Source organism: Schistocerca serialis, chromosome 3 (genome assembly GCF_023864345.2).
Source record: "Schistocerca serialis cubense isolate TAMUIC-IGC-003099 chromosome 3, iqSchSeri2.2, whole genome shotgun sequence".
NCBI lineage: Eukaryota > Metazoa > Arthropoda > Insecta > Orthoptera > Acrididae > Schistocerca > Schistocerca serialis.
In genome coordinates, this window is record NC_064640.1 from 788,284,194 (window position 1) to 788,428,372 (window position 144,179).

The 144,179-nt window shown below is 42.9% G+C and overlaps 1 protein-coding gene and 1 non-coding gene across 2 annotated transcripts; both read right to left on the reverse strand.

The window, feature by feature from the left end:
- Window positions 1–34,746: 34,746 nt before the first annotated feature.
- On the reverse strand, window positions 34,747–103,469 carry LOC126471229 (uncharacterized). Its single transcript, XM_050099352.1, has 2 exons — window positions 103,406–103,469; window positions 34,747–35,964 (listed from the first exon to the last, which is right to left on the reverse strand). Exon 2 carries the CDS (start codon window positions 35,953–35,955, stop codon window positions 34,747–34,749), a length of 1,209 nt encoding a protein of 402 aa, XP_049955309.1. The 5' UTR covers window positions 35,956–35,964; window positions 103,406–103,469.
- Window positions 89,160–89,243, reverse strand: Trnas-gga (transfer RNA serine (anticodon GGA)). Its single transcript is given in 2 exon segments — window positions 89,160–89,194; window positions 89,204–89,243. It is a non-coding gene; the product is annotated as a tRNA-Ser (tRNA).
- Window positions 103,470–144,179: the final 40,710 nt, after the last annotated feature.

Below are 144,179 nucleotides of genomic sequence, written 5' to 3' on the forward strand. Positions count from 1 at the left end.
TAGGGACACTGTTGCTCCTGGGGTATCGGCGAGGACCATTCGCAACCGTCTCCATGAAGCTGGGCTACGGTCCCGCACACCGTTAGGCCGTCTTCCGCTCACGCCCCAACATCGTGCAGCCCGCCTCCAGTGGTGTCGCGACAGGCGTGAATGGAGGGACGAATGGAGACGTGTCGTCTTCAGCGATGAGAGTCGCTTCTGCCTTGATGCCAATGATGGTCGTATGCGTGTTTGGCGCCGTGCAGGTGAGCGCCACAATCAGGACTGCATACGACCGAGGCACACAGGGCCAACACCCGACATCATGGTGTGGGGAGCGATCTCCTACACTGGCCGTACACCACTGGTGATCGTCGAGGGGACACTGAATAGTGCACGGTACATCCAAACCGTCATCGAACCCATCGTTCTACCATTCCTGGACCGGCAAGGGAACTTGCTGTTCCAACAGGACAATGCACGTCCTCATGTGCTCTAGAAGGTGTAAGTCAACTACCGTGGCCAGCAAGATCTCCGGATCTGTCCCCCATTGAGCATGTTTGGGACTGGATGAAGCGTCGTCTCACGCGGTCTGCACGTCCAGCACGAACGCTGGTCCAACTGAGGCGCCAGGTGGAAATGGCATGGCAAGCCGTTCCACAGGACTACATCCAGCATCTCTACGATCGTCTCCATGGGAGAATAGCAGCCTGCATTGCTGCGAAAGGTGGATATACACTGTACTAGTGCCGACATTGTGCATGCTCTGTTGCCTGTGTCTATGTGCCTGTGGTTCTGTCAGTGTGATATGTGCCTGTGGTTCTGTCAGTGTGATCATGTGATGTATCTGACCCCAGGAATGTGTCAATAAAGTTTCCCCTTCCTGGGACAATGAATTCACGGTGTTCGTATTTCAATTTCCAGGAGTGTATAAGAGCATTAGAGTTTAATTCTCTGGCTACATAGAGGTCATTGTAGACGGAGTAATCTGTCAGTCGGAAAGCATAAAGGAAATGAATCGGCCTTGGCCTTGAAGAAACCACTCCACCATTTTTCTCAGGGGTTTTAGGGAAACTACAAAACCTAAATTTTGATGACTGCATTAATATTTGTGTTTCGTTGCATCCGAGGGCAATAAAAGTATCGTCACCGCCCACATAGCTCCGCATTATGGGGTGGACTAGCGAAATTACATCGGGGATAGCTGATTAACTTGGTAGTAAAAATTAAAATGAAAGGAATAAAGAAACTCAAAGCGTGTGTTTCAAAATAACGTTTTCAAGTAGTCTGGTTGTAACTCAAGAATTCAATTCTTTTTTTCGCAGATTTTTATACTTATTACTATTTTCCGATTTTTTAATCAACAGCTAAAAACAGCAATTTTAGGAAACAAACCTACAGTAAGTAATGCACAGTATTTACAGATTTCATTTAGGAGAATCAGGTACGTAAGACGTTGCAAAATCAGTCTCTCAAAATTAAAATTCTCGTTATAGTTTTAAACAAGTAGTGAATCCTCTGTGCACTATTTTCGCAGTGACCTAGATTTCGGAGGAATTTTAAGCGCGAAAGAAAACGGAAAAGTATCACGAAGTTACAGATTTACTGCATGAAATGGTCTTACTCACTGTCCTTAGGTTTCTACGTAGATAGCTCATGAGAATACTTGTGAGGTTCAAAAATGGCTCTGAGCACTATGGGACTCAACTGCTGAGGTCATAAGTCCCCTGGAACTTTGAACTACTTAAACCTAACTAACCTAAGGACATCACACACATCCATGCCCGAGGCAGGATTCGAACCTGCGACCGTAGCGGTCGCGCGGTTCCAGACTGTAGCGCCAGAACCGCTCGGCCACCAGCGGCCGGCAATACTTGTGAGGGCTAAGGTCTCTATCAGTTTAGAAATAGAAACCACAGTGAAAATCAAAAATATTTTATTTGCAACGGTTTGCTACATCTTCCAGCTATCTCTCTGTATAGTCGCCACTCCGACTTAGGCGTCTGTCACAGCGTTGTAGCCGGCCGGGGTGGCCGAGCGGTTCTAGGCGCTACAGTCTGGAGCCGCGCGAACGCTACGGCCGCAGGTTCGAATCCTGCCTCGGGCATGGATGTGTGTGATGTCCTTAGGTTAGTTAGGTTTAAGTACTTGTAAGTTCTAGGGGACTGATGACCTCAGAGGCTAAGTCCGATATTGCTCAGAGCCATTTGAATTTGAACAGCGTTGTACCAGCTTCCCAGTACCCACGTCATGGAAGGCAGCCGCCTTCGTTTTCCGCCGCTTCTCCATGCTTGTCTGCAGCCAAAATGTTGTCTTCATAGCCAGTGGTTCATGTGAGCAGATATGATCATCAGAGGGAGCCAAGTACGAGCTGTATGGTGGGTTATCAAACATTTCCCATCGACATCGCTGCACGAACGACCTCATTGCCGCTGCAGCATGTGGCCGAGAAATGTGAAGAAGGAAATGCATAACAGGTACGATATGTGGTGTTGCATGCAACCAGGCGAAACCTCGCAGCGGGCACTCATAAATGGTTCAAATGGCTCTGAGCACTATGGGACTTAACATCTGCGGTCATCAGTCCCCTAGAACTTAGAACTACTTAAACCTAACTAACCTAAGGACATCACACACATCCATGCCCGAGGCAGGAGTCGAACCTGCGACCGTAGCAGACGCTCGGTTCCGGATTGAAGCGCCTAGAACCGCTCGGCCACCGAAGGCCGGCGTAGAAGGAATTGGGTTTGGACTTGATTACGCCATCACACTACTATTTATCTACACTGATTCACAGAGTCCACAGAATTCCTGACTGCGACGTAGGCTGCAGGCAACGTCTTTCACGCAACTGAACGCTCAGTTACTGAATCGAAGGTACTGAATTATTAATATGGTGACTATAACCGACAATCCCGCTTCCGGCACGGCCGCGTTACCGTTGTTCGAGGGTTAAGGAGAGGTGTTACAAAGATACCGCACAACTGCAATACTAAGCAATGTATGCGACCAATCTGAGAAACAAACCAACAGACAAATCAAAGGCAATAAGTTAAACCGGAGGAAACGCGAACAAATATGGCTTCATCTATCTTACGACACTTGTTGCACGGGCGAAACACGAGAGATATGTTTCGCCGTCTTAATGAAAAGGTTTTTCCTTTCTTCGTGGACACTGGCGCGAAGTACGAGTGCTACATCTTAAATGTAATCATATTTTTTGTGCTCTGGAGTGTATTGTTAATCTTTGAATGGCAGATCACACAACGCACTGGGTCTCATATCTAGGTTCAGTGTGACACTGCACAGATGTTTTGAAGTCAGCTTGAAACATTAGCCCCTAAGTCTCGTGATGAGATTCTCTCTGTCAAGAGCTATCTTCCACTTTCCAGCCAAATGCGAGGGATGAAAAATTCTTTCACCACTATGATCCGAATCATCTACCGCCTTGACATGAGCCGTCGCACTAGCGTACGTTAACAACCCTGAGCGTAGAGGAGGGAATATTCTGACATTTCGAGAGATTTCTTTCATTTCCTTCAGTAAAGTAGTACATCGTGAGTTCGTTAAAACTATACTTCTGAAGAAAAGCCCTTACGGGAACTTTAAGGAAAGCTCCATAACTCGTTTACGATGAAATATTACCTTTTTCGTGCAGGTGACACTAAGTTTGGAAGACATTTCGGTAATTGTGGCGTCTCTGAGGACGGCTGACTGCGTCCAGAGGGACACGAGAAACTAGCTGTAGAAATTTGTGCGCTGAAGTAACCGCCTAGAGCACGTCACACGTGACATTTTCGTAAGAAGTTCGGAATAACCGAGGGACAAAGAGCCAAGAAGTAAGTCAAGCCGAACGTATCGCGGATTCGCGAGATTAGTACCGTGCACATTAACTTTTACTGTATCTTAGCTCAATAGAAATTTTTTTTTCTCTTCAGTAAACACCTGAGATACACATTTGTGAATGTTCAACCTTTTCATCATGCGCAAGTGTTGAAAGCTATTGGGTATCACTATGAAAGTATCAGCAAGTCAATGTAGCAGTGCGCAGCACCTCGTGAGCATCAGAATACATTGATGTGCTTGGTCCGCTATATTCTATTATATTGTTGTTGTTACATTGCATGGTAATTATTGAATGGTCATTTTACTGTTTATTACAATAGAACATATTTTCTAATTAGTTATTTTAATCCATAAAATGAAGCCAAGTGTACGAACTGTTTAGAAAACGGGTACATATTTTTGTATAAATCTTGTATCTAAGATAATTAAAAAATCACCTAGGAGCTTTACCACATAAAGAAAATTTTCCATCCTCAAAATAAATAAATAAATAAATTCACCTCTGAAAGAGTTAAAAACTAAGTGAAATCGCGTGCTGATGAAGAAACTTGTCTCGCGTTCGAGAGATACGGAGTTAAGAGATGACAAAAACATACCGGTTAAAACCAGTGCCGATACTTTAGTTCTGAATAACCAGTAAAATCGGGATTTTTTTAACCTCGGTTTTAACAAGTTGTTTTCATTTTCGACAAAAAAACCGGCATATCGATTTTCCATAGCAGTTGTCCTAAAACTTTTTTTTTTAAATAAAGCTATTTTTTTAAAAAAACTAGTATGTTATTCGTAACATCTCCATTGCTTTGAAATGTTGGGTATTATAGGAAATGGGAAAATCGATAAGTGCTCTTTCAAAAACATCGCCGACAGTTAGAAACGAGCAACAAACGTAGGACATAGAATCGGTACAACACTGCTAAGACAATAATGTACCTGTTGCTGTATATAGTGGCCTATTAGACGGTACACCTGGTCGATACGGTAGTTTCTCACTGTAGTGTTCGGACATCGGTTGTATTGCATCATCCCTAGTTTGGGGGTATTTTACGAAGTGTGGTAGCAAAGAAGTGCAGCGCTCCATTTGCTTTAAAAGATTAAAAACGGGAGGAGGCACAGGAATCACATCCACAATGTTTTTGGAAGAGAAGGTAAAGTTTTTTGATATACTTGTAACTTTGTTGACGAGCTGTAAACTTGGGATAACAACTGAACTCTTAATATGATGGTTACTTTACGGTGAAAAATTGATACCGCCCAAAAGTAATGACGCAGGAAAGTCATCAAATTATGACCTTTCACTCTCGCCGTCAGCGCTTCCATCTTTCACCTTCACCATCTTTGTTAGAGTCATTGAAACCAGTTTCTCCTACAGTCTCAAACCCATATCGATCGACATTTCCTACTTCATCACCGTCATTAGAATTTTTCAGTCTTTGTTCAGAGTCTACGCGTACTACTGGAACTAAAGCGCTGCAGTCATGGACTGCGCGGCTGGTCCCGGCGGAGGTTCGAGTCCTCCCTCGGGCATGGGTATGTGTGTGTTTGTCCTTAGGATAATTTCGGTTAAGTTGTGTGTAAGCTTAGGGACTGATGACCTTAGCAGTTAAGTCCCATAAGATTTCACACACATTTGAACTTTTTTTTTATTACTGGAACTAACGGCAATAAAAAACAAAAAAATCTGTTACTTCAGATACCGGTTATTTTTAGCGGCTTCAACACTCAGGTTAAAGTGGAGACGAAAATATCTGTATAACCGAAAACTGATTGTTTCAGCAATAACCGCCATCCCTGAATTAGAGTACCAGTCAGGCAATCGATATTTTGACAAGGCTCGATGATAAAAAAAAAAAAATAACAATAAAATAAATGGGCGAAAAATCCTCCGATATTGGAGTGCAGCGATTCACGACTTCGGGGCACGGCGAAATAACAGAAAATGTCGGTGTTTTTTGTGACCGCGCGATTTAGAGAGGATGCAAAGGAAAGTAATTAGATGCGCCGGGCCAGGCTAGGCGCTAAATAATTTGCGGTGACTTGTGACGCAGCGCGACGCGGGGCTTTGACGGCGCGGCGCGTGCGCGACTCGTGGTCAGGGCGTGCGACCCGGCGTGCCGCATGAATATTGGATTGAACTCCGCTCCGCCTTTGTCCGGCTGCTAATTCAACGTCGGCGCTACGTGCCCGCGGAAGCTCCGTCTGTGCTAAGTGCGCAACTCATCTCTCTCCAATCCTGCGCTGCCCCCCGTGCGTCACAAAAGCGCACACATGGATTCCGGCGGTTCGATATTTTCCTCGCTCTGACTTACTCTATCACGTTCGTAATGTCATTATGCGCCACTGCAGCGGAACACGCCGCTACTGTGGAAATGGTAACTTTCCTCAGTATCGCGAGGCATCCGCCAAAATGTCGTCCTAGTTATTCGTACTATCCAATATCTGCATGAAGGAGCATTCGCCGAAAAAGCTCAAAATAACAGGGACCCAGTAATAAGTGAAAACGGAGTAAAAACACAACCGTGCATATGGCACTGTCCCATTGCCACAGTGACTGAAGACCTCAGAAAGTAGAAGGTAATATGTACGTCTGTATTCCGCAAGCCACTTTCTGATTCGTTGGGAGGGGGGAGGGAGGGAGGAGGGAGGGGGGAGGGGGAGGGGGGAGGGGGGATGGGGAGGTGGGAGCGGGAGGGGGGATTGGGGAAGGGGGAAGGGGGAGGGTACTTGATGTACACTGCGATCTACCTGTTGTAGTCGCGAATACATCGAACGAAGGTTTTATAAGATATCTTCTTCGCTGGTGGACTACACTTCCTGAAGATTCTTTCAATGAATATTACTCTGGTATCTACCTTTCTTGTGATTGACTTTGTGTGGTTCATCCAAATCAAATCGCCTCGTACGCACACTCGCAGGTATTTAATGGATATGAATGCTTCCAGTGTTCCATTGGCAGTCCCGTAACCGCAAAATACTTTATCTTGCGCCTATTGATGTGCGATACGTCATTTGTTTATGTTGAAGGTTAACACACAGTGCGCGAGCACTTCATACAAATCTACAGTTTTATTCCGCTCTTGATGAAATTTTGCACACTCTGCCTTTAACACAAAAGCCAGATCACTATCTACATAATATTTAGTAATTTGTCTTGAAACATATATTTATGTAATATATAAAGGGGAAAGGTTGTTACAAAAGTTTTTCAGAATTTCTTTGCCGATTTACTTCGGATTTCTACACGATTCCCTAATGAACGTTTGAACGGACATAAGCTAAAATGAAACAATGAAGAAAATTAGTAAAATATTAATGTCTAACAAACGAAATACATCGTTGTAAGCGGACTATAATTCCTATTGCAAAAATAAATTACAGTGGCAAAATCCCGTCTTGGAGCTAGTACCAAAAGATGTTACCAGATCGCGGACGAACGACAGCTCATAAATTTGAGAGAAATATGATTGCAAACTCTTATTCATAGATTAGTTGGCGTTGTTACATAGGGTATGCCGCAGGTCGAGGTATTTTCATTCTTCGAATTTCATTGATATCCAGTGATTTACATATTCCCTTCGATTTAAAGCGATTGCAGTTTCCCATGCGGCTTGCATTCGCTGTATCAACGATGCCCAGGGCCAATCAATTTGTGTGTCACATATTAAACATCCCGGGAAACACCGCTCACTACACCTAGTATATTTATAAGAGACAGAATGCTAATGGCCCTACGAAACTTCCTTTGTGTACTCCCGAAGTTACTTTTACGTCTGAAGATGTCCCTCTCTCCCTCTGTTAAGAATGAATTGCTGTGTTCCGATTGCTAGAAACTCTTCAGCTCAGTCGTACAGCTGCTTTGATACTCCGTACGCACGTAATTTGCTCATTAGGCAACAATGCAGAACTGGCTAGCAATACAAGATGAAGGTGAATTAGAACTGTGGGGCCGCCACTGTATCAAATACATTTTATGTAGTTGATAACTTCGGAAGCTTTTGAGGCTTTTCGTGAACTAAATTGTTGTCTATAGGCGGAGCCCAAGAGCAAAAGATTGTAGCAAAAAGTAGACAGATCTTCAGAGGCTCGACGGATAATACAGGCACTAGCAGTTTATCCTGAACGTAGATAAATGTAACATAAAACTAACTGTGGGAAAAGCGGATGCCAGGCTGAGATTAGTGCGAATTATTTTGAGGAAATGTAACTCAACCACAAAGAACTGGCCACCGAAAAACTCAATCTTCTATTCTCGAGTATTCTTCACCAGTCTGGATTGCTTGCCAGATTGGATTAATATAAGAGAAGGAGTAGGTGCAGCGAAGAGCCGTGTGTTTCAACTACAGATCGTTTGGTATGCGCGCCAGAGTTACAGGGTAGCTGAACGAAGTCCAGTGGCAGACGCTACAGGTTCAAATGGTTCAAATGGCTCTGAGCACTATGGGACTTAACATCTATGGTCATCAGTCCCCTAGAACTTAGAACTACTTAAACCTAACTAACCTAAGGACATCACACAACACCCAGTCATCACGAGGCAGAGAAAATCCCTGACCCCGCCGGGAATCGAACCCGGGAATCCGGGCGCGGGAAGCGAGAACGCTACCGCACGACCACGAGACGCTACAGGAGAGGCATTGTGTATCACTGGATGGTTGAAATACGAGTATACTGCAATATGAGTCGGACGACATATACTTCCTCATCCACGAATTTCGTGAGGTAACCACGACGAATGAAAATCAGAGAAATCAATTAGAGCTCACACGCAGTCTTACCGACAGTGTTCCTCCCACGTACCTTCCGCAAAAGGAACAGAGACGGGGGTTGGGGGATAGTAGTGCTAGAAGTACCCTTCAGCACACATCTTGATGTGGTTTGCGTTTTCCGCATGTGGTAAAGATTCAAACAAATAGCGTTTAAGATCACAAATAGAAAATGTGATAGCGTCGATAACAGAAGTAAAGATTATCGTCGACCCAAAGTCGTATCGTAAAAAACGCCTTGACCAAACACAATGCTAAATACCGCAGTGGGCTGGTGATTTCTGCATGCTTACAAGATAATGGATGCATGCATGTATGACAGATGGGGAAACTGAAAATATTTATGTATTTGACGCCTCTGAACCTTCCTTTAACTTGATTAATCTGACCGAAACAGATTATCTGTAAGTGAACACACATTAGAGCAGCTTTCTAGATGTTCTATTACGCCGTTCTTTAAATATATCCGATACTTTACAATATGAGACAGAATTAAGAGACTGAAGGAAGAGACTTACTATTTGTGAAGAGAAAACAGTTTTTTTTAAACGTATCCGGCATGTTTCAGTTTATTCATGTGTGTTTATAGTAGACTGTAGAAACAATGTCCGTGACTGTACGATAGAAGATGACGAGCGAAGTACAGAAACAAATGGTTCAAATGGCTCTGAGCACTATGCGACTTAACTTCTGAGGTCATCAGTCGCCTAGAACTTAGAACTAATTAAACCTAACTAACCTAAGGACATCACACACATCCATGCCCGTGGCAGGATTCAAACCTGCGACCGTAGCGGTCGCTCGGCTCCAGACTGTAGCGCCTAGAACCGCACGGCCACTCCGGCCGGCTACAGAAACAGATAATTAAAAAAAAAGACGTTATTTGATATTATCACCGGTTTTGAATGACGAAGCTATTTATCATGTACATTCCTGCTGATATATGTTAGACGAATTTACGTGTTGCAGGATGTCAGCATTTAATCCAAGCCGACAAAAAAACATTTCAGAGCACATGACACAGGACACATGAAATATGTAAAAACTCGAAAGCATCCCTTATGTGATTAAATTATCGTAAGAAAAGCTGCGAACTTTTTTCTAAAAAGTTGTGTTTCATACGAATGAATGCCAGCAGTGAAACGTTTAACAGCAAGAGAGCTGTCACGGTTCAGTTCGACGTGCACTGTGACCTGTATGTTAGTTCTGTGCTCTGTGACACACAAAAAAACAACTTCCAGCATATATTTGTCTTCTCTATCGAGTCTTAGGTAGAAGCCGGAGCGTTACCCATTTCGTTGCACGTTTTTTGTCTTTTTTGTGTCCTCAGATTTTTAATGCATTTCGAGTTCGTTGATTCACAAGATACTGTTAACAGAGGAAACGCAGAAGATCCAGGGAAGACCGGCTCGTTTCGTGGTGGGTTAATCTGGTCGCTAAAAGGAAGGTAGTATGCACTGAAGGTAAGTTTATTGTTAAAATTCCGAAAGCGGACGTTCCAAGGCGAGTGGAGGAGCGCTGTGGCGCAGTGGTAAGACACCGAACTCGCATTCAGGTGGACGCCGGTTCAAATCCCCGTCTGGCCATCCAGATACAGATTTCCCGTTCCACTAAATCACTTAAGCCACATGCCTGGACCATACCTTTGAAAGCACGCCCCCCGTTTCCTCTCACGACCTACCCGAGCCTCTCTCAGCCTTTCTCCAATTATCACGTCGTTGACTGGGCGTTTAACTCTAGTTTCTTTTTATTCTAAGAATACTCAGGCAACATATTACTTCCTCATACGTATAGGCCGGCCGCTGTCGCCGAGCGGTTCTAGGCGCTTCAGTCCGGAACCGCGCTGCTGCTACGGTCGCAGGTTCGAATCCTGCCTCGGGCATTGATGTGTGTGCTGTCCTTAGGTTAGTTAGGTTTAAGTAGTTCTAAGTCTAGGGGACTGATGACCTCAGATGTTAAGTCCCATAGTGCTTGGAGCCATTTGAACTCCTGCTCCCAGTGTCAACAAGGATGAGGCTCCGTGCACTACATCACGAACGATGGTGATGGAAACGCGACTAGGCGGCGTCTACCTTGCATCACCGAAGAGGCTTCCAGCGCGAGGGAGCTGTGAGGCTGTCGCCGGCCGTCCTGTATAGCGGCAGCAGACCTGAGGTGCGGCCTAGCGGGTCTGCATCACTGAGTCCGCTGGACCCTGCACGACCGCTATCGGCGCCTCACGGAAACTTGCAGTTCTTTTGCCAGCATTGGTGTCCGTAAGGTAGTACCAATACGTGATACCACACACTGTATCTAGGTAACGTTCGTCGATGTGCAGTGTTATGTTTTGTTGCCACCTAAGGTTAATAGCGGACAGATATTTTACGCGTTTGGACGGGAATACAAGACATTTGATTATGTGCGGAAACGTTACAGACACAAATAGAAGTGCAGTAACATTAACGTACATTGGTCTATATATATTTGAGAACTGCAAATTAAATCTCTGGAGTTGATCAAATCAGACACAGGTAAGCTGGCACTCATAGAAAAAGAAGAAAATGCATTAGAGAAAAGAAAAATCTTGTCTCACGTATCCAGCGATTGGGACTGCGTCATCTAGGAAGATGTGCAAAAACAATTTTAACTGTAAGAGTGGTTACAATCTTAGAGGTGTATGGAAGCAGACGCTAAAGGATGAGAGGCCACAGAGAAATACACCAATAAGAACCATGATGGCAGTAGCATTGTTCCACTAAAGACATCCACCTATTCTCTGGTAGCACATTCAAATTGCTTTACACGTGTACGATACAAAAACGGCATATTTATGTCAATCGCAGAGCGATTGTTGGCGGTAAAAGGCCACCACATTAGCAGCTACAATAGCCAATTCCTCCTAACGCTGGAGGAATTAGTCGAATGCCCGAGTTCTCCGTGAATGGCAAGACGTTCGAGAATATTTCATCCAAAGTTGTTGTGAAATTTGGTATCTATATTTCAACCAATAAAGATAAGTTATATAAAGTTGGCAGTGCCTGCAATTCTTATCTGCCATTTTACTTATTTTTCGTATTCTTTAGGGAAGATGCATGAAGGATTCGTTACGAACGGCCACATTAAACTTTCTACTCAGTTCTTGGCAATATGTGACGGTACATCGATTTATCTAAAAAGGGATCGCTATAGGAATAACATTTTCGCTTGTAACATCAAACCTCGGCAGTTTTCGTGCACACACGTGCAGCAGCTGAGTACTTAAAAGGGAGTTGCGCCTGCTTGTCCTCACCGATTTCGTCCAAATTTATGGCAAATGCGGCTCTTGGCCAGCAATGAAACTGGTTAAAGTGGGAGTTCCAGACGGTCAAGCGTTTACAAAAACTACCATTTCTGGCGCGCGTCGGGCGAGGCGTGAGCCACTTACGTTAGCAGACCTCTAAACAACCGTTAGCGCTGTAGAAAGAGTACAGAACGGTAATCTATTCTTCTTGAGATCAAGTTTATATGCGGTTTTTTTCAATTTTACGTTGCTTAAATAGCAAATAAGCAGAGATAGTGATCAAAATATTGTATTTATTAGTATTTTCATAAAAGGCATGAAAAGGGAAGGCGGAGGGGAAGTTGAAATTGCAAATGAATTTCCAAGAAGGGATTGGAATTACAGCGCCCACGAGGATTCTGTAAATAATTTTCCAAGAAGGAATTGTAATTAAAGAGTACAGGATTCCATTTTCTGTTAGTTTAATTTTGACCTTCGAGTAACCCTAGGAATCTGCACACAAACAATAGGTTCTCGGTGCAGATGCCGAGAGAATTACTGCTTCCCCTGTTTTTACGATACATATCGCCCCAGCGCATGTAAATCAACAACTGAAAAATAATAAAAGTATGTAATTCTACATAAGTAGTTCCCGTATACGCCTTAAGAGTCCCTGTCCCGAAATTTATTTACAATCCCATGTTTTCATTTTCATTTCTATTACGAAAATATTAATAAATACAATATACTGAACATTATTTAAGTTTCTGTGCAGCGTAAGTAACGTGAAAATGGACAATAAAAAAAAAATATTTCTGCGTAGGGACGCGGCGGCGCGACCCTCGAATTTCCGTTCTGTACTGCACAAACCGCTGCCCGGAAACAACGCTAACATGAGTGGCTCATCTCTCAGTCGACCCGTGGCAAACTGCTATTTTTTCGAAATGCTTGACAGTCTTGAGCTCCCATTTCTGTCAAATTTATTTCTGACCAAGTCCTTCAGATACCATAAATTTGGACGAGATCGGTGAGGACAAGTTGAGATTTTATTGCACTCGACCTGGTCTGTAATTTTTAACATCTATCGTTACCTCACATATACACTGACGGAAAAGGAATCGCAACACCAAGGAGGAGCTGTGCGACGTAACTAAAGTTAGTCGGCGTGTTTCTACATCTAAAAAACGAGGTCCGTTAAAATTTCGCACACGTGTCCTAAAAGTGGAGCTAGTAGCACCACTATGAGGATGCAAATCAGGTTCGCTTTACATGTTTGCTGTGAAGGTCGTGAGATTACCTTTGAGATTGGACGTGGTTAGTTGACGTTAGTCGAGAATGCCTTTAAGGTGACAAAGACGGCATTATCAACAAAAATGGTTCAAATGGCTCTGAACACTATGCGACTTAACTTCTGAGGTCATCAGTCCCCTAGAACTTAGAACTACTTAAACCTAACTAACCTAAGGACATCACACACATCCATGCCCGAGGCAGGATTCGAACCTGCGACCGTAGCGATCGCGCGGTTCCAGACTGTAGCGCCTAGAACCGCTCGGCCACTCTGGCCGGCCATTATCAACACCTGAATGAGTTTGAACGAGAACGTGTAACAGGATTATGAGAAGCTGGATGTTCCTTCTCCAATGTACGGTCGCAAGAAGCCGGGCTTCCGACGGCCACGTGGCACTATCGAGATGGATGACCGTCGTGTTCGGCATATGGCTCTAGTGCATCGTACTGCATCTGCAGCAGCAATTTGAGCAGCAGTTGGCACCACAGTGACACAACGAACTGTTACAAATCGAATGACGGCGCCAAGCCAGACGCCCTGTAGCGTCTATTCGACCCAATCCAAACCACCGTCACTTGTGACATCCTGTGGTGTCGGGAAGCGAGAGATCACTGAATGTCAGGGTGGAGGTCTGTTGTGTTTTCTGATGAAAGCTGGTTCTGCTTTGGTGCCAGTGACGGCTGTGTGTTGGTTAGAAGGAGGCCAGGGTCTGCAACGAACCTGTATGCATGCTACACACATTGGACCTACACCTGGAGTTATGTTCCGGGGTGTGATTTCGTATGACAGCAGGACCACTCTCGCGGTTGTCCCACGCACCCTGACTGCAAAACTGTGTGTCAGTCTGGTGTTTGGATCTGTTACGCTGCCATTCATGAACAGCATTCCATGGGGTGTTTTCCAATATGATAACGCTCGTCTACATCCGTGCTCTACTGGGTTGCCTTGGCCTCCTCGATCACCAGATCTGTCTCCAATCGAGCACATATGGGACATCATTCCACAGTCATCCACAATCAGCAGTAACCGTCCCTGTATTGGACGACTAAGTGCGACATGCATGGGACTCCCATCTCCCACAACACAATGCATGCACATTACAATGCTCGCATTCAACAGTTTGACTGCTACACTGCTTATTAATGTACCAGCATTTCACATTTGCAATGGCTTATCTCGTATCTACGGTAACCTGTGATCTTGCAGTGGCGGCCGCTGTGTTCCAGCGGTTCTAGGCGCTTCAGTCCGGAACTGCTTCAGTCTGGCATCGCGCTGCTGTTACGGTCGCAGGTTCAAATCCTGCCTCGGGCATGGATGTGTGTGATGTCCTTAGGTTAGTTAGGTTAAGTAGTTCTAAGTGTAGGGGACTGATAACCTCAGATGTTAAGTCCCATAGTGCTTGGAGCCATTTGATTTTGATCTTGCAATGCTAATCGCTTAAATGTCTTACCTAGACAAATGTGTTCCCAAAATTTCATTACTCTACATTAATTATTTTTTGCTGTTGCAGTTTATTTTCTCGTCAGTTTATTTACGCCGAAGTGTACTCTCGTTAGGAATGCATAGAAGATTACATGATTCAGCAGTGTTCCCTTTGAGGTAGTCTCGTTGGACACGCTTTCCTAAGTTCTCCGATCCGGTGAACCTGACAGGATAAAGTATGAGAGGTTTGCAGGGCGGAAAATTGGCATTTTCAGTGATGCCGTAAGAGCAGAGCGCGGCAGCACGTTATTCACAATGAGCAGCGGTAGGAGCAGCAGCGGCTCTTTCCCTCGGCCAGCGCTGCGCTAATGAATTCGCTGTCGACTGGGGCTGGGGCAGGATGGCAGGCGCACAGAGCGCATGCGCAAGCACTGTTGCGGAGCCAGACAAGTGACCGCCGTCCGCTAGGTCGACTGCCGCCTCGTACCTGCGCACTCCGTCGCTATCCAGCCACAGCACAACCGAAGCTCCTGCGGGTGTCGCCGTCACTCGAGAGAACGCTCTACGCGTGCAGTGTACTGAGTCTCAATTGTGGAATAGTGCGTTTGTTCGAGCGCGAATTTCTGTCAGTTTGCTATCTCGCTCTATAGCGCAAGTGCAGCACTAATTTGAGACCTACGTAATTCGAGCATTTTGTTGGCATCAGGATCAGCAACTCAACGTATTTCTAATATATTAAAGTTTCCGTCAGAGGTGCAAATAACATTTTTATTAGTGACTAGTTCCGAACTTTTCGTTTCCTCTCAAACCATTACGTATATTAGGACATACAATGTTACTAACAAAACATGAAATACAAATAACACTGTATCGTCTAATATAGGTAATAGTTTGAGAATGAAAGAAAAGTTCGAAATTAGTTCAAAATGGCTCTAAGCACTATGGAACCCACTTAACATCTGAGGTCATCAATCCCCTAGACTTAGAACTACAAAAACCTAACTAACCAAAGGACCACTCACATCCATGCCCGAGGCAAGATTCGAAACTGCCACCGTAGCAGCATGGCGGTTCCGGACTGAAGCGCCTAGAACTGCTCGGCCACAGCGGCCGGCTCGAAATTAGTCACTAATAAAAATATTATTTGCAAATCTGAATAACACAGTCTAGATCATATGTTTAATTATATTTTCCATGTCCGCAGCTCGTGGTCGTGCGGTAGCGTTCTCGCTTCCCGCGCCCGGGTTCCCGGGTTCGATTCCCGTCGGGGTCAGGGATTTTCTCTGCCTCGTGATGACCGGGTGTTGTGTGATGTCCTTAGGTTAGTTATGTTTAAGTAGTTGTAAGTTCTATGGGACTGGTGACCATAGATCTAAAAGTCCCATAGTGCTCAGAGCCATTTGAACCATTATATTTTCCATAACTGGTTTCAGACAGTGAAGGCCATCTTCAGATCTAGAACCACGTCGCAGCAACTGTTCAACGTTATCGAAAATTAAATAAAAATTGTGATCTGCGCTGTGTTAGACAGACAATTAGAACATACAGGTCACTGTGGTATTTCCACGACTGCATAACGCCGCCTTTTAGTAAATTCGAGATCGGCACGCAGGTATAACGAACGTTTATCACGCAATAGCGCATTACATCCTTCTGCAGCTCATGTGAAGTATTTGGTGATTCTTTCTCAACGCCACCATCCCATGGACGAAATGAAGGCATCGTACAATAGCCAGGTAAGTCACGTTTACATCCTTTCGAGCAAAACACGAAAAAAAACATCCAAAACTTTGGAAAGATTTATTACCCGGTCTTGCCTTTTACTGACCTTTATTTAGGCCATAAACATACCGTAACAGCTTGTTAGACAACCAAACAAAGGTTTATTATGATATTTATTGAATTAAAAAATGACCATGTCTCGCTGTTGCACCAAATAAATTTGTTTTCGGAATATGACGTCAAAAAATAAACAAGTAACGGAAAAACAACAACTATTAGTAATTTACAGGTTACCGAATATGAGGAGGAATCTGAGAATTAAAAGAGAAAAAGAAGAAAATTGGTACCCTAATAAAAGCCATAGGCATGAAAGGTTAATAAGAAGCTCACTGCGCTTCACCTGATAAACTTTACGTAGCATCTGTAACAATTATGTCACAGACCACCTTATCACAAAATTCCATGCCTGAGGCTAGCATATACTTCTTGGCAAGCTTCATAACATCTTTATAGTTCTCTGATTTAATTGGCAGAGTCACTTCGTTAACTTTTTCCTACGGAGAAGTCAATGAAGTTGCGTTTTCTAAATGATGAAATCACGATAGACAAGTTGAGATGATTATGCACTATACTGCAGTGAAGTACTCAAAGAACCTTTACTTTTAAACAGCAAATTTCTCATTATCGACATTCTTAATTTTAGAACGAAACAGCTTTTCTTGGGTGGAAGAAGTAGTCTAAAAACAGATCTTGTTTAACATCAACCACAGCGAACGTCTCGTATATGTTTAACATGCTACAATCTGACGAATGTCTGGTGCAATGATAAAGCAAGCCATGGACATGTCTGGTTCTTGCCCCCAAACACTGGACGTCGACAAGTCCATTCCATATGTTACACTGATTTAGTCCCTGGTCCCATGTCTCACTCTTGCTCCACACGATAGACCAATTTTCAAACCACGAAATTGTAGGAAAATCTCATTTTCGGCCAAAAGTGGACGTAGCTGTTTATTGGACAAATGCCTTGAATTGCCATGAACAGAGGCAAGTTCAGTCACTCCTAAAGCCACTGCGGAGAGGTTTGGAATTTCATTCAAACTTTGCTCGGTCTTATGATACGGAACTGTAAACCATCCTGTGTCGTCCTCCTACGACTAACCAATGGCGACAAAAATTTTCTCACCACCTCCGAGTAGAGGGCTGCTGCACAGGAATGCGATAGCAACCTCGACAACGATGTTGGTTGTGAATGATGCCCTCAGTTTCTGAGATGGCCTGGGAGTGGTTTTCACACGGGCTAGATAACACCCTTGCGCCACCTAAAAACACATATTACTACGTATGAAAACACAAACGTACAGGGATGGTTCTACGCGTCCTATAGCAAATGATTTGTTTCATTTATTTAAAAAAAAAACGAAAGATGCGTCACAGCGTTTTAGTCCAGTGGGATTTAGGTGTCGTAATAGCGTCGGGAAGAGAAATTAGTGACTGTAACAAGACACAACCCCAGGGGTGGAAATACATTACTGCTCGAGATCCGTGATAAAAGCAGGACGAAACATTCTAAGATATTCTTTACATCCGTATTAACACAGCATTGCAAGAGGAGTGCTATTAAGTCATAGATATAAACTAGATGGCTTCCATTAATATTAAAGTCCAGTTAAACTAGGCAACACGTACATCTGCAACAATTCTACATATCTAAGATAATTCCTTTTGTTAGAAGATTAGCTAAAAATAAGTATGTTCCCATAATATTATTACCATCCCTTCCCTTTTAACGTCGAGCTAAGAGCGCCTCTGGAATGAGTAATTGCTTATTCAGGCATTCTAATGCTTCAAGAGACAGAATGGTTTCCGTAGTAAGAAAAGGTGTTTCAATATCTAATTTCTCAGTGCGGTAACTGTCGTTGCAGGAAAGTGGGACAGGAACGGAAATGATGAGCGAAAAAGTTGATCACAGTAAACAGAGGATTTTCTTAGCTTGATTTCTCCAGCGCTCAAAGACTCTGTACAAATAATGCAGCCAGAAATAGAATCCATTTAATACAATCACAGCTTGGAAGAGCCTCGCTGTACTAAGCACGAACTATGGTGTTCGCCGAGACTAGACGGCATGTGCTTAGCGTCACATGGCGAAGTGGCTCTGAGCGCCAGTAGGCTTAAGCCGTCGGCACACGGACCGTGCTGTCGAACGTTAACGTTGAGCGTTCCGAGTTCAACGTGCTGCTCAACGCTCAGACACGATGCGACTTGTGCATACGGTACGTGGGTCCCAACGTGGTATGCGCGATCGCAACGCACTCCAGCGGCAGTTGAGGGATGTTCCTAGTTCGTAAATCACACTGTTTACTCAACGGGAGCGCGTAAAATTCCCCACGTTAGCTCCATTAAAATGCACATTTCCTCCATCGTCCACGAAAAGGAAAGTACCATGTCCAATCAATAAGGACACAGGCTTATAAAAGTTCCATTACAAATAGTGCATTACAAATTTGGAATATTTCTCCGCATAAGATAAACATTATTTCATCATTTCCAAATTTTAGTACAACCCCAAGGTCAGTCTTACTTGATCACTGTTCCTACCCAGTAGCAGAATCTTTGCAACATGCGAATTACGAAGCGTAAAAGAAAAAGGAGCAAAATATGTTTATACAAGTAGCGCAAGCTGCCCTGTAATTAAGCCAATCGAACAAAGTCACCCCTCAAAAAAAGGTAAACTTATATTTACATAACATCAAATATTATAGCATATACTTATATTAAACTAATAATAAAGTATCAGAACTAAATAAAAACGCGAATGTTAGGAAAAAAAAATTGGGAGAGTTACGACGCAAACCACCGCCCTAACCATTACTCATTAATGGACAAAGACGCTACTCATTACGCTAAACCAACAACTTGCTTATGCAACTTAACAATATTGTTTTGCCTCTTTCTAAATACGTTATTCGTAGATAATTATGTTATTAATTGAAATTTAATTATAACAAATTGTAGGAAGAACAATGCGTTTTGAGTGGATCTTCAGTGTGTCGCTGCTTTCAAATAGCCTACTGTCATAACACGCTCGTTACAATAATTCTTTTGCCATGAATATGATGTTTCTCATTAATTAATTGGAACGAATCACAGAACTAACAACGGGTTTTCCAATGATTCTGAATTTTCTGATGCTCAGAAACGGCATATATACACATAAGCTTGAAATGAATGCCAATATGGTGCCTCACAACTCTGTACTGAAGAGAGACGGCGTGCGTGTGGCGTAGGTGGCGTTGTGCCATCTCATTGGTCAACGCTCAGACGCACGCTCAGAATATCTGGCATGCCAGATATTGCTCTGCACGTTCGGAAAGACTCCCGAACGTGCTATTCCACGCTATGACGTCAGAAACTGGGCACGCTCAACGTTCAGATGCTCGGTCCGTGTGCCGACGGCTTGAGGGGGGGGGGGGGGGGGGGGGGGGGCGCACACAGCACAGAGGTGCCGGAGGTGTGGCCCAGCGGGCGTGCACCATTGGGTCCACCAAGTCCCGCGCGATCACTGTCGGGGTCAGACAGAGACTTGGCATTCCGTTAACAACCTTGATAGGCAGCAGGATGGTACCGATACGTGATACAACATCCACCAATACTGTTTTTCCATCTTCGGTTCACATACAATCCCACCAACAGTAAAGGCCGGAAAACTCGTAAAAAGTTCATTAAACATTTGCGGGATGCATCACGTGCTCTCTTTGCATAGAGTGACTATCTATTTTCAGATACGAACCACGGCAGAGCAATCAACGGCTGCGTCTGAACGCCAAAAGGAAAAGACGTAAACACAACAATGTGATCCAGTCTGTAAGACCAAGGACACGTATCTAAGACAAAAATGATTCAAATCACCATCCGAGCATTTAAATTTAGGTTTCCCGGACTTCCCTTGAAACACTATAGATGGTTTCTTAAACAAGACCACGACAGATTTTTCCCCATCATGATCCAGTCTGAGCCATTGCTCTGTCTACAGTATGAAACAACTCTACTGGCAAAATTCAGTGACATTTTTTGAGTATTTCGGTACGAGGACCCATGGTATCCTGTGGATCCTTGTTACAGAATAAAAATGTAACTATGACAGTTACTAGTATGAGATTTTCACTCTGCAGCGGAGTGTGCGCTGATATGAAACTTCCTGGCAGATTAAAACTGTGTGCCGGACCGAGACTCGAACTCGGGACCTATTTCGAATCTCGGTCCGGCACATGGTTTTAATCTGCCAGGAAGTTTCATGACAGTTACTGTTTCTTACCCCAATGACAGTTGTTTCTAGGAAAACAGCATTTCGATAGTGAAAACGCCTGTAATGACCAGTCACGGGAAAGCATAGCACAACAGACACGGTAACGCAGCAAATGTACTGTGACGTGGCTGTCGTCTCTCCGGAAACAGCTCAGAAAAGCGTCGCTGTGCCGTTCTGCCATTGCATTCAGTAAACGCGTCCGCGAACTGCATGTCAGTCAACTCTTTACCGATGAACTTAACCGTACTGCTGCCTACCGCTGTTAATATACAACTAGCACTGCCGGAAAAACAAACCCGAGTTAAAACTGAAGAGTATCGAATGCAAGCTTGAGGAAGAAGAGAAAAAATGAGTGTTGCTGTTGTCAACGGCAAGTACCGTGAGTTAAAGGGACAAGTTTGCTTCCAAACAAAAAACACAGCGCATACCGTCGAAATTTGCACAGTAGTGCAGATATTTTCAAGTACAGTGAAAATACAGTTGTAAATGCCGCAGAAGAAATCAAACTAAATGAAATTACTATATAACGAGCACTGGAGACCACGGGTACTTTTAGCTTAAATATTCATAAAATATTCCTGAAAAACGTTAGAAATTTTGTCTGTGGATTTAGGATTCACTCTATACAAGGATCGTTACGTCAACGGTATCGTGTAATTATGATATACCTGCGAGTGTCACATTGTTTCTAATTTGAGAAGACATCAAGTCCGACAGAATCATGATGAACAGAGTGTCTATGCAGAATATATCTGCTAATGTCCCGCTTGCTCTTTGGCTGTAAATGTACTCAAAAATGTCAATTTTAAATGGAACTGTTTCCTGGAAAATTAATGCAACAGTAACAGCATCCTCCAGGTTTCTGAAGGAAATGATATGAAACAACTCACATATCTTCGCCTGTGACATTGTAAGTATAAAGGCTTGCTTTCAAGTTCCTGGTAACAAACTTTCTCTGGGAGATATTGACTGATTCTAAATCGACTGAAATTATAGACATCAGAGAGGAGAGCTTCCTTAAATGAGATGGACTACGTTTAGGAAAATAATGAAAAACCTAAATTAGTCTGACTAGACGCGGATCTGAAAGTTTAAAGAGGGTTTAGGATCGAGAATTTGATATCAGAAGGAAAATCAACATTACGTTTGGACTGTTTCGCGACTAAAAAATCGCTAGGGTTCCTTTATATGCAACGTCCGGCCATATGACGCCCACAGCTGGCTGCTGATAGCTTCGCCGATGAAATGCGTTTCTATCGCAGAGTGATCAAAATCCCTTGGGCAGGCAACACGCCCCGTCAAGGAGTAACATGCCGCCGCGGGAAATCATGCGAAAATAATACTAAGAACGACACCGCATTTTCTGAAATGAAGAGTGCAGTCTCTCTCATTCCGTTCTCGGCAGCAAGGCAGAAGATGAAAGTGGACGAGGAAGGAGAGGTGAGCGTCTCATTAGGAGCAGATTGCCACATGTTGATCGCTACTTACGACGTTGCCATGTTCATAGGACGAACACTCAACTGAGGTGATTCCTCTCATATGGTTTCTGATTTCTTACGACGAATCCGCACCTGGACAGAGAGCATGAGTACCTTTTTGTATATATACATCGCGTACCTGTACGGTGGAGAAAGTAGCGTACAAAAAATGAAGCACACCGTAAAATTAAGAAATCGCTCAATTGGATTTACATATTGACAACCTGTTGATTTAATATTGGGAGCGGCAACAGTTCTACTTTCGAATACTGTGATATATATCTTGAGTAACGACAAAAACATTCGAACGCTGGTCAGGTCTCCATGCTGATTGTTTTCATATAACGCCCATTCGTAATCAGTGGCTCGTTAAAGAGCAGTTTGTTCGGTCTACCGTCATGTTCACATTTTCAACACTTCTTATAAAGAAACGTTCTATATATCTGGGTATTGTAATACGTCCGTGTAATCATCCTTTGCTTTTTCAGTCTAAATTATCTGCTCCTGGACACACGGCAGCATCCTACAGTGGTCCCATTTGAAGCCCGGGGGCGACGAGGCAGGGTGATTCGTGATTATGTTGCCAAAAGCGAACACCAAGAGGAAATCAAAGCTATTTCTTTACAAACGCCACGCACTGTTTTTCATTTTGCGTCGGTGTGCAAATATTTTCAATGCAATGCAGTCACAAACGTAACTGCAGCAATAAATCAAAGAACTCTCCAACGAGTTACTAGAGACAATGGGTTCTATACACCTAAACGTTCTGCAAAAATAAAACTGATAATCTCTGAACATTTGTTGGCAGAGTTCGGGCACAGACTGTATCTTTAGCTGCGATCTCAGTGTCTATTTCTCCACATTCGTTACGCCTTAGAGGAGCAAACGAATTATGTACCAACAATTTCAGTGACAGAAAAACAACTAATTAACGACCGTTACTTAAAAACTTTCCACCAATGTGTCGAATATCCTTTTTCGGGGTATTTTTAATGTACGACAAGTAAACTTCGGTGTTACGCTTTCATATCCTTTTCCTAACCTACAAACTTTCGTGATGTAAACGACCACCGCTCTCGTGTATTTTTATTCTGGAGAGGCCAACTGCTGTCCATCTACACACACCAGAATGTTGTGGAGTAAGATTAAGAAACTTTGGTAGCCAGTGAGTCTATCGTAAAACGAAAGAAGGAAGAGTATGTTTATCGTACCGTCGACGACGAGGTCTTTCGGGACGAAGCACAACGTCAGACTGGACACAAATGAGGAAGAAAATTGATGGTGTTCTTTTGAAGGGATGTCTCCCAGAAATGAACTGAGGCGCTCTAGGAAAAAGCGATCTAGAAAATCTACATCAAGACCATCGGAGAAGATTGGAATCCTGGTGTTCCCGAATGCCAAAGCAGTATCTTCAGCAATGCCCCAGCTCTGCTCGAGCCGTGGTTCATAGTCGTAGGAATATATCCAAAATGAATGGGTGGTGGGCTGGTTTGGGACTAAGGGACTAAACAGTGGGTTCATCAGTCCCTCGGTCGAGAGAGAGAGCTCATCTGGAGTCAGTGACGTTCGACGTAAATCTGACAGAATTATGAAAGTACGTAGCAGTGGTAATATCGAGGCACTGAAAGCAATACTGATGCCAGAGCTGAGAAATAATTTAAGGAGAGGTAAAAAGTATATGGGTCGGGCAGGTACATTGGTGAGAGCAGACGAGGTGCTTCCTCGGACCATCTGTGGCGAGAGAAATCACACACGCATCCGAACCCTCGCCAACCTGATTAAGTGCAAGGATAGTTACACAGTAAACAAGGCGATCTAGCCGGGAGATTCCAAATAGTTAAAGTGAGAAGGCTAAAAGCGTGATGGATATCAGTTGGACCGAGGCGGAGGAGGAGATTCGTGTTTAACGTCCCGTCGCCAACGAGGACATAGAGACGGAACACAGGTTTGGATTAGGGAAGGATGGCGAAAGAAAGCGGCCGTGCCCTTTCCGGGGAACCATAGCGGAATTTGCTTTAAGCGATTTAGGGGAATCTCGGAAAACCTGAATCAGGATGGCCCGACGCGGGTTTGAACAGTCATCCTGCCGAATGCGACTCCAGTGTGCTAATCACTGCGCTACCCCTCTCGGTAGTTGGACCGAAAATAAGAAAACAAGGCGAGAAAAATTATTAGGTCAGTAGGTGGGTGGAGCCAGACACGAGTCTCCTGGAGTTATGCATGTGACGGGGCCCGCCCCTCTCATAGCCGATCAATCCCTAAAGTTAGTTAACCAAAAATGTGGTGTAAAATAATGGACAAAGTGGGAGAAGCCAAAACCGACGGGGTACGAGCGGGCTGTGTTGTCAACAAGAAATTTATTTGTCCTAGAGAGTAAGCAGGAGAAAAAATGTAGTCAGTGTGTGAAACTTCTTTATTTAAATATGTAAATGTGTGTGTATGTACTTATATTGCTGAATGACTGGGAAGATGAAACTTCTACGTTATTTGATTCTGAAACAGGTGAGTAAAACTGAACGTACTGAACCTAATTTCTCTTTACTTTTTCTTATCATGTCAACACTGCCCCACAATATTCTAGCGCAACGCAATCTGACTGCTCAAAAAAATTGCAACCTGACTTCAAATAATTAATACAAAAGCATGGCCCTGAATAAGAAGCAATCCTGACAATAATCTATACATTTCATTAAGCACTTACCTCACAAAAATCCACTGCAATTCAGCGAGTGTTAATACTGACAGCTAAACAAAAGATTCTAACTACTAAAGCCACTAACTACTAATAGGCATGTGGTAAGCAAAGGAATGATTTTGTTGCAAACCAAATAATGTATTTTTTACCTTAATAATCTGCCATCCAGCTCAAACACGAATATAAATCGTCATTGACATCCAGTGCAAACATATATATACATGAGTAATTTTCAATCTCCAAGTCGGATATTTCCAGATCGTTAGCCTACGCTAACACTTCAGACCTCTACCCTCCACCAATGCTATCTTCTCACATTTAACATCCATCACTGCTGGCTGTTCACCTCCAACTGCCCAACAGTACTTCCATCACTGCTGGCGACTAACTTCCAACTGCCCAACAGTACTGGCGATTAACTTCCAACAACGAGTCCAACCAGCCACAGAGTCTCTCACAAAGAAAGCGCAGTCAGAGATCCAGTGCAAAGGGCTCCACAGCGCTGCCGACACAGAAGCAGCGCACTTACAAGTGTAACAGGACAGCACGAGGAAAGAAGTAATGTAATGGCTTGGGAACCCATGCCCACCACGTACATACAAAACAGCTCGATGATGAGTTACGACGTTTGTGTTAAGAAAATAACAGATGAACGGTCGATCGCACTACACTATACATCTACGGACGTACGAAAATGTCTAACAAATTGAGTGAGGTTTTCACGTTAATAATCTGTTCCACGCCGCGAACACAAGATAACTTCTACACTGCAATTTATAGCTGCTATTAGTCCACTTCCTAACTAGAAGCCACTATTGGTATGTAGAGTTCTTTTGTATCAAGGTCGGCCGGAGTGGCCGTGCGGTTCTAGGCGCTACAGACTGGAGCCGAGCGACTGCTGCGGTCACAGGTTAGAATCCTGCCTCGGGCATGGATGTGTATGATGTCCTTAGGTTAGTTAGGTTTAATTAGTTCTAAGTTCTAGGCGACTGATGACCTCAGAAGTTAAGTCGCATAGTGCTCAGAGCCATTTTGTATCAAGATTATCAGTAAACACGCGCAAGTGAATAGCTACTGATCTGGTTCCAATCGTTCAAATGGCTCTAAGCACTATGGAACCTTAACATCTGAGGTCATCAGTCCCCTAGAACTTAGACCTACTTAAACCTAACCAACCTAAGCACATCACACACATCCATGCCCGAGGCAGGATTCGAACCTGCGACCGTAGCAGCAGTGCGGTTCCGGACTGAAGAGCCTAGAACCGCTCGGCCACAGTGGCAGTGCAGTGTAGGGGAGTACGAAGTAAAGGATGGTCTAAGACCGTAATCCAGTAACGTATTTAGAAAGCGTGTTGGTACTGACACAGCAATATTCGTAGGCGGTGGCAAGCGGGTGTATACGAGCTTTCTGTGCGAGCTAGCGTACCTGTCATACGCTCTTCATCTTGAGCGGCTTTGCAGGAGAGGTAAAGTGAGAAATGTCTTCCTCGCGGATTTCTCGCCCACACTTTAACAGAGCGCGACGCTGAAGCGGACCCGTAAAAGCGAAGGCAGACAGTCTCTCTCTTTTATCCAGTACCACCAACAACAAACCGACAAGCGGATGCAGATATATAAAATGCGCCAACTTAACACAATAAGCTTCTGTGAATTCTCAATTTCGCCGAATAACCATTGTAGAAAAGAGACAGTTTACAGTAAGCACAAAGACACGACGAAGAGATAGAAAGTTTTCTTGGCTTCCTTGAGAACTTTACAATGATAAAGTTTTACTGAGAACATTATATACATTTTGCTTTTTCGTAATACGACAGACAGAAAACACTTAACCGTGAAATTGTAGTCTTTATAAGGACTCCAATTGAGCCTAGGACTGTTTAGCAATTTCTACCGGAAAACCCCTCAATATTCCAGGTGAGGAATCAACCTATATCATTCTCCAACATAAACACTTTTTTCGAATTTGTACGTGAAAGAACACCAGTAGATGTGCTAGTCAAGAGTCGCGTAATTACACTTTATGTTTCTGAGATGGCTTTGCCCATATTTCCTACACTCATGGTTCTTAATGCCGTCGATTTCGGTGAATGACGTTGCTCACACATTGCAGAATCTTTCATCGTGTCGGAGTGAACACTGTCACTCAACACTAACGTCACCTTGAGTTTCATTAATAGGGTTGTATCTGATTTATTATTGACGTATCAAAGTGAACGAAGTAGCTCTTCATTACTGTGTCATTTAGCTTCTATTCTGTAAATATCACTTAAGAAGAAACAACTGTTATTCGGGGGCAGTTGGGAAAATAACTTCCGTTTGCAGAACAAACGGGAAAGAAGATGCGTAGGGATCGTAGGTCGGTACCCGTCATGTATCATGAGAGGTATGATCGCTGTGACGTTGTGTTCCGTGTGACAGATTTGGCAGACCATTGCAATCACATATCCCGCCGACTGTTAAGCACGCACAGTAGCTCGTTTTCTTTGAGGAGAGGTAGACAGAGAGACAGAGAGACAGAGAGAGAGAGAGAGAGAGAGAGAGAGAGAGAGAGAGAGAGATTATCTGCAGATAATTACCCTCAAATTTTTGAAATTTATATAGAGAATTTTGAGACTGATATTCTGTCAGACAAAGTTGCTGCATGTTTCAGAACAGACCTTCAAATTTTTGAAATTTATATAGAGAATTTTGAGACTGATATTCTGTTAGACAAAGTTGCTGCATGTTTCAGAACAGACGAAGTTGTGTTCGTGACGAGGCAGTGATGAACTTATGTTAAACGTAAGGCAATAGAGAAAATCAATGATAGAGTATTGTGGAATTATCGGACAGACTTCCTCATGCTTCACAAAGAGTTCTGTATGACTCGACAACTAACACAACAGAAACTTACAAATTTTGTTCTCGTTGTGTTTCCAAATATCATTGCGAGATCTATTGTGCGGAGAAAAATGTGGCCTTTACGATCAAATTGTTATAGTTGGTGAGGCGTGTAAATACTCATGTGAACGTCAAGACAAATTTGGGGTCTTCGAAGTGGGCTCAAATTAGTTCAACTCAGAAAACTGGAAAATGTCACTGGACTTTTCTTCGAAAAAGGATTTTTTGCTTTTGGGGATGGGGGAAGGGGCGACCCGAGGAAAGACACATTGATGGTTTAGTAAATAGAGCGAGTTACTACGGTCAGTTCAATTTACTGTTATAGAAATTACGAAGAATACTCGAAACAAATAACGTGGAATTTTCCAGCGGGGTTTTATTGCAGAGATGCCAGTCCAGTAATGTCGGTGGTTGACCATCTGTTTGGGAGAGGCAAAGAGCTTTCCGTGTCTGGCCTTCAAGGAGAAACTCTGCTGAACTCTTCCCGTTGTTTCGACGGCACAGTGTATGCTTAAGAAATTTGTTAAACCTGTCTCACAATTACTATCCTGAACGATCCTGGCCATGTGTATTTTGAATTTCTGTACAAGGCATTCTAACGATCCACTGGCAAAGTGATAGAATGAGGTGGAAGGCAGTTGACGGGTAACACAGCGCATTGACTTCATTCAACACCTGAGGTCGGAAATGAGACTCATTACCCAGACTGTGACCTTACGGAGGCATTTAAATGGGAAAATTTAAGCTAGTGCTCCAGTGGTGGCTTCTTCCGAGGTTGTGGGTATTTGTAATATATTCGTAAAAGTAAACTGGAACATTGCATCTATCACCGTCAACAACAGGCTACAATCGAAATTGCTGATGGGAGGTTGGTTGGGAGATGACACACACACCTGTCAATGTGCTGTTATGTTGCAACATAGTGGTTCATGCTATGTTAGTTCATATAATGGCGTGTAAGCTGTGTGGCTTTGGTGAAGACCCAGCGCCCTCGACGGAGAGATGACTGACTGAAGAAGACTGCTTGGATGATAACACAATCGACTTCAGTAGCTGCAGAAAGGAGACGCGGCTCTTGACATACCCGAAGCTGATGGTCGAGCGAACTCTGGATTTAGGTTGAAGATTTTGGTCATACATGTACAGTCATAAACACACTGTGAGAGGTGATCGTTGCTGTTTCATCTGCTACTCCAAAGGCTGTCAGTGGTAGGTCTTTTAGGACTGCTAGGAAGAGGTTTTCAACTTGACTATAGACCTTTGGGGAAAAAACAAAGACTACAAGTGGCCCACTGGGACATGAGACTGGGAGTCCATACTGACATGGTGTGCCATGAAAAAAATAAGATTTTATACTGGTAGTTAATCACAACAAGAGCCGAATGCTCTAAGCGGTGGCTGTTGTGTTCGGGATTCAGTGGTCAAGGCGAAGATCATCAGAAGGGCTTTAAGGGCTGAGATGAAATTCAGATAAATTGGCGGAAAGATATTCGGGGAAATTTTCCATGCGAAAAACGATGTAGAAGTCTTTCTCTCTATTTGTGAGTAATAATACTGGGAAAGTGGCAGTATTTTTGATACGAAAGTGATTGGGTGCTAGGTTTCATTCGATACACAACAAGCTCATACTGGGATGTGTGGGACATGTGCTTTGATTTAGTAACCCTTGGGGGAATCAAAGGTACGATTATACTCATTCAGGTGTCCACTCACAATGAAATATAAGATGAGCTTTTCAGAGAAAAGTGTAATCATAAAATGCTTTTCAGCCTCATTCTTCAATAATTTTCCTCTGTGTTGGAATTCTGCCAAACTACGCCCTGAACGTTTACAGGGTATACAAAGAGGAACTGTGCGTCCGTTAAATCAGAGGGTCGTCCGTCAACAGCGTATAGGTTGACAGGGAAGGGCCGAAAAGTATCTACACTATGTTAAAGCAACTTATCTGGTCGTTTTCCCTCATCGGGTAAGTTTGATATGATTTATTTTCGTATGGACCATTGTTTTCCATCGTTCAGTTTTTAGAGCTTTCGAGAGACCCACCTATTTTGAGGTACTTGTGGGATGCATGTTTCAGGACGCAACAGTTTAATGGAGCACAGTTTATAGTCTACAACAGAGCAGATACTGAATAAATTGTGTACCTCTGGTCTGTTTGTAGATAAAGATAAGCTTTCAGGTAAGAGATTTCGACAAGTTTATGTATGGATGGTTCATGGTTCAGCTGTTTTTTATGTCATTGTGTGTGTGTGTGTGTGTGTGTGTGTGTGTGTGTGTGTGCGTGCGTGCGTGTGTGTGTGTTTTACAGCTAATTACATGCAACTGTACACTATTTTAGAGGATATTTTTACCTGCTTTACAAAATTTAACGCAAGTTGTCTTGTGTTACTTTATTACGAATGGTGAATATCCTCTATCAGTTACTCACTAAAATATGTTGTGGTCATCATCATCAAGCACACGTGGAAGCATTTTTTGAGCAGTGATTACTGAGCTTCATAAAAAGAGAAGAAAGGCAGTAAGTCGTATAGATCACAATGTGTTCACCTTCATTAACAATGCGAATTCATGAGTGATGACAGAACTAAATCTACACGGAAAACTTGAAACGATTTCTTATAAGACGGTTCTTTTTCATAGACCACAGCTTTCTTCAACCCATTTTCGACGTTTACAGCGACGTAGAACACTCCACATTGTGGGATCAATCGCACAAGCTGTAGTGTGTGTACAAAGAATTGTTCTTGTGCGAAAGACGAAGCTGCATAAATCAATTTTGTAAAGTAATGAAAACCCACAACAGTTGCTGAATCAACAATCTTTTATTATGTACACGATTGGTTTCGGAATATTTTAAGTTACATAATCTGGTGTAAACTGTAATAGTGAAAATATAATGTTACAGTAGAGTGGGAGGGGATCCTCAAATTTTAAAAGTCAGATAAGGAACAATGCGTCTAAAATTTCTAAAATTAATTAAAACCAATTCAAAAAGAGAACAGACGGTTACTTAACTATGTGAAGTCTTTCTCACGCCGTTGTTCTCATTGAACAAAAATTCTGTAACGAATGGGGTAAACGGGAGGACCTAGAAAAACCTGAAAAAAAAACTGAAATCACAACCGGCAACCGAAAGTCTCCAGAATGTTGAAACATGTAAAACAATAAAGAGGGGAAGGGAAATAACATATTTTGTGGCATTACTTACATAAAATCCATTGTAACAGTTTACACCAGATGTTGGAACCTTAAATGATCCGAAACCGTGGTATATACAATAAAATATCGTTGATTTAGCAACTATTGTGCGATTTCTTCATTGTACAAAATTTACTTTTGTGTGTGTGTGTGTGTGTGTGTGTGTGTGTGTGTGTGTGTGTGTGTGTGTGTGTGTGAGTGTGTAAGTGTGTATTAAGTTGTCAGAGAAAGCAAACATGATTGTCATTATCAGTTTCGGAGATTTCTCTCTACCTGGAGATATCAGTAATTTATGTATAGTACGTCAGCAACGCAACATCACTAGACATTCTAAAATAATTTACCATAAAGGAACCTGGAACAATATTTCCCACAGAAGGCGACTGCTTTTGAAGATGTGCTGTATGGATACCCGCACAGTGGCCATGTTATTGACCAAGAGCATCAGTACGCATCTTATTTTCCACTACAAAGTTTATTTCAGTTAATGGTCGTAAAAACCGTTTAATGTCCATACTGGTTGAAACGAAATTGTCATTATGAATTGCCTATGAAAAAATTAACACTGAAGTGAAGAATAAAAACGTTACATTAATCATCACATTAATGAATCAAATAAAAATGTACCTACACTATACAAAGATTTCAAGGGAGGCAATAAAAACTTCTTAGCCGATGGCTGAGCCAACTCATGCTTTGAATCAACATTTCCACGAATCCTTTACTACAGAATTGACTCGGGCTGGCCATTTGAAGTCCTTATACTAGGTGTACCATGAGGAATGGTCAACATTCAGGCATATGACAGGAACGGCCATGCGAGGCAAAAATAAGCCTAGTAAACATGGTCTCTGAAATGCATACTTTAAGAGCTATGAGCACCTCTACATCTATACTGTGAAAAAGAAATCTTCTACCGCAAGCTCTCTTCTTTCCATGTTTTGAGGCTGTAGTATGGGCCAAAAAAAGAAAAATCGTATAAACATGAGCTCTGAGCACTATTTCATCATCGCTACTGCGAAATACATCTTTTCTAGTGAAAAAGTGCACAGAGCACTTAAGGTATGCGTTTCACATCCAATGTTTGCTAGAGATATTTTGTTTGTTTTGGTAGATAGTCTTCCTAAATATCGAGAGCAAAGAGCTTGCAGCAGAAAAGATTTGTTTCACGGTATGGGAGATGACGTGGTGCTCATAGCTCTTAAAGAGGCTGAAATTCATGAAAAAGACACACTGTTTAAGGGATGCACCAAACCCACAATTTTAAGGATACGGCAACGAAATTTTGTACAATGCTTTAAATGAAATTAATGCATTTAGTGTTTACTTCCTTGCATTTTATACATATAACTTTTTTATGGGACTTAAATATTTTATTTTAGAACATAGATATATGTACCTTTTTCTCAGAATCTGTTCAAGAGATATCTACAGAATTTTCTCTGTTTAATCTCTTTGCATATAATAAGCTTCCTCGGGTGAGGTTTTCTTGAATATATCGAGTAGGAGAATTTTAATAATTTTTAATTATAATTCTGCAAGTATAATACTGAATTCATGCAGAATTCCGTACACTTAGCTCCATATCTCAACTTACACTCAGAATCTCAAAATTTGCTCTTAAGGAAACATTTACTGGCTTTACAGAAGTCAGTGTACAAAATTTCATAATTTTAGCGTTCACAGGTGCCTATTATGCGATAGTTCCCTAATATGAGACACCCCAACTGTGCTCATGTTACGGATTGCAATCTGACGGATAGTTTCTTAAACACGTCTATTGCGTGCCAGACGACGACACAGCGAGTAGGACGCCGTAGTTGAGCCGGACACAGTACGTAGAGGTTGATACAAAATTTCTTGTGTTTGGAGTTTTTGCGACATCGGTGTTGAGACAATATTTCAGCTTAATGGTGAGTGGATATTACTGTACTCTTTTATTGTTGTTATTTGTAATGGTATTACCTATAATTATTGACAATTAGGTTCATTTTCCAACAATCGTTGTTAGCAAGTGCGTGACTCTTTGTGTAAAATGGCGAAATTCCTAATATGCGATAGTATGGGGATCAAAATACGTGACAGTGTCGCATATTACGATACCTATCGCATATTAGGGTAACTCGTTCTCTCACGATTTTTTATATGTAATTTACGCAATATTATCATGAGATAACAATATTTCATCAGTTATTGTAGTAAAATTTTGGCAATTGCGTTTATTTTAATTCGATTAAATTATCATAAACAGGGATTACTTTCACTAGTCTTATGATCAGAAATTGGAATGTTTTTCTGGAACTTGATGGACGGTGCACCTGCATGATCAATATCAGCTTGACATCCAAGTGGCTGGATACAAACTCACATTTTACTCAGTGGTTTGGTCATTTTGTGAGTCATGTAAAGCCATCTTCAAATGACCCTGTCATTTTGATCTTGATGAGCATTATTCCCACACAAAGAATCTCAATGTGTTAGATAAAGCACGTTAAAACAATGTTCATATTGTATGTTTGCCACCTCACTCCATGCATAAAATGCAGCCACTTGACGTCGGATTTCTGGGGCCTTTGAAAACCTACGCCCAAGAGATAGAAACGTGGTTGGCAAGTAACCCAGGTCGTGTTATCACCCCACTATTAATAGCCAAATTATTTGGGGCAGCTTACAACCGAGCAGCAACAATCGAAGCATCTGTGATTGCCTTCAGAAAAAACAGGTGTCATCCCATGCAACAGAAACATCTTTAGGGAACATGAATTTTCAATTCATCGCCATGCTTACGCTCTTCAAGAAAGTGGTGCCAAAAACGAAAATGAAACTACTGATGGTGATGGTCAAGCTGTCAGCCCAGCAGACATCAGATCTCTCCCACACATCGCAAAACCAGCTGGAGTTAGACAAATAGGTCAAACATCGCGTTAGTACTCTGCTGCGTTACTAACTTCAACTCATTATGTGAAGCAGTTGCAAGAATCTAAACAGAAGAAATCAGAGGCTGAAGCTAAGAAAGCAGCGAGAAAGTTATTTGGGGAGAAGAGTGGAAAATCTTCCAATCGTAGACCTAAAGCAGAAGAATCGTGTAGTGACTCGGAATCCGATGTCTATCTTGATGACAGTGGGGATTCAGACAGCAGTGATGACGATGACGCAGATTGTCTGTTCTGTACTGGGCGCTCTTCTGAAGGCAAACACGGGGAGAAATGGGCACAGTGCAAGAAATGTTATCGCAGGGCTCATGAAGATTGCGGTGTCACAGAAGACAATTTTGTTTGCCCCGGATGTCGTAAATATAAACCTAAGTAGTGTGAAATGAGTGAAGGATAACAGAAATGAATGAACATGTAAAAGTTGTATATTCGTATGTCATTATGTAATAAAATAATTAAAGCAAAATATTATTACTGTCTCATATTGGGAAACCTTGATCTCATTTCTACGAAATGCCTTGTCTGTGAAGATCTAATAACTACTCTAAAGATTGTTTATTACTGCAACTACGATAATTGTATGATAAAATTAAATAATGTAAGATCTTATTACCATCATAAAAAATACAATTGCACTTACTTTTAGGTCTTTCAAATGGGTTTACAAAAGTGTGTCTCATAATAGGCACCTTTCCTCTATTCCAATATCAGAAGTATCAGAACGATTTTCGCTTATAACTTTCGACTCCTTCGTTTCTAGTACAGGAACAGTTACCTAATATTGATACATTTATCCTTCTCCAATATTCTTGACAGTCTTTAACATAATCACGGCGCTGGTGGCCATAACTTTGACACACTGTAGCGTCGCTGAATGACGGTTCCGGACAAGGGTTTCTATGTAAAACTCTATCTAGCGTGTCCCCTGTACAATCTCTACCCGTGTGTAACACGAAGTGTAAAACCCCGTATAACGACAGGAAGGAGTCACTCTACTCACTCCATGAAGACGTCGCTCTCGCTGCGCGGCAGAATGAGCTTGGGCAGCACGACGGCCTTCTTGCGGCGGTTCTTGAGCGAGGCGAGCTGCAGCAGGTCCGGGGGCGCCATGGGTGAGTGCGGCGACAGAATGGTGAGGCGACGGTCCTGCGGTACCGGGGTGGTGAGCAGAGAGAGGTGCGAAGGCACGGCTGCGCGCCGCTCGCCGCCCACCGCGTACAGGCCGCGTCGCCGCTCCGCCGACAGCGGCTCCTCGCCCCCAGACGCCGACGGTGGCTCCTCCCCCGACACGGCGCGCCGCTTCAGTCGGATCTCGCGCTCCAGGGACTCGAGCGAGCGCGCCTCCACCGACGTGGCGACGACGCGCCTCATGTCCCGCTCCGAAGACGTGAGGAAGCTCTGGCGGTGGTGGTGGTGCGCCTGCAGCTTGCCGGACTGCTGCTGGGTGACGGCGGTGCGCAGGCTCTCCATGGAGCGCGCCAATTCCGCGCGGCTCGCCGCCGCCGACAGCCATTGGCGGCCTTCCTGGCCGACGCTCGAAGTCTCGACGGAGTGCGCCTGCGTCAGGCCGCGCGGCGGCGACGCTTCCTCCTGTGACGACAGGGAGGACCCCTTGGACGAGCTGGAGCGGACGGCCAACTGCTGCAACTGCTGCGTCTCCTTCCAGCTGGCCACGTTCTCGGTCGAGCGGGCGCTGTAGATGGTGCCGCCGCCCGGCTTGTAAGCGCCCCCTGGAGCCCTCGTCGGTGAGGCGTTCGGACTAGTTTCTTCGGATTTAGCGTGAGACATCAGGAAGGATTTGGATGACGACGTCAGCTGAGTGGATGTCTTCCACGACACCACATTTTCGGTCGATTTCGAGGAGTATAGCGAGCTTTTGGTGGATGTGGTGCGAGACTGACGCGCTCCCAAGAAGGAAGCGACGTCGGTGTCGGGTTCGAATTCCGGCAGTGCGGCGGCGCCTTCGTCGGCGTCGCTAGCGTTCCCTACTGTATCGGAATCGTCATCGGAGGGTTGCTGCTGAGTAATAATCACGCCGTGCTGTCTAATGCTGGCCTGGCTAGATGACTGCACGCTGATGGTCGATGTCAGTGTCGCTGCTTCTGTCTCCCCCCTCTCTGTGCTGGAAGTCGAGCGGCTCGAAGCACTGATGATCTCTTGCCTCGCTCGCGACTGCACTGTAACGTCCTCCTCTTCTTCCTCCATTACTCTGAGCTGTTTGAAACCGCAATATGTTAGAACAAGTAACAAAGACATCACAAATACAAAAATGTAGCGTTGGCTCTAGTCGGTAAAACACTTTTCCGGAACGGAAAATACTTTTCAGGTGTGCGCCTTGCAAGGATAATCGAGTAACAGCTATTGACAGTTATATCTGACTAATACTATTACCGACGAAGAAATGTTTCGAATTACGTACCTTGCTCTAGAATGAGGCGCCCACACTAAAGCAGATACCGTTAATGGAAGTTGGACATGGATGTGGGAAGGAAAGGGCCGCTGCCTGATTTAAGGGCCCGTCCGGGAATACTCCTGAAGTCATTTAAGGAAGCCCCTTACAACCCCAAAAAAAAAAGCGGGTGGACATGCATTGGCTCCTCGTACACATAGAACAGCTGTAAGTAGGCTGTTTAGGTTGTTATAATGGTAACGCCACCACCACCTAACGCTCTCTATGAAAATCACTGGCTGTGCTGTGTGCAGTCTGTGGCTGGGTGGCATTGTTGGAATTTGCTATTGTAGTGTTGGGCAGTTGGCTGTTAACAGCGCGTAGCGTTGCGCAGTTGGAGGTGAGCCGCCAGCGGTGGTGGATGCGGGGAGAGAAATGGCGGACTTTTGAGAGCGGATGATCTGGACGTGTGCCCATCAGAAACAGTACATTTGTAAGAATGGATGTCATGAACTGCTATATATATTGTGACTTTTGAACGCTATTAAGTTGGCAGTATTGGCGCTCGCTGTATTGCAGTAGTTTGAGCAACGAAGATTTTTGTGAGGTAAGTGATTTGTAAAAGGTATAGGTTATTGTTAGTCAGGGCCATTCTCTTGTAGGGATTATTAAAAGTCAGATTGCGTTGCGCTAAAAATATTGTGTGTCAGTTTAAGCACAGTCATGTATAATTTTTCTAAGGGGACGTTTCACAGTTACAAGGCTACTCAATTAGCTTCGTGTCAGAACGGTCACAGCTCGTAATGACTGACAGGAAGGCATGTGAAGCTAAAGTTGTATCGAAGGTCCGCCAAGGAAGCGTTATAGACCCTCTTCTGTTCTTAATCCACAAGGGCTATTCGTTTATTGCGAAATGGAAACCACTGCGAAAATACCACGAAGCTTTGCACTGTTATGTTGGATAATACCTTTAATATACCTGCCGATTGCGTCATGTCACTCTTTTCAGTTCTGAGCATACGGTGAGCATGTAAAGATGCCTAGAAAACAGTGCCTCCCGCAAAGTGTGAGGGCGTGCTACGAGATTCCTACTGATTTCATGCAGCCCACATAACGTAACGTCACGCATTACCTTCTTCATGACAATTCTTGGCCGCACCCTGCAGGGGCAACGAAAACGTTCCTGCAGCGTTTTCGATGGAAAGTATTTGATCACCACCATACTTTGTTCCCTCTCAGTTTCATCTCTGCTAACATGAACCGCTGGCTATGAAGACAATGTTTTCGCGCAGACAACGAATTACAAACCAGCGCAATGAATTGGCGGCTTGTACAGGCGGCTGCCTTCTATGACGAAGGTATTGGAGATTTGGTACATCGCTACGAAAAATGTCTAACTCGGAGCGGCGAGTGTGTAGACAGGTAGCTGGAAAGGGTAGTTAACTGTTGAAACTAACACATTTTTTATTTTCACTGTGGTTTCCATTTTGCGACCGACGGGGCCTAAATAAACGAAAAGCCCTTGTATATGAAAAATTTAGGAGACAATCGGAGCTGCTGTCTTAGATTGTTTGCAGATGATGCTGCATCTTATCGTCTAGAAAAGTCATCAGAATCAAAACGAATTAGAGGACGATTAAGACAAGATTTCTATACGGTGCGAAAATTTTCAGTTGACCGAAAAATCATGACGTCTTCCGCACGAGCGCTAAAAATTACATTATGTTTCGGTTAAACGACGATTAACGAAACACATTATCGGTTCATCTAAATACCTAGGGATGGCAATTACAAAAGTCTTAAATTTGATCCATCACAAATAAAGTGTTGTAGGGAAGAAGAATCAAAGACTGCTTTTTACTGGCAGAACACTAACAGGGTGCAACAAACCCAGTAAAACAAACTTCCTATAGTAAACTTAAGCGTCATCTTCTGAAGTATTGCTGCGCGGTGTGGGATTTTTATCTAACAGGACTTCCGGAGGACATCGACAAAGTTCAAAGAAGGGAAAGTCGTTTTGTTTTATCGTGAAACAGGGGAGAAAGTGTCACGAATATGATAAACGAGTTGTGGTAATAATCATTGAAAAAAATGTCGTAGAGCTAGATATTTTAACAGAATTTCAATCACCAACTTTTTCCTATGAATGTATATATATATTTGGCTGACTCTATCCTACAGAGGGAGAAATAACCGTCATAATAAAATAAGAAAAATAAGAGCTCGCATGGAAAGAGCTAGGTCTTCATTTTTTCCACATGAATCGTCTGCCAAAACACTTGAGTATGAACATCATCATAGCGATCATTCATATGTAGATGTAAGAGGAGAGATAAAGTTTTAAGAGATTGAAACGCAGTGGAATAGAATAGTTGGTGACAAAGATTTGGATAATGTGATGACAATAGCTTTTGTTATTAGACCACTGGTGTGCGTATACACCGAAAATGATGTACCCATGTTGTTCCACCCCCTATATTTTAATCGCTGTATCAAAACTCCACATCAGCTCTTCTGACCAAGAAGGTAAGAACATACGACAACACAGTCAGTTCTATTTTTGGAAATATAAATGTGTAATTACTGCGTGTGTAAAGATATATTTTGTCTTGCAAATACCAAATAATACCTCGTTTATGATGATTGTGAATCTATTGGTCGTAATTAGCAGACAACAGCACTGCAACGCGAGTACCTTGATGCTTATATTTTCAGAGTTATGAAACGATTAGTTTCCATAAACATGCTACATGTGGGACAATAAGCCGATATAATTACGCAGAAAAATCGACTGTTCGGCTCAGCAAACGAACAACTTTGCACAGAAGGCACTGCGTTCGACATAAGCATTAAGACGAAGTCTGTCAGCAGTAACATGCACCCAAGTCACTGGACCGACAGGTAAGTTTACCCGTAATTTTAGACAATGATGTCTTTAAGCAAGTAGAACATCGTGACAGTAACAGTCACTGTTTTCAACATTCGCTTGTTTCCCGGCTTTGTTCCACGCAAAGGCGTATGTGTATACGAATAAAATGATAGTGTTTATGCATACTGCGAGTGACCAGTCGCCGTATTGTATAGATTGTTTACATGTGGATGGAAACGATTAAGCAACGCTATTTCTGACAGGACTAAGTTGTACGAAAGCGTCTAAACATATGCTGAACAACGTATACAGTGTTTCCAGCGCTTCGTGCGAAGATTGACAGCCGACTTACTCAATGAAAGCAAATTTACCAACGAGTGTAAATATTCAAAAGCATTTTATACTGACATGCATCTTCATATTTTTACTGAGTACTGATTTACTCAATAGATTTCAATGTGCAGCCTCAGAAACTCCATTTCTTGAACTGATATTTCGATCGTATAGTTTTTCGGCAGAAATATCAACTGAAGGAACCGAGCTTCTGAAGTTGCACGCCCGAATTCTAATGAACCAGATTTTATATTGTTAGACATCGCCACATATGATGCGACTTTACTCTCCACTTCTTTAGCCAAAAAATTAAGAGATAACTCAAGCAGTTGTTTAAGAAGGTACAAGTAGATGAATCTAACTATCGGTAATGTTTATGTAAGATACTAAGGCTTCGAATACGAACATTTAGTTCAGGCTTACCCGTTAGTGTTACGGATATCAACTGAAATACAACTACTCTCTGTCACATAACGTCTACATCTACATTCATCATATTATGGCGGAGGGTACTTTAAATACCACTGCCACTTCCTTCCTTTCCTGCAGTACGCGGAAAGAACAATTGTTGGTATCCCTCCGTGTGAGCTCGAGTCTCTCTAATTTTGCGTTCGCAATCTTTTCGGAGAGAGACAAGTAGGAGGAAGATATGTAGTACTAGATCATACCATTATGAACGTCTCGCTTGTAGTGTCTGAATCTGGAGATGAATGATCCGTCTCCGTAAAGCTTTCGGTCTCAGTAAATGAACCTGTGACGAAACGCGCTGTTCGTCTTTGGATCGCCTCCACTTGCTCTATAATTCTAGCGATGGTCTGCGGCTTGCAATTGTAAATGTAGATGTACACACTAATTATATTACATTTCACAGCACTAAATAGAAGTACGCTCCTAAAGCAGTGCTGTACTTATTACCAAGGAGCAAGGAATCGAAATTAGCAAAAACATAACAGAGCAGTGACGACGAACATGACAGAATGGCATCCCCGCATAAAACAACAGTAATTCACTTAAACCGCTCGTGTCTTGAAGCTGAGGTAGCGTTTGCTGTTAAATATATTAAGAGTACCTAAAATAGTGGACAATTTTTAAGGATCGGATTCCTTACGTGAAAGTAAGAACAGTTTTATTGGTATGGTTCTAGCTAGAAACATTCAGTTTTCGAGCTGCGAAACAGTGAAGTACGGCTACGTTTTCTCATTTCTATGCGTGTTTTGACTATATCGTAAGAATTCGAGACCTGAATTTTTTGAAGATAGGTAGGTATCAGAGGGCTATACTTAACGTATGGTACGAGGCGAGCTGACCATCTAGTGTAAGCACAATACACTTCGTGTGTAGCGTGTGTTACGTTGATGGCAACGTAAACTTTTGTATGTGATGATGCAGCCCTTATTGTACAAGTTGGCAGAGCATGAGAGAGTACGCGCCATGGTGAGAACACTTCAGCTAATCGGAACCCATAGCGGCGGCGAGCTGAGACACGTATTCCGGTGAAAAATGGGCACTTTTAATATTTTGTGTAGGATGTTGTCACTCACTCCTAAAATAATATACATTACATGATAAGAGCAATGCACAGATGTCTTAACTTACATACTATGAGTCGCGGTTTGATAACTTCGATACTGAGCATTCACGGGCGCAACTAATTTTGATTTTACTTATTACTTTTAGGTGATAAATCTGATCCCTGCCCCATATTTTAAGTACTATATGCGTACCTAATGGCAAGTTCTCCATTATTGTCAACACAAATGCGTTTATATGCATTTCATGTAGTGTTATGCAAAAATGCTTCTCTGTCGTATGCTCTATGAAATAATTGTAAATTTTGACTCTTCATACCTTTCTAATGAGAAAGAAGCCAAAATTAGAATGTTGGTAGCACACTTCATCTAAGCAAGGTTTCTGTCATTGTCTGATTCCATGACTCGGACGGGGCTAGCGAGTCGGTGTGCAATTTGTGAGCGTTTGCCTGTTCGTATCCTCTCCATGCACCCTCCTCAAGGAAACTGAACAACACGATAAACATTGGCTCAATAAGACAACGAGAGATCTCTCTATCAACCGATGTTAATGAGTCTTAAAAGACCTCTCCGTTTTGAAATCGTGTATCTCTGACTAAAAGAAGGGGACTAAAATTAGGTAGGTATTATGCGTGAGCTATATGCATACCTGGAAAAAAATTACATTGATATGTTGCTTGAACTCCATATAAAATTCATTTTACTCTTTGAAAAATTCCCGCCCTTTCATCGTGGATGGTGAACGGAAAGCACTGTTTCTCAAAACAGTATTTACATTCGGAACTTCCTTGGAAGGTAGGAGATGAATTATTGCGGAAGGAAAGCTGTGAGGACGGGTTGTGAGTTGTGTTTGGGTAGCTCAGTTTCTAGAGCAATTACCTGCGAAAGACAAAGGTCCCGAGTTCAAGTCTCGGTCAGACACACAGTTTAAATCTGCCAGGAAGATTCGTATCAGCGCGCACACTGCTGCAGAGTGAAAATTTTAATCTGGAAGTTTTTACATATGTATCATCACATGATTAGAAATTTCAGTAACATAAATTTTCACCAGTTTTGGTGGGATTTCCGCCCTTATCACAATTAGAACTCCCCTCACGAACTTTTTTAACAGACGAGGTATATCGTACTCTATACATTTTTCCAATATCCATATCACTTATCTGTGGCTTTTTAGGGCATTTTACATAAAACAGAGCCCTCTTCGTTTTAATTTGTTGACTACGATCCGTAACAACCTCTCAGCTAGTGATGGTGAAGGTGGTGCAAGGGTTTTTAATACCAAACTTAGCCGCATGGTCTACGGCACCTTGCCCCGGTTCGCGCGGCTCCCCACGCCAGGGTTCGAGTCCTCCCTCGGGCATGTGTGTGTGTGTGTGTGTGTGTGTGTGTGTGTTTTGTTCTTACCGTAAGTTAGTTTAAGCTAGATTAAGTCGTATGTAAGCCTAGGGACCGATGACCTCAGCAGTTTGATCCCATAGGAACTTACCACACGTTTTAAAAAAGAAAAAAAAAAAAAACCAAACTTCGACCTTACAGAAGGAGCTAGCATCTAAATAAACTACAAAGGGAGTTAATACAACTAGCAAATAGATCGGATAACAATCGTCAAAAAAGAATATAATCACATCGTTAATACGGCTGAAGGCTACCTTTTAGTATGCTTAACGACACCGCCACGACGTTCTGGGAACGTAATTAAAAGTCAGTCAGCGCAGCGATGACGCAGTTTACTACGCATTATACGGTAACGTGCATCATTAAACTTACACTGCTGTGCGCAGTCACTGTCGCAGTGTGCATGAGCGTGGTTTAACAGCTGGTGTCTTTTCTGAGTCTTGATAAGTCCCCTCTGCAAGTGATAGAAGGCTGTAGTAGGAGTTTTGTAACACCCTGTATAACACTAGTATAGCAGGCTACATATACAAATCAAATTTTATAATTGAGCTAAGGAAACTGATCTCGCTCATGCCTCGTCATTATTCGTACTCAGGTTATTTGACAGCGTTACACACTAAAGCGGCAACAAAAGCAAAAGCATCCCAGTATACACCAGGCCGCAAACTAGCTGAACGAGGAATAATCGCGAATGTGTGTATATGAGCTGCAACTGACTTCAGTATGAAATAGTAACCCAGGTAGTATAAAGGAATTTGGAAAGTCAACGGTTACATTAAGTCCCGCAGAATTTGGTTCAAATTTCACCCACGTCCCATGGTTAGCAATGTGATACATGCATGATGGGGTCCCGGCACATTTTTCTGCTGAGGGAAGACGACGTTTAACGCGTCAAAACTCTCGTTGATAAGGTTCCAGAACTGTAGCAGCAATTTGTGCAGTTTTGTCAAAATTCATGATTTAATTGGAGGGTGTTTAAAATATTTCTTAAATCACCGCAGAGACGAGTGCAGTATAGCATCCAAATGCTCTCTTACTTGTGTGAAAATCTCATTCACTGGTGAGAGTGTACAGTACATCTGTAACGCGAGTGCGCTGAAGTAGTATTTATTCTTGAGGTAGGCAATGAGTGAAACTGGGACCTTACTAGTTTAGGTTTCAAATACATTTGTACGCTGTGTCACACTGAAGTTCAAATGGTTCAAATGGCTCTGAGCACTATGGGACTTAACTTCTAAGGTCATCAGTCCCCTAGAACTTCGAACTACTTAAACCTAATTAATCTAAGGACGGCACACACATCCATGCCCGAGGCAGGATTCGAACCCGCGACCGTAGCGGTCCCGCGGTTCCAGACTGTAGCGTCTAGAACCGCTCGGTCACCCCGGCCGGCTATACTGAAGTCAGTGGCACACATTCACAATTATAAAGCAGTAGGATCCTTTGCAGCTCCATATTTATTGCTTTTGCTTCTCTGATCGTATATTTTCAGCCTTTTCAGGCTTTCGCTGTTAATTATCTACACTCTCCATAATTTAATCGATGTCTTGCCGATATACTGTATTTTTGCTGTCGTCTCGCGAATGCATTCTATTTAACTGACGTCTTCCTTGACGAAGTTTTTGCTTATTAAGTTCTATGGAAGTTCTTTCATAAGTAATCTTTCAGTAACAAATGAATAAAAATTCCCATGCGAGCTATATGTCATTAACGCTTACTACACAGCTAAATACTACAATTTCACGGTGTGCACAATGGAAACTGTCGTACAGACTAATGACATACAGTATAATAAAACAAACTCACAGGATGCAGCAACCAACCGCAAATTCTGGATAATTAAAACGGCCACAGTTAATGGATGTACGTACATATCGCTTTCACACACACACACACACACACACACACACACATATATATATATATATATATATGCTGCCAACTGTGTTTTGCATTCGTGAAGAACAAGTGCCCAGTACCAACTTGGTTGAATTCGTGTTTAGAGTACAGTGTCATATATATATATATATATTTATTCGTCGACTTCCGTGGGCTACGCTAGTAACTTGCCCGCACGCGTTCGACTGTTTCTTCGCTCACTGCAAGCCGACCGTTGATTTCCCCTTACAGAGGCATCCAGAACCTTTAAACTGCGCATACCATCGCCGAATGGAGTTAGCAGTTGGTGGATCTTTGTTGAACTTCGTCCTCAAGTGTCGTTGCACTGTTATTACTGACTGATGTATATATATATATATATATATATATATATATATATATATATATATATATATATATGACACTGTACTCTAAACACGAATTCAACCAAGTTGGTACTGGGCACTTGTTCTTCACGAATGCAAAACACAGTTGGCAGTTTTACACTGCGACGTGCACCTGATAGAGGCGGACCAGCGATACGAGTGAACATGAAGAAGCTGTCGTCCTTCACAGCGTTAAGTGGTTTGAGTAACACGCTCAGCGTCTGGTGCCGAGATAAGGACAGACGTGCTAAGAGATACCTCGTGCTCGCTACAGCTGTAACATCTCACACACTGAAGGTACAGCACCTTATCGGCTCTTACTTGTACTTTTTCTGTGAATGAAGTACTCGGAAGAACAACTTTACACTGGAGCTGATATTCCATTTTCCCTCCCTCAGAGCAAGAAAATTTTCCGTAAGCAAATGAAGCATCTGGCTGAGTTGTCATACTGACGTCACTGCCTCTTGCCTTGTTCAGCTCTGATTAGGTAATATATTAGAAGGCTACATGTCATCACTCGTCCGAGACGATTTAAGACGGCCATAGGAGATATGAATCCGGAATAAAACTTACTATGCACAGCAATTTGTGTGCTGGGTTGAACTACACGCTACTAATCCAAGTCGGTACCTGTTTCCTTGCTTCTTTAACGCAATACCTTCCCTATTGTATCTATAATAGACTGCATCGCAGACAGACCCAGATCTTCACGCAAGAATCTTCCTCATCTTTCAGTGAACATGGATTTACGGGTGCAGCTCTCATGGGCTTCTACAGGGTGCACAGCTTTTATGTGCCATAAAGCACATGAAAACAATTCGAGTAAGAAATTAAGGTTCGAAAACAACTAGATTTTTCGTTAGGAACCCACAAGCCGAAGTGATAGAGCAATGTGAAATAATAACACGAAGCGTTACATTTTGAGTCATTTTTATTACTGACCCATTGTTACTGTAGGCTGGGCACAATATTTACACTTTCACTTACTCAGCAGGAAGTACAGGGTTATTACAAATGATTGAAGCGATTTCACAGCTCTGCAATAACTTTATTATTTGAGATATTTTCACAATGCTTTGCACACACATACAAAAACTCAAAAAGTTTTTTTAGGCATTCACAAATGTTCGATATGTGCCCCTTTAGTGATTCGGCAGACATCAAGCCGATAATCAAGTTCCTCCCACACTCGGCGCAGCATGTCCCCATCAATGAGTTCGAAAGCATCGTTGATGCGAGCTCGCAGTTCTGGCACGTTTCTTGGTAGATGAGGTTTAAACACTGAATCTTTCACATAACCCCACAGAAAGAAATCGCATGGGGTTAAGCCGGGAGAGCGTGGAGGCCATGACATGAATTGCTGGTCATGATCTCCACCACGACCGACCCATCGGTTTTCCAATCTCATGTTTAAGAAATGCCGAACATCATGATGGAAGTGCGTTGGAGCACCATCCTGTTGGAAGATGAAGTAGGCGCTGTCGGTCTACAGTTGTGGCATGAGCCAATTTTCCAGCATGTCCAGATACACGTGTCCTGTAACGTTTTTTTCGCAGAAGAAAAAGAGGCCGTAAACTTTAAACCGTGAGATTGCACAAAACACGTTAACTTTTGGTGAATTGCGAATTTGCTGCACGAATGCGTGAGGATTCTCTACCGCCCAGATTCGCACATTGTGTCTGTTCACTTCACCATTAAGAAAAAATGTTGCTTCATCACTGAAAACAAGTTTCGCACTGAACGCATCCTCTTCCATGAGCTGTTGCAACCGCGCCGAAAATTCAAAGCGTTTGACTTTGTCATCGGGTGTCAGGGCTTGTAGCAATTGTAAACGGCAAGGCTTCTGCTTTATTCTTTTCCGTAAGATTTTCCAAACCGTCGGCTGTGGTACGTTTAGCTCCCTGCTTGCTTTATTCGTCGACTTCCGTGGGCTACGCTAGTAACTTGCCCGCACGCGTTCGACTGTTTCTTCGCTCACTGCAAGCCGACCGTTGATTTCCCCTTACAGAGGCATCCAGAACCTTTAAACTGCGCATACCATCGCCGAATGGAGTTAGCAGTTGGTGGATCTTTGTTGAACTTCGTCCTCAAGTGTCGTTGCACTGTTATTACTGACTGATGTGAGTGCATTTCAAGCACGACATACGTTTTCTCGGCTCCAGTCGCCATTTTGTCTCACTGCGCTCTCGAGCGCGCTGGCGGCAGAAACCTGAAGTGCGGCTTCAGCCGAACAAAACTATATGAGTTTTTCTACCTATCTGTAGTGTGTCGTGACCATATGTCAATGAATGGAGCTACAGTGAATTTATGAAATTGCTTCAATCATTTGTAATAGCCCTGTATATCTGCTGAGAAGGGTCAGTCGAACTTGACCACGGATGTATGTCAGGTAGCTGAAGATTTCGAAAGCCTATGGAACGCGAGACTGCGAAGTCTTGTACTGTCTCCCCAGTTTTGGTTTGAGCCAAACATCTCTCGTATTAGTACAGAGAATTGTTTACTAGGATCAAATATGGAAATAAAGACTGCTTAGAACTACGCCTACAAGAGAAATCCTACGTGTTTCCTTGGCATTTTCCTTAGGTATATCTGTATGATTAGGTGATGTAGCTAATAAACCGGCCAAATATGTAAAATTAGTTTTTCTGTACCCTGTATAGCCAACTGGCAGTACGTCAATAACGCTTGCTGTGTGGGAAAATGATTCTGTCGTTCATTTCCTGGTTTATTTCGCACTGACTGGATGATTAATTTACAACAGCTTTGTTTCTTTAAAAATGCTGAAAAAATTATTGTCGTGTTGTGCACAATTCATCGGTAAAATTCACGTGATGAAAACTGAAAACTACCTGCTGCCATAGAGAAACTATCGAGAATGCAGAAGCTAAAATAGAGGTAGAACACGTGTCAGCATTTCTCGTGGCTAGCTACTCTAAACGTCGAAACACGATTTCATTATATATCTTCGAAGCAGATGTATGGAAATACAGTAAAGCTGTAGTCAACTGGAAGGCTAGTTTTAACATACCTGTCCTTAACTATACATAGGCATTTAGTAGGACGAATGGACATCATGGCATGCGTCTGACCTGAGCTCCAGTGCACCTAACCTATTTTAGCGGGACCTACAGTTCAGCTTGAAATAAGGCGGTACACTTAAAACAAAGAAAGTATTGTCGAAGGAGAAAGTCATTTTCACTGTCAAATCTACAATTTTTGGTACCTGAAAAAAAAGTCTTGGCTGAACAGTTTGTGTTACTGCTACACATTTAGTGAAGCTCTGTTTCAGCGTACAATGATGCTACGACATTAAATGCATCACATTCAGCGCCGTTACATGAGAACATTTATTGCGCGAAAACACAGGTTATGATTACGGTAATTGGAGGTTGATTGGAAATTGGTAACTGAAACTAACGAACACGTCATTAAAGGCACTACTACATCTACACCTACAACTACATTCACATTCCGAAAACCACCGCACAGTGCATGGCGGAGGCCACCTTTTACCACAACTGGGCACTTCCTTTCCTGTTCCACTCGCATTCAGAGCGAGGCAAAAACGACTGTCTAAAAGCCCTCGTAAGAGCCCTTATTTCTCGAATTCGTCTGAGCCAAACAAAAACGTAGGCATGACGGAGTACCACTGAGTAAAAGAGAAACACACGAAGCTGGCTGTGCATACTCATCAATAATTGCCATTTCAGTACGATCTCGTTATCAACAGAAATCTGGAAGAGTAAATAATGTTTCTTATCAGATTTATACAGACTGTTTCTCACTGAATTTACCTATTCCAATAGCACGTTACTGTCCATTTCTCGTTTATTACTTTAGCTTTATTGGTAACAACGCATTAAATTCGTAAGTTTAATGAATAAGTGAAATTTCCGTGACAGAAGTCGCTAATAGCTTTAATGAATTTCATGAAAGACATTCTGAGGAAACACCCTTATTTCATTGGAGCATAACCAGTTTCGTCCTCCTTGGCCATTATGAAGTGCAGAGTAAATGACAGTCACATTAAAAACCATATAGTCACATATCCGAAGAGTTATCGCTGTCAAATAACTCTAATCAGAGTAATGAATGCAATACTTGCGAGATTGTTACTAGTGAAAATTTGTATATTCCGTACTATAACATTTATCCATATGGTAATACCTATCACACTCGCGCAGCGACTACATTGTGTCACTGAATTAAGGGAAGCTAGCCCCAATACGTTAAACAATAAGTTCTGGGAGTTGGCCAAATCCATCCAATGGGATGGCCACTGACAGACGAGTAAGCCCTCAGTCAATGAAATAAAGTAGGGACGAGACCACTTAACAGAGGATATTGGTGCAGAGACTGGTAGTCAGGTCGTATACACCATAGTCTCTCATCCTTAACGTAACAGATTTTTTTCCTGCCAACGAGTACTAAAGATAGCTTTGTGTCGAGTGCCAACGTACAAGACAGCATAACCGACCTTTGCAGCAGGACAGGTTCACTCATGCACTCATTCATACATGTAGTCTGTCAATATATTTTCCAAAATTCACCTATTTTCGCTGGCTGTAGCCTACACAAAGTGACGGTCTGCTCTTCAGCCTACAGATCTCTCTCTCTCTCTCTCTCTCTCTCTCTCTCTCTCTCTCTCTCTCTCTCTCCCCTCCCTTTCTCTCTCTGTTCTTCATAGTACGAAACAAGACGAAACGTTATAAACCAGGCAATGAAAGACTGCCTTTATAAGTTGAAAATGTACGTTTTTTTGGCGGCGTAGTCCCATTTCAGGTCAATACATTGAAAGTAAAGTTCCTTGCACTGAAGAAATATTGTGAACTGCTAGCCTGGGAATCCATCCGTCCATGGCTGGCATTACCCACATTACCCCTATTCTATAACCAATGTATAGTATGATAACTGACAAGATTACAGAGGGGAAAACAAACATGTCAAATGACCAGACGGAAAGTTCATAATTTTATGGAAAAAAGTTTGGTTTGAACACGGATAACCCCCTTCGCAGTCCAACACCGTGACCACACAACCACGACGGCATGGTTCTTGTAATTCGATCGATGGTACACATCTTGAGCTTGGATCGTTCACTGTTTCTATTCTGCTTCGTTTTTCACAGTTCAGTACACCTCCTTCCTATTTTCATGCTATTTCATATAACATAATTTCTTCGTCTGTGTATGAGGAATGTGTCCTGCAATTTGTGTCGTACATTTTTGTTACACCATGTGTACATATACACCTTCCACTGTATCCCACATCAACAAATGGTGTATGACGGAGGTTGCGCGATGTACCATGAACCTCAAAACTCCCCCCTCCTGTTCCACTCGGAAATAGTTCGCGGGAAGGTTGTCGGTAACCTGCAGTGTAGTTTCTATACTAGTCTCGTAATCTTTTCATGAGATCTTGCAGGAAGTAGACACGTCACCGCTAAAGTAATGCTTGTATGGTAGAGCCTCATATTGGAGTTTTGCTGGGCAAATCAGTGTCTTAGTGTTGATAAAGCAATATATTATTCACATAATTGATATCACATTTCGGACACAGAAATAAAATTTCAAGATCTTCTTTCTTCATTAATCCCATGTGATCATGTGATACGAAAAGATTTTAGGTGAAGAAACGGAGTCTGAAAAGAGCATTGTTCTGGTCAAATGCAAACACTCATGTCTTTGACATATCGTAGCAAAACTGCCGTTTTTGGATATATTTATTTATCGTTAAATGATTTAATGGTGACTAGAATACTGAGCTTGGTTTTTAAACACGTTAACACACTGACGCTGCACAAATATTACTGTCAGACAGCTACAACACAACTGTTACGTCGTTACTTTCCAATTATACTAGAAAATATGGAACGAAATTTCGAAATCATCCAGTCTATGGTAATTTCCCATTATACCGTTGAACTTAACGTCTTCATAGTTATTGGACCATGTCTTTCAGTGTATAATACCTTGCGACAACGACACAACTTGACAGTCAGCTTTCTTACACTTGATGACAATAATGACGCAAGTCATTGGGAGCTCGTGATTAGCAACTGGATGAAAGCGGTTTAGCAAATAAAAAAAATCCAGTAACGAAACGAAATAAAAAGTATTCCGCTACACGGCATTACTTATCGATATCATCTAGTGGTGTTCACAGTTTCTTTCATTCATTCATAACGCGTTTTCTTAAGGGTGGGAAGAGCGCAACTTGGATTCGTGAACCAGCAATACTTCTAGCACAGAATGTGGTTGTATGTTCACGCTGGTGTTTCGTAGTAGGAAGAGGCTTAATGAATTGTATGTGACTGATTTAAATGAGAGAGAGAGAGAGAGAGAGAGAGAGAGAGAGAGAGAGAGAGAGAGAGAGAGAGACTTCCTCTGAATACTCAAGTATATAGCTTTTGTTTTAATGTCTGAGCTAAGTAGTGAAAATCACTTATGTCCAGTTAAGAATGTGTAGCCTGAATTTAGTGTGTTGGGTTAAACACAGCCACAGGAGTTGGTGCGAAGCGCGTCCTTCCGCTGCAGGCGACGAGTTAGCCGTCTGCTAATGCCTTGGCCACCCAAGGCGATTCCGGCGGTCGTTTAAACTCAGCCAGTGGTCGGAGCACTTCTGTTCAGGCACCGAAGAGTCTGCAAACTACCTTACAGAAACTTTGCTACTGGCTAATTCATCTCCTCTACTAGGTTACAGTGTTATGAAAACAAGCTGCAATAGCGAGCCAGGTAAAATAAAATCATTATCTTTACTTGTTGCTGACGCTAATGACATGACGGCATTTTGTACAGGGTGGGCCAAATAAAACTGGCCCTGAAAATATTTATGAGACTGACACGGAATTAAGGTTTTAATGAACAGGAGAACTACCCATCACAGAGAATGCCGGAAACCCTGAGTTCGGTGCACAAATCGGTTAATGTCATATTTCTGCGCATGTACATCTCCCGCATGCTCTTTCTTGAGTACTTCACTGTGTCGTTAGTTTTGAGTGAGTGAGAGCAGCAGACGTGTTTAGTGACCAGCGGAATGCAACATAAACTGGTGCTCACGATAAAAAGTGCCTGTCCATTTTGGAGTGTTATTTGCGAAGCTCAGTTAGTGGGTACCCTGTGTGCAACTGTGTTCACGGGAGTTTAAGACTGGAAGTGTTTCGGCAAAACCTCCAGCAAAATCTGAAACGAAAACCTTAGTGACAGAATAAAAACCGTCAATGCCTAAAAAAGGAGTTTGAACACCAGAAAATGCTGTACTGGATACACTGAGGTGACGAAAGTCATGGGATACCGTGTCAGAACTCCTTTCACCCGACGTAGTGCAGCAACTCGACATGGCATGGACTCAACGCGTTGCTGAAAGTCCCGCAGAAATTATGAGCCATATTGCCTCTATAGTCGTCGATAACTGCGAAAGTATTGCCAATGAAAGATATTGTGCACGAACTGATCTCTCGATTTTGTCCCATAAATTTTCGATGGGTGGCCAACTCATTCGCTCGATCTGTCCAACCAGTCGCGAACAATTACGGCCGGGTGACGTGGCGCATTGTCATCCATAAAAACTCCATCGTCGTTTGGGAACATTAAGTACGTGAACAGCTGAAAATTGTCTATAAGTAGCTGAACATAACGATTTTCAGTCAATAATAGGTACAGTTGGGCAAGCGGACCCAGTCCATTCCACGTAAACACAGCCCAAATCATTATGGAGCTACCATAAGCTTGCATAGCTGCTTGTTGACAATTTGGGTCCATGGCTTCATTGTGTCTGGGCCACACTCGAACCCTACCATTAGCTCTTACCAACTGAAATCGAGACTCGGTTGACCAGGCCACGGTTTTCCAGTCGTCTAGAGTTCAATCGATATGATCACGAATCAAGTATAGGCGCTGCAGGCGGTGTCGCGAAGTTAGCAAAGGAACTCGCGTTGGGCGTCTGCTGACATATACCATTAACGCCAAATTTTGCCGCATTGTCCTAACGGATACACTGATTTCTGCGGTTATTTGATGCAATGCTGCTTGTCTGTTGGCACTGACAACTCTACGCTAGCGCCTCTGCTCTCGGTCGTTAAGTGAAGGCCGTGACCACTGCGTTGCCCGGAGTGAGAAGTAACGCCTGAAATCTGGTATTCTCGGCACACTCTTCACAATGTGAATTTCGGAATATTAATTTCCCTAACGATTTCCGAAATGGAATGTCCTATGCGTCTAGCTCCAACTGCCATTCCGCGTTTAAAGTCTGTTAATAGCCGTCGTGCAGCCATAATCACGCATGAAACATTTTCACATGAATCACCTGAGTACAAATGACAGCTCCGCTAGTGCACAACTCTTTTATACGTTTTGTACGCGATAATGCCACCATCTGCGTTGTATATATCGCTATTCCACGACTTTTCTCACCACCGTGTATATTCTGGGCCAGTTTTGTTTTGCTACCTTGTGTTAACATCGGTGATCGGCAATAGCAGCGTTATGTAAAGAAAAGTAGTGTTGACAATATGACATAGAAAATTTTGGGGGATATACAGATTGGACAACGGAACAAATTTACCAACATCTACATCTACATTTATACTCCGCAAGCCACCCAACGCTGTGTGGCGAAGGGCACTTTACGTGCCACTGTCATCACCTCCCTTCCATGTTCTAGTCGCGTATGGTTCGTGGGAAGAACGACTGCCGGAAAACCTCCGTGCGCGCTCGAATCTCTCTAATTTTACATTCGTGATCTCCTCGGGAGGTATAAGTAGGGGGAAGCAATATATTCGATACCTCATCCAGAAACTCACCCTCTCGAAACCTGGACAGCAAGCTACACCGCGATGCAGAGCGCCTCTCTTGCAGAGTCTGCCACTTGAGATTGCTAAACATCTCCGTAGCGCTATCACGCTTACCAAATAACCCTGTGACGAAACGCACCGCTCTTCTTTGGATCTTCTCTGTCTCGTCTGTCAACCCGACCTGGTAAGGATCTCACACTGATGAGCAATACTCAAGTATAGGTAGGACGAGTGTGTTGTAAGCCACCTCCTTTGTTGATGGACTACATTTTCTAAGGACTCTCCCAATGAATCTCAACCTGGCATCCGCCTTACCAACAATTAATTTTATATGATAATTCCACTTCAAATCGTTCCGCACGCATACTCCCAGATATTTTACAGAAGTAACTGCTACCAGTGTTTGTTCCGCTATCATATAATCATACAATAAAGGATCGTTCTTTCTATGTATTCGCAATCTGAAATGTATCAGATCGGCATAAGATGTTTGTTACTCTCAAAAAATTGTGAGCTGACTAAAAGTGCCTTTTACAACTAATGTAACTACAATACAACAGAAAATATGTGCTTAGAGGTCCCGTCTCCCTCAGCCCACCTCCCTGTCAAGCTGCGACGTGGTCACACAACAAGCCATTAAATGAGAGAGGAATGTTGAAAGTTTCTAGCCTGTTAGCTACGAGGTTCTTCTATACAGACATGTAGCCGGTATGTATTAACTTCTGAAGGACATTATGGACCAGTGTCGGGTGTACTACTGCTGGTGTGAAACAGAAATCAAGGGGCAATACATAGAAACAGCAATGAGCGCTATACATCCCAGAGCCCTTCTACATGTCGTTAAAGAAGATATCGGACATGTTATTACACGTTTCAAAATGACGTACGTCAAATTTCACGTTTATCTGCGGAATTGTTTAGTTTATACAGTATTTTAAAATTGTCGCAAGTGTCTTGTTCTGCTGCATTACCTGTAATATTGTACAGCCACTTCTTTCTTTTTTTTCTGTAGTTCGTAGAAAACGAACACTCAGAATGCGACGTGTGCCGGTCCAATTCACAGCAGAAACTAAAGAGCAATCAGAGCAACTAGAGCAGGCCTACTGAGTCAAGAAAAGTTTGGCTTGATTTAGAAAAATGGTTCAAATGGCTCTGAGCACTATGGGACTCAACTGCTGTGGTCATAAGTCCCCTAGAACTTAGAACTACTTAAACCTAACTAACCTAAGGACAGCACACAACACCCAGCCATCACGAGGCAGAGAAAATCCCTGACCCCGCCGGGAATCGAACCCGGGAACCCGGGCGTGGGAAGCTAGAACGCTACCGCACGACCACGAGATGCGGGCGGCTTGATTTAGAAAGAAAAAGAATCCATCATATCAGTACCATGCACCTGCCACGAAGATGCTTGTCGACTGGAAATCTGAGAAATATTAAATATGAACTGTTGGTACACTTTCCCAGTTCATCAAATTTGATACACTCTGATTTTCAAAAGTTCCTACGGCTATAGCATTTTCGAGTCCGCTGGTGAGCATACAGATACCGTAGTCTGGTATTCTCAAGACGCACCACAATCGCACCTCCCGAATGTAACCTGCTCAGTAGACTGAGCTACAAGGGGACTGTATAGCAGAACAAGTGCATCTCTGACCCAAAAACTATTATTTTTATTGTTTGCTTTTAACCTTGCATTACTAGTATGACTAGGTTTTGATTTTCAAACAGAAAGTAGAGCTAATGTGTCTGCCGGCCTGTACGAAAATAGTTTCAGTTGTAACTTCGCGTGTATGAATGTGTTCTTTCGGGGTTAAAGAGGAAAGAGTGAAAAGACGGGTGATGGAAAATGGAACAGCCTCTTTAGCAGCTAAGCGCATTAGGAAACAGCGTTTTGTTAATATTAATAACAACATCGATGGGTCAGTATATTTCTAAAACACGAGTGAAAAACTATAAATAAGCCTTTTAGTCTTTCATTTCACGTCACATCACTAGCAAATTTTCTACTTGCATACGAGAAAGTCGCATAATAGTGATATTACTCCTTTAACCCTCGACAGAGGCCTGGAACATTATCTCAATGGACGCTATATACGCACGACGTTAATTGGATTACTGGACGAGATTTTTTTGTAACAAAAGAGTTTTTCTCAAAATTAAATGCCACCCTGTCCCTACATAATGGAAATGCACCAGCCTATAGCACTTTAATCTTAAGTCCTTCGTTATGAAAAACTGCATTACAGACGATGTCGTAGCAATATGGTGCAATTACAAAACGCTGGTTACGTGTCCCCTCCTCCTCCACCACCATTCACACACAATCACGAGCGGGCGTGCACTAGTTTGATATAATGGCAGCTTACTTGTATCCTATAAACCGATACTGTCCTGAATGTGCCATAATATACTGATATAATAATGAACTCCCGTACATACAAAGCCTTGTACCAAACAATTAGCTTAACGGGTGTACAACCGTCAGTGAAATCTGAGCTGTAATTATTTACAACCTTTACTTTTTTCGCCTGATCTTTGGTTCTGTCGATGATGAAACAATTAGGGATAGATTACGCAGACGTCATCCAATACAATTGGAAAGCGATTGGCGTTGCCCATTAACCAAATGTATTGTTAGGTTCTGATCGAATACAGATTCCTTAATATGTTATCGTGAACAGTCGAAACGCGATTAGTATCGAGACACTTTAGTCTCCTATTACGCAAGTACAGAGAGAGAGAGAGAGAGAGAGAGAGAGAGAGAAAGAGAGAGAGTGTATACTATGTGCGTATTGCTGTTGGCTTGACGGTGTGGCCGAGCGGTTCTAGGCGCTTCAGCCTGGAACCGCGCGACCGCTACGGTCGCAGGTTCGAATCCTGCCTCGGGCACAGATGTGTGTGCTGTCCTTAGGTTAGTTAGGTTTAAGTAGCTCTAAGTTCTGGGGGACTGATGACCTCAGATGCTAAGTCCCATTTGAACACGTCAGATTGACAATTATCACCGTTACGAATACTGAGCGATCGGAACGCCTTCGTAGAAGAAATTTTTAAGCATATTTTCATGAACCACAATGGAATGCACTCTGATAGAATAATCTTAAGTCAATCTTGGTGACAGACTAAAACTCTGCTCCACACCAGTATTCGAACTCGGGCTCTGGCTTTAAGCACACTCTCAGTTTCACACTGACAGATTTAGATTACGTCTGGTGTTCTCGAATTCGAACTTGATGCAAGTTACGGAGCACTGTATCGTTCTCCACCCAATGGACTGTATTTTTCCACCCATTATAGCCGTATTAGTTGAAATTTTACGTATGGAACCTGTTGTGATTTATGTCTTCATTCTTACTGCTACGCGAGATTGATGTTCTCTTTAAGAATTTTGAGCCACGTAGCGAGGTAAAGAGACTCGAATGTTGTATTGCAAACATATTTCGATATGTAAACCTCATGCGGAGGCAATTACGAGGAAACAAAAACATTTATGCGAATTGTAAAATCATATTTCCGTGATATTACTGCCCTGGCATGTACTGTGAAATTCTATGTTTTGTCAGGTTCAGCTGTTTCCTCGTGTGAACTACCTTTTCCCGTCACTCTATATGACATTCTAATCCGACAAAGTATTCCGTGGCAACCGCCGTGAAAATAATACCATGGAATAATCATTCTATGTGCAGCAAAAATATTTTTGTATTGTCAGTTTCCTGATGATAAGGTCTGCATCTCGCAATATGTTGCCAAAATAAAAAGTTAATCAAGGTATCAATAAATTATAAGTTGTAGCGGATACTGTAATATATTTATTTGTTTTAACGTTCATGGTGGGAAGACAGACAAAATGGTAACAGACTTCTACAGCTAATTCATCCCACTGTTCTTAACAGAACGAATTAAACGTTCCGCCAACAAACAAATTCACGCTGACACATCGCGAATCTATATATAAAATTATCTTCAATGGTTACACACATTGCTCTTACAAAGGGACTGCGTCCACTCGTCACCGATTCCGTCCAAATTTATGGCTTGAAACGAAAATGATAGTAGCGTGAACTCTTGATCGCCAAGTCTTTATGAAAAATTAGTCTTTTTGGCGCTAGTCGGGTGAGGCAAGAAGCATTTATTTTAGCGTAGTTTCCAGGTAGCGGTTGGTGCAGCGGAAGCAGTACAGAACTGTATTCCGAATGTGGTGTGGACAAGTCCCTACAAGGAAACTTATTTTTATTTGCTATTTTTACGTTACTTACACAGTAAAGAAACCAAAATAATGTTAAATATATTGTAATTTATTAATATTTCCATAAAAGTTATTAATGGAAAGCAAAAGAAATTTGGGATTGTAAATAAATTTCCAGGAAGCGATGGTAAAGTGTCAAAGACAATTTCGTACATAAAACTAGATATTTTCATTATTTTACAGTCGATGATTTGTATGTGCTGCGGTGATATTTGTCAAAAAACAGGGGAAACAGTAACTTTATCAGTATCTCACCGCTTTTTTATAGTTAGATGGCTCTATAGTTTTCAGTGAGATAGGGTCTGCAACTGCGGTGAGTTCTTTGAATGATTTCGTTATGCCTTCAGGTACAGTTCTCTTCATTTCATGTACAACTGTACAATTACGGCCTTAGGCCACTTTCAATTATTTTATGGACGATTCTTTAGTAGTATATCATGCCATGTACGTTCTTGTTCCCATGACTGCATGTAACTGTCATAAAATAAATTAGAAAAACTTTTCGCTGTTTTAGGAGCACGCTACTCATGTACAATCGTACATGAAATAAAGAGAATGACAGCTGAAGGCGTCACGAAATAATTAAAAAATGTTAGATGGTTGTTTTAATGTTTCTATAGAAATACAATACTGCCGAAAAATTGACGTTACTCGGCTTAGAATTAGCAAGCGAATAAGCTTCGTAGCTGTTGGCGTGAAACTGCCGAGGGCTGCCGGCAGGTCAAAACGAAACTAACGGGATACGAAGTCCTGCAGAGTCTTCGTGGACACTGTTAAGTACTTCCTTGGAAAGTTATTTGCAATTCCAAAGTTTCCTTCGCCTTTCCTTTTCACCGATTTGTGTAAATATTAATAAATACAATATATTGAGCATTACTCCGGTTTATTTGCAGTGTAAGTAACGTAAAAATTGGAAATAAAAAAGAAGTATCTGCGTAGGGAGTTGTCCCCACTACCTTCGGACTACCGTTCTGCACTCTTTCCGCTGCGCGAACAACTCCCTGAAAACTACGCTAAAATGAATGGCTCCTTCCTTGCCTCACTCGAGCCAAAAAGGCAAATTTTTTTTAAAGGTTTTACCGTCTGGAATTCCAGTTTCTGTCACTTTCACTTCTGGCCAAGCACAACGTACATCATGACCTTGCACGAAATCGGTGATGACGAGTACCCGTGGTCCCTTGTTACTTTTGTGTTCCATACGTGATATCCGCGAATAACGTAATGTGGAACATGTCAGGTCAGTCGAAATTGCAAAAAATTGGCTCTGAGCACTATGGGACTCAACTGCTGAGGTCATTAGTCCCCTAGAACTTAGAACTAGTTAAACCTAACTAACCTGAGGACATCAGGACATCACAAATATCCATGCCCGAGGCAGGATTCGAACCTGCGACCGTAGCGGTCTTGCGGTTCCAGACTGCAGCGCCTTTAACCGCACGGCCACTTCGGCCGGCCTCGAAATTGCACATAATACTTAAAAATAAGTGTTTATAAGGTTATACGATGGCCTTTAACGTATCTGCAGTGGTCCTTTTTCTCTGTTCAGGAATTTCTCTAGAGTATAAAAGTAATCGTTCAGTGTGAACAGCTGCAACCTACACTTGAAAATACTTTTTCTAGCCGTCATAAAATTTATTTACGTTGATAGTGTGCCTAAAAACTTTACAACTATACACTTCATTCCATTCGTTGCCACAGTTGGTCGCGAGACGCTACCGTAGATCATTGTCCCTTGTATAACACAACATACTTGAGTAAAACATTTTTGATCTTCTGGCCGTGTCACTTCTGCGAAAAACATCAAGCTTTCGAAGATTACCTCCATCGTATTCTTCAGGAGAAGCTGACTAGAGCATTTGACAATTATTCCTCTTAATATTCGGTTGGTGACTTTCGCCTCCACAGCTGAGTAAACAGCGCGGATGATTGCCATGCACGGGAACCGGGTCCGATATTTCCTTGGTGGGAGGACTGATACGTAATGCACTGAGCCTCGTTAAGGCCGACTGAAGAGCTACTCGATCGATTATTAGCTTTTCCAAGTTCAAGAAAGCCGACGACAGCTGGGGAATCGGTTGCCGACCCCTTGATGTCACTGACTCCGATGGTGCCATTGGCATAGGATAACACGGCGGTCGGTCGGCCCCGATCGCCCCGTCTAGGGCCAGAACGCGTAACTTTACTGCTATTGTGGATATTTATTTTACCCACAAACTCAAATGGCTTGCCGAAAATAAAATTCATCGGTTAATAAATGTGTAGGGCCACAGTTAATATTCCCATTTGTTAAAACAAATACCTATGAAATGCACCTTGGAACCTCACACATAATTACAAATACTACAGTTTTTTGCCTAAGTGAGGAGTTATCACAACACATTATTCCGTAGGACAATGATAAATGAAAGTAAGTCAAATGAATGATTGATTGATTCCGAAGTTGAAAATCATTTTTACAACAAAAATAGCTGAGCTAGAACGTCTTCCGATGTCTGTCATATGGTTTTGACCGCTCAAGCTTTCTCCTAATGACTTAATGCCTTGCATCCTGTTTAGATGTATGAGCTATACTTTTAAAGCAATTTCGTTTGTACTAATACTGCCAATAACATCCACAAAAACATCACGTACAATTCTCTGAAGTCAGAAAGGGAGGACGTGTACAATTTTACCCCAGACAACAAAATAATCATTACGGCTTAAGCAAATCTGAATGACTAAATCGGCTGAGTAAGTACAGAAAGAATGATACTGGTATGAAACTTGCTGGCAGATTAAAACTGTGTACCGCGCAGAGGTTCGAACCCGGGACCTTTGCCTTTTGCGGGCAAGTGATCTGCCGACTAGGCTACCCACCCGTAACTTACGACCCCACCCTACAGTTTTACTTCCACCAATACCTCATCTCCTACCTCCCAAACTGGCGGATTTTAAACTGTAAGGAGGATTTGGGTCAAAGAACCTGAGTTCATGTCTTTGCGTTGTACACAATTTTAATCCGCCAGGAAGTTTCGTATCAGCGCACACTCCTCTGCTGGGTTAAAATTTCATTCTGGGAACGATCCTGGTATTCGCCTAAAATGTTTCAAGCAAACCTCTATAAACGTTTAAGTCAGGTCACCCGGTCAATGATAATATTATTCATATAATGAAATTCGCACCTCCCGAAGACTAGTCCAACGTAATCACTGTAACACCCACTCAGCGCTTGAGCAACTCCCAGCACCTGCAGGACCTCCACAGCGTTCCGGACAAACAGTAGACTGCTACTTAAGCACCAATGTGGGACTGAAATGTCAGCGTAAGATTGTGAACAAAGAATATCTTCGGCAAGACAAGATGGAGATGTCTCTAGTAAATTTCAAATAAGCCATCGAGAATGATGGGTAAATTTTGGACATTTTTCTGTGATTCTAGGTTTAGACTCGACGTTTCCTTATCGGATATTGTGAAACTTCGAGACAGATGAATTGCTGCTGAAAAAGAAATATTACCACGCGGGTGGAGCTAGCTCATTCCGTGGCGTGATAAACGACGCACCGTATTTGGGATATATATCTCTTGCGACACATGGCACGTAAGCTTTAATACGGTGTCACTGCAAAAGGGTGGGGAATTTGACGTGAAAAAGATTCAGAGGATTTCGTTTACGTGAAAGCAAAATGGCGAGGAAACCAACACAGGGCGACAGAAACTTTTATTTACTTACTCTTCTGGCTGCGTGATGTGGAAGGAGCTGTAGGCTCATGGTCATGAAACGGGCCTATAACCTAAATGGTATTCTTGAAATTAGTAGAACAAACACTGTGACCAGAGAAACAGTACGGTATAACACTGACGTTGTCATTTTATTTTATACTTAGTAGAAATTTAAAACGAAATTTCTGTAGTCCATCATATCTGAGGTTCCAAATCTTTTTCTAGAAAGCGATATAAACGACTTTTTCCTGACAAAATGATGTTTTGGATGAAGTACTGAAGCAAGAAAGGAACAGTGAACCTCACGGCGCATATTATCTGTTAGAAACTGAAGGAGATGAGTTTTACTACAAAATATCCAATGATACGGTGATTAGTGTAGTAGCGTGTTCAGGGTATTATATGCATAGGTTCAATGAAATGAATATAATTATTTTGACACTGACGTGTTGAGCAACGCTCAAGAAGAGAAACACATTTTGCACGATAATGAATGTGCTCAAAAATTAATTTTTAATGTTACTGTGAAGAAAAACATTCTTACAACTACTATTTCAAGTAAATGCATTATTTCCAATTTAATGCTAAAATATTTATAATTTTCATTTAATAGTTAATCTCTTCGTTTCCAAACTAGTAGAAAATAACTTTTTCCTATCATGAAAATGGTATCCCTTGCTCATTGTTTCCTTGTTGCGCATAGTACGTGGAAATGAATTTTTTCCGGTCGATGAACAAGAAAAGAAACGTGAGAGGGGAGGGAGAAGGGGCGGTGGGCTTAACTTTTCTTGGTTTTATATTTTGCGGGAAGGTATCAAAGACACTATGACTTGCAAAATTGAGATGTTATTTTCGTCAGTCATTCATATATTAACAACCACAGACTAGGACTCGTTCCCTGTATTTAATTAAACTGCTGTAGAAACTATTATGTACGTTTGGTAATGTTAATTAGGTGAAATAGTGATTGGAAGCACGAAAACTTTTTGATAGCCATTAACGGAAATTATCATATTCAAAAGTTATGTAAGCTCTTTCTTCATCTAACTATAAGAGCTGAAGCATTTGTAACTGAACGAGCTAGCGCAATAGATAAGGCTACAGACTCGTATGGGGGATGATCGGGGTCAAATTCATGTCTGTGCATCCAATCTGAGTTTACTGTGAATTCCCTGAACAATTTAAGGCAAACGCAGGGACTGTTCCTTTGGAAGGAACACGGCTGGTTTTCATCCCAAAACTTTGACCAATCATGGCGTTTAGCCGTCTCGAATGACTTCGACGTCAGTCGGACGATGGACAATACTTTATAACCTTTTACCAGCCCTCCTAAGGACGGTAAAAATGGAGATTATTTCTCGCTTTAAAAACACGAATTTTTACTGTTAGCGTGTCCAATAACTTTTCTTTCATATAAGAACTGGAAGGAAAAAAATATTTTTTTCTCTAAACTATTAAAAATTTAATTTTAAGCAGCTCCTTAATAATAAATAATTTTTGTTTCTCCCGTTAAACGCTGGGCAGTTTTTTCGTCTGTATCATCGAATCGAAAAACTTTCTAAATATAATGTAATACGTAAAGAGTATTCTCAAAGACGTGCTGGCTATGTGACCAAATATCTATAAGCAATTGAAAAATAAAATAAAAGAAACATTCTGTAGCCCCTTTCGGTTACGACCGGTTTTTAGCGCATGATACCTCTTTCTAAATGTGGATAGCTGCAACATAATGCCCATAAACAAGAGAAATAATTACATATCCCAGTGAAAGCCACTTACAACAACGGTTCCTCGATTTACAACATGGCGCGATCTATAAACTAGAATAATTATATGGGGAAAAACTCCGACAGTAGCCAATTCATTATCTTTTAAGTAACTAGAACTAATACTCAAAAGTGGGATGAGAATGAACGAGCACATGAAACCAGCAGTAGAAGAGATGAATGGGGAGCGTGATTTGTTGGGTGTATTCGAAGGCAGTGTAGTACACCTGTTTAGGAAGCCACAAGCAAGACGGAAATGCCACCTGCTCTAGTGTTTTCCGTGTCCATATGCAATATTTCAGACAACAACCGTTAAACAAAAATAAGTGACGCACTGTTACGATCGTGCCAGATTGGTATAGCGAAATCTTTATCTTTTGAATAATGCTAGTGTTGTTTTCGCGGAACCCTGCTGGTTAAATTTAGAGAACCGATAGTCGATCGTATATTTCGCATTGGTATAATGCTTGCAGAGCATAAATGTGGATATAGATTGGCGGGTAATTAACCTGTAATACAAATCCATCCAGCGATGATCAGTGGTATTTAATTCAGCGCTTTGGTCCGGACATATGATTTAATAACTTAATTGCGAATATCTTGCGTCAGCCGTGTTAGATATAGATATGCTACCTATGAATGACATGACCGGACCGAGACTCGAACCTGGATTTTCTGCTTATCGCGACCACTGCTATCCGTGCACGCTCCCAGGACATTTGTACTATCGTCGTTCTGTCTGTCTAGGATGTAATATTTATTATGACAATGTCTGTTCCTGCCTAAAATCCGGGCACAAATCCAAACCTTCATATGCCACAGTGTTTAGGCCCCCACTTCTCACAACTTAATGGATTCCCGCAACGAAGTTAATGAAACAAAGGTATTCAGAATTTGTATTCTCCCCATTTTGCCCTTCTAGACTGTAGTGTTTATTATTACGTCTGTTCCTGACTAAAATTTGGTGCCGGCCGTGGTGGCCGAGCGGTTCTAGGCGCTACAGTCTGGAACCGCGCGACCGCTACGGTCGTAGGTTCGAATCCTGCCTCGGGCATGGATGTGTGTAATGTCCTTAGATTAGTTATGTTTAAGTAGTTCTAAGTTCTAGGGGACTGACGACCTCAGAAGTTAAGTACCATAGTGCTCGGAGCCATTTGAACCATAAAATTCGGTTTCGAGTCCTGGTCCGACAGAAATTTTCATGTGTCTTTAGTGGGTATGATTTCCACGCGTAATATAACTGATGTCAAAAACACTCGCAACTGCGACATTTGCTCAAAAACGTGGTCTTTCACCGACAGGCACTATTACACTCCACCCGGAAGTCATGTGAGCAGTCTCAGAGACGGATGTTTTCGATACTGGCAAAAGAAAGAGAAGTATGCGTAATCGACTTGAGCAGAGGAAACGAAATGTTCTCAGAGGGAGAGCTGCGGCAGTAAGACGCATTGGCCTGGCGGGCAGTTCTCGGAAACAACGCGCCATTCAATACGGGCAGCAGCCAAGCATGGGAGAAGATACGCCTGACCGCAACCGTTGTGAAACTCCGGCGGAGCGCAGCGTCATCAGCAGAGACTCGCCTCCGTACGTGTCCTGGGTTCGAGAGCGCAGATTGTGCCACAACTGGACTGCTGGTGGCCGGATAGCCTTACCTCGCGTATCCAGCAGATGCCGCTGCCGCCGCTGCGCCTTCCTGCCCGCTAACAGCCTGCTCAATTACACTGGCAACAATTATCTGCCAACCGCGTCTACACACACAAATTCACCGAACATGTGTCTCAATTTTAGCGACAAATATCTATCGATAGGGTCATAACGGAACCGAACGGTAATCTAAGGTCTTATCCTGGCCGTTCTCCTTATCAATCATTTGTGATTTTAATTTTTCCCTGACCCCAACTTGTTTAAAAGGAACATTCTAATTGCATAGAAAGCTTTTTCCTGTGTGTAAAGATTGTACTACCAATTTAAAATATATTGTGTTACATGCAGAAATAATGTTCTTGTGGATCAGCTGTTCTTGTAAGGGCACCGTTAGCATTTAGAATGTGGGAACTTTTCCTTGCGGGGTTAAGACAGCGTCAATAATACATCTTTTACTAGACACAGAATTTTTTAAAACTTATTACGTCATTCTTTCAGTTGACAAAAAGTGTTAATTCACGGAAGAATTTTTTTAAAGATGCCTACTTTTGGTGGTATATGATGGTGATATTTCAGTTTCAGCACTCTTTTCGATACAATTTTTCTATCTCATCACTATGAAACTATTCGACGCATTCAGGATGATTGGGAAGTCCATTGCTCGCGAACGGTATATCCCCAAACATATATTTCTAAACTCTCAGTCGATAATACGACGACTTGTCGCTGGGATACAGTAGATGTCATTACAAATAGGAAATCGTACCTGGAAGTGTACAGTTCATATGAACAAATATAATAAATGAAATATAAGGGACAGTCAAATTAAAGCGAGACAAATGGAAAAAGTAAGTAAACTGTTTATTATTTCAAAAATAATCGTGACAACTGTTAATACATGTATCCCACTATGAGACATGACGGTGAAAGCTTTCAGGGAAAATGTTTCCGGTTGCCTACGGAATCAGGATTGTCCGAAGCAGTCCGCAGCTCGTGGTCGTGCGGTAGCGTTCTCGCTTCCCACGCCCGGGTTCCCGGGTTCGATTCCCGGCGGAGTTAGGGATTTTCTCTGCCTCGTGATGACTGGATGTTGTGTGATGTCCTTAGGTTAGTTAGGTTTAAGTAGTTCTAAGTTCTAGGGGACTGATGACCATAGATGTTAAGTCCCATAGTGCTCAGAGTCATTTGAACCTTTGATTTTTTGTCCGAAGCAAATCGACGGCCACTAATGACTTTCTTCACAGCTCCAAAAAAACTGCCACATGTTGCCAAGATTGTTTCGGGTTCGCTGCAGAAGTTTCGCTGGGAAGCCCTTACACATCCTCTGTACAGTCCCAATCTCTCTCCACTCGATATCCATATTTTTCGTGGCCTTCGGTTGCTTCGGACGAAGAGGTGCACACGTGGGTACAATCATGTTTTCGTAGGCAACCGAAAACATTTTTCCATGAAGGCATTGGCCGTCTTGCAGTGGGATAAACGTAATAACAGTTACAGCGATAACTTTTGAAATAAGAAAGAGTGTACTTACTTCATCTTCCATCTCTCTCGTCTTCTTTGACTGCCCCGTATGTGTTTCCGACTTCCACGTCTGTTTGGTGAGAGATTGGTATTTAACAACGATGCATCTGATAGTTAATACTAACTAATGTGGTCACAGCGGAAGCGGGTAATATTGAGTATTCTTCCCCAGTTAGTCAATATGCCAGAATGACCTACATTGTATTACATGTTCGTTCTTGAACCACGGAAACGAGTTCCTACTTATTCATTTATCCCCACAACACTTGAATTGCGTCATGGTAACTTACATACACTGTGAGTACTTCCCTTGTGCAGTACTCCGCCGTCGAACGGGCGTAAAACGCATAATCTCCCACCATTTTTCATTTCTACATTTTGTCTGCAGCATTTATTTCGACTGTGAGACCGATCTTTCGCTAGTTATTAGCAATCTGTGATCTTCCTGGTCAGAAATATATTTTATTGATACATTACTTAAAATCTCATCTCTTTTTATAATAATCCTAACTATTCCGCTGTTAAGAGTTTATATATATATATATATATATATATATATATATATATATATATTATATTCCTTATCATTATATATATTAACTGATATATATATATATACAGGATGAGTCACTAACAGTTACTACCACGAATAACTCCTAGAGTATGATAGGAGCTGAAAAGTTTGTGGGACAAAGTTGCATGGGACAACGGGGGCCGTAGTATGACATTAGTTTTTTGTTGCTAGTGGGGTCGCTTCAGAGATATGAAGGTCAACTTTTTTTTTTTTTTAATGGGATGCTGTAGTTTGGTACTTATTTTCTGATAGCGGCTATCGAGACGAATCCAATTATGTGCGACAGGTCAACGAAGATCAAAATGGTGGCATGAACGTCCATTTACACAAGGTATTCGAAGTGATGAACAATGGTATCAATGCAGTGCTGCAATCTTCTTCTTAGGGATTGAGTGGTATTCCTTATCACATCGGCACTTATCGAAGCACATGCTCTTACAATTCGCTCTAGCATCTCTTCAAGTTTAGTTGGAACGTCTTTATAAACAATGTCTTTTACGAATCCCCACAAGAAAAATCCAAATCAAGTGTCGCGAACGAGTCAACCACGACACATCTCCTTCGCGTCCAATCCAACAATTTGGGAAATGTCTCTGAACTCATTTCTAGCCATCAACCAAAAAATGTGCCGCACACCCATCGTGTTGATACCACGTTCTGTTCCTTGTTCCTAAAGGTATTTCTTCCATTAACAGAACTAATGTTTCTTGCAGGAATGTGGTGTACTTCCTACCATTCAGATTTCCTACGATGAAATGGGGGCCTAAATTCTGCCCTCCAGAATCCCACACTATACATTCACCAACCACGGTTTTTGGTGTGCAACATGTCGCAGCCAACATGGATTTTCAGTTTTCCAATAATGCTTATTATGCAAATTAACATTTCCATGGTTCGTGAATGTAGCCTCGTCAGTAAATAAAATCAAATTAATAAATGCGTTATCCCTCTGAATCTGAAGTTGAGCCCATCGGTAGAATTCAGTGCGACGCATACAATCCGTACCAGTTAATTCTTGGTGTAGACTGATATGGTAAGGATGATGTTTATGACATTGCAGAACACGAGCAACATTACTCTGGGTCATGCTAGATTCCCTTGCGGTTTGACGCGAACTAACGTAAGGGGGGCAAGAGTACCAATTTCCGTTTCCTCGTTACTAACTTTCCTTTGCCGGATGTGTTTCCGATGCGTTAAAGATCCAGTTATTCTCAATTTATGATACACATATTTAAATCTACGACGTGTCGGGTGAGTACGTTGAGGATATCTTTCAGTGTATAAGTCTCTAGCTCTCACTGAATTTCGTTGGGACTCTCCGTAAATGAGAAGCATATCGACTTGTTCTTCGAAGGAATACATCATTCACATTCACTTCATTCGACGATACTATTCTTACCGGTGCTATTAGTGTTGTATTGCGAAACCATCGAGTGGTGTTTACATGTCAATGGCACGTTAGATGCATACGCCGCGTTCTCCGAGTATTTACTATTTGCACGATATACGAGAGATAATTGTCAGAGCATGTGCTTCCGTAAGTGCCGAAGTGATAAGGAATACCACTCATCCATGACACGAAGATTGCAGCACTGTATTGATACCAATGGTCATTACTTCGAACACCTTCTGTAAATGGACGTTCATGCCACCTTTTTGACCTTCAAAGACCTTACTGTTACACATCATTAGATTCGTCTCGGTAGCAGCTATCAGACAATAAGTACCAAACTATAGCATTCCATTAAAAAAAAAGTTGACCATATCTCTGACGCGATCCCGCGTAGCAACAAAAAACCAACGTCATATTATGGCTTCCCATGCAACATTTGTCGCAAAATAAACTGAGGTCCCAACGTTATTGGAGGTGAGAACAATTTCCAGATTAATCCACAACTGTAAAGACTTCCTCATACGTTTCAATAAATACGAAAGGAAAAGCACGATCTTAAAACAACATTTTAAACACTTCCACAATCCCCAGCGCCCAGGCTGGCTCATGATGAATTTTTAACTACATAGTGTCATAGTTTGTTGGTCCATAATAAGAAAGCGTTTCGCTGTATGACTACAGCTAATGTGAATGCTTTTGAAAGTATGTTCACAGCTTTTTAGGATTTGAACGATCTGAAGATGGTTGTAAAAAGCAATGGAAACTAGTCATCGTGCTTTAATTGTATACGAGGATTGCGGCCTAGGTATAAAAAGTGATTCTTACATTAAATTTTTTTTATTTAACAAATTACATTAAGACAACCGTTTTCTCCCTGACAACGTCAGATATCACTGTTTAAGTCTTCTAACGGAATCAACAGATTCAGGAGCACAAAAGCTCACGAGCGATCCTATTGCTGTAGTTGAGTCAGTTAACACCAGAAATTGCGAAAGCTAACGCTATTTTCAGTCCCATAAGTATCGATCCTGAAAAGATCAAGAAAACAAAATTAAACCAAAAACAGCTCATGCTTAAAAGCAATAATTAGCGCCGCGCTCCATCCGTGAATGGTACACGTAGAAACTCTGAAACTTGCTACAACACCAACTACTTTCTATTACAGGGTTTACGGTGATTCGCAGCGTATATATGAAAATACAGCGTTTGTGTATTTATCCGAGATGGTACCAGGTGGCGTGAAAATGGTTCAAATCGCTCAGAGCACTATGGGACTTAACATCTGAGGCCATCAGTCTCCTAGAACGTAGAACTACTTAAACCTAACTAACCTAAGGACATCAGACACATCCATGCCCGAGGCTGGATTCGAACCTGCGACCGTAGCGATCGCGCGGTTCCAGATTGTAGCGCCTAGAACCGCTCGGCCACCCTGGCCGGCAGGTGGCGTCAGAAAGGTGTTTACTACAAGTCGTGCACATCTGTTACCACGCTTGAACTACAGTTCTGTTCGTGCAACATATTGATACGAATTGCCCTCCGCCATACACGATAAATTGGCTTATAGAATGTCAACGCACATATAGAATTCTGCTTGATCGAATTACGAGGAGTGGCTATTAAGTAACGGGACTACTGCTGTAAAGTGTTTTGTTTCAGAAACATACATATTTAGCTATCGCCACCCTCAATATACTCCCCTCTTCTATCCACACGCCAGGACCATTTTCAATGTATTCAAGGTGTTAGTACAAACAATTCACAAGCTACTTTTTGTTCGATCGTGATAATTTTCGGCAACAGTTTAGCACGCACTTTGCCAGTTCATACAGTTTCAGAAATCGATCGACTACTCAACCGTCGATCAGATAGAATCAGATTACCTGCTTTTTCGATATTTTCATCCGTTTTTTATGTTGATGGGCGTCCAGGACATGAGTTATCTTCAGTGTCTTCTCGGCAATGTTGACATGCTTGAACCACTCAAAAACTCGCATACGTGGCAAACAGTCTTCGCCATACACTTCTTTTAGTAAAGGACAGGTTTCAGTAACAGTTTTTCCCAGTTTCATCTGCATCTTCACGAGAATTCGTTGCTCTGTTATTACACTTATGATTATTCCGGCAAAACAAGTTAACAGCTCTTACACAAACGAAGGCCACGGTCACGCTAATTTACACTATGTGATCAAAAGTATCTCGATACCCCTAAAAACCTACGTTTTTCATATTAAGTGCATTCTGCTGCCACCTACTGCCAGATACTCCATATCAGCGATCTCAGTATTGATTAGACGTCATGAGAGAGCAGAATGGAGCGCTCCGCGGAACTTACGGACTTCGGAAGAGGTCAGGTGACTGAGTGTCACCTGTGTCATACGTCTGTACGCTAGATTCCCACACTCCTAAACGTCCCTAGGTCCACTGTTTACGATGTGATAGTGAAGTGGAAACGCGAAGGGACACGTACAGCACAAAAGCGTACAGGCCGACCTCGTCTATTGACTGACAGAGAACGCCGACAATTGAAGAGGGTCGTAATGTGTAATAGACCATCACACAGGTATTCCAAACTGCATCAGGATCCACTACAAGTACTATGACAGTTAGGCGGGAGGTGAGAAAACTTGAATTTCATGGTCGAGCGGCTGCTCATAAACCACACATCTCGCCGGTAGATGCCAAACGACGCCTCGATTGGTGTAAGGAGCGTAAACATTGGCCGATTGAAAAGTGGAAAAACTTTGTGTGTAGTGACGAATCACGGTACACAATGCGGCGATCCGATGGCAGGGTGTGGGTATGCCGAACGCCCAGTGAACGTCATCTGGCAGCGTGTGTAGTGCCAACAGTAGAATTCGGAGGCGGTGGTGTTATGGTGTGGTCGTGTTTTTCATGGATGAGGCTTGCACCTCTTGTTGTTTTGGGTGGCACTATCACAGCACAGGCTTACATTGATGTTTTAAGCACCTTCTTGCTCCCCACTGTTGAAGAGCAATTCAGAGATGGCGATTGCATCTTTCAACACGATCAAGCACCTGTTCGTAATGCACTGTCTGTGGCGGAGTGATTACACGACAATAACACCCCTGTAATGGACTGGCCTGCATAGAGTCCTCACCTGAACCCTATAGAACACCTTTGGGATGTTTTGGAACGCCGACTTTATGCCAGGCCTCGCCGACCGACATCGATACCTCTCCTCAAAAAAATGTTTCAAATGGCTCTGAGCACTATGGGACTTAACTTCTAAAGTCATCAGTTCCCTAGACCTAGAACTACTTAAACCAAACAAACCCTAAGGACATCACACACATCCATGTCCGAGGCAGGATTCGAAGCTGCGACCGTAGCGGTCGCTCGGTTCCAGACTGTAGCGCCTAGAACCCCACGGCCACTCCGGCCGGCTACCTCTCCTCAGTGCAACACTCCGTGAAGAATGGGCTGTCATTCCCCAAGAAACCTTCCAGCACCTGACTGAACGTATGACTGCGGGAGTGGAAGCTGTCATTAAGGTGAACTCCAGCATCACCGATGGAGGGCGCCACGAAGTTGGAAGGAATTTTCAGCCAAGTGTCCGGATACTTTTGATCACATAGTGTCTCTACAGATGCTAGAGATGCTGCATTCGACAGGAAGGGCTTCAAGCTTCACAGCTATTGATTATTTATCTTTGGAGCGTGCGTACTTACTCTGTGACAGCATCAGTCCCCTTAATTTACAGCCACACCAGGTATAAATAGCTTCACAAACACGCATGTTATGAACAGAACTGCACAAGAGGACCGTTTGGTACACAGGTGTCGTCAATCATCCTTTTCACGTAACTGAAGTTACACTTACCTCGTTGTGAGGTATTAGCCGTTTACGTTACATCAGGCAGATTAGAAGGATATGGCAGGAACAAAAACCATGAAACTGAGCGTTGAGTTTTGGAATTAGTGCATTTGCTGCAAGGGCGTTGTTAATTAAATCGTGAAATAACTGGATAGAGGAGTTCTTAGCCCGACGTTATATGCATGACTTTTAAAGTTGCTACGTTCCGCAAACCTATAGTGCTCACACCAACGCAACACTATCGGCAGAATAACACGGCATGCCTTCCTCCCAGTAACCTACAAACACTCATTACACGCAGCGCACAATTTATCGTTTAGAATCACCCGTCGAATAGTTGAGTCACAGAATTCTCTGCAGTGGAGGTAAAGGCATCTATTTGTCTCCAATATCTATACGAGCAAATGAACTAACAGAGGTTCAGCCAACCTATTAACCACGTTTTCGTTCTGCTGCTTCTGCATTCTCTCTGGAGCGAAATATTTACGTATTAACCTTTTGTTTGTTCCTTCATTTTTGTAGTAATTTATTTTTTGCTTCCAGAATGACGATGATACCGTTTCATGAACAAACGCTTAGTGAATGCCAAGGTGCCGGTTTGTAAAGAATCCCTTGATATTTTAAGCTATCAGAACTTCCGTTTCTCTGAATTTCGAGCCCGAGCTGAGAGGGAGGGGAAGAGAGAGAGAGAGAGGGAGGGAGAGAGAGAGAGAGAGAGAGAGAGAGAGAGAGAGAGAGAGAGAGAGAGAGAGAGAGAGAGAGAGAGCAAACTTCCACATTTCAGTATGGTGGAAGTATCGGATTTTTGTGGTATGGAGTGTGGAAAAATTCCCTCCGGGCGTTTTTTGTGTGATTTCACAAAGCGTTAACTGATTTACTGCACCCCACATATATCGTTAATTGAACTGCTAATCGACCGTAATGTTTACAGAAATCAATGTTACCGGATGCCGACCGCGGTGACGGAGCGGTTCTAGGCGCTAGAGTCTGGAACCGCATTGAAAAAAATTGCTCTGAGCACTATGGGACTTAACTACTGTGGTCATCAGTCCCCTAGAACTTAGAACTACCTAAACCTAACCAACCTAAGGACATCACACACATCCAGGACCGATGCAGGATTCGAACCTACGACCGTAGCGGTCACGCGGTTCCAGACTGTAGCGCGTATAACCGCACGGCCACTCCGGCCGGCGGAACCGCGTTGAAATGTGTGTGAAATCCTATGGGACTCAACTGCTAACGTCATCAGTCCCTAAGCTTACACACTACCTATCCTAAATTATCCTAAGGTCAAACACACACACCCATGCCCGAGGGAGAACTCGAACCTCCGCCATGACCAGCCGCACGTTCCATGACTGCAGCGCCGAAGACCACTCGGCTAATCCCGCGCGGCTGGAACCGCGTGACTGCTACGGTCGCAGGTTCGAATCCTGCCTCGGGCATGGATGTGTGTGACGTCCTTAGGTTAGCACTATGGGATTTAACATCTAAGGTCATCAGTCCCCTAGAACTTAGAACTAATTAAACCTAACTAACCTAAGGACATCACACACATCCATGTCCGAGACAGGATTCGAACCTGCGACCGTAGCAGTCGCTCGGCTCCAGACTGCAGCGCCTAGGACCGCACGGCCACTCCGGCCGGCCTTGACGACTCAGCATGTGGCAATGTTAACACCGCGACATCAGTATCAACGTGGGTACGTGACCGTCGGCACTGAAAGTTGGCGCAGTGGCAGAGCGTTGCACGGTCTGATGAATCACGATACCCTCATCATCATGCCGATGGGAGGACGCTAATCGGTGGTCTTCCAGGGGAACAGCGCCTTGACACCCGTGCTGCGTACGGGCACAAGCTGGTGGCGGCTCCATTAAGCTCTGCGGAACATTCACGTGGGCATACACGAGTCCAGTGCAGCTCGTACAAGTCACCATGACGGCCAAAGCGTATCGGACACTGGTTGTATTCCACGTACACCCTTTCATGACGATCATGTTTCCCGACGGCATTGACGTTCTTCAACAAGATAATACCCCACGTCACAAGGCCAGGAGTGTGATGGAGTGGTTCGAGGGACACTGTGGCGAATTCAAATTGACGTGCTGGCTGCCCAGCTCGCTAGATCTGAATCTGATCCAACACATCTGGAAAAAGAGTGAACGTGCCGTCAGGGCTCATCGCTACCCTCCCCGGAATTAACGGGAGTGAAGTGACTTGTGTGTGCAGATGTGGTTACAACTCCCTCCAGCGACTTTCCAAGGCCTCACTGTTTCCATGCCACGATGCGTCGCCGCTGGCACCTGTGGACATACCAGCCATTAGGTAGGTGGTCTAATATTCTGGCTGATCAGTGTAGCTCATGAAGTAACACCATCAGCGACCGACTAACGCAGTTCGATAAGCACAATAAAATAAGATTTTTCGCCTCCAATACAAGATACAATCATTGTTTCCTGATTTTTCTACATCATCTCTCGTTGCTCTCGATCTGCCAGAGGTATAATGATGGACACACGCGAAAAGTCTACTCAATCGTTACTGATTAGCAAAGATTTTTGACAACACAAAAAAGGGGTCCTATTTTGAGGAGACTTTAGCAATTAAGCATCCACTCATCAGCCAAAACAATACGAATAGTGTCCACCGCGAGAATGAATGCCGCCTGGTTGTGTTGTGGACACAAAATGCGATAAGGAAAGTGGGTGGGTAGGGACTAGAGACGAATACGGAATCATTCTAGCGACGACACAGGCCGTAACGCTGATAAAGGGTAGACTGTTATGGCCCGGTGTGTGAGAAAAAGAACCTCGCAAACGGCGAATCTGGTCGGCTTTTCGCGTGCTAGTGTCCGAGTATCTGTGGTTAGTGCTTGAAGGACGGTGAGGCCACGAATAGGCGCCTCAGTGTTGACGTCAACGCTTCGTCACAGAAGGTGGAGGTTAGCGGCTTGCCTGTTCTGTGAAGCAAAGTCTCGTAACCGTTGGATACAACGCTTGTATACTCGGAGTAGCAGCTGATATTCCGTGTGCTCGTATTTTGCTCATTAGGCGGCAGTGTGGAACTGTACTGAACGCCTTACGTAAGTCGAGCACCACGACGTCTATCTGGGCGCCGGTTTCATATGATCGTTGTTTTTTGAATCCATGTTGATTCCCACATAGATTTTCGGTTCCCAGAACTGTTATAATACACAATGTACACAGTATTTAGTTTAGTTTCCTTTTATCAAGCTCTTCTGCAAAAAAGTGACTTCTATAGGCATATTTTGTTGTGCACACTGGTGATTTATAACTTACTCGACGTTTTTTCGTAAATTTAGGTACATTAGTTTCGTGTGAGATGACGCTGGAGGGTAGAAAATCAATAAAATGAAATAAAAATCAGAAGTAGCGTAGTAGCACAAGTTTTATTACACACAGCAACTTCTTGGGTTAATGTTACGTTACTTGGGGTACAAAAAAAAATGATTAAAGATAGACAAGAACTGTGGCAGTTGTGTATGGTTCCGAGAGGAATTGACCACTTTCCGTAAACAGCTGGAAACTGTGTTGACTGCGGTCGACAGGCTTCAGGCTGGTGCCCTGGGCTATGGTGGCATCGGGGCAACTGAGATGAAGCTTTGGTACCCCCCCCCCCCCCCTAATCACCATAATACGTCAAGTCTGCTCTACCCACTCTGTTAGCCTACCTGTGGGTCTCATCCGAGGCATGGAGAAGACTCTGTCGACAGTACTGAGGCACTGGGTGCACCCGGCTGCAAATCGCGGCTTATGTCAGCACGAACGACGCCTCCCGCCTGGGTTCAGAAGCTGTCCTCGGTTCCTACAGGGGGCTGGATGCTTTAGTGAAGATAGCTGGCCTATCCCGAGGGTTGGAAGCAGAGCTACCATTTTGTAACATCTTTCCCAAAACCGATCGCGGGCCTCTTCTTTGGAGCCAAGAGGAAGGCTTAGACCAAATGCTCAGCCGAAGTTTACGATCTTGGATGCGGATTTATCGCCCTCCGTTGCCTGCTGGAGTATTGTAGCAGCCCCCCCCCCCCCCCCATCTCCACCCAATCACCATAATACGTCAAGCCTGCACTACCCACAGGAAGCGACTACTAGAGAACGGATCATGTGTGGTGTGCACGTGTGCGTTTTTTAGGGTAGTGAAATCCCTCCACAAAATGCGTTATGAACTTAGACAGGGTAGCATTCGTCGGAGCATTTCGGAGAAGAAAAATGTTAATACAGTATCTGTTAACTGCAGAAGTTCTATGGGAAGGTCCGGGAACGGGTCTCGCTTATAAATGAAACAATGCCCACTCAGCACTAGGAAGAGAAATCTGGCAGAAGCTGTTTGTTGAAAGCAGTGAAATTGTAAATTCTGCTTCGAATGTATATCTCAAAGACAGGGTGAACGTTGCTGGTGGATGCGTGTTTGTACCCATAAAAGTACGGTAGTTTGTCCTCGTGTAACTAGGACACATTCAGTACGCGACATAATTTGGGTGAATACAAGTGTTAAAGCTAGAGCAAACATTGTCATGAGATGCTTTTATTGACCCCTGCCTCAGGAGTAGTAGTGGCGGAACATTTAAGATAAACGTGGAGAAAATTCAGTTTAGTTTTCCAAGTTATGCTGTAACATTACGTGGCGATTTCAACTTACCAGCTATAGGTTGAGAGACTCAAGTGATTAGAGTGGGTAATAGGGACAGGGAATCGTGTGAAATTGTTCAAAATGCTTCATCCGAAAATTATCTAGAGGTATTAATCAGAGAACCCACTAGCGAAGGTAATATCTTAGAACTGCTGGTTACCAACATACCCGAACTGTTCGACACGGCATAAAACAGGGAATTAATTATCATACGGCTGTTATCGCATCACTGAATACGACTGTAAACAGAAATAAAAGGAAGGGTTGAAAGATTGGTCGGTTAGTTGATTCGGGGGAGCTGGCCGGAGTGGCCGTGCGGTTCTAGGCGCTACAGTCTGGAGCCGAGCGACCGCTGCGGTCGCAGGTTCGAATCCTGCCTCGGGCATGGATGTGTGTGATGTTCTTAGGTTAGTTAGGTTTAATTAGTTCTAAGTTCTAGGCGACTGATGACCTCAGAAGTTAAGTCGCATAGTGCTCAGAGCCATTTGAACCATTTGATTCGGGGGAGGGGCCCAAACAGTGTGGGCAGCGGTGCCATCGGATTACGGAAGGATGGGGAAGGAAGTCAGCCGTGTCCTTTCAACGGAACCATCCCGAAAATTGACTGAAGTGATTTAGGAATATCACGGAAAACCTAAATCAGGATGGCCGGACGCGGGTTTGAACCGTCGACTTCCCGAATGCGAGTGCAGTGTGCTAAACACTGCGGCACCTCGCTCGGTGGTAGAAAGACATTCCTGCTTAGTGAGAGCAACAAGAAACAAATTTCAGGTTACCTGAGCTCTCGGCATGATTATTTACTCTCCAGCACTAACAATAATGAGTATCAATGTATAAATTTTACGAACATTATATAATACGCTTTAGAAAGTTATGTGCCGAGCAAAGTTCTGACGAATGGAAAAGACCCGCCGTGGTTCGACAGTCATGCTAGCAGGCTACTACTGAACCAAGGAGCACTTCACTGCAAATTTAAATGCAGCCAGACCCTTTTTTGCAAAGAAAAAAAAAAAAGAAAACATACCACTACTCAACTAAACCAAAGTTAGCGTAAGGAGCGCCACGCGTGAAGCGTGTAACGAATTTAGAAGTAAAATTATATCTACCGACGGGGCAGAATATCACTAAGATCTTTTGATGTTACGTTAAATCGGTAAACGGATCTACGGTGTCGAAACCACCAGTAAGCATGGTAGCTGCCAGACACAGCGAAGAATAAGCGGAGAGACGCCCAGAAGTTTATATACGCCACCGCATCAGCATGCTTGCTTACGTCTGAGTGCACGGCAACGACGACAGCATCGTCTCTAACGAGCCAGCAGCGCGATACTTGTGTTAGACAGAACTCTAGACGTATGTTTATCGTCAGTTGTACTCTGTAAGAAGAGACTAGTGTCTTGTTCTGAATTGATACTTTATCGGTCAGTGACAGTAACAAACACTCACGAAATATCTGTGGAAATGAATTGTTGCAAATTTAAGTGTTTCATGTTGTTCAGGTTTAACTCGGTTCCTCCAGGAGTAAAGCTGTGAGTCCACCAGTGTACCAACGGTTGCTATTTCACCCGGTACAGGCCGGCCGGAGTGGCCGTGCGGTTCTAGGCGCTTCAGCCTGGAACCGCGTGACCGCTACGGTCGCAGGTTCGAATCCCGCCTCGGGCATGGATGTGTGTGATGTCCTTAGGTTAGTTAGGTTTAAGTAGTTCTAAGTTCTAGGGGTCTGATGACCACAGATGTTAAGTCCCATAGTGCTCAGAGCCATTCACCCCGTACAACACTATCGGAGCCAACTGCCCAGACAATCTGTTACCATACCGGCAATGAAACTAATACTAAACGTATTTTTCAACAATCGTTCGATAAAAGACGCTCACACTATAGTACCTCCCTTCCGTCGTCACACGAGCGACCAAACTGCTGGTATCGAAATAAGTGACCGTGGGACAGAAAAATAAATGAAACTGTTCAACAAAGTGACGACTGGAAATAACCGGATACTAACACGATTCTACATAGAGTATGAGAAGGAACTTGTCCCTCTTCAAGCAGGAGTGTATCTTAGGTTCCTGGAGGAATGAACTGTTCCTGATGATTGGAAAAAAAGCAAGATCATCTCCCTTTCAAGGAGGGTCGTTGAACAGACGCACAAAATCATGGGCCTACATCTACAACGTCACTATATTATAAAGTTTTCGAACATGTTTCTTGCTCGCATATTACGACAGTTCTGGAAACCGAAAATCTCCTCTTCAGAAATCAACAGGGGTTTCAAAAACACTGTGCGAGGTGGCACAGTGGTTTGCACACTGAACTCGCATTCCGGAGGACGACGGTTCAAACCTGCGTCCGGTCTTACTGATTTAGGTTTTCAGTGATTTCCCTAAATCGCTTCAGGCAAATACCGGGGTCGTTCCTTTGAAAAGGCAAGGCCTACGTCCTTCTTGATCTTTCCCTAATGCGATGTGACCGATGACCTCGCTATTTGGTCACGTCCCCTAAATCAACCAACCAACTATTCCAAAAACAGCGATCGCTTGAAAACGGCGAGTTGCTTGACCCCCGTAAGGCGTTCGATACAGTTCCACACTGCTGCCCAATGAACAAAATAAGAGTGTACGGAATATCAGACCAACTGTGTGATTGGACTGAAGAGTTTCCAGCAAACAGAACACAGCATGTGATTCTCAACCGAGATAAATCGTCAGATGTAAAAGTAACTTCGGGCGAACCACAAGCGAGTGTTACAGGTCCATTACTTTTTACAACATAAAAGACGTAGGAAACACCGTCCGAAGTTGTATGACGCTGGTGCTGTATAGAGAGAAGTAGAGAGCTAAAAAATTATAGCGACATCCAAGAAGACCTGCAGAGGGTCTATGCCTGGTGCAGAGAGTAACAATTGAACCTCAACATCAATAAATTTAACGTGACGCGTACACATAGACAAAACAGATCACTGTATGATTACACGATAGCAGAACTCTCATTTAAACAGTTTCTCCATAAAATATCTAGTAATATGTGTACGGAAGCTTTCTCGCTTCCCTAGCACGGGGTCCCGGGTTCGATTCCCAGTGGGGTCACGGATTTTCGCCTACCCCAAGATGACTAAGTGGTGTTGTGTCGTCTTCATCATCATCATTCATCCCCATTACGGTCGGAGGAAGGATACGGAAAACCACCTCCATTAGGATGTTGCCTAGTACGGGGATGCGGGTCTCCCGCATCGTTACCCTACGCTCTGTCAAGAAGCAAGTGACTTCATTTCCATTCCACATGTACGGAGGGATATAAAGTGGAACGGTCAAATGAAACTAGTAGCAGGAAAGGCAGATGCTAGATCGATATTCACGGCAAGAATCCCAAGGAAATGTAGTCTGTCAAAAAAGGAGGTAGATTACAAAAAATCTCGTTCCGCAAATACTTGAATATTGCTCGTCAGTAAGTGGTCAGTACCAGATAGGATTGATAGAGGAAATAGAAAAGATCGAAAGAAGTCCGGCGCGTTTCGTCACAGGTTCATTTACTTAGAGAATAAGCGGACGGAAATGATAAACCAACTCCATTGGCAAACGCTGCAAGAGAGGCGTTCTGCATGAACGTGTGGATTTTTGTTAAAAGTTCCGAGAGTGTAAGTTTCTTGAAGAATAAACAAAAATCCTCCTACGTATATATCGCGAAAAGGCCATGAATATAAAACTAAAGAGATTCGATCCCAAATGGAGGCTTACCGGCAATCGTTCTTCCAGCTAACCATTCGCGACTGGAACTGGAAAGGGGAGAGGTGACAATGGTACAGAAGTACCCTCTAGCACACACCGGAAGGTGGCTTTCGGAGTACAGATGTAGATGGGTGGCGATCTGTGGCTGATTTGACGTCAGAGTACAGCTCTGGTTGAATGCTCGTTATTAAAGTTGGGTCTCCGTAGCAGAAGGCCCTACGTGTTTCCATGATGACCTAACGGCATCGTCACATGAGACTGCAGTGGACACATGATCACTGGACGGTGGGTGAATTGTAAGGAATCGCCAGGTTGGATGAAACACATTTCATGTAACATTCAGACGATGGTCGGTCCAGATACGCCGTCATTCCGTCGAACGCCCGCAACAGGCACTGGGCCACGGGCGCAGATCGATGGAGCCGGTATAATACTATGGGAGACATTCACTTGGGTTTCCATAGGATCTGGCGGTAGGAATCCAAAGCACTACAGCAGTTGTGGACTACATTTCAGCGGAGCACCTGAATTTCTTCTGGCTTCGTGTCTTCCGCAACGACGATGACATCTTCCGTCAGAATAACTGCCAGTGTCATGAAGTTCGAGTTGTGCTACCCCTCAGGGTATGATATCGTACTCACGTTTATGTCTTGGCCACAAAATTAGTCTCAACCTGATGGACGAAAATTTGGGGCGCTATCGGGCGCCCACATACCATCGACTTGTAATTTACAGAATTGCGTGACCAGTGCGTAGACATTTGGAGCAACACTACTCTGGGAACTCACCGTGTACTTGTTTATACCTACGTCTGTACGCCGCAGGCCACCTTGCGGTGTGTAGAGGAGGATACTTAGAGTACCACTGTCGCTTCCACGATTTCCGATTCCAGTTGTTAATAATCCTCGGGAAAAACCGATGTTTGTAAGCCTCTAATTTCTCTAATATTACATTCATTGTCTTTTCGCGAGATAATTGCAGGAGGAAACTATATATCCGTTGACTGTTTTAGGAACGTACGCTCTCGGAACAGTAAACTACACAATGATTTAAAACGCCTTTTTGCAGCGTCTACCACTGGAGTTAGCTGATAATATCCATGACGTTTTCGTGCTTACTAAATGAACTTCTAACGAAACGCGTTGCACATCTACGGATCACTGTCGTAACTAGCTATATCCCAGCTTGCTGTGGCTTTACTAATAAATTTCGAAGGTATTACAAAAAGGTACGGCCAAACTTTCAGGAAACATTCCTCACACACAAAGAAAGAAAATATGTTATGTGGACATGGGTCCGGAAACGCTTACTTTCCATGTTAGAGCTCATTTTATTACTTCTCTTCAAATCACATTAATCATGGAATGGAAACACACAGCAACAGAACGTACCAGCGTGACTTCAAACACTTTGTTGCAGAAAATGTTCAAAATGTCCTCCGTTAGCGAGGATACATGCATCGACCCTCCGTCGCATGGAGTCCCCGATGCGCTGATGCAGCCCTGGAGAATGGCGTGTTGTATCACAGCCGTCCACAATACGAGCACGAAGAGTCTCTACATTTGGTACCGCGGTTGCATAGACAAGAGCTTCCAAATACCCCCATAAATGAAAGTCAAGAGGGTTGAGGTCAGGAGAGCGTGGAGGGCATGGAATTGGTCCGCCTCTACCAATCCATCGGTCACCGAACCTGTTGTTGAGAAACGTACGAACACTTCGACTGAAATGTGCAGGAGCTCCATCGTGCGTGAACCACATGTTGTGTCGTACTTGTAAAGGCACATGTTCTAGCAACACAGGTAGAGTATCCCGTATGAAATCATGATAACGTGCTCCATTGAGCGTAGGTGGAAGAACATGGGGCCCAATCGAGACATCACCAACAATGCCTGCCCAAACGTTCACAGAAAATCTGTGTTGATGACGTGATTGCGCAATTGCGTGCGGATTCTCGTCAGCCCACACATGTTGATTTTGAAAATTTACAATTTGATCACGTTGGAATGAAGCCTCATCCGTAAAGAGAACATGTGCACTGAAATGAGGATTGAGACATTGTTGGATGAACCATTCGCAGAAGTGTACCTGTGGAGGCCAATCAGCTGCTGATAGTGCCTGCACACGCTGTACACGGTACGGAAACAACTGGTTCTCCCGTAGCACTCTCCATACAGTGACGTGGTCAACGTTACCTTGTACAGCAGCAACTTCTCTGACGCTGACATTACGTTATCGTCAACTGCACGAAGAATTGCCTCGTCCATTGCATGTGTCCTCGTCGTTCTAGGTCTTCCCCAGTAGCGAGTCAGAGGCTGGAATGTTCCGTGCTCCCTAAGACGCCGATCAATTGCTTCGAACGTCTTCCTGTCGGGACACCTTCGTTCTGGAAATCTGTCTCGATACAAACGTACCGCGCCACGGCTATTGCCCCGTGCTAATCCATACATCAAATGGGCATCTGCCAACTCCGTATTTGTAAACATTACACTGACTGCAAAACCACGTTCGTGATGAACACTAACCTGTTGATGCTACGTACTGATGTGCTTGATGCTAGTACTGTAGAGCAATGAGTCGCATGTCAACACAAGCACCGAAGTGAACATTACCTTCCTTCAATTGGGCCACCTGGCGGTGAGTTGAGGATGTACAGTACATACTGACGAAACTAAAACGAGCTCTAACATGGAAATTAAGCGTTTCCGGACACATGTCCACATAATATATTTTCTTTACTTGTGTGTGAGGAATGTTTCCTGAAAGTTTGGCCGTACCTTTTTGTAACACCCTGTATTTGTAGCATTCATAAGAGATGGTCCTAAGAGCAGCACGAAACACTGATATGAAATTTAATAGCTCTGACATCTTTCAGTAGGGCTTTAGAAAACATTTATCCAAAATTTATAAAATATTATCATATAAGAATTCTAACTGGTGAAAAGTTTGAAGCGCTCGAAAGTAGCCTCTGTGAACTGATGAAATACATAAGAGATGTTTCTAAATGTAACAAATGAATCACCGATGAAGACATTATTAATATTAAAAACTTTAAAGGTGCTTTAAAACGTTCCAAAAAAATCTTCTCCTGCTTTCATTTGGCGATCGCAGAACTTTTAATGCTCAAGAGGCCCATCTATGCACTGCAATAATTCATACATAACAAGTTCCCGTACATAATATACATAAAATCAGGGCTTTAGTATCATTAATCCGGTCACCAAATCGGACAACGGCCCGGACTGCAGTGTGCTGACAACTTGCCCCTCCATAACCGAACCAGTGACGCCTATCAGCATAGGATTACGCGGCGGTCGGTCGGTACCGTTGGACCTTTCGACGCCTCTTCGGACTGAATTTTAATATCATTAAAACTTTAAAAGAAGCACAGAAAGTCCCAAAGTTCTCTTCGCTTTCTCTAATGTGGTGGTCGTAGAGTTACCACTGCTCCAGCAGAACATTAGGCGACGCTGAACTTCCCTTCGCCGTTTTCAATTTGCCATTGTGATGACGGCCGCTAAAGCTGATGGTTCGTAAAGCATCCCACCTCATCCCAAAGGAAGGCAACAGCAAGTCTTTGAAAATTTCGTCGTAGTTATTATGCCTGAAGTTACTTTGCTCGTTAAGTAGTTTCTCTCGGTCTCTCACTTGGTGGGCCTAAAATTCTAGTTCCTCCAACACATTCAAATAAAAACTTCTTCTCGGCTCTGTGTAGCACTTTCAGTTGCTCTCTTATTGCGCTAACCTCATGCTTTCTATCTTTCACATGGGTTCGAAATCCTGTTCAAAAACCACCAGTAAGCATGGTAGTTGCCAGACATAGCGACGAATAAGCGGAGAGACGCCCAGAAGTTTATATACGCCACCGTATTAGCATGCCTGCTTACGTCTGAGTGCACGGCCACGAAGACAGCATCGCCTCTAACGAGCCAGCAGTGCGATACTTGTGTTAGACAGAACTCTACACGTATGTTTATCGTCAGTTGTACTCTGTAGGAAGAGACTAGTATCTTGCTCTGAATTGATACGTTAACGCCGGCCGCTGTGACCGAGCGGTTCCTAGGCGCTACAGTCTGGAACCGCGCGACCGCTACTGTCGCAGGTTCGAATCCTGCCACGGGCATGGATGTGTGTGATGTCCTTAGGTTAGTTAGGTTTAAGTAGTTCTAAGTTCTAGGGGACTGATGACCTCAGATGTTAAGTCTCATAGCGCTCAGATCCATTTGAACCATTTTGAACCTCAGATGTTAAGTCCCATAGTGCTTAGAGCCATTTGAACCATTCTCGAACAGGTCTCGGGAGGTCCAACTGTAACGATTGACCTCCGTGTCAGCCTCAGCCGATAGGTGTAATTGGATACCTGATTAATGATATTAATGCCCTGACTTTTTTTATGTTATACTTAGGGACATTTTTATGCATGAATTATTTCAGTCCATAGTCAATGAGCGCTGCAGGTTCTACAATTGCCAAACGTAAGCAAGAGATTATTTTTTGCAATGTTTTAAAGCTCTTTTAAAGTTTTTAGTAATAATAATAATAATAATAATAATAATTCCCGTGGAGGCCCGGGAAAAGAATAGGCCTCCGGTATGTTCTGCCAGTCGTAAAAGACGACGAAAAGACCAAACCACTAATAGGGCTAACCCCCCTTTTAGTGTGATTACTTGGTTCAGGACAGAACTAAAGAAGCCTCGGACAAGCGCCGTCATGGTCGGGGACGACGCTTGAACCCTATGCCCGCCCACAATGGTAACGACACTGCTAGCCAACTGGAAAATGATTCAAATCCAACTAGAGGTGTTTTGCAGGATATGCTTCCTGCAACCACCCTAGAAGGAAAACAAAGACAGAGGATGAGATGGTCAGATGAAGTTAATCGACACCTCACGTTCTGTTATTACCAAGCAACAAACCTAGGAACCAACACAACTGGATACAGATCACAAGTATACACAACATTTATTACCAGATACCCAGAATTAAAATTTTTAACAGAACAACGACTAGCTGATCAGATCCGTGTAATTATCAAAAATAACAGGATACCCCAGTCAGAATTAGAAAACATCAAACAACAAGTACAACAAATACTGGAACAAAATAATGTGCAATCAGAAGAATGGACTCAAACATCCGAGAGCAAACAAACAAAGAGCAACACGCATCAATTAAACAGTCAGAGGAAAACGAAATCTTAAGACAGCCACCAGAACAAGCACAAATAGAACACGAAGTGACACACATGTTAGATATAGAAGAAAAATATCAGCTGACATATATAGAATACAAAGACACAAATACAGACATTAGACCATTCTTGCATAGACCGCCAAATAACCCACAAGTCGAAACAACAATAAAAACTATCAACACAATCATACACAACAAAATAAATGAAAACACAACTATGGAAGAGTCACAACTACTGGTTTATATAGGAGCACTCACTACACTAAATATACACACTAGGCAGAGATCAGAACCAACCAACACACAGAAGAAACCCACAAAACCAGCATGGCAACACAGGCTACAGATCAGAATAGAAAAACTGGAAAAGACATCGGACAGCTAACACAGTTTATAAGAAATGAAATGTCAGAAAAAAAACGAAAAAGGTTAGGTAAAATCTCACAACAAGAAGTGATAGAGCAATTAGATGAAAAGAAGTAGAAATTACAAGCATTGGCCAAACGACTTAGAAGATACAAAAAAAGTGAAAATAGAAGGAAACAAAACCAAACATTCAGCACAAACCAAAAGAAATTTTACCAGACAATAGATAACACACACATTAAAATAGACAATCCACCAAACATAACAGACATGGAACACTTCTGGAGCAACATATGGTAAAACCCGGTACAACATAACAGGCATGCACGGTGGATACAAGCAGAAACAGATACATACAAGATGATACCACAAATGCCTGAAGTGATCATTTTGCAACATGAAGTCACCCAAGCAATTAATTCTACTCACAATTGGAAAGTCCCTGGAAAAGATAAAATAGCAAATTTCTGCTAAAGAAATTCACCTCAACACATTCACACCTAACTAAATTATTTAACAGTTACATTGCAGACCCATACACATTCCCTGATACACTTACACACGGAATAACTTATCTGAAACCTAAAGATCAAGCAGACACAGCAAACCCAGCTAAATATCGCCCCATAACATGCCTACCAACAATATACAAAATATTAACTTCAATCATTACACAGAAATTAATGACACATACAACACAGAACAAAATTATAAATGAAGAACAAAAAGGCTGTTGCAAAGGAGCACGAGGATGTAAAGAGCAACTGATAATAGATGCAGAGGTGACATATCAAGCTAAAACTAAACAAAGGTCGCTACACTATGCATACATTGATTACCAAAAAGCTTTTGATAGTGTACCCCACTCATGGTTACTACAAATATTGGAAATATACAAAGTAGATCCTAAATTGATACAGTTCCTAAACATAGTAATGAAAAATTGGAAAACCACACTTAATATCCAAACAAATTCAAATAATGTCACATCACAGCCAATACAGATTAAGCGTGGAATATACCAAGGAGACTCATTAAGTCCTTTCTGGTTCTGCCTTGCTCTGAACCCACTATCCAACAAGCTAAATAATACAAATTATGGATAAAATATTATTGGAACATACCCACACAAAATCAAACATCTGCTATACATGGATGATCTAAAACTACTGGCAGCAACAAATCAACAACTCAACCAATTACTAAAGATAACAGAAGTATTCAGCAATGATATAAATATGGCTTTTGGAACAGACAAATGTAAGAAAAATAGCATAGTCAAGGGAAAACACACTAAACAAGAAGATTACATATTGGATAACCACAGCCACTGCATAGAAGCGAAGAAGAACTAAAAGAAAAATGTAGACAAAGACTAACAAAAATACTGAAAATAGAATTGACAGCAAGAAACAAGACAAAAGCTACAAATACTTATGCTATACCAATATTGACCTACTCATTTGGAGCAGTGAAATAGAGTAACACAGACCTAGAAGCACTAAATACACTTACACGATCACAATGCCAAAAATATAGAATACATCACATACATTCAGCAACTGAAAGATTCACATTAAGCAGAAAGGAAGGAGGAAGGGGATTTATCGACATAAAAAACCTACATTATGGACAGGTAGACAATTTAAGAAAATTCCTTATAGAACGAGCAGAAACTAGCAAAATACACAAAGCAATCACTCATATAAATACATCGGCTACACCACTGCAATTTCATAACCACTTCTACAACCCTTTAGATCACATAACATCAACAGATACGAAGAAAGTAAATTGGAAAAAGAAAACACTACATGGCAAGCACCCGTATCATCTAACACAGCCACACATCAATCAAGACGCATCCAACACATGGCTAAGAAAAGGCATTATATACAGTGAGACGGAAGGATTCATGATTGCAATACAGGATCAAACAATAAACACCAGATATTACAGCAAGCATATTATTAAAGATCCCAATACCACAACAGATAAATGCAGACTTTGCAAACAACAAATAGAAACAGTAGATCACATCACAAGCGGATATACAATACTAGCAAATACAGAATACCCCAGAAGACATGACAATGTAGCAAAAATAATACATCAGCAGCTTGCCTTACAACATAAACTTATAAAACATGTTCCCACATACAAGTATGCACCACAAAATGTACTGGAGAACGATGAATACAAATTATACTGGAACAGAACCATTATAACAGATAAAACAACACCACGTAACAAACCTGACATCATGCTCACCAATAAAAAGAAGAAATTAACACAACTAATCGAAATATCCATACCCAATACAACAAATATACAAAAGAAAACAGGAGAAAAAATTGAAAAATACATCCAACTGGCTGAGGAAGTCAAGGACATGTGGCATCAGGATAAAGTTGACATTATACCAATTATACTATCAACTACAGGAGTCATACCACACAATATCCACCAGTACATCAATGCAATACAGCTACATCCAAACTTATATATACAACTACAGAAATTTGTAACTATTGACACTTGTTCAATTACCCGAAAGTTCCTAAATGCAATGTAACATATACCGTACAGTTAAAAGGAAGTCACGCTTGATCAAGGTCCGCGTCACCATCCATTTTTAACCAGACATAACGTCTGAGACAAGAAAGAAATAATAATAATAATGTCCTCATCGTTGTTTCGTTTGTTACATTAAGTAACATTCTTTATGGATTAATCAGCCCATAGAGTGCACTTCAGAGCGCTACGAACTTATATAAAAATACTTAGAAAATTTTTGGATAATTGTTTCATAAAGTCCTTTTAAAAGATTTTAATGCTATTGTATTTCACATCAGCGTTTCATGCCATATTTAGGAGCATTTCTTATGAATTACGCGAGTCCACTCTATTTACAGAGGGCGCTCTTCAGCGCTGCATTTGTTGCATCAATCAGGTTTCATAAAAATTTATTTATAAAGCCGCAGCAAGCTGGTGTACGTCTAGTTATGACAGTGAACTTACAGTTCCATATTCGACAGGTTAGTCTGTAACTGTAAAAAATTGTTTATTGCACAAATTTGTATTTCAACTAATTTCTTCGGAATCTTTAAAATTTACGAAAATGATTCAAATGGCTCTGAGCAGTATGGGACTTAACATCTGAGGTCATCAGTCCTCTAGAACTTAGGACTACTTAAACCTAACTAACCTAAAGACATCACACACATCCATGCCCGAGGCAGGATTCGAACCTGCGACCGTAGCGGTCGCGCGGTTCCAGACTAAAACGCCTAGAACCGCTCGGCCACCCGGGCCGGCTAAAATTTGCAAACTTAAATTATAAACCATTTGTAATTTGAACCAATTGGGATTATAAAAAATACAGATCTGAAGATGACCAGCTGGCCCGAAACCGGTCGTACTGAAATACAGAAAAGCAATCCGGAGCTTGAAATTGGACACTTTTTCATAAGTAACGATCGCAATAATTCAGCGAAGACGAATAGGTCTAGTTTTGACAAAATCCGCAGGATCTACTGTGAAGCTGATAGACAGAATTTCGCTTTAGAATTATTTCACCGCTTCACGCATGGATCTCCTTAAGCTAATTGTGGCTTCGTTCAGTTATGTTTGTGAGTTTACGGCTACGTTTAAACTTGCAGTGAAGGTCGCTTTGCTTTCGCATCAGTGCCACGAAAACGGCTGTTGTACTGCTTTGCATAGATGGACCGACATGCTCTTATGCATTAATTTTTAGGCTCATCAATGAATTTAACAACTACATCTATCTGAAGCGTGCGTCTCGCTTTCTCTGAGCTAGTACACGATATTTTTCGCCGTAGTGCACAAACAAATCTTTAGTTAAGCCCCACGTAGTTGATATATTTTGACATGATCTGTTCCAAATCAAGTACACAGTTCGAGGTCGATGAACATTTGCACACAAATACGCGACGACAAATAGCTCGGGATCAGTCCTGCTAGCCTTCATTTCTTTCACGAGGATCGAACAAAAATTCAAGGAGGAATAGCGGCAGGCGCCAAACACTTTCCTAGAGGCTCGGCGCCACAGTGTTTTTCTATGCATCGTCAAACGCCTCACTGCGACACACAGCACTAAGCCGTTAAAAGCGTGCAGCTTAATCTGGGAACAGCGCTTGTTCTCGAGCGTTAAAAACCAAACCAAAAACATCTGCGAGAATCAGATCAGGAGCATAACCATGCACCATTTCCAAAAGGTCAGAGGTGAATTGAGATTACTACGACGCTACAAGGCTGTTGATGCGGTGTTCACTGCAGTGTAACGGCTAAATGAGGGGCTGCTTACTGGTTTCTGCGTTACTAGCAAGCGCTAACAGCCCTCGTTAAGAGGATTCGTTACACTAATATGCATTGTTCGCTTGAGCTGTCGCGGGCTGACAGATTATGCCAGGTGTCACAAACACAGCCTCAAGTCCGGTCTCAGTTGGTTTCTAGAATTGCTCATTGGCCCGGAAGAGAATGGCTACACTCTGACAGGTACCTGGCAGAGTTTGATTTACACTTTAGGGCTAATCTGGCTTATGAAAAAATTAATCACTAACTGCTTTTGGTTATACGTCTCTGCAACTTGTGAAAAAAAAATCGAATTTTTAGGTTGTAGTGACCACCCGTCATGGGCCCCAATGAACGCGGTAGACTGTGGAAAAGAAATACTGAATACATATTTGATTTACAACAACAGCGGATGCAGCGTTTATACTGCGAACTCTGTGTCGGTCCAGTTCACAATTTGGCGGCCTAGCAAATCGATGGCCGTAAATCCAAACATTGGAGATATTTTAGAAAAAGTAACTTTCAGTACGCTGTTATCGTTTCTCCCACGAAAAACTGATTCCAGTGTTTAATAGTGTCACGTAACTCTGTAAAAGCATGCGAGAAGATAAATTAAACCGAAAATGAGCTGTCCATAATAGAAAAATTATGTTCTAAACACTTCCATTTTTTGTATCTGATAACTCTAGCCTTCATTTTTTGTAAACAATAAGTTATCAGTAGCCATCCAAGCACTGTATCACTGTTTAATTGCCCTTCTGATAATAATTACCAAGGCATCCCAAGCGCGCACACTGAAGGGAACTTCGAGTAATATCGCAGATACACCAGCGATGTGTGCTTCCATTAAAGCAAACGTCATTCACGTTTATAAATTTAACCCCCTTTACGTTTAATTGTGAGACGTGTTAGATGCATGACACCGCATATGTTGGACAAGTTCTTTATTTATGTCTCGAATTGCGGAGGGGGACAGGGTGGCGGATGTGGCGCTGCAAACCAGAATATCAAACATATTGTAGAGGAGTGGTCTGTAACATCATGTTCTGGTGATTTGTGGGCTTCCTCGTGACAAATGAGACATCTGTCAATTATATTTTAAAATTGGATATTCATTGTGGTGATATCTTACATTCGTAATCTGTGTTTTACTGAATAGTGCGGCAATGACCATACAACAAATAAACAAAAAGATGTCGTTAATTTAAGTTAGTTGTTAGTCAATCTGACACGTCGGCCAACGAGTTCAGCACGAGTGCGAAGGTTACAGGTGTAGCGCGATAGAATATGAGGGTAGAGTTTCCTACAGATGAATTTTTCTGCAATTTCAGTTTATCCACTAGCGTAAGGGATTTAGATTCTTATTTGCTATCAGGATGTTCTCTGCGTGCAAGATTCGTGATAATTTATATCTGCTTGCATGAGCGAAAACTGAACGCAGACACTGTCCTTCGCAGTCGGTTAGCAGAAGAGACTGAAAGAGGTGGCCCCCGCTAAAGGCAAGTGGAAATAATGAGCAGGGTGCTCGTATAGCTTAACGGAAATAGTACTAATATAAACGAAAACCAGGTCCCATCACACTTTTCTCTTGTCACGAATATTACATCTTTGAACGTTCGTGAAAGAGTTTGCCAGTGAAGACGACGCTGTTCCGTCCCGCTTGTATTCAGCTACTGGCAGATCGACTTCATTACGTTTAAATCTTAAACTGTGTTTACTAAAACGAAACTTTTTTTCCCAGGTACTTCCACCCTGGGACCGCTATCACAGAGGCGAGAATGCAGAATATGCAGAAAGAAGATGCCTGTGTTTCTTTGATTACGTGTTGTGGTTCCTTGATGTCTTATGAGATAATACAATGGAGAAGATCATTTCAGACACACACAATATTTTTAGGCTCTAAGTAATATATCTGCGCCATACGTTATGTTATCTCACGAAGCTCACTTTGGCCGGTGTATATCGAGCGAGGGGACTCTTACACTTAACATCAAAGTACACCTACTCGCTAACAGGATATGAACTTGCGAAAATGAACTTGTTAGAAACAACGAACACCAGACACGGGAGTTGAGGGAATGCTTAGCAATAGTTTACAGGATGTGTAGAAACTTAAGCGTGTTCAAATGGTTCAAATGGCTCTGAGCACTATGGGACTTAACTGCTGAGGTCATCAGTCCCCTAGAACTTAGAGCTACTTAAACCTAACTAACTTAAGGACATCACACACATCCATGCCCGAGGCAGGATTCGAACCTGCGACCATAGTGGTCGCGCGGTTCCAGACTGTAGCGCCTAGAACCGCTCGGCCACTCCGGCCGGCCATGCGTGTTTTAAGACAGATGAACTCTATCTTGCTTTAAAATAGGGTTAATTTATTGTTTATCAGTTCATCAAAAGAGGCAGCGGATTTTCCTTCAGCTGTCGCCTTGGTGTCACCAAATCTAAAACGAATGTGTGACAAGTGACCCAGATGTAGGCCTAGTTAGCGACTGTTGCGCTAGCTTTGCAACTCCAAACCTATTGCATTAAGGCTGAAGAGAACCTCAGCAGAGAAGATAATGCGTGGTTACTCCTGCATCCTGATGACAAGTAAAATAATGCCAAAGCGTTGTAATAAGACACAAACGCCGCACCTACTGCCCAGAGAAATTGAAATGACGACGCATGTATTGTGTTCTGAAATGAAAACACAGAGAGAGAGAGCAAGATAGACGGTGTACTTTCTTAATATGTTGTGGTGCCAAAATACTGTGCTGCTCTAAGCACAACATACACCGGCCGGGGTGGCCGAGCCGTTCTAGGCGCTACAGTCTGGAACCGCGCGACCGCTACGGTCGCAGGTTCGAATCCTGCCTCGGGCATGGATGTGTGTGCTGTCCTTAGGTTAGTTAGGTTTAAGTAGTTCTAAGTTCTAGGGGACTGATGACCTTAGAAGTTAAGTCCCATAGTGCTCAGAGCCATTTGAGCCACAACATACACGAAACCACTCCATGACACACAACTCTATTAGCGGTGACTGGACGGTTCATATGAATGACTAACTGTGTGGTGTCACCGCCAGACACCACACTTGCTAGGTGGTAGCTTAAATCGGCCGCGGTCCATTTAGTACATGTCGGACCCGCGTGTCGCCACTGTGTAATCGCAGACCTAGCGCCACCACCAAGGCAGGTCTCGTGATACGAGAGAGCACTCGCCCCAGTTGTACGAGAACCTAGCTACCGACCAGATGTACGAAGCCTTTCTCTCTCATTAGCCGTAGACAGAATAGCCTTCAGCTAAGTTAATGGCTACGAACTAGCAAGGCGCCATTAGCCATACAGTGATTGTACTTAAAGTCTCCTGTGTATCGTCAAGATCGATGTACCACAATGATATTAAAGATAAGTATTAATCCTGCTCCGTACTTTTCTTCCTAACATTAATTACGTATCCTGTTCCAGTACTTCACGCCCGTCTGCGTTAGTCTAGCTTGCCTTTTCAGCCATCTCAACTTCACGGTGTCGGCCCAGATACCGACACAACAAACTGTTCGTGGATTCCGTCCTCCAACAATAATATGTACATTGTAACATTTTTCTGTTGTTGAACATCTTTCAAACAGATCTCTTCCTCACCCCACACAACCCTGGCGTTAGAGCTTCTCTACTGGCTGTATTGGTCACTAGGTGTTGCCAAATACTTATCCCTATACACTGAGGTGATGAAAATCATTGGACAACTTCCAGTATCGTGTCGGATCTCATTTTGCCCCCCGTAGTTCAGCAACTCGACATGGCATGGCATGGCATGGCATGGACTCAACAAGTCGTTCAACGTCACCTGCAGAAATATTGAACCAAGCTGCCTCCACAGCCGTCCATAAATGCGTAAGTGTTGCCAGTGCAGGATGTTGTGCACAAACTGACCTCTCGATTACGTCCCATAAATGTTCGATGGCATCCGTGTTGAACGATCTTGGTGACGAAATCATGCTCTCGAAATGACCAGAATGTTCTTCAGACCAATGACGATCAACTGTCGCCTGGCGACATGGGCACTGTCATCCATAAAAATTTCATATTTCTTTGGGCTGAAAACGGTCTCCAAGTGGCTGAAAGTAGCCAGGACCCCGTCCAATCCATGCAAAAACAGCCCTCACAGCTACGGAGCTACCACCAGCTTGCACAGTACCGTGTTCACAACTTGGATCCATGTCTTCGTGTGGTCTGCCCTACCATCAGCTCTTACCAACTGAAACAAGGACTCATCTGAGCAGGCCACGGTTATCCGGTTCTCTTGGGTCCAACAGATATGGTCACGAGCCCAGGAGAGGAGCTGCAGGCTATGTCTTGCTGTTAGTAATTTCACCGCACTGGTCTAATAGATACGTTCATCGTACGTCACATATTGATTTCTGCGGGGTTTCGTGCAGTTCTGCTTGTCTGTTAGCACTGACCACTCTACGCTAACGCCGCTGCTCTCGGTCGTTAAGTGAAACCAGTCGACCACTGCGTTGTCCGTGGTGAGAGGTAATGCATGAAATTTGATATTCTCGGCACAATCGTGACGCTCCCTAAAGATATCCGAAATGATATGTCCCATGCTATAGCGTTGTAATACAGACACAAACGCCGCATCTACAGCCCAGAGCCATTGAAATGACGACACATATATTGTGGTCTGAAATGCAAACACAGACAGACGGTGCACTTTCTTAATATGAGGTGGTGCCAGCTACCGCTCGGCACAATATTGGGCCTAGCTACAACTACCATCCCGCGTTCGTTGTCTGTCAATTACCGTCGTGCGGCCATAATCACGTCGGAAACCTTTCAAATGAATCACCTGAGTGGAAATGAGAGCTCTGACAATGCACTGCCCCTTTGCAAACCGTGTAAGTAATATTACCGCCATCGTTTTCTGTGCATATCGTTATCAATCGTTATCACATGACTTTTGTCACCTGCGCGTGTAACAGGTTGTTTGGCCGAAAATTATTTTTTTCCATCACTCTTAGATTAGGCGGCTCTTATTTCAATGCAATTTGTTAAATTTTTCAGGACGTTGCAGATTCATATATATCATTGAACAGATAATCAATAGATATCTCACAAGCATACAAAAATTTACTTTCTACAGTAACCTCCAATATGTGGAGTTGCAGTGAAATTCTGTATACCATTCAATACATGTCGTCGCAACTTATATTCGGAAACTAACTACGACGCTCGAGAAGAGATCATGTATTTTAATTTGTAGTTAATACCCAACTTAAAATAATGTAGCATTGCCGTTTGGATTGCACATTGTGTGATATGAGCATGTTCGTTATCTTCCTGTGACGTTCTTCGCGTTTACTTCGCAGTCAGGGCTTTCTTTTTGTGTCTAAGTCAAGTTTGAATTACTTTGTCCACAGCAGAATGTAGCTCAATTTCTAAATAATAGTCAAGCACCTGCCAGTATCATGAGTAATTTTCTCGACTTCTTTAATTTAAAAGTGCGTTTGACAAGCTGAAGAATTTTCACCTAATGGTTGCTTGCCACTGATTTTATGAGGCACCTGACGTACAGAACGTGCATGATATCTATCTTTTATAAAACAGACGATTCCAAAGCCTTATCACAAGAACAGTCCATTTTACCTGATTTACTGAACATGATGGGAGGTTTGCAGAAGATGGGTGTCATTTCCTGAACGTTGACCAAAAGCAAATGTGAAAACTAAATTAACAGCAATATACAGGAAGATTTGTTTAAAAAATTAATCATTTCTATGAGCTGTTTTCTTAATTAGATGGGACAGGGGGGCACATCTTCATTTTAGGACCACGTCTTCATTCCAATGGGTAGTAGTCGGTGACCTAGTATCAAATTACGTCTATTTCATCTGCCCGTGCGGTTACAGTCCGTACTCGGAAAGCAACGTGTATTTCGCAAGACCTTCCAGCTGGCATTAGCGCTACAGGTGCACGTAATCTGCGGCCGCGGGCTCGACTCCAGCCCACCACTAGTAATGGAGGATGAAGCTTTGACAATGTCCGTCAGTCGCGCTGATCGAACGTCGGAAAAATTGTCAAACAAACTTGCCTGGAGGAACCTGAGACGGGAGCCAATAGGCAATTTGTGGAATACAGTGAAATTCAGAGTCGCTGCTGACTGTTTTCAGAGTTGAAATAGAAAAATATCTGGCGAAAACGTATGTCACGAATTTCAGTTGCACAACGGATGATCGCATCAGTTTAATACATTATGAAACACGGCAACATGAGGCTACGAACGTACGGCACTGTGAGTGAGTTGTTTCGGTGAGAGCTCCTTAAGCTTACCGGGTTTTGACACATGTCTGCTACGTGGCGCGGACCGCGTTGCGCTTGGGTCACAGGCAGCCTAATGGTACATCAAAGAGAAATGCGCAGCTCAAAGCGCCGCATGCCCTCCATGTACGAATTAGCATGCTGTAGTCTTCGGTCAGGCTCTCAAACGGCTTTTTTTTTTTCTCCATACTCGCAGGAGTCAAGCTGTGCACTACCTTCCCTGTTGCAAATGTGTAACCACTATTTCACAACTATTTTACTTTTGGGAAATCAGCTCTGTCCGGTCTTAAATGTCACCGTGATATGTATCAGCTTTCAGGAGTTGTGTAAATCACTTGGACAGTATACGGCACGAACTGCGTAGAACTGGCGATTTGTACGAGGGCATGCTGAAAAAAATAATGATGCCTCCGAATTCTGTGTGTGAAAGCTCGTAAATCTCTTTAGATATAACAACCGTTACCAATGTTCTACATGTTTATTCTTCAAATCTACAGATTTGCAGCTCTGTGCCGGTAGAGTGCTCCGAATTGTACCGTACGACATAGCTGCTTGTAACGTACTGTCTCTGTGCGTGCAAACAGCGTGCTGTAATCGAATTTCGAATTCGAAGAGTTCTTCCACATGAAACACCCTGTCCTTCAGCATGTCAATGTCAGACCACACCTGAGCGCTGCGTCGTCTGCAACAGTCCGACGCGTTGGATTCACTATCATTGGTCATTCTCCATACAGTCCCGACCTATCCCCACCCAATTTTCGTCTGTTTCCAAAACTTAAAGAACATCTTCGAGGATTTCACTTGGATAGTGTCGAAACGGTACAGTCAGAGGTAAGGTTGTGGCTCCGTCAACAAATTCATACATTCTACAGAGACGATATCAACGAAGTGGTCTCTCGTTGGGAGAAATTTGTTCGTCGCCACGCTATGTTGAGAAATAAATATCTATATATCAAAAATAAAAATGTAAAATGATAGTAACATTTATTTTATTTGAAAAACTCTAAGAGTTTTCAGACAAAAATTCTGAGGCATTACTCTTCAGATCGCCCTCATATAAATTCCTCCGCTTTGACTCTTCCAGGCACACGAGTATCTACAAATACAGTACCCTAGTTTTCCGATGGCACTTAATAGTGACGACTCGACACTAACACCTTAATAAAGAATATATTTGACGTTGTTAGAGCATGGGGAGGCGATCTTAAGCAGATAATGAAATACAAAATTATAAAAATTTTGAAGACCTTCTACAAAACGTTTTAAAATTTTCACACGTTTTCTATATATTGTCTCAATCGCATTTAAAATTAAATTTTTTTTGTAAATTGATGACCCGTGTAGGTAGCTTAACTACCATCTTTAGATCTGAGAACAGGCAAACAAAAAGAAAAAATGCCTAATGTAACAAGTTATGTAAACGTTGATATCGGTTTACATTTAAAATTTTACATTCTATTAACATACCACATGTGGTGTCGTAAGTGCAACTAGCAGCGTACAACACTTTTGCATCGTTCAGAACATCTTATTTAAAATCATTGGCAAAATATCTTATTACAGCCTAAAACGAACATATAGGCAAATATATTGTGTACTGGAAAAAATAAGAATAAGCAATACCTATTTAGAAGAAAAACTAGTTCGTTGAACGTACCACGCTATAACTATGACAACAATTGGAACAAAGACCCAGTACAAGATCGTAAAAATTTTATAAATCGGAACGCCTATGTAATTATTTTCGTTACAGTCAGTAACTGCAAACAGAGGTTTGTCTATGAAAAAGAAGAAGCAACCAACTGTTTGCTTTGAGTTAACAGGGCATAAAAGTAACATGATTATTCAAAATAGTAAAATATTCGTAGTGGAAATGCCATGTAAGCTGTACTTGAAGTCAAAACTAAAACATAAAATATATACACAACGTCATCACATTGGTTAACTTGTCAAATCAGTAAAGATATAATTATGCACGCTGGGTGACACAGGACCCTCACTAACTCATAGTTACAACAATACTGAACGTTGTGTTTACATGAAAATGGCAAGTTAAAAGTTGCTAGAAGTGCGGGTAAATTATAGCCCGTGTTTACTTCGTCTATTTTTTTTACACGAAATTTATATACTTGATTAAGCGCAAATCTTGTGATGTAGTTCTGTATTCTTCATCCTTTGCAGTATGCTTTAAAATAATTTTAATTTAATTAATATGTTTTAAAACAGAAGGAAACGAAAAATCTTTTCTCACACTTATCGCTTACATGCCATAACGCCAACTACGAGCACTTCCTGTAATTGTTAACGTGCCAGTTTCATGTCATTACAACTGTAACTGTGAGTACGTGTGGGTCGTGTGTTACCCAGTGTACATACACCTTTACTGTTTGGACAAGTTACCAAGTGTGACGATGTATTTCATATTCCACTTCTGACTTCAAGTACAGGCCGGCCGCGGTGGTCTAGCGGTTCTAGGCGCTCAGTCCGGAGCCGCGCGACTGCTACGGTCGCATGGATGTGTGTGATGTCCTTAGGTTAGTTAGGTTTAAGTAGTTCTAAGTTCTGGGGGACTGATGACCATCGATTTTAAGTCCCATAGCGCTCAGAGCCATTTGAACTTCAAGTACATCTACATCTTCATGGATACTCCTCAAATCACACCTGGCAGAGGGTTCATCGAAGTACCTCTACAATAATTTTTTATTCTTCGAATCGCGAAAAGCGCGTGGAATAAACGAACACCCTTCCCTTTATTTTTACGATTATCGTTTCTCCCTACGTAGGAGGGCGTGAACAAAATATTTTTGCAGTCGGAGGAGAAAGTTGGTGATTGAAATTTAGTGAGAATATTCCGCCGCAACGAAAAATGCCTTTGCTTTAATGATGTCCACCCCAAATGCGGTATCATATCAATGTCACTCTTTCCCATATTTCGCGAAAATACAAAACGTGCTGCTCTTCTTTGAACTTTCTCAATGTACTCGGTTAATCCTATCTGGTAATCAGTACTCCAAAAAGAGGGCGGACGATTTTAGTGTAGGCCGTCTCATTAGTAAAAAAAAATGGCTCTGAGCACTATGGGACTTAACATCTATGGTCATCAGTCCCCTAGAACTTAGAACTACTTAAACCTAACTAACCTAAGGACATCACACAACACCCAGCCATCACGAGGCAGAGAAAATCCCTGACCCCGCCGGGAATCGAACCCGGGAACCCGGGCGTTGGAAGCGAGAACGCTACCGCACGACCACGAGATGCGGGCGTCTCTTTAGTAGGTCTGTTGCATTTTCTAAGTGTTACGCTAATAAACCGCAGTCTATGGTTTGCCTTCCCCACAACATTTTGTGTATGTTCTTCCAATTTAAGTTGTTTGTAATTGTAATTCGTAGGTATTTAGTTGAATTTACGGCCTTTAGATCTGACTGACTTATCGATGCTGAATAATCATATTACTTTTGCACTCAGGTAACTAAAAGCAAGTATTTTTTACTCAGTTCTTTTTCTTAGGCAAATCTCTGTTTGCAATTACTGGCCGTAACGATAATAACTACACATGCGTTTCAGTGAATACAAAATTTACGACGCTGCACTTGCTCTTTGTTTTATTGCTGTCACAGACAGCATGGTACATTCAGCGAATTGGTCTTTCGTCTAAATAATTATGTCTTATACTTAATTATGTCCAGAATATAATATATTTGCCCTTAGGTTCGTTTTCGGCTATACATGAGAGATTCTACCCGATGATTTTATATTAGAATGTTCTGCGCGATGCAACGGTGATGTACGGTACTACTTGAGTTTATAATACTACATATGTTATTTCCCTGTAGATTTTTAAAAGTAAGTCAACAGTAATTTTTTTCTTAAGTTGTTACTTAAGAAAATTTTTCTTTTGGCTTGTCTGTTCTCAGATCTGAAGATGGTATTTAAGCTACCTACTCTGGTCATCGCTTTGTTTGTAAAATGAATAAAATTAATGTTAAATGCGAGGGAACAATATGCAGAAAATTAGTGAAAATTTTAAAAAGCTTTATAGAAAGATTTAGGTACTAATAATTTTATATCTGATTAAATAATACCTTAGCCAGCGGCCTCGTTTATGTTTACACCGAAACGAAAAACAATTATGACTTCAAGACATCCACAAACTTTGTTGCAAATCATTGCGGAGTGAAGCTAAATCTTGCAAATTACTTCGAAAATCCTTAGTGGTTCCCATAGACGGCCTTATTTACTTTCAAACTGACAGAAAACATAGTTATATCCTACAGCTTATAGGTTGCTCGAAAATATTTGTTCTGGCACTATATACCGACATATCACTCAGAAAATATAGTGGTTCTGTACAGACTTCAGTCTTCATACTCTATACGGAACTCTCCTACAATTTTGGCAGGACCAAAAAGTCTAAACTTTATTTTCACTGCCTTTTATCTTCATATTACTTTACCGCTACTACATTACAGGTAACCTGATTACACTTAAAAATACATACAAAAATATTCTGCTGATTCATATTACATAGATTTTGGTTTCATTTAATTAAATCTGTACAGTACGATAAAGCAGAAACTTCTATTCCAAGCCAAATTGTATTTAAGCATGCTTTTAGTTAAACAGGGTGTGCTTTCTTTACGCAGGCTGTTTTAGCAAATACAAAACTGAAAAATCAATAACACAAATTTTTTTCTACAATTTTTTCACTTATATCACTCCTTTCATACCAGTACGTTTTCAGTACACCTCCCATAAAAAAAAATCATCGTCTCATCTTAAACTAGATTAGCAACACTGCATTTTGTTTGGTACTATACATTTGTAGAGTTTGTGTTATTTGAATCTTCCAGAGCCAGAAAGTTATTAAAATTGACGGGAAGGGGGCTACTGGGAAATTCTTATCGACGATGTTTTCGTATCGTTATTCCTCAGTAAACTCACAGGCTAGTCAAAATGCGATATTCGTAAATTTTATCGATTAACTAGAAAATATCCGGGGTAAGGGAGAACTGCCTTTTTCTTTCTTTTTTTCTTTTCTTTGAAGAATACATATTGGTTTCACTTGGCTAACATCCGGCTGAGCATGTGTTTATATTTGTGAAACAACGTTAATCATCTGCAATTCAGCTTTTTAAAAAATGTACGTGTGTCAGAGCGAATGCTTCACCTTCATGTTTCGCGGATTTTGAGCCTCTCCATCGTAATAGCATGGTGAAGCAGTAAAATGTACGAGAGATTACGTCGACAAATAAAAGCTAGGAATATAATTATGAAAAATATACTACAATACCATTAAACACTATTATGAGAATGACTGCTTCCTTTTTGTATTTGTATTCACCTTTAGTACACATACGTTGTCACAATAAACTGTTATTTATCTATTAATATGGCCCACTCGGGTTTGGTTGCTTCACCAGACCTTCATTAAAAGCTGTGGACCTTACATGATGGAACATTCGCTCTGAAATACTTGTAGGTCCTGTAAAAACAGAAATACAAACTGGCGCAGTTTTGCTAATAAAACATATACTGTAGAAATATAAGAATTACAGTATCTGTAAAACTGAACATCGAGTTATACACGGTTATTAACGCAAATACTTTGAGAAATTCACATTTTAGAATTTAATCAAGTACTCCGATTAACGGGCAGTCAGACGTCGGAAGAGTGAATGAAGGATGAAGAGACTCTGACACTGATAACTTTGCCTTGGATGTGTTGTAGGTCGTAATGAGAAATCTGTCACAAGCAGCTCCCTGTGCTACTACTTCCGTTGCAGGAACAGCGGTGAACGGTCCGATAATCGGAGAAGCCAGAAAGAAAAGGAGCCGGAAGGAAGGACGACAGGGTCGTGTTTCCAGGGCGCCAAACTCTGCAGATGAGGGGGTCGCGTAAAGCCGATAAGAGCCAACGCTAGTCTTTGACATCTGCGTTCCGCATTGCTCCCGCGCCAGGACCAGGAAATTGCCCCCCCCCCCCCCCCCCCCCGTGGCGAGAGCCGTCAAAGCGCGCCTCACTTGCCCGCCTCCTTAGTCGACCGCTTATGAGCGGCCGCTCAGTACGGCACTGTCCCTCTTCCCAGGGCGCCAAGTTGCACCAAGCTGAGAACTAAGGTACAGGGACGAGTACACTCTTAATGAAGCAAACCGAAAAATAAATGTTTTAAGAGTAGTCACACAAATGCGAATGATACGACAAGAGCGTCTTTGTAAGTAATAAATTACTCGATACCACAACAAACGAAATAATTTGCCTTTTTTTGACATTAATTATGTGGTCCGACGATTTTAAAAATTTCCAGTGCCATGTACACTTTTCTAACTATTGAGTAGGCTTACAAGACGAGTCAGTATTTAAAATATGACGAATTATTTGTGTACATTTACAAAGTGCTACAGTCTGCCCAATTGAGCAATTAAGTGATCACCTTCGTGATCGGCAAACAATTTATAGCAAAAATTCCAAAAAAATTTGGTATAAAGTACAAAAAGATATTTCGACAAAATTACGTGCTTTGACGGCGACCGACCACAGTTGTTTTTAATACATAGAGGCCGAAACTACTTTCACCCTAATGAAAAGGATTTTAAAATTTTGAGAACATGTTTATTTCGCTAGTTAGTACGAACAGTAGCTTACACTGGCCTTTTGTTTTCTTTTTTTTTTTTCAAATAACTGCCAGCTTTTTTGAGAAATTTTTCTCTTAGTGGTATGATTTCTGTCTGCCTTAACTGGCGGGCGGAGTATTGTCGGAACCAAAAAAGATAAGAAAAAGTAGAGAAATATGTGGAGGTAGTGTTAGTAGAAGGGAGAAAGAGAGAGAGAGAGCAATGCGGGCAGTCGCCTGCGTACTGACCGGTGCGCAGCGGTGGCGGGCGAGACGCGGGACGTGGGACTGACTCGCGCGCGATTCACGCCGGGCGCGGCCGTCGGACTAACGCTGGCGCGGCGACGCGTGCCGGCTGCGACCACCGAGCGCGCCCGAGCAGCGCCGAGAGCGCACGAAGGCGCCACCACGCGACACCTGCTCACACGACACCGAAACCAATCTGCGCGCCTCGTACGGCACTGGACACGAGCGTTCCAGAAATGCGCTTCTTCCGCACGTGCCATAAGCTGAGGAGGAGGAGGGGAAGAAGTCTAGTGTGCGCTCTGTCTGCGTACCGTGGGAGTCATACCAGAAGTAGAACGGATGCTTCCGGGTGCCGCTAAGAGCGCAGGGCGCAGCCACCTGCATGAAGTGGCTCCTGTCGGTACTACCGTTGTGCACCGCTTTGGATCAAAAGAGATTCTCCCTGTTTTCGGGTGGCTATCTCAGGTGGTAAAGACTGCCTGTCTTGCTCGCCAGGTGAAGGCAGAGAGCTCACCATCTGCGTCATCGTCGACATGGCCGACTGCGGACCTTTGGTGCAGAGTTGAGTGGAGAGTATGCGTCAGAGGCTCAGACAGTTCTGCTACATTGCAGGTTGCAGATTTTTGACCTACGCAGTAGGATGATGGTGTTTCGGTTTCCGTTTAATAGGTAAGGAGCCCACTACACACAGTAGGCGACAACACGGATTGCAGGGGCCGTGTGGAATGGACTGGGAGGCTTTTTAGGTTAGACGGTCTCAGGAAATTATAGAACGAGCATCAGTCTATAACAGTGCAGGGAAAACACAGGACGAGGGTAGACCTACCAACAACCAGTACTGTACTTGTAAATTGTCGTAGCTCTGTTGATAAAGACCAGAGGTCCGAGCGCTAACAGAAAGCATTGAAATTTAAATCGTTATATGTACTGAAATCTAGCTAAAGCTTCGGCCGAATTTCATTACAGCGGACCTAACAGTGTTCAGAAAGGGTAGTAATATAGTGTCCATTGACATTAGAAGTTGTTTTCCTTGTAGTGGAAACGAAATAGATAGTTCCTAAGAGTTACTATAGGTAGAGGTTATGATTAACAATATGAATAAATTAATAATTGATTCCTTTTACCAACACTCTCCGTGCCCCCCCCCCCCCCCTCCCCGACTCAGATGATACAGTTGCTGAACAGTTCAAATAAAAGGTTCAGATAGGTGCCCCACTAATACTATTACACTAGGCGTATTCAGGAAGTAAGATCCGATCGGTCACGCAATGGAAACCACAGTGAAAATCCAAGTACCGGGTGATCAAAAAGTCAGTATAAATTTGAAAACTTAATAAACTATGGAATAATGTAGATAGAGAGGTAAAAATTGACACACATGGTTAGAATGACATGGGGTTTTGTTAGAACCACCCCATATTGCTAGACGCGTGAAAGATCTCTTGCGCATGTCGTTTGGTGATGATCGTGTGCTCAGCCGCCACTTTCGTCATGCTTGGCCTCCCAGGTCCACAGACCTCAGTCCGTGTGATTATTCGCTTTGGGGTTACCTGAAGTCGCAAGCGTATCGTGATGGACCGACATCGCTAGGGATGCTGAAAGACAACATCCGACGCCAATGCCTCACCTTAACTCCGGACATGCTTTACAGTGCTGTTCCCAACATTATTCCTCGACTACAGCTATTGTTGAGGAATGATGGTGGACATATTGAGCATTTCCTGTAAAGAACATCATCTTTGCTTTGTCTTACTTTGTTATGCTAATTATTGCTATTCTGGTCAGATGAAGCGCCACTGTTGGACATTTTTTGAACGTTTGTATTTTTTTGGTTCTAACAAAACCCCATGTCATTCCAAGCATGCGTGTCAATTTGTAGCTCTCTATCTACATTATTCCGTGATTTATTCAGTTTTCAAATTTATACAGACTTTTTGATCACCCAGTATTTTGTTGGGAATAGCTAGCCACACCTTCTCGCAATGTCTCTAGATAGTCGCCGCTCCGTTTGAAACATTTGTCGTATCGTTGTACAAACTTTCCAATAACCTCGTCAAAGAATGCAGCCGCCTGCACTTTTCAGCGATCCTCTGCGCTGATCTGCAGTTCGTTGTCTTTGCCGAAACGTTGACTTCATAGCCGGCAGTTCATGTCAGCAGAGACAGAGCAAAGTCCGGACTGTATGGCGGGCGATCGAACACTTCCCATCGAAAATGCTGTAGGGGCGTCCTCATTGCCCCTGCAGAGTGCGGCCCAGAACTGTCATGAAGAAGGAAACGCATGACAGTTATGTCGTGTGGGCTGCATAAAATAGGAGAAATCTATTGCGGGCACTCATACTTGCCGGAAGACACTGCTTTCTAGGCATCTTTACGTGCTCATTGTGCACTCATAACTGAAAAAACAGACGTGACGCGATCAACAGGCATACTAGACACACAGTCCAACACACCTATGCAAAGATTTATCCGATTTTCACTGTGGTTTCTATTTGGCGATCTATTTCGGAATACGCCTCGTAGTTGGTGGTGACTTTAATCTACCCTCGATATGTTGGCGGAAATACATATTTACAGCGCGTAGCATAAGCATAAAACGTCACCCGAAATCGTACTGAGTGCTTTCTTCGAAAATTATTTTGGAAAATTGGTTCAGGAGCCCATTCGAAGTGTAAATGGCTGCGAAAACATACTCGACTCTTTAGAAATAAATAATCATGAGCAAATAGGCAGCATTAGTGACCAGAAGGTCACTGTAGCAAGACGGAACATCGTAACATCCAAATCCACCAAAAATAAACACATGAAAATTCGCTTGATGCCTTCCTGAGAGACAGTCTCCCCTCTTCCCAGTCTAACAGTACACCACATGTGGTTTAAATTCAAAGTAGTAGGATCGACGGCAGTTGAGAGATATATGCCAAATAAATTAATAATGAACGGTACTGATCTGCCACGGTAAACGAAACAGCTCGGAAAAGTGTTGTAGGAGCAACTAAAAGCATACAAATTTTAAAGAAGGCAAAATCTGTAAGGCTTACAGTGTTTTACTGAAGCTAGACTTCAGTGAGAGATGCTATTAATAGTCTGCGCAGCGAACCTGTCTCTGGGAGAAGATCCAAAGAGATTTTGGTCATTTGTAAAGTACACCAGCCGCGAGAGACAATAAATAGAGGAGCCAAGGAATTAAACACATTAGTTGCCAATGGGCACTCATTTATATCATTGGGGAAACTGGAAATCTGTGCCACACCAGGATTCGAAACCAGGTATCCTGCTAGCTAAACACCTTTCGGACACAGTGGTCATCACAACCGCACGGACTACCCTAATACGCATCCTGTCAGATCCAAATTCTCAACTTATACCACACATTACTGATGTAATGCCCCTGCTCTTTAGCCTCATTACTCGCGGCATCTCGCCGATTCTGTAAGAGTTCCATCTTGGTGTGCATCTGCACTGAGGCGATCACTGTTCATCACCTTAATTACATATATGTCCCAAACTAAAGACATCACATACAGTGTGGATGAACACCAAGCTCGAACTCCTACGGGAATCAGCAAGATGCCGCGAGTAATGAGTCTAATGAGCAGGGGCATTACATCAGTAGTGTGTGGTGTACACTGAGATTTTCGGTCTGATGGGAGGCATCCTGTGATAGTCCATGTGGCTGCGGTGATCACTGTGTCTCGGTGGCATAGTGGTCAGCACAACAGCCTAGTAGACAGGAGATCCGGGTTCGAATCCCAGTTTGGCACAAATTTTCAATCTGCCCCATTGATATAAATCAATGCCCACTGGCAGGTATTGTCTTTGTCTGTGTCTTAACTGATACTGCCTGCAGGATGAATTAGTGTCTGTGCTTTCGGACATGACCAAAAGAACATACATCACATATACAATAGTGCTCAGAAAAAGCTGAACACTTTGAATGGCTACAGATAGGAGGTTCATATTCACAGGACATGTACATTAGTGTGTTCTGCAGAAATGATTAGCTTTTCAATCACATCGGTGCAGCATGTGTCCTGTTGCCTAGTAGGCACAGGGTCCGCCATGGGCCCTGACAACTTGTTCCATCAACGCGTATAAGGCGTGAAAGGCGTCGTGTTGTATAGCCATCCATGCTGCATGCAACTGTGGTGGTTGGCATTGGGACACAGCGCTGCAACCGTCATTTCACCATATCACACACATTTTCGATTGGTGACAGGTCTGGTGATCTGGCGGGCCAGGATAAAAGGCTGACATCCTATGACACCAAGAAGGCACGGTTCGAGCAGCAACATGAGGTCGTGCAGTGTCTTGTTGAAAAATGGTACCTGGGTTGTTGTGCAGAAAGGGTATGGCTACGGGTTGCAGGTTGTCATTTACGTAGGTCACACTTGTCACAGTGCCCTGGACACACGCCAAGTGTGATTTGTGGCTGTACCCAAGAGCACACCACACTGTAAGGCCCTGAGGCGCTGTATGTCTTGTGCAAATGCAGTCACTGATTGCCTCCCCCTGTCTGTGGCGAACCAAAGTGCGGCCATCATTTTCAAGCAAACAGAAAATGGATTCGTCCGAAAACACTTTCTGATGCCATTCCTGTCGCCAGTGATGTCGTTCCATACACCTTTGCCGCCTAGCATGTTTCTGCTCATTTGTCAAAGGTAGGTGGAGAAGTGGACGACAGGCAGGTAACCCGTGCCGTAATAAACGGCGACTAATGTCACCCCTGATACGATGTGCTACTCTGAGCCACTGTTGCACCAGAGCCGAGGACGACGCAGATATGCCATGCAATGCCATTCGCATGAGGTGTCGATCTTCTCGGGGGATTGTCTAGGTGGTGCGACCCGACCTATCTCGTCGTGTTACAGGCCTTCCGTGACCATTCCGCAAACACTCTGCGGTGTCGAAACACTTCGCCCTATACGAGCAGTAGTTTCTCCTCATGGCGTTAGTGGACACTCTTTCAAACTCACTGATTAGACGGTACGGTTCGCGCATGTGTCTGCGAGGCATCCTAAATGTCTGCTCAAGTCACACTGATCCATTTGCTTCGGTTTATAGTTACAACGAGAGCTGCAGTCACATTTTACCGGTAGGTGGTGTTGCGCCGTGATATGGTTTTTTGAGCGTGAACCCGCGAGCCGACATGGTTCAAATGCTAATATTTTCTGCAGAACATACTAATATACATGACCTGTGAATATGAACATCCTCTCTTTAGTCATTCAGGGTGTTCCGTTTTTCCTGTACATGAACGTACACAATAAACACGGTCACTGCGTGATAGCAATGGCAATATTGCCAATGTGAGTGTCACTAAAACTATGTCACTAAATACCTTTTTCAGCAATTTCTTCATCAAAGACGACGAAGTAAATAGTCCAGAATTCGGATCAATAACAGCAGTTAGGCAACACGAGTAACTTAGAAGCAGATATCGGTGGCGTAGCGAAGTAGCTTAAAGTACTTAAAAAGCGCAAGTCTTCAGTCCTGAAGGTATACCAATTACGTTCACTGAAGAGTATGCTGATACAATGGCTCCACACTTAGCAAACATATACAACCGCTCACTTGACGAAAGATCCGTACCTAAAGACCGGAAAGTTGCACAAGTCACACCAATAACAAAAAAAGAAAATAGTACTAATCCCCTGAATTACTGATCCATATCACTAGCGTGACTTTGCTGTAGGATTTGGAACACATACTGTATTGAACGTAATGAATTACGTCGAAGAAAACGATTTGTTGACTAATAGCCAACGCGGATTCAAAAAATATCGTTATTGTGAAACAGAGCTAGCCCTCTATTCACATTAAGTAAAGTGCCGTTCACAGATGATCTTAAATTGGTTCCATATTTCTAGATTTACTGAAGGCTCTTGACACAGTTCATCACAAACGACATCTAAGCATACTGCGTGACTACGAAGACATTAGAGATCGAGCACAGGCAAGAATTTGTGAGAAATAGAGAAGGAAATCGGCTGCATCTTTTTCACAGGAATCGTTCCGACATTTTCGTGTAGCTTTTTATGGTAACCATACACAGCATAAATCCGGATGGACTGCACCAACTTTGTCGGTTTCGTCTGAAGGACTCTGTCGCGAAATAATTCCCAGGATGTGTAGTCCATCCATGGAGGAGAATGCTTACAAAACCATCGTCTGATAGTTAGAAATGCCAAAGGATCCACACAAGAGCAGAGTGTTTCGTCACATTTTCGTTTAGTAATCTCTGAGGGGGCGCAGATATGCTCATGCAATTCCAGAGCAAACGCTAGAAGAGAACCGCTTTGCAACATGGTGGTGTTTACATTTCTGGAACAGCCAACCTACATATTACGCCCTCTCACACTTATCTTGAGAAAAGACCGTGAAGGAAGATTAGACGGATTCGAGCTTACAGAGAGGCTCACTAACTATCATCCTTCCCGTGGACCATTCGTGAATCGAATAGGAAAGGCAGTTTGCGAGCTTCGCTTTGTACACAATACATGAAGCATCCTCTTCCACATACCAGAACATTGCTTGCGGACTACAGATGTAAATGTAATCGGAGATTTGTTCAATTTTATTTGAATACTACGCGGGCTATTCGAATGCTAAGGTCCGATTGGTCGTGAAAAGGAAACCACAGTGAAAAACATAAATAGTCTATTTGCAACAGTTTGCTACACCTTCCAGCTACATCTCTACATAGTCACTGCTCCGACTTAGACATCTGCCGTAACGTTGTACCAACTTTCCAACACTCTCGTCAAAGAAACTGGTCTGCAGTTCGTTGTCTGTGCCAGAACGTCAGAGGCAGGCAAGTCTGGGCTGTGTGGGGGGTAATCAAAACACTTCTCATCGAAAACGCTGTGGGGGCCATCCTCATTGCCCCTGCAGGGTGCGGTCGAGAATTGTCATGATGAAGGACATGCATGACAAGTATGTTATGTGGGGTTGCATGAGATCAGGCGAAACCTCGCAGCGGACACCCATACTTGGCGGAAGGCAGTATTGTTCCAGGAATCTTTACGTGCTCACTGTGTGCTCAGAGTTGGAAAGAAAGACGTGACATGATCGACAGGCACACTACAGGCACTGTCCAACACATCTGTGCAAAGCTCCATCCGATTTTCACTGTCGTTTTCATTTCGCGACCTACAGATCATTACTTTCCGAATAGCCCTTGTATTAGTGAATTATTGTTGAACTGCATCATTTGATATGCTTCATATCTATTTACGAGCTTTAAGCATTGTGTATAAAAAGATATATGTCATAGTAACAAAGAAAGCAATAAATAAAAAACGAGACAGGGCCTGCCGGTCGTTGTGGCCGAGCGGTTCTAGGCGCTTCAGTCTGGAACCACACGACCTTACGGCCGCAGGTTCGAATCCTGCCTCGGGTATGGATGTGTGTGATGTCCTTAGGTTAGTTAGGTTTGAGTAGTTCTAGGGGACTGATGACCTCAGATGTTAAATCAAATAGTGCTCAGAGCCATTTGAACCATTTACCGATGATTTGTTCGAAACTAGTTATTGGTGTTTCGAGTATATACAAAATCAGTTGTTGGTGATGTGATAGCGTAGTGGAAACGCGAAGGAACAACCGCAGCTAAAGCAAGACCAGGCACGATTTGTAGTGATGAATCACGCTATACTCTAGGACAATCCGATGGAAGGGTTTGGGTTTGGTGAATGCTTGGGGAACGTCAGCTGCCATCATGTGTAGTTCCAACAGTAAAGTATGGCGAAAGTGGTGTTACGGTAAGGGGATGTTTTGCTTTGTTAAGTTCTGGACCTCTCATTGTGCTTAAGAAAACGCTAAATGCGGAAGAATATGAACACACATTACAGCACTATATACTACATACAGTAGAACAGCAGTTCGGAGATGACGATTGATTGTACCACATAGTAGTGCATCTGTCATAAAGCATTGTCTATGAGGCAATAGTCTATGGACGATAGCATTCCTGAAAGTGACTGGTCTACCCAAAGTCCCGACGTGAATACAGTGGGAAATCTTTGGGATGAGTCAGATGGACAACTTCTCTCCAGACCTCTAAGTCCAATATCATTACCTTCTTTGCCCTTGGCTCTTGAGGAAGAATGGGCTGCGATTCTTCCACAGACATTCAGACACCTCAATGAAAGCGTCTCCAGCACAGTTGAAGCCTTCATAAATGGGAAGGATGGACACACCGCATGTTAATGTCTTCTGCTAGGTGCCCGGATACTTTTGATCAGACTGTGTAAATCTAAGTGCAGAGGTATAGGTTGTGAGACTTCGATTCGTCGAAAGAATCCTAAGAAAGCATAAATAACTCACCAAGTAGTTAGCTATGGAACCTATTCACCGTCAGTTCTTTGGTACTGTTTTTCGGTACTCGAGCGTCGAATTACTATCGGAAGAGGCAGCGAAGTTTGAGAAGAAATGCAGCAGAATTTATCACAGATTTGCGGTGTCGACGGCCCGGTGAGCGAACATCTCAGAGGTATTCAACTGGAAAGGAAAAGGAGAAAGAGAATACTACTACACCTAAACATGTTACTTAATAACGATCGAGCCAGGTAGTGCAGTGGTACGACACTGGCGTCCTATTTGGGAGGACAGTGAACAGCGGTTCAAATCCCCATCCGGCCATAAAGTTTTACGTTTCTCGTGATGGTTCCTTTGAAAGGGCGCGGCCGATTACCTTTGCCATCCTTCCTCAATTATTCGAGTTTGTGTTTCGTGTCCAGTGACCTCGACGCTGGTTGGATGTTTCAACCCTAATATTCCTTCCTTCGCTTAATAACGGTATATTAAGCCTAAACGGAACCGTAGAGATATGCTTTGTTCTGATGTATACCCGCAAAAGGAATAATCAGAGGAGAGGGAGCTGTTGTGCCTCTGTACTCTGCAAGCCATCGTAAGAAAACAGCACGTAGTCTATCAGAATCCAAAAAAAAATGGTTCAAATGGCTCTGAGCACTATGGAACTTAACATCTGAGGTCGTAAGTCCCCTAGACTTAGAACTACTTAAACCTAACTAAGGACATCACACACACCCATGCCCGAGCCAGGATTCGAACCTCCGACCGTAGCGGTCGCGCGGTTCCAGACTGAAGCGCCTATATCCGCTCGGCCACACCGGCCGGCTATCAGAATCATTTCCCCCTTTCCGTATCTGTCCCTGGTTGTAACTAGGAAAGGAGAACTGTCGATGATCTCTTGAATAAGCACACATTTCACAAATTTTTCTGTTCAGGTTATTATGGAAGCTGTTTGTTGGTGAAAGCAACATATTGAAAAACTGACCTTGAAAGAGTCAAAATTGGTTCTTATCAGTACTGACATAGATTTCAATTGTTGTAAGACCAATTTCTGAAAATTAGTACCTGCTATTCTTTTGACGGTCTGGAAATAATCTAAGACGTCAGGGAGAGCGTTGTGCTGATTACATGCCACTCCATTCCATATCCGAATTACATCGCAAGGCAGAGGCTGACACGGCGGCCGGTAGACAACCTTTGTGTATTCACGGCCTGGACGAGGAGCTCGTTCTCTTGACTCCGGAATTCTGACAGAAAATCTCCCTGCGAAGCACAACTCTTTCATTGTACCAAATATTTCTGGGACGCTCTTGTGCTGAGGAAACATACAGACGACGAATCAGGCAGTTTTTCTTTGGACCTTTTCCCTGTCTTCTGTTTATGAAGGTTCCCTACCGACGACCCGTGTAACGTACTGTTTACAAGCCGGTAGAGGCGGGTTGCCTAAAGAGTGGTAAGATCCGGAGAGCAGATGTACGTGCACTAATTACTGTGCAGGAGACTACCGCAGTCAGCGAGTCACGCGCAAGTATAGATGGATTTTCAGAAGGTATTCCTATCAGGACAAGTGGTGGGATACTCATTTATCAGCTGTCTCAGGAGGGGAGGGCTTAGAATTAGTTGTACAGTGAGCTGAACCAATGAAAAAGACTGTGGACCAGAAGTACAACAATTATTCCGCACCCACAGAGTTATTTGGTTGAGCGCACTCAAATGTCCAATAGATTCCGGGCGTTGTTTTGAACTAGCCAAATCCGGGCACTCGTTCATGAATCCTCTTGGAGGGAAAACGGCCGGTCCGCTGGAATCGCACGTCGTCGTTTTAAGACAGATTAGTGTGATATTAGGGCGGAAGCTATGCTGCGATCATAGGCTCTTGGTACTTTCACATTCGAGTGTACCCTAATTTAGTCAAATGGAACTTTATGGTGCCACAAACCTTTTAAGTCTCAAAAATCTATGATGTATGTGTAGACACTAAAACGATGAATCAAAAGTAGTACTAAGGCCGGTATTCTAAACAGTCTCCTGGGCATTAGGCTGGTGCACAGTGGCTTTGCACAATTTCACGTACAACCCTAACACGCCTTCCTTCTCAATCTACTTTTACTGTGATTAGTCGGACGTAGTAGTTTCACTTTAAATCGCTGGGTGCGCGTTTTATCAGATATTTAATGGATATGTGAACATAAAACAACAACGAACAATACGTTACATTTGGTAATGTTGACGGTCAACTAAAAATTCCGTCACCAGGCTTCGATCCTCTTCAGGTCTTCCCGCATTTCACTACAGTTTCCAGCATTGCAACTTCTCTGTATACAATAGCATCGTTCGCGAACGGCCTAATGGAGCTTCCGAAGTTATCCAGTAGGTCATTTTATACAGGGTGATTTCTTCTACCGTGTACAAACTCTAGGGATTGATCGATGAGAGGATACCGGAAGAAAAAAGGTCTAATGAGCTTATGTGCGGAAATATGGGGTTTCCGTGCTAGAGACCGTTTATTCAAACTTCGTTACAGAGACTGCGGTCTACTACACGCTGTATTATGCAGCCATAGTTACAATCTGCATGGCTTCCTCCTAGAGGGTGGTACTGTTCCCCATACGTCATGCCCTAGGCCCTCTCCTGCCATTGTAATTGGTAATGTTGTGTCCGATTCACTTCTCTTGCTGACTCATATTGTAGTGGATGTGGTACAGCGTTACACACGTGGTACAACGTATTCGAATGGAGAGCTTGCCGACATGGTGATTACTTACGGAAAGGCACAGCATTCAATGTTCAACAGTGTTTCGCCGTTTGTCTGAGACAGGATCGTTTCAGGAAGCAAGAAATCATGAAGGACGTACCCGAAATGTTCGGACGCCAGACTTGGAGAAAAATGTGCTTAACGCTGTGGACGGTGACCGCCGTGTCAGTACCAGGCAGTTGGCTCGCCAGTACAGGGTAAGCCAGACTACCGTGCGGAACTTTCTCCAAGGCAATTGTTACTACCCTTATCACTTACAGCGTGTGCTGGGTATACTGGCGACAGGATTTCTACATCGGGAGCAATTTTGTCACTCGTTTCTTCACCAAGCAACCACGATTCCAGGATTTGTGTCATCCATCCTATTCACAGACGAGGCCACCTTTACGCTGAGTGATATCTTCAAATTTCATAACAGTGTTCTGTGGGATGGTATGCGGAGCCCCCTGGTATGGTGACAGCGAATCATCAGCATCGGTGCAGCCGGAATGTGTGAGCCGGGATAGTTGGCGACCTTATTTTGGGACCAATCTTCCTTCCACGTCGCCTAACAGTCTGGAACTATCGGCGTTTCTTGGGGGTGACATTGTCTCCCCTGCTGGAAGAACTGCCACTGATGATTAGAAGGGTTATGTGGCTGCTACATGTTGGTGCTCCAGCCCACTTCGCCGTTAAAGTTCTGATGCATCTCAATCGTGTCTTCCCTTATCGATGGATCGGACGAAGGGGTCCATTTGCATGGGCTGCTAGTTCACCGGATCTCAACACGTACCATTTCTGGTTAGGGGACCATCTCAAAAGCATAGTGTATGCAGAGCCCATTCCATATGTGGAGACACTGAAGCAGCGTATTCATGCTGCCTTTGACACTGTTCGGATACAGCCTGGCCGAAAAGAAAGTGTGAGACAGAACAAGCTAAGGTGCGTATAAGAATGCTTTGAGGCACATGGAAACCATTTTCAACACACACTGTAACTGTGGCTGCATGGTACAGTGTGTATTAGACCGCAGTCTTTGTAACACTGTACGATTGAATAAATGGTCTCTAGTATAGAAATCATGCATTTCAGGCCATAAGTTCATTAGACCTTTTTTGTTCCGTATCCTCTCATCAATCAATACCTGGAGTTTGTACTCGGTGTAAAAATCACCATGTATTTCATGAACAGTAATGTCATAACTTTCCTTTGGGTTACATGCAAAATTACTTTTTCTGCTGAAGGTTTCTCGCTGTCAAGATTGGCATACTGTGCTCAGTTTGCATAAAAGTCTTCAATCACGTCACCAATATCGCGCGATACTCCTTACGCTCGTTTTTGTTCATTAGGTGACACTGTGGAACTGTATCGAATGCCGGCAACCTAGGAATACAACATTACTCTTGGCATCGATATTTACCGCCCTTTGTGTCCCTCGAACAAGTGGATCGATTAGGTTTTACACGATCGTTTTTTGCAGAATCCGTGTTGATTTCTACGGACGACGTTTTAGGACTCCAGCGAGGTTGTGCGAGATAAAACGTGTTCCAAAATTCTAGAACATAAAGCGATACAAGTGTATAGTTGAGTACGTTAGCTCGACGACGCTGTTTGAAAATGTAAATGAGCTGTGTGTTTTTCCAGTCACTTGCAACGCTTCGTTTCTCAAGCGAAGTACAGCAGACTGCCGCTAAAAGAGATCCAAGTTGTTTCGCATATTCTAAATGCTCTGTTACGATTTTAGTTCATTTTCTATGCCATCCCCCCCCCCCCCCCCCCCCGAGTCACTTATTTCGACCTCTTCCACTTTCGTGTTTGTAAGGCGATTTAAAGGAGGAGTATCACTACGATCTCCCTCAGTGAAACTACTTTGGACAGGGAAATGAAGTGTTTCGTCCATCTCTATGTCAGCTTCCGTTTCGATGTCATTGTTGTCACTAGATGGCTTAGAACCGTTTAGTTTTATGTCTACAGCTTTGCTGCCGCCGTTTTGTAACATGGCAGTAGTGGCAAGTGGTGGTGAAAATAGTACGTCGGATCAATAAGCTTAGCCATTTGTACACATAACGCCATCAAAATATTAGTCTACTTGTGACTGCATCATAAATTTATTGTCGATTGAGAATGTCAACTTACGAGCCCTATTCTCGTCATTTCCAGGAAGTTAATTTTCTGCTTTAACATGAAGAGATCTGCGGCTGAGGCTCAAAAAATTTTGGAGAAGATATATTCTGAGGCTTCTATTAGCGAAATAACGTGAAGAGAATGGTTTCAGCCCTTCACGAACGGCGATTCTGACGTCGAAGACCTGTACAGCAAATTGTAAAAAAGAGCAAGAGAAGAAATGAGAGGGTGGTACATATATATATATGCGTACGAAAAACCCCTTCCCTCGATAACATCTCTCCTTCATACCTCCTCTGTGTTATCACAGATTACGTGTCACTGATCCCATTTGTACTAAGATTGCAGTACACGCGAGGTACCTATTTGCTTCCATCGCCCTGAGTGGAAATGCATATGTTCTAACACATGTTCACCAACCTGTAGTCTTCTATAGTAGTTGTCCCCTGCGCAGAAAACAGCACGTAGGTCGTGAATCCGCTATCTTGAGGCTGTAAGAAACTCTTAGGGAACAAAATGTTATTTTAGAAATAATTAAATTTCCAAACAGTTTGTTTATACGGGATGCCACTCGCTGTATATAGGCAGAACACGAGAAACTGCACAATTACATGTCACTTTAGAGATACAAATAATTTCTATTCTTCAACAAAATAATGAACTGCGTATTTCCGAAAGTTCAGTCACACTGTTCTCAACTGTATGTTCCAAATAACCATACATTGCTAATAACGTCTTAACTAACACGGACCGCGGCAGACAACATGTCTGTCCTCCGATGCTTCCCAACCATCTCTGATCTTACAGCCGAACCACTTCGCCCGCCATCCAAGTTAGACGCGATCCGAAGATCACCGAGTTGCTTCGTCTGCCTTTTTCGTTTAGCACTTGTTTATCATTCTGCTGGTTATTAATACTTGAGAAATAATGGAATGATAGCACACTATTGAGAGATGCTTTAACGTGAAGTGCAAGTAAATACGCTGTTTAGTTTGTCTAATATCAATAACAGAAGTTTTTCTTATTGGCGCGCAGCTTCTGAACTCAGCAGCCAATCGCGGAGATGACCACAATAACGGCGGTCTCACGATACCCCTGCCATCTGTCATCGGTACCTCACACCACATTACGTCTTCGTACTGCTTCTGCCTTCTAAACCGCTCCGAGAAGAGCTTCTTGTACCTCAACGTAATGGCTGCAGAAATATTACAACCGGATTGGCCGTTGGGGATGGAAGGTTTTCAGAGCTTCTGAAATCGACGGAAACAATCATAGAAGATCGTTATCGAAAGCATTTGATTTCTTCGAGTCGACCACTGAGAGACAAACGGCCAAAATACAGCGATGGATATGAAAAGGTTTCTTGCCAGATTGGTGCCACGGAATCCACTTGTCTCTTAAATCTGCGTGTTTCCGTCTCCGACTTCAGGTTCACGGCTACTCACTTGAACAGGAGCGTCCACGATGCACCTGAAAGCCATCTACGTTGGCCTTTTGAAAGCTAACTACCGCTATATTACTTCGCTACCGTACTCCATTCCTCGTCAGGCATACACAATGGTAAGTACGCGAACAAGCACAGTTACTCTTTTATGAACAAATTACAGCACACCAACTCATATTGATCAGGTACAACAAAAATTCTGTATCAACAGAGAGAAAACTACGACATCAAAACACAGCTGTTAAAACAGAAGCTCATTACGCATCTGAAACCATGATAACTGTTTGCAGCTCCCAAAAAAAATTTACTCCAAAACGAGAAATGGAAGTCCTCAGAAAAATTTAGGATTACAAAGTGAAAAGAAAACACAGGAGAGCTGTCGAATCATAGATACCATAGGAAACCGCAGTCGCAGTTTAACAGTCGCGTACAGTATACGAAACGTCCAACACTCTCAGAAAGAAAATTATAGACTTACCCTTATCGACGGAAAATCACACCAAATGCCTAACAGTAGTTTTAATTAAGACCAAGCGAAACTGGTTTTCATGAAGAAATCATTCAAGATAGAATTAAACTTAGAACTGTAATTCACAAATAAATTGAAGGAGAAGCCTACTCGACAAAATTCACGGTGGACGGAAGAACACGAAAAGCGACAGTGAACGAATAAAGAAATACTGGAAGGAAAACAAGAAAGAAATGAAATAAGTTTAAAACCGTTCCTAAACTGGCCACCACGAATTTTCTGTTTTTTAAAAAAGTTAGCGTTTCCAAAAACGAAGGGAGCGTATGCAGCATCACGTGAGTACAGTGGACACTTAGCATAGTAACTATTACTCTTGAAAGCCAGCAACACCACGCTTGGCTGGGGGAACGGTGGCTGGAGTTAGTGACTATTTTACGGAATAGCTAGTCGCGCCAAGTCGTTATAACTTTGCGAGCCTCAACTGCCGCGGGGCTTCCCGCGTTGCTATATCGACATCTAACGAACTATGTTGCGCCAATGTTAATGTGAGTTCATAGGCTCATTATTTTTTGGCATCCAGCATGTTTTAAGCACTTACAGACTACTATCTGGCCTCCATACCCAGAAGCAGTCGCTTCGAATCCTGGAAGTGACAAATTTTCATCACCAATGTTTGGTTAGCAAGGTAGAGTGCGATGGTGGGATGCGTTTACAGATTACCATTTACATTCGAATAACGTGTGTTACATTGCAAACTTCTCCACAGTACCTTGGGTAGCGAGAGCATGGAAGGGAATGTTAGGCGGCCGAAGTGGCCGAGCGGTTCTAGGCGATTCAGTCTGGAACCGCGCGACCGCTACGGTCGCAGGTTCGAATCCTGCCTCGGGCATGGATGTGTGTGATGTCCTTAGGTTTGTTAGGTTTAAGTAGTTCTAAGTTCTAGGGGACTGATGACCTCAAAAGTTAAGTTCCATAGTGCTCAGAGCCATTTGAACCATTTTGGACGTTCTTCATCACGTGGAAAAAACCCTACTACGAGTACTCGAAATATTGCCCAGGCCATGGGCTCCTGTAGAGATAACAGGTCAGCTGTGTGCGTGCCACGAAACAGGAGATCTGAAAGTGATCCGATTTTTATAATTATTTTCCACCCGAACGGTACATTTCCTGACATAGGTTTTTCATAAAAACTTCATCTACTAACTAGCTCTTCAACCCCTGGAAGTTACTATGAAACAACCTGTATATTTAGTAGAGTCAATTTAATTTCGTAGGCCAGTGACGATGTAGAAATCATGCAAGCAGTACGTTTTGCTTAAGAAACAAAACAATATTGAGTTGCAACAGACGGGTAATAGTTATTCTTAGCTACTAAATTAACGGCAACAGGAAAATGAGATACGTCTTGCCTATAGTTGTAAAACTCCCGTAGACTATCGTAAGTAAGCGTAGACATTGGTAGTTCTCCTAATAGCTTTGGTTACGTAGGATTATAACTCCTTTACCAGTTCGGAAGGAATGTTACATACAGCCGGCCGGGGTGGCCGAGCGGTTCTAGGCGCTACAGTCAGGAACCGCACGACCGCTACGGTCGCAGGTTCGAATCCCGCCTCGGGCATGGATGTGTGTGATGCCCTTAGGTTAGTTAGGTTTAAGTAGTTCTAAGTTCTAGGGGACTGATGACCTCAGGTGTTAAGCCCCATAGTGCTCAGAGCCATTTGAACCATTTGTTGCATACGTATCGAGCGTTATCTCATTTTGATGGCTTTCTTTGGACATCGCTTCGATATTTCGTTGAACTGTATAAAACATGTTTTTGTTATTGCTAGACAACTTTCTCACTTAACAAAGACAACCGGAAACTCTATCCTTCGATGAAGATGAGGAACGTTCTACTGAATACAAAATAAAACCACTATATAGACGTCTTTCGTGTTTCAACTGTACTTGCATCAAAAGTAATTACTTGGTAATATGAAAGCGCAGAAGTTACGCGAGCGTCTAATTTTTATAACGTACAAAATGAAACTTACATTGTCCAAAGATATAAAATACACTTAGGGCTAACACCGAACGATGTGTGGTTTTAATTATGTGCAAAACAAGCAAACAATAAAAAAATGAGTCGGTTCCCAGTTCCTCTCCCACACATTCATTTATGTTTCTTTCCCTATCAATACTATCAAGACTACCGGTAATCCAACCACTTACTACGTTATTTATGTACTGTACCAAAACTACCGAGCAGTAATTTTGGTGTGGTGAAATTTTAGTGTTGCCTGTAAGGCGTCGTATGGAAGAGAACTCTGTCACAAAACAGTAGCGTATCGTCCACTTGAATATAAAGTAGAAAGTGATGCATAGCTCTAGCAAGTAAACCAAGCATTTTCGAATACATGCTCAACAGCTCTTATTTGTTGCTTATCGTCTGAGGGATCATCTCATTCTTCAAAATCGTCCTCTGCATTCTCGCTACATTACGTAAAATGCAGTCCTCTACTTCTTTTTAACAATACACGGAATAGACGGTAGTGACAAAATTACTGGTGCTGAGTAAACTATTAACTGTTTTGTGGCGATGAAGTATCTTTAGCAATTAAGACTTCCTACTCTCTCATTCTATATTCTATAGGTCAGTTGTAACTGTCTATATTTTGGTAGTTTCTTTTTGGTTGTCGGCGGAGATATTTCCACAATGTTACAGACCAGTGGTGGATGTTTATTCGGTTTCAATGTCAACATTCGTTATACGTCGCTCAGTGGAGCATGAACCAGTGTCTCAATTTACTAGGAATTTTGCGTTGTGCGTGATGCACAAGTTTTCTCTTAAAATGTCGCGAGCATACATTCCACGGAGACAGGCAACATATTGCTTTCTCTCATGAAACGAGTACGATGAAACGAAAGAAATTTGAACTATACGGAGTTTAACCGACTGTCGATTTTCCATTACACCATCAGCTGTTTGAACAGGTATGCTGGTATTACGCCGGCAGCTATGGCCGAGCGATTCTAGGCGCTTCAGTCCGGAACCGCGCTGCTGCTACGGTCGCAGGTTCGAATCCTGCCTCGGGCATGGATGTGTGTGATGTTCTTAGGTTAGTTAGGTTTAAGTAGTTCTAAGTTCTAGGGGACTGATGACCTCAGCAGTTAAATCTCATAGTGCTCAGAGCCATTTGAACCATTTTTTTGCTGGTATTACAAGTACAGTCCGACAAAACCCGCATGGTGGCTTCAGGACTACGGATGTAGGTTGGACAATAAAGACGTCGCCTTAACGTTTGTGGCTGTGTAAAGCTAAACAGGTCACTTACCGAGAATGACTATTTATTACCAAATTTTTATTTCATTTTCTTGTTCTGTGAAGTATTTTTTCTTGTAGACATGCTTCCTTATTTCCCAGAGTTATCTAGCATAATTGTCTTGTACTACGTTCATAACTACTGGAGAGTTTAATTTTCGGTGTCAGTGTCACTTTTTAATGAGAAGGAAGGAGGAGCCGAACAATTAAGTATTACATAACGTTGTCTGAATAATATCACATTCTGACAATATAGTAGTAGTGACCTTCATTTTGGAAATATAACACAAATATCTTAACAGTCCGATCTAGGAAAGAAGGTGCTAACAAATGTAAGACAACCAAGTCTACAGGATTTAACGCGATGCTGCGTCTGCTTCATTTGATGGCAACTGTGGCCAGCCCACCTGTCTCTCGTAATCTGATGTTTTCTTACGGGACCGGAGCCACTATGTCTCCTGCAAGTGGCTTCCTAGTTGTCCTCACGAGCCTCAGTTCAAAAATGTGTGTGAAATCTTATGGGACTTAACTGCTAAGGTCATCAGTCCCCAAGCTTACACACTACTTAACCTAAATTAGCCTAAGGACAAACACACTCACCCATGCCCGAGGGAGGACACGAACCTCCGCCGGGAACAGCCGTACAGTCTCTGACTGCAGCGCCTGAGACCGCTCGGCTAATCCCATGCTAAAGAGCCTCAGTCCTAGTCCTGTCAGTGAGGAAAAATACTCGTCTTTATCATGGATCAAAAGTGGCTTCTCCTTGCATCAGTCACACTTGCTGACCAATCAGTTACGGGTGTGGACTTTAAACCAATGTATATTTCGGAAATAAATATCGAAACATTAATAACATTTCTAAAGCGTGGTATAAAATATAATCATAGGTTACTCGTAAATGTTCCCTGTAATCTACTTTTCTTTGCCTTATTTCATGCATTAATGTAAGCAATAAATATAACAAACGTTTTCATGAAAAATTCATCTCACTTTCTGTGGCGGTTTGTGTGGTGAAAGTAACATTATAAATTAATGATGTTTGAGACGCCTGTTCTGTGTCTCTCAGAAGTTTGTGTTTTAACTCCTGGACTGTACCTCCAGAGTAAAGTGTAACGTGGTGAATGCCGATATGGATCCTCTATCAAAGCCATGATTTCTTCTTTCTCATCCTTGACAAACCTGTTTCCACTGATATCAATGTCGGCGAGGCTTTCAGCTAGATTTTTCCCTCTTGCTTGTCTTTTATCAATTGAGACGTTAAGACGAAGACATTGTTGTTCCGTACTGCCTGAGTTACCAGCATTATGTAAGGATCCCACATTGGTGGCCTTAGGTAGGTCCTGGAGTAGGTGCTTTGTGTCGCTCTACACTCAAATGTTACGTGTGTATTTGTACTGTATACGTAGTCATGAGTACTCTGCTCATCTAGAAACGAAACACTTGCTATCCCAACTTTACGAACAGGTCCTCAAATAAAATCTCACATATCCCCCATACCCAAGTGATCAAGTATTGCCGGCCGCGGTGGCCGAGCAGTTCTAGGTGCTTCAGTCCGGAACCGCGCGACTACTACTGTCGCAGGTTCGAGTCCTGCCTCTGGCATGGATGTGATGTCCTTAGGTTAGTTAGGTTTAAGTAGTTGTAATTTCTAGGGGACTGATGACCTCAGTCCCATAGTGGTCAGAGCCATTTGAACCATTTTTTGATCAAGTATTCTTTCCTTGAGAGTAGAAGAAATTATTCAGATAGTGAAGGGTGACGAAAATTTAATAGTCATGGGTGACAGGAATTCGAGAAGAGGAAAAGGGAGAGAAGGAAACGTAGTGGGTGAATATGGATTGGGGGAGAGAAATGAAAGAGGAAGCCGTCTGGTAGAATTTTGCACAGAGCATAACTTAATCATAGCTAACACTTGGTTTAAGAATCATGAAAGAAGGTTGTATACATGGAAGAATCCTGGAGATACTAAAAGGTATCAGATAGATTATATAATGGTAAGACAGAGATTTAGGAACCAGGTTTTAAATTGTAAGACATTTCCAGGGGCAGATGTGGACTCTGACCACAATCTATTGGTTATGACCTGTAGATTAAAACTGAAGAAACTGCAAAAAGGTGTGAACTTAAGGAGATGGGACCTGGATAAACAGAAAGAACCAGAGGTTGTACAGAGTTTCAGGGAGAATATAAGGGAACAATTGACAGGAATGGGGGAAAGCAATACAGTAGAAGAAGAATGGGTAGCTTTGAGGGATGAAGTAGTGAAGGCAGCAGAGGATCAAGTAGGTAAAAAGACGAGGGCTAGTAGAAATCCTTGGGTAACAGAAGAAATATTGAATTTAATTGATTAAAGGAGAAAATATAAAAATGCAGTAAATGAAGCAGGCAAAAAGGAATACAAACGTCTCAAAAATAAGATCGACAGGAAGTGCAAAATGGCTAAGCAGGGATGGCTAGAGGACAAATGTAAGGATGTAGAGGCTTATCTCACTAGGGGTAAGATAGATACTGCCTACAGGAAAATTAAAGAGACCTTTGGGGATAAGAGAACCACTTGTATGAACATGAAGAGCTCAGATGGAAACCCAGTTCTAAGCAAAGAAGGGAAAGCAGAAAGGTGGAAGGAGTATATAGAGAGTCTATACAAGGGCGATGTACTTGAGGACAATATTATGGAAATGGAAGAGGATGTAGATGAAGATGAAATGGGAGACACGATACTGCGTGAAGAGTTTGACAGAGCACTGAAAGACTTGAGTCGAAACAAGGCCCCCGGAGTAGACAACATTCCATTGGAACTACTGACGGCCGCGGGAGAGCCAGTCCTGACAAAACTCTACCATCTGGTGAGCAAGATGTATGAAACAGGCGAAATACCCTCAGACTTCAAGAAGAATATAATAATTCCAATCCCAAAGAAAGCAGGTGTTGACAGATGTGAAAATTACCGAACAATCAGTTTAATAAGACACAGCTGCAAAATACTAACACGAATTCTTTACAGACGAATGGAAAAACTAGTAGAAGCCGACCTCGGGGAAGATCAGTTTGGATTCCGTAGAAATATTGGAACACATGAGGCAATACTGACCTTACGACTTATCTTAGAAGAAAGATTAAGGAAAGGCAAACCTACGTTTCTAGCATTTGTAGACTTAGAGAAAGCTTTTGATAATGTTGACTGGAATACTCTCTTTCAAATTCTGAAGGTGGCAGGGGTAAAATACAGGGAGCGAAAGGCTATTTACAATTTGTACAGAAACCAGATGGCAGTTATAAGAGTCGAGGGACATGAAAGGGAAGCAGTTGTTGGGAAGGGAGTAATACAGTGTTGTAGCCTCTCCCCGATGTTATTCAATCTGTATATTGAGCAAGCAGTAAAGAAAACAAAAGAAAAATTTGGAGTAGGTATTAAAATCCATGGAGAAGGAATAAAAACTTTGAGGTTCGCCGATGACATTGTAATTCTGTCAGAGACAGCAAAGGACTTGGAAGAGCAGTTGAACGGAATGGACAGCGTCTTGAAAGGAGGATATAAGATGAACATCAACAAGGGCAAAACGAGGATAATGGAATGTAGTCGAATTAAGTCGGGTGATGCTGAGGGAATTAGATTAGGAAATGAGACACTTAAAGTAGTAAAGGAGTTTTGATATTTGGGAAGCAAAATAACTGATGATGGTCGAAGTAGAGAGGATATAAAATGTAGACTGGCAATGGCAAGGAAAGCGTTTCTGAAGAAGAGAAATTTGTTAACATCGAGTATAGATTTAAGTGTCAGGAAGTCATTTCTGAAAGTATTTGTATGGAGTGTAGCCATGTATGGAAGTGAAACATGGACGATAAATAGTTTGGACAAGAAGAGAATAGAAGCTTTTGAAATGTGGTGCTACAGAAGAATGCTGAAGATTAGATGGATAGATCACATAACTAATGAAGAAGTACTGAATAGAATTGGGGAGAAGAGAAGTTTGTGGCACAACTTGACCAGAAGAAGGGATCGGTTGGTAGGACATCTTCTGAGGCATCAAGGGATCACCAATTTAGTATTGGAGGGCAGCATGGAGGGTAAAAATCGTAGCGGGAGACCAAGAGATGAATACACTAAGCAGATTCAGAAGGATGTAGGTTGCAGTAGGTACTGGGAGATGAAGAAGCTTGCACAGGATAAAGTAGCATGGAGAGCTGCATCAAACCAGTCTCAGGACTGAAGACTACATCAACAACAGAAGAGTGGTATTAACAATTTCTGTCATCCCTGAAATTCAAGCGACTATGAACATGTTCATTATCACCGACCTCACATACGATGACGACAAATAGAGGTACATTAATCCGAAATTGTAAAGAGGTCAGAAGCGCTGTTCTCTTAAAACACGTTTTAAAGAAATCTTCGATAGGATATGGCTTTGAATGGGAATTCAATGGAAAGCGTAGATGAGTGATTAAAAGTCTATACTGAAACTCACTATACTCCGTAACAATCGTGAATCTTGTTATGATATATTCAGTTCTATCTCCATGTTGTAAACGCAGGCGCCAAGAGAGCGATGTCTTCAGAAATAATATAGCGACCATTAAAAAAAGAAAAGCTGTTTTCTTAGCGTTAATTAAATTCTTCTTGTGATTTCTGTTTGTGACCTTTCTAACGTACGTTTATTCAGTTTAGTTTTTCATTTTCCATTACCGACAATGTGTGCTCTTCTAAGTAATTAACGCACAGAAGCCTCTCGATGCGCTCCATATTCTGTCAGCACACAAGGCGATGCGTACACATACATTACGGGCACGGCCAAATAACTGAGTACTGCTTGGGGAAGTTTCCGGCTGATACTCGAAACTGTCGGTTACATTTTGCTGTCTAAAGATGCCAGCTCAAAAGCACACGTCTAATCAAAAAACGGGACAGGAATATGGTGGTGTCGGTGGCGTGAGGGGTACGCTATGAGTTCGTCGCCACATGTCGTGTAGTCGCTGCTGAGAACATGTGAAAAAGCACATTTATTAGAGAACCTACATGGAAGAAAACCCCCGTTGATAAATTAAACAGAGTCACTTGAATCATTCGAGATATAGCAAATCGTAGTGTAAAACCAGAATTTTATTTGAGATTTACTAACATCGAAACTTCTTATCAATTAGTTCAAACGCACTCTGAATCGAGTGAGCCACTTTTGGAACTGGTGAAATGATAATAAAGACCTTTGTGCACTTCAGTGATGAATACGCAGGACGAAGTTTTCGCTATTTCTGTCGCATTGGTTTCTATGTGGGCATGGAGTACTGTTAAATGTAATACGTGATACAAATCGAAAAAATAAGCGACATTAGACAGTACCGAGAACACCATAAATTTGTTAGAAGTGAAGCGGCTCGAAGGAATTATCCTGTAGGATAAACTGAAGGAAATTAACAGGAAATTTATAAAGTGAAACAGACAGAATAATGGACTTTTAGAGACGTCAATAAACGTCACAAACTCGCTGAGCTTCAATACACGCAGCCAGCCTCTCTTACAAATAGAACTAGTACTCATCTACAGTACTGCCGAGGAAAAGATCCTTTTAACGGAGCTGTCAGGAAGATGCATACATCAAAATTTAAATGGAGATGACATAAAAGGAAATACTTGACACTTTGAGAAGAGATTCACGAATCTCCTTGAAATTTGTTGCTTTCGGCTGATTCTTAACTAGCATGATTTAACTACGAAAATTTCCAACAGTAATATGGAGAAGCTGTAAATCGATGATAGTTTTCAAATACCAAATTTTCGCTTCAATTGCACCTCTTAAATAACGATGCAGTAGTATCAATAATTTCATTATGATTCTATTCAACTTCATGAATAGTGATTAGTCTTCATAGAGGTATTTGAAGCCCGAGAATTGTATTACTGTAATTCCGGACGGGATAATTATTGGTGACTGATCAGCAAGCTTTAGGTTTTTTTTTTTTTTTCCTTGAAGGCAAGTCCGCTGCAATCATTTTCGCACGAATTTCACATAAACACATTCGTTATCGGGCTAGCACAGCGCACTGGCAGGTGCGACAGAGAAATGTCTCAAACTGTTATAGAATCCACACGCCGATGTGAACATGATTGGCCTAGAACACGACTAGCGGTCGATTTTAGGCGGTTTCCCACACAGTTTCGACGAATGCTGAGTTGCTTTCTCCTGACTGTTACAAAACACAACGCACAATTGCCTAAACACAAAAATACCAAACAGACTTATGTACATGACATTCATCTCCTTGGGTAAGAAGTATATTCATTCAAAGCCTTCTTCAGCAAAAAAAAATCTGCTTATGTCAGCGGATAACTTGATAAGTTTCAGAGCCTACATTTTTAGACCACAACAGTAAAACGTAAGTGAAAACGTAAGTGAAAACACAAATGGACAGATTCGTTCAGAGCCTAATGCCTCATCGACATAAATCAATTACAGACAGACGAAGGACTCGGCCGTCAGATTGTTGGATTCCCCATCCGCTCATTCGGCTGAAGTGGTTAAATAATACGAAGGAAAACCCAACTCGAGCCATAAAAAAATTTGCCTCTCCGTGCTGTGGCAATAAAATCGCTTCACCACTATTAAAAAAATGGCCTTGAGCACTATGGGACTCAACATCTGAGGTCATCAGTTCCCTAGAACTTGAACTACTTAAACCTAACTAACCTAAGGACATCACACACATCCATGCCCGAGGCAGGATTCGAACCTGCGACCGCAGCGGACTGAAGCTCCTAGAACCGCTCGTCCCCACTATTAAACTAAGATTCATTTTCATGAACAGCCTGTAACGTGACCTGGGCAACTGCATCTACTGAATTCCGCAGCTGATTGGCTGTCATTTAGTGCCGAGTGACTGACTGAATCTGTATCTGTATTCCGTAAGCTGCCGTGCGATGTTTGGAATAAGAAGCACGGTATACGAGAATCTTTCCAGCCCCATCCCTCCTTGCCCACCAGACCTGTTCCGCTAGCGGATGGTTCGCAGCAAGCAGGGTATACGGTACACCTCTGCAAATACCCAATCTCTCCAGTAGAAGACTCTTCGAGGTGCGCAATTACGATATTAGAGCGTCTCTTATGGGAGTCCTTTTAACGTTTTGGTGATGCTTTCGCACTGATTAACAAGCTCTTCTTTGTACCGTTTTTACTTTCTCCGTTAATCCATTTTGGTAACTGTCCCACACAGCTGGACCATATTCAGCAATTGATCGGCCGAGAATTTTTGTAAGAAAACTTCTTCGTTGGTCTGTTATACTTCTTTGGATTCTTCCGATATTCAAAGTGATTCAAAATGTTGCACATAGGTCCAAGGACTTAACAGAGGGTCGAAGTACAAAAAAACTGAAATTGGGGCTGTTGTCCTTTGAAGTAATCTTGAGCTAGTGAAACCTTTGAATGGAATCACATAAAAGGTGTCTATGGAACAAGTTCTTCCAGAACTTCAGAGAATGTACCACTGAACACGTATCGTCAGTTGTGGATACAGCTAGAGGGACCAACCGCCACACTTTCCTGCGCAAGTACGTGACGTACTCAGTGCAACAGGTCCCAGGGTTTGGATCGAAGAGGATTCCAACTGTTTGGACACCTCGCTCCGTGATGTGACATCCTTTTTGTTCTTTCTAGTGGGGTTGGGTGAGGGTACATCAAAAGTCTTGTGTACGTCCATCGGTTCCCGTCGAAGAAACTTCTCACCACAATACTTGCGACGCCTGGTGAGCTTCGTGCGATGGCTGGTGTATTTCCTAGTGTACTCCAGAATTTTCTACGAAGACGTTGCGCCTGTATTCAATGTAATTACAACTAAATCAATACCATTAGCTGCTGACGGGCGTTGATATACATCAACGAGGACAGTAGAAATTGTGTGCCCCGACCGGGACTCGAACCCGTGACCTACTGCTTACATGGCAAACGCTCTATCCATCTGAGCCACCGAGGGCACTGAGGATAGTGTCACTGCAGGGATTTATCGCCGGCATGCTCCCCGTCAGACCCACCTTCTCAACTTATAGTCCACACACTACATTCGCAGTGCCCCTGCCATTATACCCATTACTCGCGGCAGACAATCTGACCGACTCCCGTAAGAGTTGAGCCAAATCGTGTGCATCCGCACTGAAGGAGGTCATCAGCCGGTTAGCCTCAAACGATATGAAGGCGACATCTGTTCTTGGACATGTCCCAAAGAACAGATATCATCTTCATATCGTTTAAGGCTAACCGGCTGATGACCTCCTTCAGTTAAGAAATCTGTCTTTTAGATATGCGCCGGCCTATGTGGCCGAGCGGTTATAGGCGCTACAGCCTGGAACCACGACGCCGCTACGGTCGCAAGTTCGAATCCTGCCTCGGGCATGGATGTGTGTAATGTCCTTAGGTTAGTTAGGTTTAACTAGTTCTAAGTTCTAGGGGACTAATGACCTCAGCAGTTCCATTGTGCTCAGAGCCATTTTTTTTAGATATCCGTTTCACGCCTCACTAAATATTTCGAATCTTTCTAGTTCGGGTTTCAGTAAGCTCTAGGTTCTGAGAATAATCTGCACATGACAACTTTCCTGGAGGGCAGTTGTTTAGGAACTTTAATACGAATACTTCGACAATTTACTGTTAAAATGTTATCAGACAAAGTGAATTACTTTGTACGCGATCTGATTTCGCACTGTTTTAATCGACTGGCGAGTGCTCATTAGAGTTCGTCAGTCTACCGCCAAGCCAAAAAAAGTGCCCATGTGCACTCCACAAGTACTCTGATACCATAGTAGCTGCTTCCTTTGTGTAGTGCACCCCAGATCTATCAAGGTGAGTCCTACAATTCTTCGCCCCACAATGCAGGTCTGAAAATCGGCAGCCAAGACCGTCACACAATCGACGGAGCCTTTGACTGAGACCCTCCACTCCGCTCCAAACTAAAGGACCCCGATCAATTCTAGGAACTATGCAGCAACCTGTGAGCTCTGCTTTCACGCCGAGTGTGACGTCAGCAGTCATCACTTCCGCCGGCCGCCCATTCAAACTGAAGATGGCCTCAAGTCCCAAGTGACAGACGTCATTGGTACCGATGTGAACGATAATTTGCATACTACTTACCCTGCACCCTCGATAGCAGCAGGCACAGCCTCCTCCACTTCTCGGATGAAGCCCACAAGCAGACATACCGAGTGCACATTGGCTCTCTTTCCAGCCCTGGACGCTATTTCCCTAATGGGCTCAATAGCGCGCCTAACACTGGAGCTCGTGATAACTAGTAAAGCCATCCCCCCGTATGCCTGCTCGTCCACCCACAGAAGGAATGGGCAAGGCCACACGGCGAGCCTCCACACTGAATTTCCGCATCGAGCGATGAAAAATTGTTACAAGCCGCAACTCAGCCTGCTGTGAGCATCGATCTCCCACTATTGATACACTGTAACATGCCTCAGCAACAGAGACTGTGGGCGAAACAAGTAACACATGAGGTGTTCTATGCGACACGCCGAATGTTCCACCACTGCTCCACCCAGAGGCAGCAGCCTACTGACCGTGGACACAAGCATCAGCTGCTGTTGCGTCTGCACACAGCACGCACACACCCTGTCCATCCTACCTTATTAAGAAGTGAACTGTGAAACAAAGAGAAAAGCTAAATATGTGCTCCAGATATCGTTTATAAATTCCTGGCGCAAACAAAATCCTAAGGTCAAACAAATAAGCTGGTAGAGCCCGAAGTGGGTATTAAACACTAATAATTCAGAAAAGTGCGTCCGATGGCAACGGCAGATATGCAACGTGCGAGTCACTGCGACAAAAATACTGACCACATGAAAATTTCGAACAGCTCCACCAGCCACGGATTTCGATACGAGGTTGCGACACGTTGTATGTTGACCGCTTGTTTAAAATCACTGCAAAGGCGTGTGGCGCGTCTGGGTTCTGAATTACCACGAAATTGGTTGCCCTTTGACTGAATGAAGTAGCAGAAATTACGCTGAGGTCCTTCAAACTCTACATCTCAGCCTTAACTTTGTCACACGTAGAGGAAGGAATGGGGTGTGGTCGACAAAATTTAGGTGTTGCTAACTGCCATGGAGAGATCAATGCTGGGCTATTCAAGAAAGGATACGAAAAGGGCAGATGACATCCGATGACGAAGGTTAACGACATCTTAGAGACAGTAGGTTCCTTGAAATGGCAGTGGGCTCTCCTCGCCGCAAGAAGAAAAGACAACAGATGGACGAAGCTAGTACTGGAGTGGAGTCCAAGAGAGCTCCGGAGGCCTAGAGGAAGACCACCAGACAGATGGGACAAAGACATCAAGAAGATCGCTGGTAACACCCGACAGAGAACTGCCCAAGACCGTCCCACTTGGAGAAGACTGCTGAAAGCCTACCTGAATTCACGACTCGAAGAGGCCACATCATTTAATGATTGAATTGGCTGATGATGATGATTATGATGATGATGAATTGCTTAAGAGAGAAGCGTGCCTCGAAATTTTTCCCCTCGGTCATGGTGTTCTCAAACGTCTGGTTGTATGACTGTAGTAGTAATTAGTCCAAGTCTTGAAAGGGGACCGTTTGAGACACTAAATGTTCTATCAGCGAACAAGAAGCAGGAAGGACGCCTAAACCAAAAGTATTTAGTACTAATGGTAAATAAACCACTAATAACCTGATTTGCCGTTCCATACACTTATATCGTGCGGAGACGAAGAACTGTCTCCTCAAAAGAATATACTGCTTACTAAAAGACACAGGTCGATATAGTGGCCGTTGCAATAATGGGCAGCCCAAGAGCCTGTTAGTATCTAAGTGAACGAGGCTGACCGTGGCTTCCGGGTGCGCATGAAGTTCAATCGGTCGCCCATCCACTACCAACGTAAGCAGAATACACTGAGGCGATGCTTATGGGACATCGAAGACAGCCGCGGAGTGAGGGAAAACGGCGGGGTCTCCGGCGACCGCCCCGAGGCTCGCCGACTATCACAAACCGTTGCTATATGTCCTATCTTCCTGCTTACCCCACATATGGTATCATCGTGCGGGCAGTCCCATCGAATATGCACCAAGTGCCAATCGGGATAGGACAGCCAAGTTGCCCATTGAGCGGAAACTGGGGCCGAAGAAGAGAGACGCTGAAAACCCGAAAAAGGCTAAGAGCGGGGATTACAATGCTGTGACTGACTCGAACGTGCCGAGTCAGACGCAGGTGAAAACGGGAAGCGCCATGATATCGCTGCACACCAATGTCAATGGCTTTAATACACGGGGGCTCAGTGGAAGGTAAGGCTGCTTGGCTCACCCACTGGGACACGGGACACCTCAGATGTCGCTTGTTCTCTCCACGGGATCTGCTGCTGAGGCGCCTTGCAGTGTACCTGTCGGCATCCATGCTCACCGGAGGCTGAGTTGCGGGTTGTAACGCGTTCGCGTCGCTCGAGTCGGAAGCAAATGTTGAGGCTGGCCGTCTGGCTTTGCCCATTCACCCTGTGAGTGAAGAGGTGGCCGCTCTTTCAGCAGCGTGTGAGCAGGCCCGGGAGGGGGTGGGGGGGGTGGGAGGGGGTGGATGGGTATACTTGTTATCACGCGCTACAACGTCAGGCGCGTTATGGAACCCCTTACAAAAACAGCGTCCAGGGCTGGAAAGGAAGTCAATGTCTGTTTACCACACACGTCTAACTTTGCCACTTGCCAGGTGTCGGACACCACGTCCTTTGCCCTTTTGCAAGGACACGTCCTTCAATTTGACCTTTCTACAGCAAAGTTTCGAACAATTCTGACAGATGGTAGTGCCAGAGTAAACCATGAAAATGGCGTCAACGCAAGACATTCGTTACAAGTAACATGTCGTATTTGATGTGTTGGTCGAGGAAAAATTATTCCTAAATGGACACCCATGAAAGTTTCTGAGCAGTGTATGTTTATGATGCAGCTGATAGGAGGACTTTTCGGCAGTGGATAAAGAGAGTTAACGAGTCAGGAACTGCAGAAACTGAGCTCTGTGGTCGGCCACGTTCAGGACGTACTTTCACAGCCACGGCTCTCCAGATGGTGAATCTCTCGGATGAAATTATTCGTGCAGACTGGCGTATCACAATTCGACAACTGGCTCGACAGCTAGCGGTGAGGATTGGAAGTGTGTGTGCAATTACTGAAACTCTTCGATATTCAGAGGTGTGCTGGCGATCAGTTTCACGAGTGCTCACGACTGACCACAAATTGCAAAGAAAGTCATTTCATCTTAATCGTTGGTGCAGTCTGAACCCAATGCCTTTCTGTGAAGGATCGTTACACGTGATTAAACCTGGATGCATCACTTCGAGCCTGCAAGAGAAAGGCAGTCATTGGACTGACTTCTATCTGTGCCACTTAAGGCTTCTCTTCGAGAGCCACTTTGAGGGTGATGAGGGCGTAATAACTGATGCAGTGAGAACATGGCTACGATTACACGACAAAAGCTTCTACCAACAGGAAGTAAAGGCTCTTATGCAACGCTGGAGCAAGGCAGAACATGCCTGATATTATACAGAAAAACAATGCGTGCAGGAGAAAGTTGTGTGATACTGTCAAAAAGGTCCAGTCGTTAATAATAATTACGATTCGACAAAAAAATACAGGTTGCTATTTACTGAACGAGCCTCGTAATTTAAAGAAACAACAGGTAATTTTAACTGGAATGGTTAGTGGGAATCTGAGCTCTATTCGACCCTAATACGAGTTCAGTTTCTTAACCATACGCTATCTCTCTTTGTTGCTCTATCAAAATATATTTACCAAGAAAAAAATTTATCGATACTTTTTCTTCGTATCAATCATTCTTAGATATTTAGAAACCATTGGCATTATTCTATTCTGACACCATATCATATCGCCTGATAACTATATTACAGAAACCGAATTTATCCGTTGTAAGTAATGCTTGGAATCATAACTTTTGTTGTTTTTCATTTAAAAACGTAACTAGTTTTGAGCAGATTACCAGTCATCTTCAGATAGCTGAAACATGCGCTGATGCCGGCCGCTGTGGCCAAGCGGTTCTAGGCGCTTAAGTCCGGAACCGCGCTGCTACTACGGTCGCAGGTTCGAATCCTGCCTCGGGCATGAGATTTGTGTGTCGTCTTTAGGGTAGTTAGGTTTAAGCAGTTCTAAGTTCTAGGGGACTGATGACCTCAGATGTTAAGTCCCATAGTGCTTAGAGCCATTTGTACATGCGCTGATACAGGTGTTGGTCGATCAACCGGTGCTACGAGCCATCTAAATATCATCCTGACTGACACACAGAACCTCGCCTACTCATGTTCACGTACTTCGCCGCTGGGAAGAAGTGCCCAAAACGTTTGTCGGTTGTCATGTGAGGTGTTCCTTCGTGACTCAGTCGCGGTAATTCTTTCAGATATGTCCGCAAAGTTAAAACCACGTTGGAACGACTACTAGCAGGAACCGCTGGACGAACGTCTACACTAACATGTATATTAGCCATCTCAAGACATTGACAGATTTAAATCATATTAAAAACAATACTGTAAAATTCTAAGCAAACTCATCAAGGCATAAATGTATGTACTATTTGAAAGAAAATAATCTCTTAGAGCCACGATATATGAACTAGCTGGAACATAGTAAAAACTCAGACAACAAAAAAAGAATCTAACGTACTGATTAAAGATAAACACAAAATTGCTCACTCTTGTAACTACTCTGTCAGTAGCAGACAACCTAGGGTTCTTCAGAAAATCTTTCCAAAATAAGTCTGATTAGTTTCAACTTTTATAGGATAGATTCTCTCGGAATCCATGGAATATGGCTAATGCAAATTAAGGTTGCTACGTAAACAACAGCAAAAAAACGAGCTTTACTCGATGTGATTGTTATAATCATGTTAGAAATTTTATTCCGCACTTCCGGAATTCATTATAAATGCATAATGCATAAAATGAATACAAGTATTAGTTTTTCATCGGTGGAGCTGACAGATCTCTTTGACTCGCATTATGTGCGGCGGTAGTGCTTGCTAAGGATCTTGTCGATATACCGTCGATATAGGCTACCTGACAGAGAAACAAAACTAGAGTGGAAGACAGGGGTCAGGAGGGGAGAGGGGGAGAGGGAGAAAGAGAGACGACAGCCGTGACGTGGGCAGTCTTGGAAATGCCGAGAGAAGAAGAGTAGGGGTGAGGCGCGGAATGATGAAATTGGACGAGACATTTCCCAGAGGAACAGTCGCGAGTCTTCTGCAAAGATTTAGAAAAGCCGTAACAATACATCATTACCAGAATGGAAATCGAAATTAAAGTTCCAATTTACAGGAGAAAAGCACAGCTGGTACCTTTGCGTACCTGCAGCCTACCAATTACGACAGATGTGAAATTCCCTCTTCTGCATTTCTGAGAAAGTCTGATTATAGAAAAAACACCATGTTTCTACAGCAGCCCACTGTGTCACAGTAAAGGACATCTTAAAAAGATAAATAACGGCGTTATTTTCCCGAGAAGCACGAGCCATTTATTTTCCCAGGGAGGCTCGTATCTGGTGGTGACCGCGTGTCCTTATCAGCGCTGCAAAGTCGTCTCAACTTCTCATAGGTGACCTGCGCAAAGTCTGATGTTTACGATCTACCAACTCATGTCTACGTTCGCCACTAAAACCTTACGTACACAAGACAATTTTTCACGCCTCTACATTCCAGACTAGTAAATGGTAAATAATCGACTTACGTCGCATATACAGACTTGCGCATACGGCAACTAGGTGGTAAGGGAAGCATAACGAACGAAATCTTGAACACATCAAACATAAATATTTCGAGTTGTATTCTTAAATGATACCTGCACTATTTTTACTAGTCATTTTCCACGTGACAAATATGCGCGTGAAGGGAATAATATTGTCAAAAATCATTATCGCTCTCCAAAATTTTTACTTTATAAATGAATGTCACGTGTCATGATGCGGTATTTCTTGGACGTCATCGACTATCACAATAGCTCCGACGTCTGGGAACTGGTACAGCGCTAATCTACACATTTTCTTCAACTCATTACTAAAATACATCGCTTTTCTGTAAGGCAAGGATGGAAACTTTTGACCAAAAATTCGAAGCCTAGCTTATCGCACACGACATACTGTTTTTATGTTTATTTGTCTGTCGAAAAGAATCGTGCGATATATGCTTGCGTGGCAACTGACCTAAAACGGCCTCGCAGATGTCAATACTGTGAACTTCGGGGTTGGATCGAAAGAGCGCGGCAGCTAATTCCGGGGCAACACGTCACACACCTGTCTCATTTGGTTTTTTATATTGTTTATAAATTTTTATATTTGTTTATAAAATGCGACGGTGGACGACCGAATATAAAAGGTTTATAAAAAAAATTAAGGGCCACGTGTATTTCCGAAGATATATAAAAGGTTTATAAAATATTTAATGGCCACGTGTATTTTCGAAGATATATTACATTACATTTTACATGAAGAATTAACCACTCTTTGTGCAAGATTGGTGCTATATTTGTTGAACACAAAAGTATCTGTAAAACGAGAATTTCAGCTATGTAAGGATATTTATATATAGAAACTTACTGATGTTTCATTACGAAGTAACAATCAAATGGCTCTGAGCACTATGCGACTTAACTTCTGAGGTCATCAGTCGCCTAGAACTTAGAACTAATTAAACCTAACTAACCTAAGGACATCACACACATCCATGCCCGAGGCAGGATTCGAACCTGCAACCGTAGCGGTCACGCGGTTCCAGACTGAAGCGCCTAGAACCGCACGGCCACACAGGTCGGCGAAGTAACAATCAAAACCCTGTACCAATAATGACGCCTGAAGGAAAGATTATGACAAGTGTTATCTGGTTCCCACAAAAGATTACACTACAATGCATAGATGAATACAAGGCTTCTTGACCAGCTGTATGGAAAACACAGAAGCAGTCTGGGTTGCGCAAGAAAAAAACTTTTTGTCAGAGGAGATTAATCTGTCCAAAATAGTGGTTTGACAATGCAAATCCACACACAACATTAAATTATATGTATGTATGTATGTATGTAGACTGAGTTGACAAAAGAAATAGGAGAGCGATATACACACGCAGATGGCGGTAGTATGACGTACATAAGATACTCGTATGAAAGTACAATGCATTAGCGGAGCTGCCATTTGTACTCAGGTGATTCACGTGAAGAGGTTTCCGACTTAATTACGGCCGCACATCGGGAATTAAAAGACTTTGAACGTAGAATGGTAGTTTGCGCGAGATGCATAGGACATTCTATTTCGGAAATCGTTACGGAATTCAATATTCCGAAATACACAACGTCAAGAGTGTACCAGGAACAGCAAATTTCAGGAATTACCTTTTACCAAGAACAGCGCAGTGGCCGACGGCCTTCACTTCACGACCGAGAGCAGCGGCTTCTGGGTAAAGTTGTCAGTGCTAACAGACAAGCAACAGTGTGTGAAATAACTACAGAAATCAATGTGGGACGTACAAGGAAAGCATCTGTTAGGACAGTGCGGCAAAATTTTACGTTAATGAGCTATGGCAGCAGACGATAGACGGTAATGCCTTCGCTAACAGCACGACTTCGCCTGCAGCGCCTCTCCTGGGCTCATGACCACACGACTGCACCCTAGACGACTGCAAACCGTGGTCTGGTCAGACGAGTACCGATTTCAGTTGGTAAGAGGTGATGGTACGGTCCGAATGTGGAGCAGACCTCACGAAGCCATGGACTCCAGTTGTCAACAAAGCCTTTACAGGCTCGTGGTGGCTCCAAAATGGTGTGGGCTGTGTTTATATGCAGTAGACTGGGTCCTCAGGTCCAACTGAACCGATTGCTGACTGGATATGGTCATGTTCCGCTACTTGGAGACAATTTACAGCCATTCTTGGAGTTCATGTTCCCAAACAACGATGCCATGTCACTGGGCCACAATTGTTCGCGATTGGTTTGAAGAATATTCTTGACAATTCGAGCGAATAATTTGTCCACTCAGATCTCTCGACATGAATCTCATCGAATATTTATAGGACGTAATCGGTAAGTCAGTGCGTGCTCATCATCCTTCAACGGCAACACTTTCACTGTTATAGGTGACTATAGAGGCAACGTGGCTCAAAATTTCTGCAGGGGACTTCCAACGACTTGCTGAGTCCATGCCACGTCGAGTTTCTGCACTACGCCAGGCATAAGGAAGTGCAGCATAATGTTTCACGATACCTCATGAATTTTGTCACCACAGTGTATGTACGTATGTATGTCCATATTTCCTGATGTGACAGAGCGAGCGGCGACGAGAAGGTGGACAATGAGACGGGGAGGGAGAAGATGGACTGGGGGGAGGGGGGGAGATGGGCAGAAGGGAAAGAAGCAGAGGGACAGGTGCAGACGAACACAGAGGAAGGAATCAGGAGGAGATGGATAGAGGGGGGCGGAGGGAGACATGGCCAGAGAGAGGAGAGAGAGAGAGAGAGAGAGAGAGAGAGAGAGAGAGAGAGAGGGAGGGAGAAGAAGGACATGGGCTAATAGAAAAAACGTTAGTAGATAGAGCAAAGAACATCTGCGAATCACAGCTGCTTGATGTGGAATTTAAACACCCCAACTATGAATTCCGCTGAGGTAAAAAGAGCCTTATGACCGCCGCGCTTTAATCGTACCGATGCACAAGCGCCTGTGAAATCGGAAGTTTTCCTGACTTTCATTAAGGACGTTATTGAAGGCATAGAAAACAACTTGACAAAACGGAACGTCGCGGTAATCTACAAACTCAGCCGGAAGATACAGAATCACCTAAAATTGGCCAAGGATGCTCGCAAACCTCTGGTGAAGGCAGGAATTTATAGCATTTCGTGTAGTTGTCGGGAGGAGTACGTGAGTACTAGAGAATGAACGGTCAAAAAACGACCACAACAGGATGAAGGCAACTGTAGAACGAGGGAAACTGGCAGACCTGCTGCTAGTGCACATGCTTTGCAGCCAGGAGAACACCACACTCATTTTGATAGGTCTCAAGGACTGACAATCACTAGTGGGTGCCATGATACAGAGAGGACACACAGACTGTAAAACACTCCACGAATTTCAGTAGATAGGAGGAAGGCGTGAAATTGAATGATATTTAAATCCCGGTGCTGAAGAAGATGTATGCTAGAGTTCCCCATTGTCTGCTTGCAAAGTGGACGACGGAAACCAACAATGGCCCATTGCGCTCGAGCATTCAAAGCATCTGACGTCACTGCGCTGTGCCCCTTCCTGCCGATTGCCTATCACTGTGACAACATCTGTAGTTTGATGTACTCAGTAGCGAGCCCAGGGTATGAATCGGATACTCAAAGAAACCACTATTCCCCTTTAAAATATCCTCCGTACCTGGGGATGCATCGCTGAATTTTAATGTGAAATCCATCCGACCACGACATAATATGGAATATATGGAATATTAATTGTAACTACTCCATTCGTTATAAATTGGTTTACTTCTCTCGTTATTGCGATGTCAAGGAAATCTGGCCTTCCTCATATAGCATACAATATATCAGTCGATTCACCAGTACCGCAAACGTATACGTGAGCTTTCTCGGTGGATTGCAGAAGTCGTCGCCGTCCACTGTGAGTGGTGGTCACCAAGTTCCAAGCTGCACGCTTTGAATTCAGATCCCTGGGGATAAGGAGTTTCCCTCTGATGATAAGGAGTTGTGTAGCATCATCTATCTGTAGGTCAACGTGGTGGCCGATATGCTGCAACAGATATTTTTACTTGTGTTGTTTCCACAGCATCTGCATCGTTTCGGTAGTTGGTATGGCTGGAGCTGGTATTGTGAACTGGCGTAATGACTTCTTGCTATAAATCGCGCTGCCCCTTCCTGCCGATTGACTATCAATGTGACAACGTCTCTAGTTTACAATATTGGCTCACAGGCCTCGTTTTAGTCATCTCTGTCAGCAAGCATATGTGAATATTTTCGTTTTCAGAAACTGCTGAAACCCGAGCTGGTGATGAAAAACGCCGTTGGCGTTCTACGTCGGCAACACACTCGTCGCCTCGTCTTCACACTGGATGGTCTGCCTCTCGTGACATCTAGCAGTCAGTTCTGCTTACAGAGGTTTGTGGGTATACCTTTGACGAGATACTGCAGATTATTTTGTAGTGGATTGTAATATTTGTGTCAATGAATTACTAGTAGTCTAGAATTACTTCTAATATTTTGTTAATTATTAGACCTATACTGAAATCAATAATAATTGGAAAATATTTTTTTAATTATTAGTCCTCTACTGCAATTAATTAATAATTGGAACGAACAATTGAAAAAACCAATTACGTCATCGTATGGTACACTAAATGTAGATCTAGAGTTATATGCCTTAAGTGTATTGTTAGCTTAGGATTTGAGTTGTTATTTTCAACGTGTTTTACTAACAACTCTCCTAATCTTCTGCCAGCATGTTGAGAGTCAAAGCAATGGGCTCCGACGAACCAGAGTATGCAGCAGTAGTCTCGGGTAACTCGGATGATAAACATACGGACAACTGTCTGCAGGTGCGAATTTGAGCTCTGAAACTCGCTTTGTATTTTTGTTGGGATTTCCCGTCGGCAGAACACCGTTGGACGGCCGTGATACCATACCTCCGTGAGCCGTTCAGATGACAGACCAGCCACTTCTACAAGAAATGAACGTCATCACAGAATCGACACTTACGCAGCTGGACAACAGTTCGCTGTAACCCGTGCTGACTTCTAGCATGCTAATACTGGAACGATTTGTGTTACAGTTCTACTTTCATCAAGACAACGGAAATCATGTAGATGTTCATGGAAGAACGGGAGACAGGTATTCTCCAACTCGAAGCACAACGCGTTTGCAGAGGCAGGGCCTGCATCATTCACATTCAGATAACTTTGCCTTAACATTACATTTATAGAGACAGTTGTCAGTGAATCGGGACCCAGATATTTCGTTTGATAATCGTGGCACGACGCTGATAACTTTATAGCCTGTGCTGGTGGTATAAGAAGTTATTCTGCAAATCCACAATTTTAATTTTGAAAAAAGAGTAATTGTGTCTTGGTGTTCCTCAGGCAACTGGGATTTATATTCAATTCACATCGTCGGCCGGAGTGGCCGAGCGGCTGTAGGCGCTTCAGTCTGAAACCGCGCGACCGCTACTTCGCAGGTTCGAATCCTGCCTCGGGCATGGATGCGTGTGATGTCCTTAGGTTGGTTAGGTTTAAGTAGTTCTAAGTTCTAGGGGACTGATGGCCTCAGATATTAAGTCCCATAGTGCTCAGAGCCATTTGAAACATTTGAATCAAGTCACATCAGTTGTTGTTTAAGACAGGCTTTAACCATCTCAGTTATATAATGGCTTCAGCAAATCAGAATGGGTCTTTGAATTCACAATCATAACCAATTTTCTTTGTCCTTTAATTTACTGATCTAAACTTACATTCTATGTACTAGTGTACTTACGTGTAATATTACACTCCTTTAAAGTAGCATATTCGTAGAAAGAAAGGCTAAATGACAATTTCACAAGAAGAGGGAACTGCGCTGTGGCGGGAAACTCAGTCCATTGTTTCAGAAAAATGTATCGGCAATAAACAGAGAGATATTATATCTCCCCGAATGAAATAATCTGCGGTTCCTACACTCTAGCGGTGTTTCCAGTGCGAGTAATTAAGGTGCAAGACTTATCAAGGCTGTGATAATGGGCGCTGATAACGTATTATTGCTTGGGTACTATGTTCTGATCCCAGTTCTGTCTGAGTTAGTCCTACTTCCGTCATGTCCTCTTGCACACGAAGATCAAATTATCTCCACCAAAATTTCAATGTACACAATCATTACAGGTAGTCTGCTACGGAAGCGAAGCTTCACACACGCAACTTGCTAGTGCGGACCATACGCATCACGCCCTAACTAAGATTAAATCAAACATTATTTACTGACATGATCTATACTCTGTGACGAAACGTTCCAGTTTCAACCTAAAACAATAAAAATCCTTCCTGCGTCTTGTGACTCATTGTATTATACGTTAATTTAATTTTATGTTTAAATAAAAACTTCACAGCTTGTAAAATACCTACATAACTGCAGTTGACAGAGTGATGACACCAAAAAATAAATTAATTTATCGCTATAATACAAAGAACAGAGCAGGTATTTCTATGACGTTTGTGAAACTGGCAGCTGCAAGGAGAACACATGTATTATCCGGCAAAGCGAAATGAAGACCTGTGCCAGTCTGGCTGATCCGCGGTTTTTACGTCCGAGGAACAAGAATAGGAGACTGTAACGGCGTACACTCCAGTATTCTTGCAAGTGGAACACTGTCAGACGCCACAACTCTGTACGCCCCGTGAATTAATTACACAATTAAAACAAGAACAAGAAGACGACGTACAGTATATTTATCTTAGCCTTGCTGCCCACAACGCTGCGCTGGCTGTGTCCGTAAAACGGTGACGTGCGTATCATCAGCAATTGCGTCTGTTGTATCAGATGCGGAAGACAATGACAATGAGACTCTTATTACCACAACGATTAAACGTTGATCGGCACTTCCGTTTGAGAATACTCCTCGCACATTGTCACTTAACTGATATTTATTGAAGTGCAACACGTATGAATCGATATTCCTCGTAAATAAACCACTGACTGCTTTCAGTCGGGTGCTCAATTTTTTTATAAAAATCTAACAGCATCTTGTCTACTACGGCGGCTCGTTTATTCTGCCCCGTTTTGAAATTAGTTACCCAAAGACAAAACAATTTTCCTCTGTTTCCTTGCCAGCACTCAAGTCCACTTCAGAACGAAAAATGCTCTGAAATATTTGCAAAGCTGATATTCCCTGGTATAGCTCGATACATTTCAGAAAATATTATTGCGTAGTAACATATTAATTTCAGTGGGATATTGTTTGATTGAACATTGATTCTTTATGTTTGGGGCAGTACCACTCTGCTTGGCATTGTGTCCATCCTACCGTAATTCACAAGCCATCTTATCACTCAACATTAACATTTCCCATTGCCTTCTCAACCGCGACTCACACACCTATCTTCTTCTCGCCTTTAATAAATTTAACGACGTTAACAGCAAGCCTTTGCGGCTATCAGCTGAAAATAATTTTCCATCACTTTCCACACTTGTACTGCGGATTATCAACACGCTCTAATTCGCAGTGGAACGTGGCTGTAATTATTCCCCTCTCAGCTTGCTCACTCACTCTATCATTCGGAGTTACGACGCGGAAGAGTGGATCGGAGTGAAGAAAGGGAAAGAGTGTGTGGCGGACTGCCGTCACGACCGCGTAATGAGCTCGCGACCGGAATTCCTGCTTCGCGCCCTAGCCGTTAACGTAGCCACGCACTTTCGTC

Excerpts from the sequence above, each read along its gene's own strand:
- LOC126471229 (XM_050099352.1), bottom strand. The coding sequence starts at position 35,955 with ATGGAGGAAGAAGAGGAGGACGTTACAGTGCAGTCGCGAGCGAGGCAA.